The sequence below is a fragment of the Oncorhynchus mykiss genome, chromosome 11 (genome assembly GCF_013265735.2).
Source record: "Oncorhynchus mykiss isolate Arlee chromosome 11, USDA_OmykA_1.1, whole genome shotgun sequence".
Lineage (NCBI taxonomy): Eukaryota > Metazoa > Chordata > Actinopteri > Salmoniformes > Salmonidae > Oncorhynchus > Oncorhynchus mykiss.
In genome coordinates, this window is record NC_048575.1 from 66,467,884 (window position 1) to 66,591,344 (window position 123,461).

The 123,461-nt window shown below is 43.3% G+C and overlaps 5 protein-coding genes and 1 non-coding gene across 15 annotated transcripts; 1 reads left to right on the plus strand and 5 right to left on the minus strand.

The window, feature by feature from the left end:
• Positions 1 to 32,538: 32,538 nt before the first annotated feature.
• LOC110536259 (nucleolysin TIA-1) lies at positions 32,539 to 42,731 on the minus strand. Of its 3 annotated transcripts, XM_021621943.2 has the most exons (12): positions 42,584 to 42,731; positions 42,424 to 42,479; positions 41,421 to 41,517; positions 40,757 to 40,855; positions 39,332 to 39,386; positions 37,219 to 37,306; positions 36,994 to 37,069; positions 36,735 to 36,843; positions 36,431 to 36,526; positions 36,254 to 36,338; positions 35,999 to 36,140; positions 32,539 to 35,886 (listed from the first exon to the last, which is right to left on the minus strand). In XM_021621943.2, exons 2-12 carry the CDS (start codon positions 42,459 to 42,461, stop codon positions 35,728 to 35,730), a joined length of 1,044 nt encoding a protein of 347 aa, XP_021477618.1. In that variant the 5' UTR covers positions 42,462 to 42,479; positions 42,584 to 42,731; the 3' UTR covers positions 32,539 to 35,727. The 3 variants fall into 3 exon arrangements, with proteins under 3 accessions (XP_021477618.1, XP_036792056.1, XP_021477617.1); XM_036936161.1 differs by having other exon boundaries at positions 32,539 to 35,883; positions 42,424 to 42,708; XM_021621942.2 differs by having other exon boundaries at positions 42,424 to 42,693.
• A 1,116-nt stretch (positions 42,732 to 43,847) lies between these two features.
• trnag-ccc lies at positions 43,848 to 43,918 on the minus strand. The gene has a single exon. It is a non-coding gene; the product is annotated as a tRNA-Gly (tRNA).
• Positions 43,919 to 43,977: 59 nt separating this feature from the next.
• Positions 43,978 to 56,213, minus strand: LOC110536260 (prominin-2). 3 transcript variants are annotated; one of them, XM_021621944.2, is made up of 24 exons: positions 56,103 to 56,213; positions 55,503 to 55,756; positions 55,128 to 55,174; positions 54,386 to 54,597; positions 54,115 to 54,235; positions 53,905 to 53,968; positions 53,740 to 53,829; positions 52,281 to 52,465; positions 51,985 to 52,053; positions 51,792 to 51,855; positions 49,849 to 49,999; positions 48,453 to 48,611; positions 48,029 to 48,152; positions 47,729 to 47,868; positions 47,464 to 47,548; positions 47,122 to 47,268; positions 46,830 to 46,901; positions 46,651 to 46,740; positions 46,408 to 46,461; positions 46,193 to 46,273; positions 45,863 to 45,931; positions 45,165 to 45,254; positions 44,878 to 44,984; positions 43,978 to 44,481 (listed from the first exon to the last, which is right to left on the minus strand). In XM_021621944.2, exons 2-24 carry the CDS (start codon positions 55,729 to 55,731, stop codon positions 44,358 to 44,360), a joined length of 2,574 nt encoding a protein of 857 aa, XP_021477619.2. In that variant the 5' UTR covers positions 55,732 to 55,756; positions 56,103 to 56,213; the 3' UTR covers positions 43,978 to 44,357. The 3 variants fall into 3 exon arrangements, with proteins under 3 accessions (XP_021477619.2, XP_036792058.1, XP_036792057.1); XM_036936163.1 differs by lacking the exon at positions 48,029 to 48,152 and adding an exon at positions 48,205 to 48,256; XM_036936162.1 differs by having other exon boundaries at positions 55,503 to 55,753; positions 56,103 to 56,182.
• Positions 56,214 to 61,294: 5,081 nt separating this feature from the next.
• LOC110536261 (transmembrane protein 150A) lies at positions 61,295 to 85,565 on the plus strand. 5 transcript variants are annotated; one of them, XR_005034722.1, is made up of 9 exons: positions 61,295 to 61,686; positions 63,305 to 63,556; positions 63,818 to 63,865; positions 64,004 to 64,090; positions 74,519 to 74,586; positions 77,781 to 77,908; positions 82,285 to 82,462; positions 84,242 to 84,679; positions 85,002 to 85,565. XR_005034722.1 is itself a non-coding variant. In XM_021621947.2 (8 exons), the coding sequence occupies exons 2-8, from the start codon at positions 63,492 to 63,494 to the stop codon at positions 84,538 to 84,540; spliced, it is 873 nt and encodes a 290-aa protein (XP_021477622.1). In that variant the 5' UTR covers positions 61,295 to 61,686; positions 63,305 to 63,491; the 3' UTR covers positions 84,541 to 85,565. The 5 variants fall into 5 exon arrangements, 4 of the variants coding, with proteins under 4 accessions (XP_021477622.1, XP_021477624.1, XP_021477623.1 ...); XM_021621947.2 differs by having other exon boundaries at positions 84,242 to 85,565; XM_021621949.2 differs by having other exon boundaries at positions 63,309 to 63,556; positions 84,242 to 85,565.
• Positions 85,566 to 97,414: 11,849 nt separating this feature from the next.
• rnf181 (ring finger protein 181) lies at positions 97,415 to 104,167 on the minus strand. Of its 2 annotated transcripts, none has more exons than XM_021621951.2 (6): positions 104,029 to 104,167; positions 103,594 to 103,694; positions 103,004 to 103,137; positions 102,653 to 102,768; positions 98,145 to 98,219; positions 97,415 to 97,909 (listed from the first exon to the last, which is right to left on the minus strand). In XM_021621951.2, the coding sequence occupies exons 2-6, from the start codon at positions 103,677 to 103,679 to the stop codon at positions 97,850 to 97,852; spliced, it is 471 nt and encodes a 156-aa protein (XP_021477626.1). In that variant the 5' UTR covers positions 103,680 to 103,694; positions 104,029 to 104,167; the 3' UTR covers positions 97,415 to 97,849. The 2 variants fall into 2 exon arrangements, with proteins under 2 accessions (XP_021477626.1, XP_021477627.1); XM_021621952.2 differs by having other exon boundaries at positions 104,024 to 104,165.
• Positions 104,168 to 105,492: 1,325 nt separating this feature from the next.
• LOC110536263 (vesicle-associated membrane protein 5) lies at positions 105,493 to 111,752 on the minus strand. The gene is made up of 3 exons (XM_021621953.2): positions 111,447 to 111,752; positions 109,335 to 109,478; positions 105,493 to 106,716 (listed from the first exon to the last, which is right to left on the minus strand). The coding sequence occupies exons 1-3, from the start codon at positions 111,447 to 111,449 to the stop codon at positions 106,525 to 106,527; spliced, it is 339 nt and encodes a 112-aa protein (XP_021477628.1). The 5' UTR covers positions 111,450 to 111,752; the 3' UTR covers positions 105,493 to 106,524.
• Between the last annotated feature and the right edge of the window lie 11,709 nt (positions 111,753 to 123,461).

The window sequence follows — 123,461 nt, forward strand, 5'->3', positions numbered from 1 at the left end:
TTATTTAAGAGCAGTTGGAGGCCACGGAAGGAGAGTTGTATGGCATTGAAGCTCGTCTGGAGGGTTGTTAATTAACACCGTGTCCAAAGAAGGGCCAGAAGTATACAGAATGGTGTCGTCTGCGTAGAGGTGGATCAGACTCACCAGCAGCAAGAGCAACATCATTGATGAATACAGAGAAGAGAGTCGGCCCAAGAATTGAACCCTGTGGCACCCTCATAGAGACTGCCAGAGGCCCAGACAACAGGCCCTCCAATTGGACACACTGAACTCCATCAGAGAAGTAGTTGGTGAGCCAGGCGATGCAATCATTTGAGAAACCAAGGCTATCGAGTCTGACGATGAGGATGTGGTGATTGACAGAGTTGAAAGCTTTGGCCAGGTCAATGAATACGGCTGCACAGTATTGTTTCTCATCGATGGCGGTTAAGATATCGTTTAGGACCTTGAGCGTGGCTGAGGTGCACCCATGACCAGCTCTGAAACCAGATTGCATAGTGAAGAAGGTGCGGTGGGATTCGAAATGGTCGGTAATCTGTTTGTTGACTTGGCTTTCGAAGACCTTGGAAAGGCAGGGTAGGATAGATATAGGTCTGTAGCAGTTTGGGACAAGAGTGTCCCCCCCCTTTGAAGAGGGGGATGACCGCAGCTGCTTCCAATCTTTGGGAATCTCAGACGACACGAAAGAGAGGTTGAACAGGCTAGTAATAGGGGTTGCAACAATTTCGGCAGATAATTTTAGAACGAAAGGGTCCAGATTGTCTAGCCCGGCTGATTTGTAGGGGTCCAGAGTGTGCAGCTCTTTCAGAACATCAGCCGACTGGATTTGGGAGAAGGAGAAATGGGGAAGGCTTGGGCGAGTTGCTGTGGGGGGTACAGTGCTGTTGACCAGGGTAGGGGTAGCCAGGTGGAAAGCATGGCCAGCCGTAGAAAAATGCTTATTGAAATTCTCAATTATAGTGGATTTATCGGTGGTGACAGAGTTTCCTATCCTCAGTGCAGTGGGAAGCTGGGAGGAGGTGTTCTTATTCTCCATCGAATTTACAGTGTCCCAGAACCTTTTTGAGTTTGTGTTGCAGGAAGCAAATTTATGCTTGAAAAAGCTAGCCTTGGCTTTTCTAACTGTCTGTGTATATTGGTTTCTAACTTCCCTGAAAAGTTGCATTTCACGGGGGCTGTTCGACGCTAATGCAGAACGCCATAGGATGTTTTCGTGTTGGTTAAGGACAGTCAGGTCTGGAGAGAACCAAGGGCTATATCTGTTCCTGGTTCTAAATTTATTGAATGGGGCATGCTTATTTAAGATGGTGAAGAAGGCATTTAAAAAAAATAATAACCAGGCATCTTCTACTGACGGGATGAGGTCAATATCCTTCCAGGATACCCGGGTCAGGTCGATTAGGAAGGCCTGCTCGCTGAAGTATTTCAGGGAGCGTTTGACAGTGATGAGTGGAGGTTGCTTGACCGCTGACTCATTACGGATGCAGGCAGTGATCGCTGAGATCTTGGTTGAAAACAGATAGAAAAACTACATAGAAACTACATAGAAAAACATACAGGAAGTGAATTGAAAACTGCCCTTTGTTTTCTATGAGACTTTTCACATTATTTATTTCAGTTAAGGCTCTATTCAATCCGCACCGGGGTAGTTCAGCTTTACAGCGTGATTTAAATTTAAAGGAATGTTCCCGCATAAATGATGCATATGTTGGCTCAATCTGAAATGACCTTTACATTACTATTGCGGAATCTGTAACACTGCTTGAATAGAGCCCTTACTGAATTGATTGAATTGACCCTAAACATGACACATAGATCACATAGGGACCACATAAGACCATGTAGACAGGCTAGCTTGTGAGATAACCTGTGGCAGCTGGCCCTGGGCTGAGGGCTGTGTCTGTGCACACGCGTGTTCAAGTTTGATCTCGTCTGGTGGTCAGTGTACACAGACATGTCTCTCTCTGTGTGTTGTGTTTGGGTCAGATGAGATCACACACCCGGCTGTGTCAAACACCCAAACACAGCATGCCAAGGATCAGGACAACATCCCAACAGCACAGATAACAACCTCTCTGAGCCCTCCACTCTGACCTATACCTCAGTCAACACACAGCCCTAGGCCCTAAGGAACAACAGTAATAATGTACTTAATTTTATTGTCCCAGAAAGAGATTGTTTTGTGCCAGTTTAAAAAAGACAGATAAGTAGTGATAAGTATGTAAGATCATGACATAAAGCTTGAAGGTTCGGATCTGCTAAAATCTATGTTACTTTCATGAAAGGCAAATTCTAGGTTGGTTTCCTGGAGCCCAAGGAAACCAGTCTATTAGCACTGTCAAAGGAGATTCACCATGAACCGAATGAATGGAATGGTCTCAAAGAACATCATAACACGTGCTCAATACCATTCCTTTATTCCATTCTGTACATTTTTAATGAGCCGTCTGTCACGACTTCCACTGAAGTTGGCTCCCCTGCCTGTCCGGGCGGTGCTCGGCGGTCGTCGTCACTGGCCTACTAGCCGCCACCGATCCCTTTTCCGTTGTCTGTTTGTTTTGTCTTATTAGTTTCACCTGTATCCTGTTGGATGTGCTTAATGTGCTGTCTCTGGTGCATAAGGTACTTGGGCGACTGCTGGAGCATGACCTGTATTGCTAGGCCGAGAAATGTGTGTTCTTCAAACAGGCCGTTTCCTTCCTGGGTTATCGTATTTCCACCTCCGGGGTGGTGATGGAGTGTGACCGCATTACAGCTGTGCGTAATTGGCCGACTCCGACCACGGTGAAAGAGGTGCAGCGGTTTTTAGGGTTTGCCAATTACTACCAGAGGTTTATCCGGTGTTTTGGTCAGGTGGCTGCTCTCATTACCTCACTGCTGAAGGGAGGACCGGTGCGCTTGCATTGGAGCTTTCAGTCGTCTGAAGGAGCTGTTCACCAATGCGCCTGTGTTGGCGCATCCGGACCCCTCTTTAGCGTTCATAGTGGAAGTGGACACGTCCGAGGCGGGGGTCAGGGCCGTGCTGTCCCAGCACTCGGGCGTGCCACCAAACCTCCGCCATTGTGCCTTTTTTTGAGGAAGCTCGGTCCGGCGGAGCAAAACTATGACGTGGAGGACCGGGAGTTGTTAGCTGTAGTCAAGGCTCTGAAGGTGTGGAGACATTGGCTTGAGGGGGCGAAGCACCCTTTTCTCATCTGGACTGACCATCGTAATCTCGAGTATATCCAGGCAGCGAGGAGACTAAATCCACGTCAAGCTAGATGGGCCATGTTTTTTACCCGGTTTCGTTTCACCATCTCGTACCGGCCAGGCTCCCAAAACACCAAAGCCGACGCGCTGTCCTGCCTCTATGATACCGAGGAGCGGTCCATTGAGCCGACTCCCATCATTCCACCTTCATGTCTCGTGGCACCGGTAGTATGGGAGGTGGTCGCGGAGATAGAGAGGGCATCCCGGTTAGAGCCGGCCATCACGGTTAGAGTATGAGCCCAACGGATCAGTTTATCCTGGACCCCCCTCAGCACGTACTGAGCCCCTGCTGGACACTGAGGGGGGTCCAGGATAAACTGATCCGTTGGGCTCATACTCTACACTCCTCGGGTCATCCTGGCATTGAGAGGACAGTGCTGAGTCTTAGAGGGAGATACTGGTGGCTCACGTTGGCTAAGGACGTGAGATTTTATGTCTCCTCCTGCTCGGTGTGCGCTCAGAGCAAGGCTCCTCGACACTTGCCTAGAGGGAAGTTACAGCCCCTCCCCGTTCCACAACAGCCGTGAACACACTTATCGGTGGACTTTCTTACCGACCTTCCCCCGTCCCAGGGAAGTACTACGATCCTGGTCGTTGTGGATCGGTTTTCTAAGTCCTGCCGTCTCATCCCATTGCCCGGTCTCCCTACGGCCCTGCAGACTGCGGAGGCCTTGTTTACCCATGTATTCCGGCACTATGGGGTGCCTGAGGACATTGTTTCTGATCGGGGTCCCCAATTCACGTCCAGAGTTTGGAGGGCGTTTATGGAGAGACTGGTGGTCTCGGTCAGCTTGACCTCGGGTTTTCACCCCGAGAGTAATGAGCAGGTGGAGCGCGTAAACCAGGATGTGGGCAGGTTTCTGTGGTCATATTGCCGGGAACGGCCTGGTGAGTGGGCGAGGTATGTTCCTTGGGCTGAGCTCGCTCAGAGCTCGCTCAGAACTCCCTCCGCCACTCCTCAACGAACATGTCCCCTTTTGAGTGTGTTGGGTTACCAGCCGGTCCTGTCCCCATGGCATCAGAGCCAGACCGAGGCTCCTGCAGAAGAGGAATAGGTACTGCGCTCCAAGGACACCTGGAAAGCCGTCCAGGAGTCGCTGAGACTGGCGGGGGAATGGCAGAAGAGGAGCGCTGACCAGCACCGCAGTGAGGCCCCCGTGTTCGCACCGGGGGACCGGGTCTGGCTCTCGAACCGAAACCTGCCACTCCGCCTGCCCAGCCGGAAGCTGGGGCCGCAGTGTGTGGGGCCATTTAAAGTCCTGAGGAGAATAAATGAGGTGTGTTACAGGTTACAACTTCCTAGGTATTATCGTTTTAACCCCTCGTTTCATGTGTCCCTCAGGCCGGTGGTGGCTGGTACCCTGTAGGAAGGTGAGGTGCCTGAGGTCCCTTTACCCCCTCTGGACATCGAGGGGTCCCCGGCGTACACAGTACGTGGCATTCTGGACTCGAGGCGCCGGGTGAGGGGCCTACAGTCCCTCGTGGACTGGGAGGGGTACGGTCTGGAAGAGAGGTGCTGGGTACCGGTGGGGGACATTTTGGATCCTTCTTTCCTGAGAGACTTCCTCCACCCAGATCACCCGGCGCCTCGCCCTCCGGGTCGCCCTCGAGGGTACTGTCATGCTGTGGGTACTGTCACGACTTCCGCCGAAGTTGGCTCCCCTGCCTGTTCGGGCCTACTAGCCACCACCGATCCCTTTTTCGTTGTCTGTTTGTTTTGTCTTATTAGTTTCACCTGTATCCTGTCGTATGTGCTTAATGGGCTTCCTTATTTAAAGTACGTGTACCCGCCCTTGTTTTGTGCGGGATTGTACTTGTGTTACGTTTGGATCGTTAGGTAGAGGTGTTCGTGTTTCTGGACTTGGCACCCTGTGTTTTGGGTGGTCCACATTATTGTCCGCGCCCTGTGTTGTGGGCTCTTTAAAAATTTTGTGTCACATTAAAGTGCACCTTTTCCCAGTGGAACTCTCTGCGCCTGATTCCTTCCTCACCCACCTAGTCCCGCGTGACATCGTCCTCCTCTCACCAGCCTCCTCTGTTCCAGGAATATAGGCTCAATCTCAGTATGGCAAACTGGTCCCTAGTGCCTGATTGCATCTTGCATACTGAATACATGGGATAAGGTTCTTGGTCTTTTAAATAGATGTCAGCAGACGTGTTTTTTCCACAAGAGCTACACTTTAAAAAATGAGAAATGTTCTATTTAAAGAGGAGCTGGGTTGGAGAGGCCTATGCTGCTACCTACTGTAGTAACAGCAGAGGTGTAGGCATCCGGATAAATAAGAATACACCCTTTTACCTTATATCCTAGCATATGGACCATAGATGTTCTCTCATTTTGAATTGTACCTTACATGGTGAAGTATTACTGGGGAAGGGTCATATAAGATGGGCTGCTGCTCTCATCTCACTCTGTCAGGTACACATTTTAATCTCATTCTGTGAGATTGACTTATCTCAACCACACTGGTAAAGCCTTTACAAATGCCACAGACATGTGTCACTCAGTAGAATTGGATAGGCAGCTGCATGTCAAATAATAATCCTCCTGTCAAGATACAGTCATGCTGGAGTAAAATACCCACTTAATATGCTGTCTATCAATCTATATCTCCGTCTATCCATACTCCTCTCTCGCTCTCAGACAGTTCATGACAACTAGCAGATGAAATTGCCTCTGAAAAAAATGTTCTGCTAATGCAGACGAAGGACAGACTAAGAAATACAAATACTCCTAGCTAGTAGACATACAGATCACACACTTCCTCATCAATCACACTCCTAAAGCACTTCTGTCAGACTCTGTACAAGGGACGATCAACGCCTTGATAATTCATCAAAACCCTAAACCACAACCCAGGATGAGAAAGCGCTGTGAATACTAGAATACTAAACTCCGTGTATTCAACAGCAGCCAAGCAAGCTTCTCGAGCCTCAGCTAAAGTTTATATGCAAAACTCCCCTTCTCAAAAGCCCAAGGATCTTTGTGTTTGGTGGAGTCTGTCTGTAGCGTAGTGTAGTGTTTGGGCCTGGGGCTAGAAACAAGGCTAAAATTGAGCGGCAACTATAGAGACGAAGACACACAAACATAGAGAATGAATGACTAGCACAGAGCCTTGGTGCAGCTCTCTCATGTGTGTCCTTCCCTCCCTCCCTCCTAGCCTCTCTGTGTGTGTGTGTGTGTCGGTGTGTGTGGGGGATCTCCCTGTGGGTGAGCTCTGCGGGTGATTCTTTTTCTGTCCTGCATGCACAATTATCCATCTGCCCTCTCTTTCTCTCTGTTCTCCCTGTCACCCCCTCCCCTCTCTCTGTTCCCCCTATTCAGAGATATGACAGGGTTGAGAGAATATCTCTTCATACATCTTCAATCACACACACACAAACAGTACACTTTCCTTCCCTGTCTGGCCTTACCCTGTATGTTCCCACTCCCTCTGTGTGTGTATCAGTCAGTCAGTCAGTAATTGTTAAGTGTGTCTAGATGTGTGGGTTCATTCCCCTGTTGACAGAATGCTTGACTCAGTGCCCTCCTGTCCTGGCTGCCTGGGCCTCATGCCCTCTGCTCTGACAGACAGGATGTCCCAAATGGCACCTTATCCCCTAAATAGTGCATTACTATTTAGGGAATAGGGTGCCATATTTGGGACACATCCACAGACCAGGCATCTCTTTATACCTCTCCCTGTCTGGCCAGATGTCACTCTGCTCTGCCACACACCACCACACGGAAGATGGGGTTAGTGTCTACTGGGTTGGTTGTCAAATACAGCACAGTATCTCTCTCTCTCTCTCTGTGTGTGTGTGTGAGTGAGAATAAGCACAAAATGTGTGCAAGCGTTTGAGTGAGACATTCATAATCACATACTGTGAGAGTCTGTGAGTGTGTGTGTGACTGTTTTTGTTGTATCACTCACCACACCAGTAGGAAATGGAACTGAGAGGACTGATCCCAACCCGATAGGGGCTGACAGACTGGACAGGGAGGGGAGGGGGGGGGGGGGGGGGGGGAGGGGGGGGATGTGGCGCCCCTGGCAGACTGACTGGGCATGTAGAAACATGTGGGCTTCATTCCCATAATCCACCACGAGATCTGAGATCTGACAACTCCAATCACACAGACAAAACCAAGCTCCTCAAATCAGTGTTCAACCACAGAACACCCAAACAACACGGAAAACACAGAAAACATAGAGGCAGAGAATATTCCTTTAGAACACCCAATAAACACCAATAGAACATCCAACTTAGCATTTAAGGCAAACTGTTTTACACCCAGCTGGTGCAACCGGACCCTAGTAAATATAACAAAAGAATACTAGAGCCTCCAGAAAATAGAGCTCATTAATAGAATGCAAACATACAGTATATTGCCCAGAGAGCACATACCACTTAATAACAGCACTTAATAAGCCAGTGTGGTTTCCAGTAAGGCAAAGAGGCCGTGTCCTTCAGACAGCTACAGTAGTGGTATAACTGAAGGTGGAGAGACTGAAGGTGGAGAGACTGAAGGTGGAGAGACTGAAGGTGGAGAGACTGAAGGTGGAGAGGAGATTGACGGTGGAGAGACTGAAAGTTGAGAGACATGTCTCTTCACCTTCTGTCTCTCCACTTTGTCTCTCCACTTTCAGTCTCTCCAACTTATGTCTCTCCACCTTCTAAGTTGGAGAGACTGAAGTTGGAGAGACTGAAGTTGGAGAGACTGAAGTTGGAGAGACTGAAGTTGCAGAGACTGAAGTTGCAGAGACTGAAGTTGCAGAGACTGAAGTTGGAGAGACTGAAGTTGGAGAGACTGAAGTTGGAGAGGAGACTGAAGGTGGAGAGGAGACTGAAGGTGGAGAGGAGACTGAAGGTGGAGAGGAGACTGAAGGTGGAGAGGAGACTGAAGGTGGAGAGGAGACTGAAGGTGGAAAGGAGACTGAAGGTGGAGAGACTGAAAGTTGAGAGACATGTCTCTTCACCTTCTGTCTCTCCACTTTCAGTCTCTCCACTTTCAGTCTCTCCAACTTATGTCTCTCCACCTTCTAAGTTGGAGAGACTGAAGTTGGAGAGACTGAAGTTGGAGAGACTGAAGGTCGAGAGGAGACTGTAGTTGGAGAGACTGTAGTTGGAGAGACTGAAGGTAGAGAGGAGACTGAAGGTAGAGAGGAGACTGAAGGTAGAGAGGAGACTGAAGGTGGAGAGGAGACTGAAGGTGGAGAGGAGACTGAAGGTGGAGAGATTGAAGGTGGAGAGATTGAAGGTGGAGAGACTGATGGTGGAGAGACTAGTTAGAGAGATTTAAGTTGCATTTGAATGTGTGCAGGAGGGAGGCAGGGAGAAGGCAGAAGCAGGAAGCTGGCTCCTCTCTGGTCCACTCCGTTCTGTGTGTGTGGGTAACGTTGAGTGACACGTGTAAACGGGCGCTGTCAGCCCTGTGTATGTCACACTGAGTGGCACAGCTACTGAGGCCCAGGGGCCCGGGATATATGTATTAACGTATGTATATGTCTTTGAATGGAAATTCTTATTATTGATATTTTGGTTACTACGTGATTCCATATGTCATGTCATAGTTTTGATGTCTTCACTGTTATTCTACAATGTAGAAAATAGTTCAAATAAGAAAATCCCTTGAATAAGTAGGTGTCCAAAAGTTTGACTGGTACTGTACACAATCCATGTCCCAAGGCATAAAAATCCTTCTTTAACCTGTCTCCTCCCGTTCATCTACACTGATTGAAGTGGATTTAACAAGTGACATCAACAAGGGATCATAGATTCCACCTGGTCTATGTCATGGAAAGAGGTGTTCTTAATGTATTGTACACTCAGTGTATACTGTATATATACATATAGAATACCTATAACACACTACCGAAACATTTGCACCCACTGCACTCTGTATTCATATTCAACATCCTGTACAGTACATGCAAACACAAACACACACCTAGACAAATATTGTAAATACAAAGGCTATAAAATGCATGAATAGCACACTCCAAATGCAAAGCCACTGCACGCACAAATGCATCAATCAAATTTTATTGGTCACATACACATATTTATGTCACACCCTGGTCAAAGTATTTTGTGTTTATCTTTATTTATTTGGTCAGGCCAGGGTGTGGCATGGGTTTTTGTATGTGGTGTGTATGTATGGGGATTGTAGCTAGTGGGGTGTTCTAGCTAAGTCTATGGCTGTCTGAAGTGGTTCTCAATCAGAGGCAGGTGTTTATCGTTGTCTCTGATTGGGAACCATATTTAGGCAGCCATATTCTTTGAGTTTGTCGTGGGTGATTGTCCTTAGTGTCCTGATGTCATTGTTCTTTGTTAGGTTACACAAGTATAGGCTGTTTCGGGTTTCGTTAAGTTTATTGTTTTGGTAGTGTTTGTGTTTAGTGTGTTACTTCATTAAACATGGATTGCAATAGACACGCCGCATTTTGGTCCGACTCTCCTACTCATCAAGAAAACCGTTACAATTTAGTTATTGTGGGTGTAGTGAAATGCTTGTGTTCCTAGCTACAACCGTGCAGAAAAACAATTCACAACAATTACACACAAATATTAAAGTAAAATAATTAAGAAATATAAAAATATTAGATTGAGCAATGTTTGACTGGCATTGACTAAAATACAGTAGAATAGAATACGGTATATGAGATGAGATGAGTAAAGCAGTATGTAAACATTATTAAAACATTATTAAAGTGACTAGTGTTCCATTATTAAAGTGGTCAGTGATTCCAAGTCCATGTACAGTATATCACAAAAGTGAGTGCACCCCTCACATTTTTGTAAATATTTGAGTATATCTTTTCATGTGACAACACTGAAGAAATGACACTTTGCTACAATGTAAAGTAGTGAGTGTACAGCTTGTATAACAGTGTACATTTGCTGTCCCCTCAAAATAACTCAACACACAGCCATTAATGTCTAAACCGGTGGCAACAAAAGTGAGTACACCCCTAAGTGAAAATGTCCAAATTGGGCCCAAATTGTGGCCACCATCATTTTCCAGCACTGCCTTAAACCTCTTGGGCATGGAGTTCACTGGAGCTTCACAGGTTGCCACTGAAGTCCTCTTCTACTCCTCCATGACGACGTCACGGAGCTGGTGGATGTTCGAGACCTTGCACTCCTCCACCGTCCGTTTGAGGATGCCCCACAGATGCTCATTAGGGTTTATGTCTGGAGACATGCTTGGCCAGTCCATCACCTTTACCCTCAGCTTCTTTAGCAAGGCAGTGGTCGTCTTGGAGGTGTGTTTGGTGTCGTTATCATGTTGAAATACTGCCCTGCGGCCCAGTCTCCGAAGGGAGGGGATCATGCTCTGCTTCAGTATGTCACAGTACATGTTGGCATTCATGGTTCCCTCAATGAACTGTAGCTCCCCAGTGCCGGCAGCACTCATGCAGCCCCAGACCATGACACTCCCACCACCATGCTTGACTGTAGGCAAGACACACTTGTCTTTGTACTCCTCACCTGGTTGCCGCCACACACGCTTGACACCATCTGTACCAAATAAGTTTATCTTGGTCTCATCAGACCACAGGACATGGTTCCAGTAATCCATGTCCTTAGTCTGCTTGTCTTCAGCAAACTGCCTGCGGGCTTTCTTGTGCATCATCTTTAGAAGAGGCTTCCTTCTGGGACGACAGCCATGCAGACCAATTTGATGCAGTGTACGGCGTATGGTCTGAGCACTGACAGGCTGACCCCCCACCCCTTCAACCTCTGCAGCAATGTTGGCAGCACTCATACGTCTATTTCCCAAAGACAACCTCTGGATATGACGCTGAGCACGTGCACTCAACTTCTTTGGTCGAGCATGGCGAGGCCTGTTCTGAGTGGAACCTAACCAGTTAAACCGCTGTATGGTCTTGGCCCCCGTGCTGCAGCTCAGTTTCAGGGTTTTGGCAATCTTCTTATAGCCCAGGCCATCTTTATGTAGAGCAACAATTCTTTTTTTCAGATCCTCAGAGAGTTCTTTGCCATGAGGTGCCATGTTGAACTTCCAGTGACCAGTCAGTATGAGGGAGTGTGAGAGCGATGGCACCAAATTGAACACCCCTGCTCCCCATTCACACCTGAGACACTTGTAACACTAACAAGTCACATGACACCGGGGAGGGAAAATGGCTAATTGGGCCCAATTTGGACATTTTCACTTAGGGGTGTACTCACTTTTGTTGCCAGAGGTTTAGACATTAATGGCTGTGTGTTGAGTTATTTTGAGGGGACAGCAAATGTACACTGTTATACAAGCTGTACACTCACTACTTTACATTGTAGCAAAGTGTCATTTCTTCAGTGTTGTCGCATGAAAAGATATACTCAAATATTTACAAAAATGTGAGGGATGTACTCACTTTTGTGATATACTGTATATAGGGCAGCAGCCTCTAAGGTGCAGGTGTCACACCCTGACCTTAGAGAGCCTTTTTATTTCTCTTCTTTGGTTTGGTCAGGGTGTGATTTGGGTGGGCATTCTAGTTTCTCTATTTCTTTGTTGGCCGGGTATGATTCCCAATCAGAGGCAGCTGTCTATCGCTGTCTCTGCTTGGGGATCATACTTAGGCAGCCTTTTTCCCACCTTAGATTGTGGGATGTTGTTTTTGTGTAGTGCCTGTGAGCACGCCTGTTGTTACGTCTCAGTTGCTGTTTATTGTTTTTGTTGGTGAGTTTCATTTTAATAAACATGTGGAACTCTATGCACGCTGTGCCTTGGTCCGCTCATTTCAACGAATGTGACAGCAATGTGACAGCAGGGTTGCGTAACCTGGAAGCCGGCTAATGATGGCTATTTAACAATCTGATGACCTTAAGAGAAGCTGTATTTACAGCCTCTAAACGCATAAAAAACATACTCCAAATGCAAAGCCACTGCACACATAAAAACAAAAAGTATTGTTTAACTAACCTTGTCGGGACACACAATTCAGTCCCATTCAAAATCCTATTTTCCCTAACCCATAAACCTAACCCGTACCTTATTAACCCTTACCTTATTAACCCTAAATCTAATCCTAGATCCTAACCCTAACACTAGCTCTAACCTTAAGCATAAACCTCTTAGAAATAGCATTGCGGGGATTACTGGTCCCCACAAGTATAATTAAACACGTCCACACACACACACACAAACACGCGCTACATGGACCTTGGCCATAGCATAGCTGGGTCCCCTGCTGTTGCTGCATGGTTGAACACTTTGTCAAGGTTTCTGACGAGTGTGTGTTCTGGGAACAGCGTCTGTGTTGTCATCGTCCACTCTCTCACCGTCTTTCTCTCTTTCCCTCTCTTCTATCACCCTCCAGCTGTCCTCCCTCTCTTTCTCTCTCCCTCTCCATTAGCCTCTCTCTTTCAGCACAGTACAGCCATACAACTGTCACCAGTTCATCTAGAGCGGAGTGAGGAGGAAAAACTCAAGCATGAAGCACTGTCAGAAATATCCTGTTTCTGGCATGGATTTGCACATCTAATTATTCTGAGTGACAAAGTACATAAACACATGGTCGGAGGAACTGGGGCTGGCTTGGCAAGTGATCCCCACTACTCTGCTTTTGGTTGGGTGGGGAAATAGGGATTTGAACATCTACTCTTTAAACAAAAGGGCCCACAATCTCATCTGGTGGTGATTAGCGATGAATCAAGTCAGATGGAGGGATTTTAATTTGCTGTGCGTGTGTTCATGTACACTATATATACAAAACTATGTGGACACCCCTTCAAATTAGTGGATTCGGCCATTTCAGCTGACAGTTTTATAAAATCGAGCACACAGCCCTGCTATCTCCATAGACAAACATTGGCAGTAGAATGGCCTTACTAAAGAGCTCAGTGACTTTCAACGTGGCACCTTCATAGGATGCCACCTTTCCAACAAGTATGTTTGTCAATTTTCTGCCCTGCTAGTGCTGCCCCGGTCAACTGTAAGTGCTGTTATTGTGAAGTGGAAAGTTCTAGGAATAACAACATCTCAGCAGCAAAGTGGTAGGCCACACATGCTCACTGAACGGGACCGCTGAAGTGCGTAAAAATTGTCTGTCCTCAGTTGCAACATTTATTACCTAGTTCCAAACTGCCTCTGGAATCAACGTCAGCACAAGAACTGTTCATCGGGAGCTTCATGAAATGGGTTTTCATGGCCGAGCAGCCGCACACAAGCCTAAGATCACCATGTGTAATGCCAAGCATCGGTTGGAGTGGTGTAAAGCTTGCCGCCATTGAGCTCTGGAGCAGTGGAAACGCGTTCGCAGGAGTGATAAATCACGCTTCACCATCTGGCAGCCCGACGGACAAATCTGTGTTTGTCAGATGCCAAGAGTACGTTACCTCCCCCAATGCAGTGTCCACTGTAAAGTCTGGTAGATGAGGAAAAATGGTCTGGGGCTGTTTCTCATGGTTCAGGCTAGGCCCCTTAGTTCAAGTGAAGGGAAATCTGAATGCTACAGCATACAATGATTCTGTGATTCCAACTTTGTGCAAACAGTTTGGGCAGGGCCCTTTCCTGTTTCAGCATGACAACGCCCCTGTGCACAAAGCGAGGTCCATATAGAAATTGTTTGTGGAGATCGTTGTAGAAGAATTAGACTGGCCTGCACAGAGCCCTGACTTTAACCTCATCGAACACCTTTGGGATGAATTGGAACACCAACTGCAAGCCAGGCCTATTCGCCCAACATCAGTGCCTCGACCTCCCTAATGCTCGTAGCTGAATGGAAGAAAGTCCCTGCAGCAATGTTCCCACATCTAGTGGAAAGCCTAAAGAAGAGTGGATGCTGTTATACGAGCAAAGTGGGGACCAACTCCATATTAATGGCCATGATTTTGGAATGAGATGTTTGATGAGACGGTGTCCACATACTTTTGGTTATGTAGTGTATGTGTGTGTTTTCACACAGACGGACAGGTGTGTAGGTGTGTGTGTGTATGAGCCCAGAGAAAATAAGTGGGTCAGGCTGAGCGGAGCGACAGACGACTGGTGTCCTTCATCGTTTTTTCTCCTCCTCCTCCTGGGCAGGCAGACAGTGCTGACAGGTAACTGATGGGGTGACACACACCTGTCAGTGCTTAGCCTCCCTGTGCTGACAGACACTGACGCCACCGCCACAGACAAACACACACATTGACAGGAACACTGGCAAACACACACACACACAGCCTTTGAACCAAATCAAATACAGCACAGTATGTCTCTCTCTCTGTGTGTGTGTGTGTGTGTGTGTGTGCGTGCGTGCGTGCGCGTGTGTCGAACAGGTTGTTACAGTTTACAGAAGTTGAAATATAGTCATTTCTATGTTGACTTAAACAAACCATGACTGTATAGAACTATACACTGAGTGTACAACACATTAAGGACACCTGCTCTTTCCATGACATAGACAGACCAGGTGAATCCAGGTGAAAGGTATGATCCCTTATTAATGTCACTTGTTAAATCCACTACAATCATAAAGGGAAGAAGACAGGTTAAAGAAGGATTTTTAAGCCTTGAGACAATTGAAACATGGATTGTGTATGTGTGGCATTCAGAGGGTGAATGGGCAAGACAAAAGATTTAAGTGCCTTTGAACAGGGTATGGCACGTAGGTGCCAGGCTGCACCAGTTTTTCAAGAACTGCAATGCTGCTGGGTTTTTCACGATCAACAGTTTCCCGTGTGTATCAAGAATGGTCCACCACCAAAGGACATCCAGCCAACCAGACACAACTTTGGGAAGCATTGGAGTCAACATGGGAATCCCTGTGGAACGCTTTCAACACCTTGTAGAGTCCATGTCACAAAGAACTGACACTGATCTGAGGGCAAAAGGGGGAACTCAATATTAGGAAGGTGTCCTTAATGTTTTGTACTCTCAGTGTAAAACAGTCAGGAATATAAAAGATGGTGTTGGGGTTGGGTGCTGTGTTAGCAACAATAAGAATTTCCATGAATCTCCATTCAAAAATGTATAAAGATTTATAAAGACATAAGATTTCCGTAAACCAATTGCTTGTGTCCTCTGTGGAATCATTAACCTTATGGTGTCCGAGGCAGAGGGAAGGTCCAGGGTGAAGGGGCAATGTAGGGAAGGTCCAGGTTGGAGAGGTAGAGGGGCAGAGTAGGGAAGGTCCAGGGTGGAGGGGCGGTGTAGGGAAGGTCCAGGGTGGAGGGGCGATGTAGGGAAGGTCCAGGGTGGAGGGGTAGTGTAGGGAAGGTCCAGGGTGGAGGGTTAGAGGGGTAGTGTAGGGAAGGTCCAGGGTGGAGGGGTAGCGTAGGGAAGGTCCAGGGTGGAGGGGCGATGTAGGGAAGGTCCAGGGTGGAGGGGCAATGTAGGGAAGGTCCAGGGAGGAGGGGTAAAGGGGCAGTGTAGGGAAGGTCCAGGGTGGAGGGGTAGCGTAGGGAAGGTCCAGGGTGGAGGGGCGATGTAGGGAAGGTCCAGGGTGGAGGGGCGATGTAGGGAAGGTCCAGGGTGGAGGGGCAATATAGGGAAGGTCCAGGGTGGAGGGGTAAAGGGGCAGTGTAGGGAAGGTCCAGGGTGGAGGGGGAATAGGGAAGGTCCAGGGTGGAGGGGCGATGTAGGGAAGGTCCAGGGTGGAAGGGTAGTGTAGGAAAGGTCCAGGGTGGAGGGGCGGTGTAGGGAAGGTCCAGGGTGGAGGGGCGATGTAAGGAAGGTCCAGGGTGGAGGGGTAAAGGGGCAGTGTAGGGAAGGTCCAGGGTGGAGGGGCAGTGTAGGGAAGGTCCAGGGTGGAGGGGCGATGTAGGGAAGGTCTAGGGTAAAGGGGCAGTGTAGGGAAGGTCCAGGTTGGAGGGGTAGTGTAGGGAAGGTCCAGGGTGGAGGGGCGATGAAGGGAAGGTCCAGGGTGGAGGGGTAAAGGGGCAGTGTAGGGAAGGTCCAGGGTGGAGGGGCGATGTAGGGAAGGTTCAGGGTGGAGGGGCGGTGTAGGGAAGGTCCAGGGTGGAGGGGCGTTGTAGGGAAGGTCCAGGGTGGAGGGGTAAAGAGGCAGTGTAGGGAAGGTCCAGGGTGGAGGGGTGGTGTAGGGAAGGTTCAGGGTGGAGGGGCGATGTAGGGAAAGTACAGGGTGGAGGGGTAAAGGGGCAGTGTAGGGAAGGTCCAGGGTGGAGGGGTAAAGGGGCGGTGTAGGGAAGGTCCAGGGTGGAGGGGTAGTGTAGGGAAGGTCCAGGGTGGAGGGGCGATGTAGGGAAGGTCCAGGGTGGAGGGGCGATGTAGGGAAGGTCCAGGGTAAAGGGGCAGTGTAGGGAAGGTCCAGGGTGGAGGGGTAGTGTAGGGAAGGTCCAGGGTGGAGGGGTAGAGAGGTAGGGTAGGAGAAGGTTCATAGGCGGTGACTATGGGTCTTAGCTCTCCTCTGGGTGAGCAGGTGACTCTGGTGGAAGTGTACAGAGCAGAAGACCTGGTCTGGGGGAACAGGTGACTCTGGTGGAAGGGTACGGAGCAGAAGACCTGGTCTGGGGGAGCAGGTGACTCTGGTGGAAGGGTACGGAGCAGAAGACCTGGTCTGGGGGAGCAGGTGACTCTGGTGGAAGGGTTCGGAGCAGAAGACCTGGTCTGGGGGAGCAGGTGACTCTGGTGGAAGGGTTCGGCGCAGAAGACCTGGTCTGGGGGAGCAGGTGAGTCTGGTGGAAGGGTACGGAGCAGAATACCTGGTCTGGGGGAGCAGGTGACTCTGGTGGAAGGGTACGGAGCAGAAGACCTGGTCTGGGGGAGCAGGTGACTCTGGTGGAAGGGTACGGAGCAGAAGACCTGGTCTGGGGGAGCAGGTGACTCTGGTGGAATGGTACGGAGCAGAAGACCTGGTCTGGGGGAGCAGGTGACTCTGGTGGAAGGGTACGAAGCAGAAGACCTGGTCTGGGGGAGCAATGAGAGCTCATTTGACAGGTTGGTGATCACAAACCTGTAAGAGTGGGGATGATTTGAGGTGATTTAAAAACTGAAAGTAGTTGACAATAAAGTATTCAATTTCAGGAGTTTTTAAACTGGCATTAAACCAGGTTCTACACACTTATTTATTTTATAATATTTTTATTAGGGATTTTTATATGAAAAATGATTATATTCTGAATCGCGCTAGCTGCAACGGAATTCCATTGTGGATACCATTTTGATGTCTCTGCGTCCAGTATGATGGAAGTTAGAGGTAGTTTCACGAGCCAATGCTAACTACTGTTAGAATAAAGACTGGAAGTCTACAGGAACAGTTACTGTAGCATGCTATGTCACGCCCTGACCTTGGAGATCCTTTTTATGTCTCTATTTTGGTTTGGTCATGGCGTGAGTTGAGGTGGGCATTTCTATGTTTTGTGTTTCTATGATTTTCTATATCTATGTTTTGGCCGGGTATGGTTCTCAATCAGGGACAGCTGTCTATCGTTGTCTCTGATTGGGAACCATACTTAGGTACCCTTTTTCCCACCTGTGTTTGTGGGAAGTTGACTTTGTTTAAGGCACTTAGCCTTAGGCTTCACGGTTTGGTTTGTAGTGTGTATTGTTTTGTTCTGTATCTTTTCTTAATTAAAGAACATGTACGGTCATCACGCTGCACCTTGGTCCTCTCCTTTCATCAGCCGTGACATGCTAGCTGTTCCTGTTCGTCCGACTCTGGGGAGGTAGATAAATGGCTTCAAAGCCAAAATCTCAAACTATATCATTAATATGGAGGAAATTACAGTCATTTGAGCTAATTATATATATTTTTCCCGTATAGAACATTTTTGGGAGGGCCATCTAATTTTCATGATGGAAAAATAGTTTCAGTGTCAACTTAAAACCAGATATAAAACATGCAGAAAATATATTGAACTATATATATATATATATATATATATATATATATATATATATATATATATATATATATATATATATATATATATATATATAAATAACACCGTCTTTGAGAATTAACAATAAAATAAAAGCTAGACAGTCAGGGATTTTTAGTTTATTTTAATGTACGGGGCATTCAGGGCAGAGGAACACCGCATTAGAAATGGATGTTGTTCTAATGTTTGAGCAGAGGAACACCGCATTAGAAATGGATGTTGTTCTAATGTTTGAGCAGAGGAACACCACATTAGAAATGGATGTTGTTCTAATGTTTGAGCAGAGGAACACCGCATTAGAAATGGATGTTGTTCTAATGTTTGAGCAGAGGAACACCACATTAGAAATGGATGTTGTTCTAATGTTTGAGCAGAGGAACACCACATTAGAAATGGATGTTGTTCTAATGTTTGAGCAGACGAACACCGCATTAGAAATGGATGTTGTTCTAATGTTTGAGCAGAAGAACACCGCATTAGCCCTGGCAAATGCATAACATTGCAAGAAATTAGCTACAACTGCAAAATTGTATCTTAGCTCCATGCCTAACTGTGTAGAATTGCAGAAAATGTGTTTTACAACAGCAGAATATGCTCTACCCTGCCAAGATACCTTTCAAGCTAATGGACTATGTCAGAGTTTACACTACCTCTTCCAATGAACTGTGTGGAGGTCTATCAAATCTATTAATTTTAAAATGTCGATTACTTTCACTTGCTATTATCATTCACCTGATGATAAGACAAGACGTGATTTTATTTGATTTTGCTAACATATAATGGGGGTCTCTGGGCAAGAAAAGTTTGAAAACTCCTGTTCTAACCTATTCAGAATACATTTGATGAGTGAGAGGGTGAGAGAAGAGATGAGCATGCCGAGAGAAATGAGGATTGAGACTGGTACAGTAAGTCCGTGAGGACAGCAGAGGGAAGAGCAGCAGAGCATGGGTAGTGTACCTCTTCATGGAGGGATTAGGAGGGTCCAGCAGGCGATACAGTCCAAAACACAGGATCTCCAACGAGTCCAGAGCCTGCCAGAACAAGCCCTTGAAGTCCTCACACTGCAGAGGATAGAAAATCATGAGAACATCTGAGTGTGTGTGTGTCCACATACAGTAGGTGTGTCTGTGTCCATATACATGGAGGAATGGGCCGAAATACCAGCAACAGTGTGTGAAAACCTTGTGAAGACTTACAGAAAACGTTTGACCGCTGTCACTGCCAACAAAGGGTATATAACAAAGTATTGAGATAAACTTTTGTTATTGACCAAATACTTATTTTCCACCATAATTTGCAAATAAATTCATTAAAAATCCTACAATGTGATTTTCTGGATTTTTTTTCTAGTTTTGTCTGTCAAAGTTGAAGTGTACCTATGAAGAAAATTACAGGCCTCTCTCATCTTTTTAAGTGGGAGAACTTGCACAATTGGTGGCTGACTAAATACTTTTTTGCCCCACTGTAGGTGTGTGTCTGTGTGTGTTAGTAGTAGAAACTCTCACAGCGAGGCAGCAGAGGAGCTCGTCCTGTAGTGCCAGCTACGCCAGTTTGGAGCGTTGGCGCAGCGCCCACATCTTCAGGGACATATCTCCTCCTCGCAGCTGGTTGTCGTCTCACAGCTAGGCCTTCAGTAAGAGGGTGTTGCACCCGTGACCAGCGTACAGATAAGACCAGGCACATTGGCATTGAAGTATGTCTATACACCACAACATAGACAATAGACAGACAACCACACAGATGTAAGGTTAGGTCAGTTTATGTTTGATTAGGTTAGGCATTGGTTAGGATAGCTAACCCTCAGTTTGCAGTGACACTGTGTGTTCTACTAGCGGCCAATAACTAGTAACGACTTTTCAAAAGTTAGTTGATTGGTTAGCTAGCTATTTTGCGGAGGCTATCAATCGTCCACCATCTTTGGTGCTCCAGATACATGAACGTATAGCATTGAGTAGAGAAGAAGTACAACAGTACTATTATCATGCTTCCCAAGCGTAAAATAATACTTTCAAGCCATGAACTATAGCATAAGTACAAGCAACGAAGCAGTACTGATTTACTATTTAAGGAATATCGGGTAATGTCATTGTAAACATTGTGTGATGGCCAGACAGTTTATTAACATTATTATGTTAGATCCATTATGTTAGATTTTTAAAGTTTTTTTATTTCACCTTTATTTAACCAGGTAGGCCAGTTGAGAACAAGTTCTCATTTACAACTGTGACCTGGCCAAGATAAAGCAATGCAGTGTGACACAAACAACACAGAGTTACACATGGAATAAACAAACGTACAGTCAATAACACAATAGAAAAGTCTATATACAGTGTGTTTATAGCATATTGGATGACTGTGATTCTTATTCCATTCACCCAGCTCAATGTAACATCTATAGGTTTAGGCTACTACATGATACACAAATTTTCCCTATACCCATCATGAGGTTGCTACAACCTAGCCTATGATTGAAAGTTTACAACGTAGGTGCACAGGTCAAGAGACATTTCTGTAATCAAGATGACAGACATTGACATATTCAATAGGGCCTTGCACACTCTTGCCTGCATCTAGCTGATCTAGGGTGTAATCTTTAGTCCAACAGTTGCAAACGAGAGTTGGACAAATTGAGATATGTTTATCCCCGTTTTGATCTGTTTGCTTCCGTTTAATAAACTTTTTCCCAACAGAATCGGCGGAATCAATACACTCCTGATCGCACACAAACACAGTTCACTTTCATAGCAGCCACATACAAACAGCATGAGCTCTTTGATCTTTGTATAATTCCTTCTCTCATCTACGCTCTTTCCTCCTCTAACCTTTTCCCTTCGCTTATGGACTTCAGTGCTAGTTAGCTGTGGCTTATGCTTTCAGTACTAGATTCATTCTCTGATCCTTTGATTGGGTGGACAACATGTCAGTTCATGCTGCAAGAGCTCTGATAGGTTGTAGGACGTTTTCCAGAAGTTGTCATGAATACTGTGTAATTCTATGGGAGGGGGTGAGAACTACAAGCCTCCTAGGTCTTGTACTGAAGTCAATGGAAACTAGCTGTCCTCTACACCATATTGGCACCCTAAAGAGTGCTGTTGAGACTACTGTAGACCTTCATTGCAAAACCGTGTGCTTTAATCAATTATTTGGTGACATGAATATATTTATTATAGTTTTATCTAATAAGGTAACCTTTTTTAATGTTTCAGAATTAAAAAAATAATAATATTCACTGACGATGGTCCTACCCTTCCTCCACTGAGGAGCCTCCGCTGGTACATACAGTACATACAGTCAGTTAAAGATTCCATTAAAGATTCCATTGGTAAAAAAGTTTTGTTAAACAGGGCTGGCTGTGAATATCAATAATGTACTGTATTGAAACAGCAGGGAGCAGGTCTCGAACCCTCGACCTTCGAGCCCAAGGTCCGGCGCGCTATCGACTGTGCCGCAAAAGCATGCTCGTGCGGCAGGGTTGATTTCCGCGCTTATAAACCCAGGGTCGTTACACTACTCCCTCCTTTCAAAGAGCGCGTCCTCGCACTAGCTTGCGACTCTACGTCTTACAGGAACGCTCACCGGCCAAGCACATGCACTGTCGTGGATGCAAGGCCCGATCACTTCTGACACCAATGTAATGAAACAGCAGGGTGCAGGTCTCGAACCCTCGACCTTCGAGCCCAAGGTCTGGCGCGCTATCGACTGTGCCGCAAAAGCATGTTCCAGCGGCAGAGTCGATTTCCACGCTTATAAACCCAGGGTCGTTACAGTACTTTACTATAACAAATTGTCACCATCCACCTAAAACTACATGGTTTTTACTGGACTATCTTGAATTCTTCAGGGCCAGAAGTTTTTTACTGACTATGTGATTTAACCATGAATTTCTGAAAAAAACTCCCGTCACAGTTTTGATGTAGCACAGTGCTAGGAAGTGAAGTTGTCGCAATACCCACCTCCACCAGCAGAGGGACCGTGGTGCCGGTGCTGTGAGCAGGGGTGATCTCCACCTTCTCAGGTATCATAGCAATTTAGGAGGAGTCTGCAAAGCACAAAGCATAACACACCATTACAATGGTGCACACTGAAAAGTACAACTATGTAAACTATACAAACAAACTAGATCTTCTTCGTCTATACAATGATGTACACATTCAAAGGAATGAGATCCCCAAAAGCATTTGTATAACACGATTTGTGTTCTATAACACTGAGTTTTGTGTCACAAATCATGTCAACATCTTGGGTATTAGTGTATAACTGTGACATTATGCACTAATGTCTCAAACAAAGAATAACAACATCAACATCAACACACACATCCCCTCTCATCGTACAGACTGTCATTGATAGGCAGCCCAGATGGGTTGGTCCAGTTGCTATGTGTCTCCAGTGAGAAAGCATGCCTTAATTATGGATTAATTGTGTCATTAGCACATTTCTGCTGTTGGCGGCACATTGATCCTGTCAAGGTTAATTACTGGAACATGTTTATTTCAGCGGCAGGCTGTCGGCGCAAACACTGGCAGTCACACACACGTCATTTGCTCAAACACACACACAAAAAATGTTTGCTTACACACACGCTGGCATCATACACACACACACTCTGTTCACTCACAATTCCCAGGGCACCTCTGCTGAGTCTTCAGGACTTTCCCTTACCACCTGTCCATCTGTCTCTCTCATCACCTGTCTGTCTGTCTGTCTGTCTTTCTGTCTTTCTTTCTTTCTTTCTTTCTTTCTTTCTTTCTTTCTTTCTGGGGGAGAGGGATGGGTATTCTAGGGTATTCCAACATGTCCAGAGACTCACAGTAGATGTTGGGGAAGTATTGTATGTTGGGCCACTCCCTTCTGAAGTAATGTGGGTCTCCCAGGAAGACCACAGTTCTCAGCTCTGGGGCCGTCAGGCTGCTGGCCCTCAGAGGCATCATGAAGTCCCCCAGACCCAGCAAGCTGGATCCCCCATCCCCAAACACACACAACACTACGTGGTCCTGCAGCGCCAGGGTACTCGCACTCTGTCTGTCTGAGGAGAGGACACAGACACACACACACACACACACAGGCCCGCACACACACAGACACACAGACACACACACACACACAGACACACCCACACACACACACACGCACACACACACACACACACACACACACATAGACACACACATAGACCCACACACACACACACACATAGATACACACTCACACACATAGACACACAGACACACACACACATGCACGCACACACACGCACTGGCACGCACTGGCATGCACACACACATAGACACACATAGACACATAGACACACACACATGACTGATGATGTGTATTATGTTATTATTACATGTATGTTTAATATCTGGCTAAGGAAGTTCTAGCTGGCTAGATTCTAGTAAGGTAGTGCTAGTGTTTCAGAAGGTGAGTGTGTGTCGACAGTAATTGCCTCCATGTCCCAGTCTTACCAGAGAGATGTCCTGCAGGGGAACTGGCCTGCAGAGTCCAGCCCCACCTCCAGCTGCTGCTGCTGCCTCACACACTCCCTCTCTCAAAGAGTCTCTCCCTCTGGGCTACAGCAGAGAGAAAACACACACAAGCCTCGGAAAGTTTGGGGAAGAGAGGGTTGAGGGAGAGAGAACATGGGAGGCACACACACACTGTCCAACCACTGTGGATGTCAAGATCACAAGAGGTAGAGGAAACGTATTCACTACGGTAGTGAAATCACAGATCACAGAGACAGAAAGGGTGGGGAGACAGGATAGAGAGGGAGAGCGATAAGGAGACTGAGATAGGAGTGTGTGTGACAGAGAGAGAGAGAGAGAGAGAGATAGAGAGAGAGAGAGAGAGAGAGAGAAGGGTACTTTGATTTATTTCAGCTGTAATCTGCTCACTAACTCATCTCCTGACAGCTCTCTCTCCTCTCTCTCTGGGGGGCTGGCCCATTTATCAGCCTGTCAATCACAGCCTGCTATTCTACTGTGCTTAGCTGTCCAGGACCTTACTGCCTGCCTGCACTAAGCAGCCTCTACTAATAACAGGACACACTGATGTTACACACACTAGGGGTGTGTGTGTGTGTGTGTGTGTGTGTGTGTGTGTGTGTGTGTAAATATATCATAGTAAGTGGTAAATAAAGTATTTGTCTCAGCATGTTCAAAACTAACCTATTCCTGTTTCAGCATGTTCAAAATGAAACTATTCCTGTTTAGAAGGGTTTGATTACTTACCTGAAGAGCAGAACTCCCAGTGATGGCCGTCTGAAGCCTAGACTCAAGAGATGTGTGATGAGATGTGTGATGTCTCAGCCTCCACTATTTATGCTGCAGTAGTTCATGTGTCGGGGGGCTAGGGTCAGTTTGTTATATCTGGAGTACTTCTCCTGTCCTATTCGGTGTCCTGTGTGAATTTAAGTGTGCTCTCTCTAATTCTCTCTTTCTCTCTTTCTTTCTCTCTCTCGGAGGACCTGAGCCCTAGGACCATGCCTCAGGACTACCTGACATGATGACTCCTTGCTGTCCCCAGTCCACCTGGCCATGCTGCTGCTCCAGTTTCAACTGTTCTGCCTGTGATTATTATTATTTGACCATGCTGGTCATTTATGAACATTTGAACATCTTGGCCATGTTCTGTTATAATCTCCACCCTGCACAGCCAGAAGAGGACTGGCCACCCCACATAGCCTGGATCCTCTCTAGGTTTCTTCCTAGGTTTTGGCCTTTGTAGGGAGTTTTTCCTAGCCACCGTGCTTCTACACCTGCATTGCTTGCTGTTTGGGGTTTTAGGCTGGGTTTCTGTACAGCACTTTGAGATATCAGCTGATGTACGAAGGGCTATATAAATACATTTGATTTCATTTGATTTGAGACTGATGGGAGGTGCACGCACGCACGCACGCACACACACACACACACACACACACACACACACACACACACACACACACACACACAGACAGAGTTGAGAAATACACAGGTGAGAGACAGTCCTGCAGGTCAGAAACACTCATGGGTAACATACAGGTTTATATGAGACAGAGGGATCATGGTGACAGACAGCCATTCTGAGTGTCTCTGCCCTGTGTGAGTGGTGTAATGAGGCGAACAGGACAGACAGAGGGACTTGGTGCTCAACTGCCTTGAGGACAGCACAGTGGAGAAACATGTGGGATGAGGACCCCACCTAGAGGAGGAATTGGAGGCTGCACCCTCTCTGCACCTCTCAAGAGTCTTGTCTCCATTGCTTTGCTTCTTGTGAAAAGGAGGTTAGTAATGAAAAGGCTTGTTTTGGGTCACTGCTCAGTGCACCTGCAGGGTCGCATCCTGGACAAATCCTTGATGTCGCTGTGACACACAGAGCAGTGCATACTAGCCCTGAACAAACACACACTAACACAAAAGTGACTACCGTGAATACTCCCATACATACTGATAACTTTGAGTCAAGGCTCTAGCTAATGAGCTAATATTAAGGTGGTAGAGTTACAGCACTGTTAAACAAAAGGTGGTACTGTACCTTTTGGCATTGCTGGCTATGATGAAACCCAGAGTCCACAGCTTTATTTTTGATGTGGCTGGGAGGATTCACCAACACACTGACAAACAACAAAACATCTTTAACAGGCCTGCAACAGCCCTCCACAAGACCACAGTCAATGTGTCAAATAATGAAATAAGCATTATAAATCTGTCTACTACGCTGCTGCTACTACCGCCACTACTATTGTTAATACTACTAGTAGTAGTAGTAGTTGCTTATGGCTCCACACTAGCTGACAGACAGACTGACTTGCTGGCCTGAGCGAAGTGTATATCTCATTGTAGAGTCCCTCTCTCTACAGATTCTGCCAGCTGTCTCCATTCTGCTGTTAAGCACAATGGCAACAGAGATTCAGTGGGCAGTAATTGCCTATGCCCTTATTTGGGCTCTGACCAAAAGTAGCACACTGTGTGTGAGTCTCGTATAGCAGTTTATTTAAGGCAAGGCAAGGCTAGGCAAGTCAGTTAAGAACAAATTCGTATTCACAATGACAGCCTACCCCGGTCATACCCGGACATTGCTGGACCAATTGTGCGCCGCCCTATGGGACTCCCAATCACGGCCGGATGTGATTCAGCCTGGATTCAATCCAGGGACTGTACTGACACCTCTTGCACTGAGACGCAGTGCCTTAGACCGCTGCACTACACCGGAACCCTGTCATACTGCCTGATGACAGGGGATGGAGCCCTGTCTAGGCCACCATAATTTCTATATCCCCCTGTGCTGTCCCTTTCTGCTTTAAAAAATACCTTTGTACTTTTGTCTCGGGGCTCTCAACAAATCATCTGATCGTGAATCGTCTACCAGCCATGACCAGCCATCATTATCGTAGAGCACCCAATCGATTACTTTATATGTGTGCGTTGTATTGACCTGCTTCCTTATTAATAAGTGATTCAAGATTTAGTGTAAGTATAACTCTGACTTGTGTGACAAGTTTGTCTCTCCTCATTTGATAGTAAAGAAATTAACCACCACACTCCAACCTAAGTGTATGTAAACTTCCGACTTCAACTGTATATGCCAAGTTACTCTCTCAGAATATCATAATTGACCTGCAAATGTGACTTTCTCCACTGCTATTACTTTCTGGAATTTCTCATCCAAGTTTCTCTCCGTTTGGATCCTCTTTCAACCTTACTGGAGCTAAAGCATCAATGGTTGCCCCGAATTTGCTATTAAAGTTATCAACTAAATGATCACAAAATGATGGTGCATTGTTTATACACTGATAATCTGGTAATCTGATAATCTGGAGCAACTTCAAAGGTAAAATGGCGTTTCTTAATAATTGCGTTCAGTATTACCCTGTGCTATGGGCAACAAGGTAGTAAAAAATACACAGTGGTGATCAGATAAAGTAACAACAATAGAAGATATGCCAATAGGAAGACACTTGGTAATAACTAAGTCCAGAGTATGGCTGCGGTTATGGGTGGGCCCAGTAACATGTTGGATAGAGCGCCAGCGAGTTGCAAGGGATTCCTTCTGCAATGTGGCATGTACCTCACTTGCTACGCCAAGGCAGTCCCCGGGAGAGACAGGGTGGCCATGGTCATCTCCAGAGACAGGGTTTGCCATGGTCATGACCGGACGGGCCCTGGACTGGGATGTCGCGGTCTGGGAAACGGGCGGACCCGAGGTCGAGTCCTACGAGCGCTTCACCCTCCCCTTCCGCTCAGCGTTTGATCATCCTGTGGAGGGCCGAGAGGGGGGTGAGCGCCAACTCCGACTACGCCAGGGATCTGAGGACCGCCTCGGAGTTCGCTAAGGAGTTCCAGACCATCACGGCCTCCACCGGATGGAACGAGTCGTCTCTGGTCACCTGTTCTGCAGCGGACTGCGGGGAGGGGGTATAGATGGAGTTAGCCTGCCGTGATGACAACCTGTCACTCGACCAGCTCATCAGCATGGCGATTAGTTTGGACAACGTCCTGCGGTCCCGAAAAATACCGACGCGGAATCCGGAGCCCATGGCTACACCTGCTCCGTGGCCAGAGCCGATGGAGGTGGGCTCTGCACGTTTGCCTGAGGCAGCTCGTAGGAGAGGAGGTGACAAGCCAGGGAATTCTCCTGCTCTAACCCAGGTAGGATGCAAGATCTCCCCTCCCTTCTTTTTATTTTTTATTTTACCTTTATTTAACTAGGCAAGTCAGTTAAGAACAAATTCTTATTTTCAATGACGGCCTAGGAACAGTGGGTTAACTGCCTGTCAACTCAACCAGTGTGTTTTCCCATTAAATTCCCTGAATACCCTAGCGCCTCACTCCCGTTAGCTCTGATTGATTCCGGAGATGCCGGGAATCTTTTAGATAGTGCAAGGGCCACTGCATTACGCATTCCTTTGGTTCCCCCACAGTCACCCATTCCGGTTCGAGCGCTGGATAATCATCCAATAGGGACAGAGCTCATACAACACTGTTCCCATTTCTCTGCTGACCCATGACACTCATTTAGAACAGATAACCTTTTTGATTATTGACACCCACATCTGTTGTTTTAGGTCTCCCCTGGTTGAGTTGGCATAACCCTGTAATTTTCTGGTCCGAGGGGAGACTGCTGGGTTGGTCGCAGAAGTGTCAAGGGAGGTATCTGGCGGTGTCAACATCACTACTGTGGAATGTCCGGACCACGCCCCTCAAGTGGATTTACCGGAGGAATACCAGGATCTGCACCGGGTTTTCTCTAAGACCCAGGCTACACGCCTGCCTCCTCATCGCCCCTGGGACTGTGCCATTGACCTGCTGTCTATCCCCACTCCTATGCGGAGACCGAGGCCATGGAGACCTACATACCTGAAAGCCTCCAGCTGGGTTTTATCCGCCCCTCTAACGTCACCAGCCTGCTCTAGCTTTTTTTTTTCTTAAAAATAAAGATGGGGGACTGTGCCCCTGCATTGATTATCGACCTCTGAATAAAGCCACCGTTAAGTTCAACTATCCTTTACCCCTCAACCCAACCATCATCGAACAAATGTAGTACTTCACAAAACTGGACTTGAAGAGCGCCAACAATCTGGTGCGCATTCTTGCAGGAGACAAATGGAAAACGGCCTTTGCACTATCACGGGCCATTACGAGTATCTCGTGATACCTTTTGGCCTATCTAATGCTCCTTCAGTCTTCCAGGCCTTTATTAACGAAGTGTTTCGGGACATGCTGGGACGGGGCACAGTGGTTTAGGTCTGTGCTCGTTAGTCAGGTCTGTGCTGTGAAGACTGTTGGAGCATGATCTATATGTTAAACAAGAGAAGTGTTTGTTTTTCCAGCAGTTTGTGTCATTTTCAGGCTACCTCATATCCACAGAGGGAGTAGAGATGGAGGAGCAATGCGTCAGTGCTGTCAGGTCATGGCCCATCCCCAACTCTGGGAAAGCAGTCCAGCGATTCCTGGGATTTGCCAACTATTTCTGGAGGTTCATCCAGGGCATCAGCACTGTGGTCGCACTTCTTAGCTTCCTGCTGGTGGCCCTGCTGAGAGGAGGTCACCAGCGGCTTCATTGGACGGAGACGGAGAGGCCTTTCGAGACACTGAAGGCACGCTTCACCAATGTTCCCATGTTGGCATATCCCAACCCCTCACTTCATCATCGTGGTGGATTTCTCCAAAGTAGGAGTCAGAGCTGTGCTGTCCCAGCGCACCAGAACCCCTCCAAAGCTGTGACCCTGCGCCTTTTACTCCAAGCAGCTGAGCCCCGCCCAGAGGAACTACGACATAGGGGACCGGGAACTCTTGGCAGTCATGAATTCTCAGAAGGCATGGAGGCACTGGCCAAACACCCTTTCCTGGTGTGGATGGACCACTGCAACCTGGAGTACATCAGGGCAGTGAAGAGGCTAAACCCGAGACAGGCCAGGTGTGCTCTATTCTTCGCCAGGTTCCAATTCATGCTTTCTTATAGGCCAGGCTCGAGGAACGTGAAGGCGGATGCCCTGTCTCGCCTCTATGACGCAGAGGAGAGGGAGGGAGAGAAGACCCCCATCATCCCTCCGTCCCGTATCATCGCACCAGTGATGTGGTGACGTGGCTGCCGACACACGGCAGGCCCTGCGCACGGAAACTGCACTTGCACAGTGCCCGGAGAACAGGGGCACGGATGCACACGGTGCCTTACCTGGGTGCACACGGCGCCTGTGTCGGGTCATCCTGGGATAAGCTGTACCATTGCCTGCCTGACTGAGAAGTACTGATGGCCCACCTTGGCTAGGGACACCCAGGTTTCTTCCTGCTCCATTTGTGCTCAGTCAAAGACATGCAGACACCTCCCTTGTGGAAAGCTCCTTACCCTGCCAGTTCCACAACGACCCTGGTCTCACCTCTCGGTGGACTTTGTCACTGACCTTCCCCCCTCCCAGGGGAACACCACTGTTCTTGTCGTTGTGACCGGTTTTCCAAAGCCTGTCGCCTCCTTCTGCCTGGGCTCCCGTCGGCCATGCAAACCGCGGAGTTTCTTTTTACGCACGTATTCCGGCACTAAGAGATCATGGAGGAGATTGTGTCAGATCATGTACGGAAAGCGTTCATGGAACGCCTGGGGGTCACGGTCAATCTCACCTCCGGGTACTGTCCTGAAGCTAATGGGAATGGGGAGAGGGTCAATCAGGAAGTGGGCAGGTTGCTGAGGTGTTACTGTCCGGACCGGCTGAGGAGTGGGCGGATTTTCTACCTTGGGCTTAGTGTGCGCAGAATTCCGTCACTCTTCCACTAACCTCACTCCTTTCCAATGCGTGTTGGGGTATGAGCCGGCCCTGGCAGCTTGGCATCCGAGCCAGACCGAGGCCCCTGTGATGGACGAGTGGACCTGAAACGCTGCTCACACTCATCTTCAGCGGGACGTGCATCGGCACAAGGAACAGGCCGACCGCCACCGCAGTGAGACGCCTGTCTTCTCTCCAGGCAACCGGGTCTGGCTCTCCACCCGGAACCTGCCCCTTCGCCTGCTCGGCCGGAAGCAGAGCCCGCGGTTTGTGGGGCCATTTTAAAGTCCTGAGTAGGGTTAATGAGGTAACGTACAGTTTGCAACTCTCTGCTGATTACCACATTAACCCAACTTTTCATGTGTCTCTCCTCAGGCCAGTGGTGCCAGGTCCCCTCGCTGAGGCTGGGCCCAGTGACGCCATGCCTCCTACTCTGGACATCGAGGGAGGTCCGGCATACTCGGTTCGTGTAGTCCTGAATTGGAGGCGCCGGGCGGGGGGTCTCCAGTACCTCATCGACTGGGAGGGGTACGGCCCAGCGCGTCTGCGGGGGGGGGGGGGGGGGGGCTACTTGCAAAGAAAAGGCCAAGACTGGTGTTTTGTGGGTACAATTTAATGAAGCTGCCAGTTGAGGTCTTGTGAAGCGTCTGTTTCTCAAACTAGACACTAATGTACTTGTCCTCTTGCTCAGTTGTGCACCCCACTCCTCTTTCTACTCTGGTTAGGGCCAGTTTGCGATGTTCTGTGAAGGGAGTAGTACACAGCGTTGTACAAGATCTTCAGTTTCTTGGCAATTTATCGCATGGAATAGCCTTCATTTCTCAGAACAAAAATAGACTGATGAGTTTCATTAGAACGTTATTTGTTTCTGGCCATTTTGAGCCTGTAATCGAACCCACAAATGCTGATGCTCCAGATACTCAACTGGTCTAAATAAGGCCATTTTTTATTGCTTATTTAAGCAGAACTACCGTTTTCAGCTGTGTTAACATAATTGCAAAAGGGTTTTCTAATGATCAATTAGCCTTTTAAAATGATAAACTTGGATTAGCTAACCCAACGTGCCATTGGAACACAGGAGTGATGGTTGCTGATAATGGGCCTCTGTATGCCTATTCCATTAAAAATCTGCCGTTTCCAGCTACAATAGTCATTTACAACATTAACGTCTACACTGTATGTATGATCAATTTGATGTTATTTTAATGGACAAAAACACATCAATAGGATCTCACTAGTTCATGCTTGGCTCTGCCCACCTCCTTGCATGTTCTGCCTACTATGATTAATTTACTCCCACAACAGGCTCTGGTCTATCTTGGGTTAGTTATAAAAAATATTTGGTACAACCAAATATATTTATAACTAACCCAAGATGGTTAATCTGTGTCGTTTTCAATGGGAGCAAATTAAGCATAGTGGGGCGGCAGGTAGCCTCGTGGTTAGAGTGTTGGGCCAGTAACCAAAAGGTTGCTAGATCGAATCCCTGAGCTGACAAGGTAAAATTCTGTGGTTCTGCCCCTGAACAAGGCAGTTAACCCACTGTTCCTAGGTTGTCATTGTAAATAACAATGTTCTTAACTGACTTGCCAAGCTAAATAAAAAAAGTGGGCAGAATAAGCAAGGAGGTGAGCAAGCAAGTTCCTATTGTCATGTACTTGTATATTTTCTTTTGGGAATGCTTTCTGTGTGCCTGTTGAATAACTAAATTTGCCCCTTGCACTCCTTGTAAACAACATTTTCAGAAACTTTGGCAACGGTTCATGTCTACAAAACTTAGTGCACTCTGTTAGAAACACATTTTAGTTGAGTACAGAAACCTGAAATCTGGCTTTTCTTCGCTGAGAAAATAAGCACGTCGTCAGCCCAGTTCCGTCTTGCTCCATTCTCTCCCACTGCCAGAACTGGGCTTCTTCCAATAATGCATATAAACCCAAATCAATGGCTCCCTTTCCTAACCATGTTTAGTGAGGAATAGAAATTTCAACCTGATGCTTCAGATTTATACATCTGGTGAAACACATATCCTTGTTCTGTGGTACAACTACAAGAACCACAACAAAAGAAAGCAAATATTCAAGTTGTTTGTTCCCCATGCCCCTTACACCCCTCAATGTGTTATTTGGTTGTAATGATCGTATCACACTTCAATCTCTATAATAAAAAACAAACTTTTATAGGCACTTGGAATAGTTGTTTGAATATTTTCCACTCCACTAATCACACAGGACAGAAAATTGTTTTTGCACATCAGCAATTTAATTGGACAAAGCAAGAACACATTGGTTATTACAGTAGCAGAAACATTATCAAACCCCAGAGTAAAACACTTTTCAAAACAAAAGTTTTGAAAATGTCTGTAGGCACTGCCTAATCTTTAATGATATTGTGTCCATTAAAAGCAATCAACTCTAAGGCAACACAATGGGTCTGGTCCCTCTGGTATTAAAACATGTTCAAGGGGCAACAGCGCACATTTCAGATTCATTCAGGTTTTTCCATAAAAAAATACTGATCTTACTTCATAGAAAATGGCAGAAAACTCAATTTATGCACATAATTACTATTCAAAGTAAAAATTGTGTTCATTTTTTGCACTGCATAGCAATGCTGTCTTTTCCCTTCCTGGATGTACATGTATCACTATGCCAGTTACCATGGATATGCATTTGATAATGCTGCTACTAATAATGTTTAATTTCTTCAGTTATCGAAACAAAGAAAGCAAACAAGCTCCCTTAGTGAACATTTGGATTTTCCTTCATACAGCTTGAAATCAAGGTATGGTTATTTACACATTAAGCAAATGTTGAGGCCATCCAAAATATATAAAGGGGAAAGGTGGAATGCAAAAAGAAACCTCTTGGAAATCAAATGTGTAAAAACAAGAGAATACTGTGCAATGTGTCTGCCCCTACAGAAAGAAAGCAGTGGCATCTATCCCTGCAATTGGCTGAATGGAAAACAAAATGCAAGAAAAAAATAAAGTTACCCATTTTATTACTTCAAACCAAAAAAAGTGAAGGATCCATTACTTTTGACATGATTCATTGCATCAAACTCTAAATGTATTATTAATCTTAAATCAAAAGCAATTTATTTTGACTTTAAGTCCTTATGAAAATGGGTTTGAGACACTGTAAACATACCAACAATGGCACAAATCCTAAAGTCTCTCCTTAAGTGATATTAATTTAAAATGGTACAGCACTGGCCATGTACAGTCCGTCTAACAAGGGCAGCATAATACGTGTGGTTTATTCCAGTCCTCCATGGCTCCCCTTAACCCCCTATGAAATCAGTTTCATGAGCCTAAGCAGAGGTCAACTTCCCCTTCAAATGCCATGTACCAACAAGTCTTAGTCTGCCACAAGAGGCAGGGATTTAACACAGATCCCTGTGGTGCTCCAGTAGCCAGTAAGAAGTTGACTACACCCCCCCAATCATCAGTGTGTGGGGTATCCTGTGGCTCCCATACTGGCCTGGTTTGCTAGCATACTCCCATTCAATCTGTGTAACTTCCATAACCCCACCATTACTGAGGGCACTCACACCTGTCCACCCAGCACTGGCCAGTAAGTGACTGCAAACAGGGGGGAGAAAAACACCAGCAGGTTAAAGAGGAGAAAGCAAGACAGGCTTAATACCAAACGGCACCCTTTTCCCTTTATAGTGCACTACTTTTGCCCAGGGCCCTGAAAAAGTAGTGCACTACATAGGGGAGCCATTTGGGACTCAAGCAGACAGCACACACAACAAATAAACTGAGCAAGCGCCAGCTGAGGACAGAATGTGCGAGCACACGAGGGTCAGGGTATGTCAGAGGATCAGCACAAAACTAAGACAGCAGAGAATATGTTAGGGAGAGAAAGGGATTTGATATTGAAAAGGGAAACAGAGCGAAGGATGGTATTTGTGAGTGTGGGCATGCAGACAGAGCATAGGCTCAGTGTATTAAATTAGTTATGATCAACTGGTGTAGCTTTACATAAAATATGTTTGCATGCGTCTTGACTCCTCGTATTCAATGTTGCAGAGAAGGGCTGAAGTGGGACTAGCTGCGTTTAAATTTGGCTTTGAAGTTGCATTTTAAACTTCTTCCCTGAATCCTGTAACACTGTAAATGAATAACAAAAATGTGACTGTTTCATGCCAAAACCCCATTCATGACTTGTTTTTCCTGATCAAATCTTCAGCAACATCCAGTATGAAACAAATACCTGAAGGGAAAAGTTAACATTTGAACGGTCAGTACGTCGGGTATTGGCAACAGTGACTGATGATTTCAACATAGTAAGAGTTGGGGAGCCTGTAGCTCAGACAGATCGTTTTAAATCCTAAAATCAGTCTCAGAACAGCCCTTGTCAGGAGTTGTCAACTATAATTCCCAGGCATTATTGCTTAACTATTTCTTTGTAGCCTAATATTTCCTCATAAGAATATTTGCATGGACTCACAAAATTTTGGTGGGATGTTCACATACAATCTAGTTAAGTAACTCCGCAATTTCTATTTCCAAAACAGTAATATTTAGGATTTCAGCAAATTATTCCAAGTTACTCCATTCTTTGGTTCTCTAGATTAGAGAAAAACAAGAACTAAAAAAAACTGCTGTGGTAAACTCATTATCAATGTTTCTCCTGTTATAAGAGCAGTTAACAGGATTTGTCAAACCCAATTATACCAATTTGAGACAAGCAAATGACTAGTCATATGTCAAATGTAGCTATAATCTACCAACACAAATTCATACATCACATTTTAAGTAGCAATGTATTTTAACTCAGGAGAAAAAAAATCATATTCAACAAATAAGGGCAAATTAAAGTTCAGAGTAAAAACAAGTGTGCATGAAGTAACAAAAGATGACATGGCACTTAAAATAATAACGTGGATGCGACACGTGCACACTAAGATGTATCCCTCTGCACTGGGAAAAGCTTCAGAGGGCAGCAGGTCCCTTTCTGTGTATTCAACAATCCCAGTTTCCTCACTGTCTAGGACGATGTAGTTCATTGAGCGGACACTCACATCTGGCGACAAGTCCAATTAGACCCAGAATAGTGGCCATTTTGAAAGGCCAAAAAGGACATTAATTAATGCTCTTTTTATATTAAAAAAAAAGAAAAAGGATCAAACTCAGATGGGAAAAAAGGATGAAATTGCTGTTATCTTGACCAATAAATCACAAATTAAATCTTTGATTATATCTTTTTTTTAAATTCGTTTTTTTGTCTTTGTCCTCATAAGCTGGATATGGTGGCGAGGGTGAAGGTTGGAGGACATCTTTGGCTCCTTCCTTCCCCTGGCCAGAGCTGCAGGCGACTGGGCTGGAGCCTAGCTGTCCTTGGGAAGCCCAGCCAAAGACACTCAGCTGCAGCCTTGTTGCTGGAGGGGAGGGGAGCCCTGCAGATGTCCTTGTGTACTTACTGAAAACCCTGCTGGTTCCAGGCCTGGGCCTGGCCGTAAACGCCATAGGTGGGTACCTGCCACCCATTGGGGACATACTGGCCAATCTGCTGGGCATTGCCGTACCACTGGGCATACTGGCCATAGGGCTGGGCTGCAAAGCCCACTTTGTTCTGCTGCAGGGGAGAGAGGACAACAGTGTAAGAGTGTGTGCCTGTGTATGCATGCGTGCGTAAGCTGTGCATAAGCTATGCCGATGAGTGGAAGCCTCTGGCTCTTGCTTCATACCTGGGGAACTTGCTGAACCGGCTGCATAGAGCTAATCATGTCCGGGGTCTCTTTACCCCAGTAACACTTCACCATATGTCCCTCTATCGAAGTACCATTCACAGACACAATTGCATGGGCTGCTCCCTCGTGAGAGTTAAACCTGAACAGAGAGGAGTCAAAATATGGTACTAGTTACTGAGAAACATATGCAGAAAATTTTTGTCTTTGTCTAAGTCTGTCAGAGGTTTAGCAATTTTTCATCTCATGGCATACCTCACAAAGGAATATCCTTTGTCTGGGAACACACGGATTTCCATGATTTGTCCAAAGGGGGTGAAGGTCTGTCTCATCAATTGTTCTAGAAAACAGGAGGGAGGCATGTCAAAGACCCCTCTCTCTCTCACACACACACACAACAGAAAGTAAACAGTTGAATGACAGACTACCAACCTGTTAGACCGGTGCTGACTCCCCCACAGTACACAGTGCAGTTACTGGGGCTTGACTGGTTCACTACCTCATCAAAGGCCAGGTGCTTGGTGTTGGCTATTGGGAACAGGAGAATGAAAGTTACCATTCAACAAAATAAGAAGATCTTAGGGGCTCCATTGATCACACAATGGAGTAAAATGTATGACATTGTTCTCTGAACACAACCAGTGTTAGAGGATAATATAGTTGTTAGGTTTTTATCTTACATTTCTTCTCAATGACAAATGCACTGGAAACCAATGACTATCTTGCCTGGACTCACTTTCATAGGTGGTTTTAGGGGCTGGGGGTTTTCTAGTAGCCCAGTTGGTCCTGATCTGTCTGCCACCTAGCCATTGGCCACCCATCTGCTGAATGGCATTCTCTGCATCCTGTGAGTAGTAAAAGAGATATTCATCATATGACCCATCACATACCCAAATACCAAAGGATAATGTTGACTACATTTACAGGAAACTCTTCCATTATGAGTTATTATGACCCCCCCCCCATAAGTGATTACATCCATCTGTAACACTTACCCACTTGTTGAAGAAAGAGACAAAACCATAGCCTTTAGATTTCCCTGTGGCAATATCTTTGACCACACGAGCATCCCTGAGGAGAAACACACCATTCACTCAATAAGGAGTAATGTGACCATGTAAACAAATTACTGACTGATACTCTTCAGGACAATTACTCTTCAGGACTTAAGCTATCCAATGTAACCCTGTGATAGACATTAATGTTTGTAAGGTACATACGATATCCTCCCAAATGGGCCGAAGGCAGCTTTGACATCATCTGTTGTGATTTCGGGGCTGAGGTCACCAACAAAGACATGGAAATGATCTGTTGGGAGGACATGAGACAACAATTGTGACTCCTTGCTGGATGCAGCACATTGTGAAGAAATTGAGAGATATGAGCAATTCCATGTTAACAGAATGATGCAGACTGCTTTTTCCCTTTAAAATGTAAACTCAGCAAAAAAAGAAAATGTCCTTTTTTCAGGACCCTGTCTTTCAAAGACAATTTGTAAAAATCCAAATAACTTCACAGATCTTCATTGTAGAGGGTTTAAACACTGTTTCCCATGCTTGTTGAATGAACCATAAACAATTAATGAACACGCACCTGTGGAACGGTCGTTAAGACACTAACAGCTTACAGACTGTAGGCAATTAAGGTCACAGTTATGAAAACTTAGGACACTAAAGATGCCTTTCTACTGACTCTGAAAAACAAAAGAAAAGAAAGAGGCCCAGGGTCCCTGCAAGAACGTGCATTAGGCACCCTACAAGGAGACATGAGAACTGCAGATGTGGCCAGGGCAATAAATTGCAATGTCCGTACTGTGAGACGCCTAAGACAGTGCTACAGGGAGACGGGACAGACAGCTGGTTGTCCTCGCAGTGGCAGACCACGTGTAACACCTGCACAGGATTGGTACATCCAAACATCACACCTGCGGGACAGGTACAGGATGGCAACAACAACTGCCCAAGTTACTCCAGGAATGCACAATCCCTCCATCAGTGCTCAGACTGTGCGCAATAGGCTGAGAGAGGCTGGACTGAGGGCTTGTAAGCCTGTTGTAAGGCCTGTCCTCACCAGACATCACCGGCAACATTGCCTATGGGCACAAACCCACCGTCGCTGGACCAGACAGGACTGGCAAAAAGTGCTCTTCACTGACGAGTTGCAGTTGTCTCACCAGGGGTGATGGTCAGATTCACGTTTATCTTTGAAGAACGAGCGTTACACCGAGGCCTGTACTCTGGAGCGGTTTGGAGTTGGAGTGTCCGTCATGGTCTGGGGCGGTGTGTCACAGCATCATCGGACTGAGCTTGTTGTCATTGCAGGCAATCTCAACGATGTGCATTACAGGGAAGACATCCTCCTCCCTCATGTGGTACCCATCCTGACATGACCCTCCAGCATGACAATGCCACCAGCCATACTGCTTGTTCTGTGCGTGATATTCTGCAAGACAGGAATGTCAGTATTCTGCCCAGATCTCAATCCCATTGAGCACTTCTGGGACCTGTTGGATCAGAGGGTGAGGGCTATGGCCATTCCTCCCCAGAAGTGTCTGGGAACTTGCAGGTGCCTTGGTGGAGAGTGGGGTAACAGCTCATAGCAAGAACTGGCAGATCTGGTGCAGTCCACAAGGAGGAGATGCACTGCAGTACTTAATGCAGCTGGTGGCCTCACCAGATACTGACTGTTACTTTTGATCCCCCCTTTGTTCAGGGTCACATTATTCTATTTCTGTTAGTCACATGTCTGTGGAACTTGTTCAGTTTATGTCTCAGTTGTTGAATCTTATGTTCATACAAATTTTTACATGTTAAGTTCTCTGAAAATAAATGCAGTTGACAGTGAGAGGACGTTTCTTTTTTTGATAAGTTGACTGCAAAGTTAATGACTGCAAAAGTTAAAACCATACAACTCTATGCACAATGACTACATTTAACAATGATCACTGAACATTTTTCTAAAACACTACTTGAAGAACAGTGCAGAAACTAAGTTTGGTAACAGAATGACAGAACAAACCGCACAAATTGTAACTCTCTTACCAAATGTTGCATCTGCACTGTTCAAGTAAATGAGTTTAGTAAAATCTTCAGTGGAAATTGTTCAAAGTAGTCCTTGTGCATAGAATTGTATGGTTTGTTTAACTTTGCAATAATTGTTTTTTGTTATACATATATTTTAAAGTGAAAATTCTGAGTCTCGGCATCATTCTGTTACAGTAGAGTTGCCCATATAGAGATGTATTTGTATATCTATGGTGTGGAAGACCACATTTACAGAGAGAACCTCACTATTTTCCTATGGAACTGACTGATAAGGGAGCTGGGCACTTACTGCTTGTGTCTTTCTTCTGACTGCTTGGTGTTGTGGCCCAGTTGACTTTAACCTCCTAGAGAGAGAGAGAATTACCATATTAGAGACATTTCCCTCAGATTACAGACCAAAGAATTTGAAAACAAATCCACTTTTGATAAACACCCATATCTATTGGGTGAAATACCAGTGTGCAATCACAGCAAAAACGATTTGTGACCTGTTGCCAGGTCAAATGTAACTATTTTCACATCATTACATTGTATATAGACATAATGACATTTGAAATGTCTTTATTCTTTTGGGACTTGAGTACTCTTTACTGTTCATTTTATTTAATTTAACTTTTCTTCATTATCTATTTCACTTGCTTTGGCAATGTAAACATATGTTTCCCATGCCAATAAAACCCCTTAAATTGAGAGTGCGATAGTGAGCAGGCTAGATGTTTACATAATTTAGATACAGTGGGCTATATTACTACCTCAGTTTCTGTGGTGCAGTCTGTGAGAAACAAATGAGCCACCTGACCAAATGCAGAGTGAATCTCAATGCCGTGACAAGCAGAGAACAGAACATGGAAGAACTGTGCACTCCATAAACAAGTGGACTATAAACTACTGAGTAAAAGGTCCAAGTAACAAAGGACTTACAAACCAGTGACATTATCAACTTGTATTACTCCTCAAATGGTCCTTCATTACCTGTTGAGGATAAAATAATTGGCACTGAATATATATTTCTCCTGAGGTTAGACCCTATATGTATTGTGAAGCTGTGAGTCTGGAAAAGGTACTGAAATTGTTTTAGATTTATCACAACCGGCAGTGATCGGGAGTCCCATAGGGCGGCGCACAATTGGCCCAGCGTCATCCGGGTTAGGGGAGGATTTGGCTGAGGTAGGCCGTTATTGTAAATAAGAATTTGTTCTTAACTGGCTTCCCTAGTTTATATATATTTTTTAAATAAATAAATAAATAAATATTTGGGGGAAAAAAGCATACCGATTGTTTTCTTTTACAAAACCAGCGATGGGTCAAGAACATTTTAATCTAATATATAGTCAATCAACCACTAAGACAGAAATGCACTTGATGTCCATACAACAGAACTAACCTACTCCATATTTGGAGCAATAGGATCATATATATTATACACGAACATGCCTGGTAGTCAGCATTGGAACCAACTGTGGTGGTTAGGCCTATATTTGGAATCAGATCACATCTTTCAGTCTCATTTAATCTGGGGAATCAAAGTACTTACCTGTGGACGGGAAGTCGGAATAAGCCATTCTCACAAAGCAAATCCATTCATGACTTTGCCATTTCAACATTGTTGAGAAACTCACTGCCTGACACAGCTAATCCTCATAGTTTTTGCCTACTGGTTGCTCAAAACCATAACTCACCCATCCCAACTCAACTTGTAGATACGATAGCTTACCTTACCCATAATTTTACGCCCATTCATGGCAGACAGCGAAGCAGCAGCATGCCTGTGTTCATAGAACTCCACAAAGCAGTATGGATCATTGCCTGCAGTCTGTAAGATAACAAGAGTTACAATGAGTGTTTACATGCACACTAATAACACCATATTAAACTGATCATGGCAGTAGGCAGATTATGCAAGTCATAAACACCTTACGCTGCTTATCTTAAATCAGCATAAGGTCAAAACCAAGCAAGCATACGGCGATTAAAACCAGTATTTTTTTTTTTTTAGCAATCTTTCAAATCATTAGGACATGTAAACACCTTAAATTCAGGATTCCTGCTGTGTTTGATCTGCGTATGTGCTTGCACCAGCCGAGCAAGCCTCCCTCTTTAGAGCGAGTGTGTTCGACACAATTGAATACAAGAGTCTTACAAGTTTTCACGTGCAAATATGCTTCCCAAAAATAACATAATCAAGCAACTAACATATTAATCCAACTACCCACAATAATTACATTATTGTGTGCATGTAACCGCACTCATTGAATCCAAAGCAAGGTCCGTCAACAGCATTAGCCACATGTTCTCATTAGACAGTTACCAATCACCATTGACAGTAAAGAACTGTCGATCAATATCAAACAAATTATCTTGGGTCCAGGAATACTCACATCAAAAATCATTTTACAGCTCTTGCAGGGGCCGATCTGTGTGAAAACCTGTAGGATGAGGGGCTCAGTGACATCCCTAGACAGGTTCCCTACATACCTGGAGGGAAAAAACAAGCACGTGACTAGGAAGTTCTAAGCAAGTTTAGCTACTTCTTCCAGGGAAGCAAAATGTAGGGTGCACTGCTGCACTTACAATTAGCCAGAACAGTAGACAGTTACTTCAGTGAGACAACTAACCTTATCTAACCCTTGCGTTTGACGCATATTTCGTTTAAAGCAACTTCTGGCCGTCCCCTCAAAAAATCTGACTCTCGTTTACGTGGCTATCATCCCCAGCAGCCGGTAGAAAGGCATGCATTGCATGACGCTTGGAGTTGGGCCTCGCGCAGTCCCTTCCTTGTTGGAATGTGTGGATGTAAGCTAGTTAGCCAGCTAGCTATCATATTAAACTCAATAAATCCATAACATAATTTTGGTTACCGATTAAATGTAATACTGGGCAAATTGGCTGACGCCAGGGCACAAATTAGTGGATGACACGCCTGTCTCTGCATATTTGCCACGAAAGTAAGGTTGTTAGCTGAAAGTTAGCCAATGATTGCTGCTTTGACAAGACGGTAACGTTAAAAGTAACAGTAGTAGCTCATTTCTGTTATGGACATATGAATAAAATCAATATCAAGTAACTAGCTAGTAGTTAGCTGGTTAGAACGATATATACATAGCTAGTCTGTTGAGACGTAGGTAGCTAACGTTAGCTGGTTAGCTAACTATAACTAGTTTTCGTTTCGGCGAAAGCGAACGAGATTGACAAATCTCGAGCCATGGACTGTCCCGATTGAGTTACACCATCTACATCAATAATGGTCACACATTGACAGAACCAGACATTAGTACATGGACGTTTTTAAATGGTGGAACACACTTTCTAATAGACACATGTAAAGTAGCTAGCTACTGAACTGATCTGGCTAGCCAGCCCGCGTTAATGTTAGTTACTTACAGGGTTTTGGGCTGTTCGTCGTCCATCATCATCATCATGTTTTCGTATGTCGCGCCCTGCGAGAGTAATCAGTGTATGGTATTTTGAGGGATACACACGCACTTTCTAATACAGTTCATGCAGACTTACAGGAGTATTTATAAAAAGGGGCACAAATCACCTCAATCGCTGACTGTGGAAACCAGCCGTGATCAGCTTGTATGAACAATGGGTGCACAGCCGAAGTGGAAGATGGCGGAAAATAAGAGCGGATGTCCACGGTCGCATGCGCAATGAATGGACCAAATAATGTGTAACACACTTCAGCTGCAGGCGTCAGTAAAATCACTATTTCGAAACCATATCTGCTTCTTGAGTTTTATATTGACGACCTTTTAAGTGACATTACCAAGACATCTGGTGATGAACAAATCCCGACATTGTCTGGGAAAAAACTTGGTTGATGCCTTACAAATATTGTGCACTTTAAAATTCTACATAAGATATACGATATATCCATGTAATTATATGTGGCCATTGATGAGATCTGCGTTTTCTGTGAAAAATGTGAAAATCTAACACACTTGTTCTATGAAAATAAATCTGTGATAGATTTTTGGGAAAGCATTGCAGAATAGTTATTTACCAGTTTGAACACCACCCATGTTTTTGACATGAAGGATATAATATGTTACTATTGCAATAATAACAAGACAATTGAAATGATTGTGATTTTTTTTATTCTTATTGCCAAATACTTTATACACAAACAAAAATTCCAGAATTCTATACCAAAATTACTAATATTTTTTGATTGAATTGAGACATTATCCCTAGTGAATAACAAATATAATATAATCTTCCTGAATCATTATAATGCATTTTTTTTTCCCGAGTGAATACAATTGCACTATAATTGTGTTTTATTTATTTATATATTATTATTTTATTTAATATGTTCTTGTTTATACCTGTGTTGTGTTTGTTAGACATGTTTGATGTAGCGATGTAAATTGTTTATTTTGTATTGTAAATAAAAACAATTTTTAAAAAATGGTGACGAACAAAAAATAACACACGTCTTGGAAACTCACGTGACTGATCACAACCAGCAACATTGTAGCTAACGTTAGAGTCAGAGATCCAGGGGTTGGCAATGCAATAATTCTACAATAATAATTTCGTCGGTGCTTATATTTGTCTTATTACACACAAATATACAAGGGTGAATTGGGAATGTGTTTTTTTTGCAAATCCAAACTTCCCTTGAGTGGGGCCAGGGTGGGTTTAGTAGTTGGACCTTTGAAAATCTTTGGTTCGCTCTCAAGTGAGATGAAAGCATCCAAATACATAGGTGATGGTGGATATATTACTCAATATATATTTTGGTTTCTTCACAATACTTTTTGTTTTGGAATTTGGCGAGAACAAATAAATAAAAATTGTGCGCCGCCCGGGAATCGAACCCGGGTCGAAAGAATGGGAATCTTCCATGATACCATTACACCAGCGGCGCTGATGACATAAGTGATAAATACAGTGATAATACTAATAAGAGACAGGCAATGCTTTAAGTAATTTCATTATTTGTATTATACATGTATTCGTTTTTTATTCATTATAACAATTTAGTAGAAAAAAACTAATAGGAACGAATAAACAAATTTATCAGATTACATAGGCCTTCGCTTTTGATTAAATAGGCATGTGCTTCAGATGAATTATAGAGGCTGGCTTGCCCAGCTGAAATAAGAATAGATACCCGAGACCACATAGAGATAGATACCACAACTAACGTTGTCAGGATGTCAGGAGTTGTTACACAAATTATTTCTATAATCGACAAGATTAGATTCCATATGGGGTAACCCCACCATTTTGCTTTCAACATAGTATCGTCTTTTTTTTTGCATTTAAATTCAAGTGTCTTAGTCTTCACATGTTTTGCTTTTGATTTATTCAGAAACCATGCTCATCTCATGGACTTCTTCTAAGCTCATGTAGTTGTTGGATGCAGCTTTCTCTGTATGGCATTTCATATTCTCTGTCTTCTTCTCAGGCAAGATGAATGTATCCTTACTGCAGATATAAACAGCAATATATGATTAAAACGACAGTGCTATGTTGAACTACATTTATAGAGCAAGGGCGTATTATATTTTAGTAGCAGGGCTGACGAGTGACCCACGTGACTACACCGCGCGGTAAAGCTGACGTCAACCATACTATTATTATAGCACAACGTATGAGCAAACATGGTTAGAGATTTGTCTCATGACGCAATTCAGTGGGAGCCAATAAAGACAGTAGATAATTGCTAGGCGCACATGCCATGCAGTCAGGTTAACATGGACACTACTCATACATTGAGCTGAAAGGAGTACCACAAAACTAGAATAAGTTATATTCTAGTTCTATTCATTCTAGGTATATGAGGAGAACGTTGTATCAGTGTTCTGAGCAAGGTTCTCTCACCTAATGAAGGTGGGCTCTGGCTTCAATCGCCTGGCTGTATAGATACTGAAGATCACTCCAGGGACCAGGAATGCACAACACCATCCCAGACACAGCCAGAATGCATTCTTCATGCAGAGAGAAACAAAAACATAGAGATGACGAGAGAGAGACAGACAGAGATGAGTAACATGCTCAGATTGATTGGAAGAGAAAGACAGAAAAATAAAGGAAGAGAGGCAGCGGGAGAGAGAGTGAGATCAGATGGCATGGTATGTTTGGGATATAGTAATAGAGAAAACGCTCACCAATGGATCAACCACATTGAGACAGACTGCTGTATACACATTGTCCAGTGACACAGCAAGCCAATGGCAATCCAGGACCTTATATAAGATCTGTACATGGGAAAATACAGTATCAATTATCGAGTAGGTCTAGTCTATTGTTCTCCATGGAGACTAATGTGCATAGAAAAGGGATGTAATATATGCTGATGTTTTGTGTCCTGTATGTAGGCTACTGTACATATGTACATTGCCAGTTATTGAATGGTTATGAAAGGAGCTATGATAACCAATCCATCAAAGCAATATGTTTCTTGTCATGTCACTTACTCAATGTACCCTCTTTATTGACACCCTACCAGCATGACATTGTTTTGTTTCTGACTGTTTCAAGAATCATAGTATAGAAACAATTGTCCTTTTGACTTTACTATTGCAAACACTTTGGGGAGAGATTATTCTGTAGTGGTATCCAAATGTAATGCTCAGAGGCAGCCTGCCAGTGAAATTATTTCTGCATGACATTTGTTGTGCTAGTAATAATTGCACAGTCCTGTACATCAACACCATAACAATGATGTACATTTTGAAAACATGGCCATAATAAAACAGTGACATCAGCAATTACCTACCCAAAGTACCCATTCTGATTTACACATTGTTGCTAAGTGCTATTATTATCTCTGTGTAATTCTATGGCATACTAGTACAGTACTTACCGCATGACGGACCCAATCTAGGTACCGAAGCAGGGATTGTTCTCCTTTCTCCATGATACACTGAGACACCTGCAGAGAAAAACCTCACCTCAGTCTAGAACCATTATAACTATGACCCCTGAAAAGTTTTGGCAGTGTCATTCATCATAACTTCTAACAGCAGCTCTACATTTAGCTCTGGTCCAGGGCGTTACATGTGGTAACGTGCCACACAAAACGTTCTGGACCAGAGCTATTCTATGTTCAACTTTCCTGTATACAATTAATTGTAATGTAGTCCTTGACCAAGTGCATGGAGAATAATGGAAAACAATTTCATTTTGGTCTTACATTTCCCACAATGTAAGGAAGCTGGTTGTGGAGTGCCACTTCTGTCTGGGTCAAACTTTCCAGTGTTTTGTCTACATTAGCCTAGAGTGAGATGAATTCGTTTTTAAGGGATTGATCACCACACTCAAATAATCACATTAAAACACACACACAGACACAACTCAGTGGTTATTTTATCTCAAAGGGATCATCATCAGATAGTGACAGTACTCTACCTTGTAGACTGTGCTGATAGTCTTCAAGGCACTCACAATTTGGCTCATCTTTGCCTGAGTAGTGAAAACATTCAAATTTTAGGTAATAAAATACTTTGCAATGTTAGGACTGAGCGAGTCTAAATAGTTCTGGAAGAAAATCTACTTAGACCTACAATTTCTATGTGTTTATTTTGGGGTGGAACATTAACACTTATAAATGCTTGTGGTTGGGATGACAATAAATGTCCAAATAAAACTCACTGCATTTGTCTGCTGTAGCTTAACGATGGTGTTCAGATGTCTGGTTGTTTCTGCCTCTTTTTTCAATTCTTCCTTAATTTGACCATTTGCCTGATGTGAAGAAAATAATCATACATTGCAATTTACATGGTCCATTGTGTTCTGAGGTTTATTTGTTACCTAAACCAAGACAGACTTACAGGAACTTCTGCCTTCTTATCCAGTTCATTGGCAAATACTCCAAGGTCTGTCTTCACAACTGGTGTGCTTAGCTACAGAGACAATACATTGATAAATGGACAACATAAATATGGAGCTTTCTGACACACACATGCACACACTGTGACGGCCCTGAATATTTCTGAACCGTCTCAGCGCACGCACGCACGCACGCACGCGCTGAGTCGCACGCGCGCACACACACACACACACACACACACACACACACACACACACACAAACACACACACAATTTGCTGCTCCTGTGTATACCAGTAGTAATTGCTCATGGTAGTTGATGCTGTCTATCCCACACTGTTTAAAGCTCAGTAGGCCCTGTCTGCCATTGTCAGTTAGCAGTTTCAAGCCATCCAGGTTGACTGACATATTCTGAGCAGTCTCATTGAATCCATCCAAGTACTACAACAAATGAGAGGAGAAACACCCAGGTACATATTAAATACCTGGCACAGACAGTATCATTATCATATGCCATTTGAAAATGTAAATATACTGTAATCAAAGGTTCAGTAGTAACAGTACCTTAGTCACACAGGGTGATTTTTGAAAGAACAGAAAACAAATTAAATATGAAGATGACAAATTGAGCAACACCTTGCTGGCATTGAGGAAGTCCTCCAGATCAAAGTGCTGCTCCATGTGCATGCTGTGGAACAATGACTGTCCACTCTTACAGCCACTGAAACAAAGAGGACAGACAGAGAAATGTATGACCAAACCCAGAAACAGAGGGTACAAAAGCTGTTATCCAGTTTAACGGTCTGAGACAATGTGATAGTGACTGAGCATCATTGTGGAATGCGAAGGGCAGTAGCACATGAAAGGACAGATGCTCATCGAGCAGCAATTGAGAGCTCACTGGTATATTGCTGAGGTGCTGGGCTGAATCTGTTGGGTCTCAGAGTTGGTCTCTTGACTGATATTGGGTCTTTGACTGGTGTTGAAGCTTTGACTGATGTTGTTTAGGCTGCTGAAAATATTATTCTGCTGGTCTAAGAACTGTGATAGAAATGACAACGGGGGAGAGAATCATTTTAATGAGTTGTGTATGTATTCATTTAAGTTAAATAAGTATAAGGTTTTTAAAATAGCTTTTTACACACAGATTATTCCCTATGCACATATATTTCCCATTTGCTCCATAGGGGCCCTCACTGACCCCAAAGAGCTGTCCATGGGTCCAGCTCCGGCAGCCCAGGGTGTGGGCATTCCCCCCGAAAAACAACACAATAAAGACCAAGAGGATGAAAAGCCAGGAAAACACGAAGCTCGCTACTACAGCTCTGTGGAATGATGACAGAAAACAACATAATTAAAGAAAAACACAGTCAATACCGTCAGGAGAAAACAGGTCCATGTCAGAAGAGGACAGGACTGGATCTGTAACCTGTGAGAAGATACAGGTATTCTTAAAAAATCTCAGATAAGGACATTTTATTCAGGATCAGTTCTTGCTTTAACACCACAATGAATATGATTACATGGACAGGTGGGGCTTCATTTGATCCTAGATCAGCACTCCTGCTCTTTGGCGTTTTATGAATACTGGCCATGATATGCTAAATCGGGTATACTTCACTTACGCTCTATACAGGCCAATTGCTGTGTGGTTCAGTCGAGCATCTTGGTATGTGGAGTAAATCGTAGGGTAGAAGAACACAGGCAGTCCCAGAGAGAGAGCAACCACCATCAGAACCACTATGACCAGCATCACCATGCAGAGTGTCAATGACACTGCCCACCTGGAGAGCGCGCCAGAGAGCATACTGGCGTCAATCCACCTCAATGTCTTTCCGCAAAAAGTAAGTCAACATGTTATCATCATCTTATAAACATAAACATCTTATAAATGATGGAAAAATATGTTACCCTATAGGGGAAGACAAGGGGGACAGATGCATGGGTAAACGCTATCAAATTTGTTTTTGTATGTCTTGAGATACTGTATCAGTCACATGGAAAATAGTTTACAATTCACAGATATGTGCCTAAGCTACTGACTGCTAAGGGAACCATGCCTGTAATGTGGTAGACAGGTTCATTATGCTTCTGTATGTGTATGGTATGACACCTTAGTATTAAAGGTCCAATGCAGCTGTTTTTTGCTCTCAATATCAAATACTTTCTGGATAACAATTAAGTACATTATTGTAATTGTTTTCAATTAAATTGGTCAAAAATAAACAAAAATAGCTCCTTCTTAGCAAAAAGCTACATGTCTAGCAATAATTTTGCTAGGACTGTCAGGGAGTGTTTTAAGTGAGGGACCTAATTGGAGGACCTGAATGGGAGGAGCCTAATAGAGATATGTAACCTGAAAACAAGCTGTTATTGGCAGAGAGTTTTGAAACTCTCTTAGTTATTTTTCTATTCACTTCCTACCTCCTGGTGATGTCACCAAGCTGTCCAAATACCCACCCATGCAAAATAATCTTACATTTCAGGCGGTCTTTTCAAACAGCTCTTACACATTAATCTTGATTAATCCAGAACAAAAATCTTACGTAATTGTTCAGATGCTCAATTAAATTGTGGGCCCATTCGGAGCGATAGTACGAGGTTAGGAACCGGAACAAAGAGCTCCACCCTTTCTCTCTGAACGTTACAGGCAAGTCTATGGGCCAAATTACCCTTAACTTTCAGATATTCGCAAGATGCTAACATCACATTGTGATTTGTCTGAATAACCAGTGATGAAAAACCCAAGCACTGGAACTAATGCTGCTGATCTCATGCATCCCGTTGTAACAGTACAAATCTATGGCACATTTTATGTTTACGTGGTCTGTCCACAAGAGATTAACAACTGACAGCATTGATATGATTTTATGACTCTGGTGATAAATGTTCCATGATAGTCATAGGCTGTATCACAAATGGCACCTTATCCCCTACATAGTGCACAACTTGTGGGCCCTGGTCAAAAGTAGTTTACTATATAGACAATAGGGTACAATTTGGAACTCAGCAAAATGTTACCTGACAAAGTCGTAGTAATATACTGGGTCTGCAAAGCGTCTCACAGTGGTTTTACAGTCAGACACAGCCTCAATGAGAGACTCCAGCGAGGGGAACCTATGGCTGGTGTTCAGCAACTCTTCTTGGGATTCAATCAGCACTGACATGAGAGCTACGTTAACCAGACACAGAGGGCAGGAGGTTTCATAAATAGAGTAATGACAAGGAGAGAAGGAAAGCGAGAGAGAGACAGAGAGAGAGCGAGACAGAGAGAGACACACACAGAGAGAGAGAGATTCTTCACATAGCTCATTCTAATATGCAATACATGACCAAAAGTATGTGGAGACCTCCTCGTGAACATCTTATTCCAATATCATTGGCATTAATATGGAGTTGGTCCCCCCCTTTGCTGCTATAACAACCTCCACTCTTCTGGGAAGGCTTTCCATGAGATGTTGGAACATTGATGCAGGGACTTGCTTCCATTCAGTCAAAAGAGCATTCGTGAGGTTGGGCACTGATGTTGGGCGATTAGGCCCGGCTCGCAGTCAGTGTTCCAATTCATCCCAAAGGAGGTCAGGGCTCTGTGCAGGCCAGTCCAGTTCTTTCACACCGATCTCGACAAACCATTTCTGTATGGACCTTGCTTTGTGCACGGGGACATGCTGAAACAGGAAAGGGTCTTCCCCCAAACTGTTGCCAAGTTGGAAGCACAGAATCATCTAGAATGTCATTGTATGTTGTAACGTTCAGATTTCCCTTCACTGGAACTAAGGGGCCTAGGCCGAACCATGAAAAAAAACCAGACCATTATTCCTCCTCCACCAAACTTTACTGTCGGTACTATGCATTCAGGCAGGTAGCGTTCTGCTGGCATCCGCCAAACCCCGATTCGTCCATCAGATGGTGAAGCGTGATTCATCACTCCAGAAAACGCGTTTCCACTGCTCCAGAGTCCAATGGCGGCGAGTTTTACACCACTCTAACCGACACTTGGCATTGCGCATGGTGATCTTAGGCTTGTGTGCGGCTGCTCGGCCATGGAAACTCATTTCATGAAGCTCCTGATAAACAGTTATTGTGCTGACGTTGCTTCCAGAGGCAGTTTGGAACTCGGTAGTGAGTGTTGCAACCGACAACAGACAATTTTTATGCACTACGCGCTTCAACACTCGCTGATCCCATTCTGTGAGCTTGTGTGGCTTACTACTTTGCGGCTGAGCCGATGTTGCTCCTAGACGTTTTCACTTCACATACTGGGGCAGCTCTAGCAGGGCAGACATTTTACAAACTGACTTCTTGGAAAGGTGGCATCCTATGACAGTGCCACGTTGAAAGTCACTGAGCTCTTTAGTAAGGCAATTCTACTGCCAATGTTTGTCTATGGAGATTGCATGGATGTGTGCTGACAGCCACACCTGTCAGCCACGAGTGTGGCTGAAATAGCCGAATCCACTAATTTGAAGGGATGTCCACATACTTGTGTATATATAGTATATCTACTGCTGTACATTATATTTTGTTCCACTGTTTATTTATACACCGGATTCTCAACATAGCTCACTGTAATATATCTAATGACGTGCATGTCATTCTTAGTATATATTTGTGGTATATACGCATAGATTGTATTAGATTACTGATACAGTGTTATTTGGGTTGTTACATGAATTCATACTGACATTCGTGATTTCTTGTTTCTAGTTTTCATTATTATTTGTGTATTTTTCAACATTTTTGCTGCACTGCCAGGAGCTAGTAACACTTCGCTGCACCTGCATTTCGCTGCACCTGCTATAACATCTACTAAACTGTGTACGCAACCAATAAACTTTGATTTGAGAGAGAGAGAGGTTTTGATAAATTGCACATTTATGCCTTGCAGCCATTTACTTGGTCATTAGACATAATTAAGTATCGCAAATAATGATAAAGAACTCGAATGCCGTCTTCAAATTCACCTGCTATTGTGGGAGCCACTTGCTCTGAGCACTTTTGTGGAATGGCATGGAAGGTTAGGTTCCCCTAGAAGACAGCCAATAAACACATTATTTCAGTTTGATTTTCTCCAGTTCAATGCAACAACATATCAAGAATAGTTTTACAAACATTTCCATTCTGATGCGATTAAATTAATCCTGTTTGTATGCCCACCTGTTCAATGAGTCCTGCGAGGCTGGATGCAGGAGGCATATCATTCAACTTGTCATCCACACTGGGGATCTACAATGACAAACACAGAATAGACACTGTAACATTATTCAGCACCAGACATATTATACAACATGCACTGGGAAAATGTTCTTTTTTTTATATCGATCTCCATCATATCCTTGGTTTTGACAGACAAGAAAACAACATTGGAGAAAGACACATTGGATGCCCTGTTCAAATGAGCCCTGTTCAAAAACTACTGCACTAAATATCAAAAAGGGTACCATTTTTCATACCAGGTAGTAGTTAGCAACAGTAGTCAGGTTGCTAGGGTTGGGGACGTCACAGGTGGGGCATTTCCCCAGACTCTCCACTCGGCTCTGTAGTCCCTGGATGCCGTTCTGCAGGGTTGTGTGATTGGCCTGCAGGTCTGTCCTGGTCGTCTGATACAGCTGCAGGTTCTCAAAGGTTCCAATAGCATCTGTGTCCATACAGACAGACACACAGGCCCATTGGGAAGGAAATGAAAGTCACTGAGACTCAGTGAGATCCTGTACTTGAGTAAAACATTAGAAACAATGTCTGATTAAGTTCTGGGTGGCAGATACTGATTTTGACTGGTGGCCATGGCCTGTTTTTCGTAAAGTGTCTCAGAGCAGATCTAGGATCAGGTTCCCCATCTTATTCATTATGATCTAAAAAAACAACAACATGATCCTAGATCAGCACTCCTACTCTAAGGTGCTTTATGAATACAGACCCTGGTTTTTGTATCTGTTGAGACGACATGACTCAGGACTTTGTTTTGTGTATGTAATCGCATATCTTCTCTGGATGAGAGACAATGAATACCTTTGTCTAACTGCGATCATGGTAGCTAAAGTATGCCAGAGTGCAAGCCAATGGCACTCCCTGGATTGTACTAACTCATCACTACAAAACATCTAACAGGTTTACATATGAACTGAATTTACCAATCATATCTGTCACAATAGTTGACAAGGTGTATTGCCTTGTCTTAAGTCAGGCGTAAGACAATGCATTTCAGCAAAATATTTAGCATTTGAATAGGATATGAATGGGTGTGTGTATGTCCGTGTGCGTGCGTGTGTGTGTGTGTGTATGTCCATGGGCATGTGTGTATACTTTCTTACAGGAATAAATGGTGACAAGAACAAGACAAGCTGCCACACTGATGTCCTGATGGTAGAGTTATGATGATAATGATGACTGAGTGTTGTTCACCTCTACCTTCCTGCTATGGAAAGACCTCCAAGCAAGAACTCCTCCAGCAAGTACCATCAGGAGCAGGAAAAGTACAGTTTACCTGCTCCCCGAGGCAGAATTTTGTCACGCTCTAGGCCCATCCAACTACATCATCCCCATACTGTTATTTATTTTATTTATTTTGCTCCTTTGCACCCCAGTATCTCTACTTGCACACTCATCTTCTGCACATCTATCACTCCAGTGTTTAATTGCTATATTGTAATTATTTCACCATGGCCTATTTATTGCCTTACCTCCCTTATCCTACCTCATGCACACACTGTATATATACTTTTTCTATTGTATTATTGACTGTACAGTATGTTTGTTTATTCCATGTGTAACTCTGTGTTGTTGTTTGTGTCTCACTGCTTTGCTTTATCTTGGCCAGGTCGCAGTGGTAAATGAGAACTTGTTCTCAACTAGCCTACCGGGTTAAATAAAGGTGAAGTAATATATTTTTTAAAATATTGTAGCGAAACACACCTTCGATGGAGACAGATAAGTCTATGAGATCTTCGTCGACATCAGTGTTGAAAGAGGAGATGATTGTTGCACCAATGATGTCGTCAGCATCTGTAAAGTACAGATTGTACACATACTTACATTTTTCTTTTAAATATGCAACATTTTATTATCAACTTTATTTACCATTAATTTCCTTTGAGATTTCTGCTTTGGGAATGGAGTACTGTTCCATAATGACCTTAATTTTCTGTACAGAAAAAAAAGTAAGCAAAGAGAGTGCATTAGGGCTACAACTGTATATTTCCAAAATGCTAATTCCCAGAACAAACCAACTATCAAAAACGAATTCCAGGAAGACAGAGTGTTATGATGTGTTATGGTGGCCGGCCAGACCTGTGTAATTGAAGTTAGAGAGTCTTCAATGATCCTGGCGCTGGTCTCTACATGATATAGGCCTGGGTGCATGTTCTCACTGACTCGACTGTTCACAGTGAAAGCCAAGATCACCCCTGTCCTAAACACACATACCAAGGAAGAAATCACACGTCACACAATATCTACCTATACACTGTCATACACAGTAATTATACAACTTCATACGTGTGCATGTGTGTGCGTGTGTGTGCCTGTGTGTGTGCATACGTGCGTGTGTATACTTTCTTACAGGAGTAAAATGGTGACAAGAACTGAACAAGCTGCCACACCGATGTCCTGATCGTAGAGGGATGCTAATGATGATGACTGAGTGTTGTTCACCTCTACCTTCCTACTATGGAAATGCCCCCAAGCAAGAACTCCACCGGCAACTGGCATCACGAGCAGGTAAAGTACAGCCAAGAGCAAACACACTATATATCCAGCCTCATACCGAACCAGCTGTTGAGAGGGAAGAGGGGAGTTTTGCAGAAACAAAACCGCCAAGATTACATCATAAGCAACAACCATTTCAAATAGGAAATACTTCATAAAGACGAAAATCTGATTGAGATAATAATCCCTTAGAGTAAGAGGCAGTAGGTAGCCTAGCGGTTAAGCAGTTGGGCCAGCAACCAAAAGGTTCCTGGTTCAAATCCCTGAGCTCTGTAGCTGAAACATCTGTCAATGTGCCCTTGAACAAGGCACCTGACCGTAAGTCTCTCTGGATAAGAGTGTCTGCTAAAAAAACATGCATTACATAATGTTACCCCCACTGTAGGAGGAGGAAATCAGCTGCACAAACCAGTAATGTTACCAGTGTGGGACAGAGAATCTGAAATGATCTGATCAAGCTGATATGATTGTGAAGGCATAGCAGACCATCTTGTCCATGAATGTATAATATGCAACATATAAATCAGGAATATGTCTGAAACAGAAAGACATAAGGCCAGGGAACACCATAGAGACAGACCATAGGAAGTACATACCTGTGGAATATCTAGTTGTTCAGTCTTTAAAGCTGTAGAGATGATATCTGAAAATAGAAATCATACAGGTTTTGTTTTTGCACTAAGCCAAGGGAAACTGGTAGTTTTTAAGACATCTAACCATTGTTATATTGATTCTGTGTCACAATACTTCTTCTAAGTAGTATCATTTCAGGGTCAATAAAGGGAAATAGCAGATGTTAACATCATATGGCTCTTCAGAATGTAGGACAGCTATTAGAATGCTTACAATAAGTCACTCACAGTGCAACGAACTCACAGTGTGTTCTAATAATGTGGGCTTTCAAAATGTTGCCCCAATTCCCTGTGCAACAGACAGTGTAAGGTTAAGCCTCATCAATGTTGCTTGCTTACCTTCCGGGAAAGGATTTGGCTGTACTGACTCAAGGAAAAGCTTGGCAAAGTTATACAGGGGCTTCAGGCAACCACCATCGCTTTCCACCCGCCAAGTCTGAGTTTGGGTCAAGGAGAGGAAAGGTTGTGTGTCACTGCTGCTGCTGAGGCAGTGGTAAGTGCAGTCTGCAGCACCCAGTAGGGACATGAACACCCACAGCCAACCGCCATGAGAGAGCCTCGGCCACATGGTTCATCAGGCACTTGATGTCCTGCTGAGAGTCACAGATTCACAAACATATGATGATCATAATAATGATGATGACAGTGACAATGTGTTGAATGATTATGATGATAATATTAGCAGCAGTAGTAGTATAAGTAGTAGTAGTAGTATAAGTATAAGTAGTGTATAAGTAGTTTTTGTTTAAATCGGGATTATGTTTTTAATCAGTTAATGTAATTATTCTAAGCTTTAGTGTTTGTATAGTGGTGCAGCAGTTTACAAATCCGATGATATACCAAGACCAAAAAATTCCAATCTTAATTTAGCCTAATAGAATTACCTAACGAAAAGTCCCTTATTATCAGTCAATTGGCATAACCAAAATCTAATATTACCTTCAATTGAATGAAGAGCGAGGTTCCTCCATAAACATGGAAACAGTGCGTCCTCTAAGTTTCTCTGATTGTGTTGTGGTTGTAATTGTGTTCGATGAGCTTGACATTAAAACAGCATACCTTCAATAGGAAGGGTTTGAGAACCAGTTATACAGGGTGTTCTTTGTTTATTACATGACCATGCCATATCTGAGTTCAATCATTGGGCCAATAAATCCATAAACATTATAATGCAGTATATACAGTACACCCATAGCATGGAACACTACGTGGATTCGGAGGTGGGGAGCCCTATTTGATTGATTGAATTTATTATACTTTTCTTTATTAAATACATACATGTACATAAGGGGCGCTCCACATACAATTTAAGAGAATCATCAAGGATAACACGATAAAGCTTGAAAGCTTACTCTTCCTGGGGTCCAGCAAAATTAAGGCAGTTTATACAGTTTTACAAACATTACAATACATTCACAGATTTCACATCACACTGTGTGCCCTCAGGCCCCTACTCCACCACTACCACATATCTACAGTACAAAATCCATGTGTATGTGTGTGTATTGTGCGTATGTTATTGTGTGTGTGTATGCATGTGTCTGTGCCCATGTTTGTGTTGCTTCACAGTCCCCGCTGTTCCATAAGGTGTATTTTTATCTGTTTTTTTTATCTAATTTTACTGCATGCATCCGTTCCTTGATGTGGAATAGAGTTCCATGTAGTCATGGCTCTATGTAGTACTGTGCGGCTCACATAGTCTGTTCTGGACTTGGGTACTGTGAAGAGACCTCTTGTGGCAGTGTCTCCTGACCCCTCCTGTCTCAGCCTCCAGTAGTTATGCTGCAGTAGTTTATGTGTCGGGGGGCTAGGATCGGTCTGTTATATCTGGAGTATTTCTCCTGTCTTATCCGGGGTCCTGCATGAACTTAAGTATGCTCTCTCTGATTCTTTCTTTCTTTATTTCTTTCTTTCTTTCTCTGTTTCAGAGGACCTGAGCCCCAGGACCATGCCTCAGGACTACCTGGCATGATGACTCCTTGCTGTCCCCAGTCCAACTGCTCCATTTTCAACTGTTCTGCCTGCGGCTATGGAACCCTGACCTGTTCACCGGACGTGCTACCTGTCCCAGACCTGCTGTTTTCAACTCTCTAGAAACAGCAGGAGCGGTAGAGATACTCTCAATGATCGACTATGAAAAGCCAACTCACATTTACTCCTGAGGTGCTGACTTGCTGCACCCTCGACAACTACTGTGATTATTATTATTTGACCATGCTGGTAATGTATGAACATTTGAACATCTTGGCCATGTTCTGTTATAATCTCCACCCGGCACAGCCAGAAGAGGACTGGCCACCCCTCATAGCCTGGTTCCTCTCTAGGTTTCTTCCTAGGTTTTGGCCTTTCTAGGGAGTTTTTCCTAGCCACTGTGCTTCTACACCTGCATTGCTTGCTGTTTGGGGTTTTAGGCTGGGTTTCTGTACAGCACTTTGATATATCAGATGATGTAAGAAGGGCTATATAAATACTTTTGATTTGATCTTGTGGGGTAGGCATGGGTGTCAAAGCTGTGCGCCAGTAGTTCAAACAGACACCTCAGCACACTCAACATGTCAATACTCTCATAAATACAAGTAGTGATGAAGTCAATCTCTCCTCCACTTTGAGTCAGGAGAGATGTATATTATTAATATTAGCTCTCTGTGTCCATCCAAAGGCCAGCCGTGCTGCCCTGTTCTGAGCCAATTGCAATTTTCCAAGTCCCCTTTTCTGACCACATGACTGAACAGTAGTCTAGATGCGACAAAACAAGGGCCTGTAGGGCCTTCCTTGTTGATAATGCTGTCAAGAAGGTAGAGCAGTGCTTTATTAGGTACAGCATTCGAATACAACAGGTGTACAGTCGTGGCCAAAAGTTTTGAGAATGACACAAATATTAATTTTCACAAAGTTTTCTGCTTCAGTGTCTTTAGATATTTTTGGCAGATGTTACTATGCAATACTGAAGTATAATTACAAGCATTTCATAAGTGTCAAAGGCTTTTATAGACAATTACATGAAGTTGATGCAAAGAGTCAATATTTGCAGTGTTGACCCTTCTTTTTCAAGACCTCTGTAATCCGCCCTGGCATGCTGTCAATTAACTTCTGGGCCACATCCTGACTGATGGCAGCCCATTCTTGCATAATCAATGCTTGGAGTTTGTCAGAATTTGTGGGCTTTTGTTTGTCCACCCGCCTCTTGAGGATGTACAACAAGTTCTCAATGGGATTAAGGTCTGGGGAGTTTCCTGGCCGTGGACCCAAAATATTGATGCTTTTTTCCCTGAGCCACTTAGTTATCACTTTTGCCTTATGACAAGGCGCTCCATCATGCTGGAAAAGGCATTGTTCGTCACCAAACTGTTCCTGGATGGTTGGGAGAAGTTGCTCTTGGAAGATGTGCTGGTACCATTATTTATTCATGGCTGTGTTCTTAGGCAAAATTGTGAGTGAGCCCACTCCCTTGGCTAAGAAGCAACCCCACACATGAATGGTCTCAGGATGCTTTACTGTTGGCATGACACAGGACTGATGGTAGTGCTCACCTTGTCTTCTCCGGACAAGCTTTTTCCGGATGCCCCAAACAATCAGAAAGGGGATTCATCAGAGAAAATGACTTTATCCCAGTCCTCAGCAGTCCAATCCCTGTACCTTTTGCAGAATATCAGTCTGTCCCTGATATTTTTCCTGGAGAGAAGTGGCTTCTTTGCTGCCCTTCTTGACACCAGGCCATCCTCCAAAAGTTTTTGCCTCACTGTACGTGCAGATGCACTCACACCTGCCTGCTGCCATTCCTGAGCAAGCTCTGTACTGGTGGTGCCCCGATGCAGTAGAAATGTTTTGGGGGGATTCAGGTCATTTGCATGGCAAAGAGGGAATTTGCAATTAATTGCAATTCATCTGATCACTCTTCATAACATTCTGGAGTATATGCAAATTGCCATCATACAAACTGAGGCAGCAGACTGAAAATTAATATTTGTGTCATTCTCAAAACTTTTGGCCACGACTGTAGACCTTACAGTGAAATGCTTAACTATAGGCTCTAACCAACAGTGCAATAAAGGTATTAGGTGAACAATAGGTAAGTAAAGACATAAAAACAACAGTAAAAAGACAGTGAAAAATAACAGTAGCGAGGTTATATATAGTAGCGAGGTTATAACAGTTGCGAGGCCACATACAGGCACCAGTTAGTCGGACTGATTGTCCGTGGGCACTGGTTGGTCGGGTAAATTGAGGTAGTATGTACATGAATGTATAGTTAAAGTGACTATGCATATATGATAAACAGAGAGTATCAGCAGTGTAAAAGAGGGGTTGGGGGAGCACACAATGCAAATAGTCCGGGTAGCCATTTGATTACCTGTTCAGGAGTCTTATGGCTTGGGGGTAAAAAGGGGGTAAAAAGAGGGTAAAAATACTTTTTGTCCTAGGCTTGGCACTCCGGTACCGCTTGCCATGCGGTAGTAGAGATAACATTCTATGACGGGTTGGCTGGGGTCTTTGACAATTCTTCCCATTTTAGCTACTATTGTATCAATATGTTTTCACCATGACAGTTTACAATCCGGGGTGAATCCGGGGGAATCCGGGGTTACTCCAAGCAGTTTAGTCACCTCAACTTGTTCAAATTCCACATTATTTATTACAAGATTTAGTTGAGGTTTAGGGTTTAGTGAATAATTTTTCCTAAATACAATGCTTTTAGTTTTAGAAATATTTAGACTCGTCTGTATACATAGACACACTGGCTTACTTCCTGAAGTGATTGATGCACGTCGGATGAATCGTGTGGTGAATGAAGACAAAGTGAAGAGTCTGTTCTTTTGTTCTTTTGTTTTTTGATATGAAGTCTCTCCCTACTCAAGCGCAGTTTGGTTATATTAACTACAGAGTAAGAGCATATATCCCAAGATAAATGTTTCAAGTGTTTTCGGAAGGGAGAAGCCGAGATGTCCAAGTTGTGGAAAAGATCATATGTGTCATAAAAGTGATAAATGGGACATGTTGTAATTGTGGTGGGAACCATGAAGCCACTTCTTTCGAATGTCCCACAAGGGTGAAAGAGAATGAGGTGGCCAAAGTCAGGGCTATCCAGAGCAGCTGTTAAAAGGGTTGAGGGTTTGAATGGTGCACTTGAAAAGTCCATGGTGTTGGATTTTAAGTTTGTCTGTGTTTATATCACAGACAAACTGAAATGGTCCACGCACACAGACAGTGTGGTGAAGAAGGCGCAATAGCGCCTCTTCAACCTCAGGAGGCTGAAAAAAATGTGGCTTGTCACCGAAAACCTTCACCAACTTTTACAGGTTCACAATTGAGCACATCCTGTTGGGCTGTATCACCGCCTGGTACGGCAATTGCACCACCCACAACCGCAAGGCTCTCTAGAGGATGGTGCAATCTGCACAACGCATCACCAGGGGCAAACTACCTGCCCTCCAGGACACCTACAACACCCGATGTCACAGGAAGGCCAAAAAGATCCTCAAGGACAATAACCACCCGAGCCACTGCCTGTTCACCCCGCTATCATCCAGAAGGCGAGGTCAGTACAGGTGCATCAAAGCTGGGACAGAGAGATTGAAAAACAGATTCTATCTCAAGGTCATCAGATTGTTAAACAGCCATAAATTGTACACTAGTCACTTTAATAACGCCACTTTAAGAATGTTTACATATCTTGCATTACTCATCTCATATGTATTTAATGTATACTGCATCCTTCACTATCTATTATTTACTATCTAGTGCATCTTAGCCGCACTGTCACTGCTCATCCATATATTTTATACTTATATATTCTTATCCAATTCCTTTACTAGATTGTGTGTATTAGGTTTTGTTGGGGAATTTGTTAGATATTAGGTTTGTTGTGGAATTGTTAGATTTGACCTGTTAGATACTGCTACACTGTCAGATCTAGAAGCATAAGCATTTCGCTACACTCGCAATAACATCTGCTAACCATGTGTATGTGAACAATAAAAATGGGTTTGATTTGATTTGATAGGCCTTCACTGCAGGCTGCAGGATCCTGACATTTTAATGGTTAGGAAGGTGGACTTTTGACCTTTATAGCTAGAGTGATAAATGTCTCTGCCAAGGTGGCGAGAAGAACCAGGAAGATAGAAATCATTGTGGAAGTGGCGGAGTGGTTACTGGGGATGAAAGATTTCTCTTTTACATGGAATATTGTCACAAACTGTACCACCCTCAGGTCCTCGAGCCTGAGAATGTAGATATGGAGAATTGAAAGAAGGAAGAAGTGGGAGTTTTGTTTTGTCAATGTACTATTTTTTATTTTTGGTGAATTAAGTTAGTTTCACAATCACATATGGATCTTCTTTTTTTTACCTTGTTTTGGTTTCAACCCGTCCAGTTGGTGGCGGCAATAAAACTTTTTAGGTAGTAGTCTGCCATAAAACCCACAGAAGAAGAAGAGGCAGAAGAGTGGCACGCACGATTGAGTGGAGGGGCCCGTTTTAAAGGGAAACCAATGTTGAGGTTCGTGGTGGGAATAGCGGGATCTGGGGTATGTACATAGTGGTTTTCATTATATGTGCTACTGTTGTGGACGTTTAACTTGTATGCGGGTTCAAAACTAACCCCTCTCTTTTGTTCAATTGTCCAGTCCGCCAGCTAGCTACTTGCTTTGGAGAAAGGGGATAATAATTATTTAGCCACCATGAACCAGCTGTCTGTCAGTGAACACACTTTACCGGTACACAACCCCGGCTTTAACTTGTTAGCTAGTAGCAGTGTTGACTAGTTAGCTTACGTTCGTTTGCGTTAGTTAGCGTTGGTTAGCGAAAGAATATGCTATTTCGTTAGCTAACTAGGAGGAACGATTTAACGTTAATAGGATCAAATGCATTAACTACTGTTGGTAGCTAGGTAATGCATTTGATCCTACTGTAGGTGGCTAGTTTACCTGTCACACTTGCAGGGTGTACTGCCAATCATTTGAGACTAGCTTTAATTAGCTAGCTAGCTAGTGGTTAACTAAGGTTGGCTTGATAGCTGGCTAACAGCCGGTGTTCTCACAATGATTATCTGATCATCCATGCCAGCCACAGTGCAACAATGGATCATAGCTACTCAATTTCAACATCAGTCAGCTAGAAAACCCAATAATTGTTGCTTGCTGCAGTTGGACCTCAAATGAATTAGCCTAGCACGATAGAGAGGGACCCCTGCCCTAGCCAAGTCCGATGCTTCAGTAACAGTGGGGGTTGATAATTGTGAGACTTGAGAAGAGATCCAGCTAAATGGGGAAATTGATCAAGCCTAGACAGGAAATATTCTGTCATGAACCTCTCCATTATCTCTTCCCTGTGTAAATGTATCAGGAAACAATGGCCTCTCTCATTTGTCACTGAGATGAGCTCTCAGTATCTCTACATTGTATAAAATATACTGTATTTCAGTACTACTTGAGAACTAAACTACCCCTTTAACCTAAGTCTTAGTCTGTTTTCTAATGTGATCATGGAAAACCAAGAGCTTGTTTTTAGTTACGGTGTGATCATTCTTAGTTCATTCTAATCAAATCAAATTTATTTATATAGCCCTTCGTACATCAGCTGATATCTCAAAGTGCTGTACAGAAACTCAGCCTAAAACCCCAAACAGCAAGCAATGCAGGTGTAGAAGTGAGTCTGAGCGAAGTTTGAAACTGTACAGGCCTAAACTGCAAAATGTCAGTCAACACACTAATTTTAGTATAGCAATGACAATCAGATTTTGTTTTCTTCTGTAGGTTATACTGACAAAGGGTGATTTTGACAGTGTTGGGCCAGTAATTGAAAGGTCGCTGGTTTGAATCCCTGAGCTGACTGGGTGAAAAATCTGTGTTCTTGAGCAAGGCACTTAACCTTAAATGCTCCTGTAAGTCGCTCTGAATAAGAGTGTCTGCTAAATTAATAAACTTTTACATTTTATTGTGGTGTGATTTTCCTAGACCTAGGATACCTGATTTTAGAATTCCTGATGTCTGACATTTTTTTCAGGCAACTAAAGAAAGTGAAGTCACCCTACTGAAAAATAAACTACAAATACTATGCCTAATTGTTCTTTCTCCCCTGCCCCTCTTCTTCTTGCCTCAAATTTTCCTTTTGTTCAACTCTCTCACTCCCTGCTCTGTGGTAAAGACAGCTGCAGGCATCGAGCGGTATAACACAAGCAGTGTGCCATCCCCCTGTCTTCCTTTCATGCCCCCCCATGTCTGTCCTCCCTGCCTGTTAGTGTCCCCACCTTGTCCCCTCATTGTCTGCCTTGTCCAGCCTGAAGCCCTCCCCTCCCTCATGCTTTGAACAAAGACAGCACACTGCCAGTCCAATGACTGCCTGGATCGTCTTGCCTGTCAGCCTCTCTGCCTTCTCCATCACAGGAATATGGATAGTGTGAGTTCTCAAATACTAGGTTCCAGTTACATTTGTTTTCCTTACTAAGGGTGTACTACAAAGTGATTGACAGAGAAACATTGATATCTAGTTTCTTGGACACTGATTAAGGACACCGATTAAGCCCAGTTCTGGATTTAAAAAAGCATGCTTAATGGAGAATCTAAATGTTTAGTCCAGGACTAGGCTTAATATATGTCCAGGAATCCAGTCCATAATGTTGTGATTTTAAGTCATTGATGTGTTTGTTTTCCCTCACAGCTACGCCATGGCTGTGATGAATCATCACGTTTGTCCTGTGGAGAACTGGTGAGTGACCCTTCAGTGAAGGAAGACCCAGTTTTGTCTTTGGATTTATAGCCTACATTGACTTGATACTACAGTATATCATCTGCTTGACTGAACAAAGGGCTAATTCCCTCCCAAAATGGTGTATCTTGTGTGCAGGTCCTACAATGTGACATGTACAGAGGAGATGGCCAGGCCAGGCTTCCCTAAGACGTGCTGCACCATACAGGACATCCCCCTCATCAGGTCTCACATACCTTTGTTCGCTTGCTCTCTCTCACCTTTCATGCTGACCACACCTGCTGCGTTTTGTGTGTGAGCATTGCAAAATAATGTACATGTGTTCAATCATTTCATCAAAACTGCATGTGCGCATCAATGAGTGTTAGCGTGGCTAGGCGCTAAAATAGACACTTGATGCACTGCAAGTCCTGCATCTCCCATCTCCTCATTGGTTTTTATGAGCATATATAAATGTGGGTGATTGAAAGATGAACGAGGTCCACACTTCAGTCCGGTTGGTTGCAGTAGTGCATCTTAATGTTGGTTGCCAACCTAAACTAACTAGGTTTCCCCTTTTAATCTGTGGATTCATTGTCAGAGTATAAACACACGATGTTGTGACTCAAAATAGGCTGATATTCTACAACGATCCAGAAAAGACTGTACATTTCAGGTAAAATAACTAGCCAATATTTTTATCCCAGGACAAATTAGCTAGCAACAGCAAGCTAGCTAGCTAAATGTCCATGAATGTTTAATGTGTTTTTTGATCCCAAATTAATATAGTTGGTTCAGAGTTAATTTTGACATTTCAACCTGCGTGTCCTGATTGCGCCTGGTGGGGATAGACAAACTCAACCTGCACACGCACGGAGCTGGTTTGTTCATCATGTAACCGGTATGGGAGTTGATCAATGTTTTCAATTTCTTTGTGAGCCTGTGGGAACTACAGTGGGGCAAAAAAGTATTTAGTCAGCCACCAATTGTGTAAGTTCTCCCACTTAAAAATATGAGAGGCCTGTAATTTTCATCATAGGTACACTTCAACTATGACAGACAAAAATGAGAGAGAAAAAAATCCAGAAAATCACATTGTAGGATTTTTAATGAATTTATTTACAAATTATGGTGGAAAATAAGTATTTGGTCAATAACAAAAGTTTATCTCAATACTTTGTTATATACCCTTTGTTGGCAATGACGGAGGTCAAACGTTTTCTGTAAGTCTTCACAAGGTTTTCACACACTGTTGCTGGTATTTTGGCCCATTCCTCCATGCAGATCTCCTCTAGAGCAGTGATGTTTTGGGGCTGTTGCTGGGCAACACGGACTTTCAACTCCCTCCAAAGATTTTCTATGGGGTTGAGATCTGGAGACTGGCTAGGCCACTCCAGGACCTTGAAATGCTTCTTACGAAGCCATTCCTTCGTTGCCCGGGCGTTGTGTTTGGGATCATTGTCATGCTGAAAGACCCAGCCACGTTTCATCTTCAATGCCCTTGCTGATGGAAGGAGGTTGTCACTCAAAATCTCACGATACATGGCCCCATTCATTCTTTCCTTTACACGGATCAGTCGTCCTGGTCCCTTTGCAGAAAAACAGCCCCAAAGCATGATGTTTCTACCCCCATGCTTCACAGTAGGTATGGTGTTCTTTGGATGCAACTCAGCATTCTTTGTCCTCCAAACACGACGAGTTGAGTTTTTACCAAAACGTTATATTTTGGTTTCACCTGACCATATGACATTATCCCAATCTTCTTCTGGATCATCCAAATGCTCTCTAGGAAACTTCAGACGGGCCTGGAAATGTACTGGCTTAAGCAGGGGGACACGTCTGGCACTGCAGGATTTGAGTCCCTGGCGGCGTAGTGTGTTACTGATGGTAGGCTTTGTTACTTTGGTCCCAGCTCTCTGCAGGTCATTCACTAGGTCCCCCTGTGTGGTTCTGGGATTTTTGCTCACCGTTCTTGTGATCATTTTGACCCCACGGGGTGAGATCTTGCGTGGATCCCCAGATCGAGGGAGATTATCAGTGGTCTTGTGTGTCTTCCATTTCCTAATAATTGCTCCCACAGTTGATTTCTTCAAATCAAGCTGCTTACCTATTGCAGATTCAGTCTTCCCAGCCTGGTGCAGGTCTACAATTTTGTTTCTGGTGTCCTTTGACAGCTCTTTGGTCTTGGCCATAGTGGAGTTTGGAGTGTGACTGTTTGAGGTTGTGGACAGGTGTCTTTTATACTGATAACATGTTCAAACAGGTGCCATTAATACAGGTAACGAGTGGAGGACAGAGGAGCCTCTTAAAGAAGAAGTTACAGGTCTGAACAAGCCAGAAATCTTGCTTGTTTGTTGGTGACCAAATACTTATTTTCCACCATAATTTGCAAATAAATAAATAGAAAATCCTACAATGTGATTTTCTGGATTTTCTTTCTTCTAATTTTGTCTGTCATAGTTGAAGTGTACCTAAGATGAAAATTACAGGCCTCATCTTTTTAAGTGGGAGAACTTGCACAATTGGTGGCTGACTAAATACTTTTTTGCCCCACTGTATGTATCTCTAATGTGGTCATGCATTTGGTAGGAGGTTAGGAAGTGCAGCTCAGTGTCCACCTCATTTTGTGGGCACAGAGGCAGACCTGGCTCTGTAGAGAAGACGGGCAATGGCGGCTTCTCTCAATAGCAAGACTATGCTCACTTGAGTCTGTACATAATCAATATTTATATTTTGTCAGTCAGTTGTCAGGTACTGTGTATTCTGTTTACAGCCAAATAGCATTAGTTAGCTCTGTTTTTTTGTTTTTTTCCAGTATGTCATAGTTTTTCTTTTTGAATTCTTATAATTCGGTTGGGTCTAATTGTGTTGTTGTCCTGGAGCTTTGTGGGGTCTGTGTTTTTAAACAGAGCCCCAGAACCAGCTGGCTGAGGGGACTCTTCTCTAGGTTCATCTCTCTGTAGGTGATGGCTTTGTCATAGGATGTGTGAGCATCGCTTCCTTTTAGATGGTTGTAGAATTTAAGATATATTTTCTGGATTTTGTTAACTAGTGTGTGAGGTCCTAATTCTGCTCTGTATACATTGTTTGCGTTGTACACATTCTATTTTTGCAGAATTCTGCATGTAGTCTCAATTGGATGTTGGTGCCATTTTGTGAATTATTGGTTGGTGAGTGGACCACAAACCTCACAACCATAGAGGGCATATAGAGTGCAGTGATGTGTCCTATAAGAAGCATTGGTGGCAAATCAGATGGCCTAAAGGTAAAGATCATCTAGCTGCTCGAGAGCACCCTTACTTGCCGATCTATACATTACGTCTTTGTATTCTAGTATGGGTAGGATGGTCATCTTTATCAGGGTTAGTTTGACAGCTGGGGTGAAAGAGAAGCAGTTATGATAGAGGAAACCAAGTCTAGATTTAACTTTAGCCTGCAGCTTTAATATGTGCTGCGAGAAGGACAGTGTACCATCTCGCCATTCTCCCAAGTACTTGTATGAGTTGACGATCTCAAGCTCTAAACCCTTAGAGGTAGTAATAACACCTGTGGGAAGAGGGACATTGTTCTTACCAAACCACATAACACATCCAAAATATAGGTAAAGGGCAGAGAAAGCTTGTTGGACGCTAAAACCTTTGTCGTAAAGCGTTTAACACAAAGTCTGGGGAGGGGCCAGCTGAGTATGACTATCATCTGCATATAAATGGATGAGAGAGCTTCCTACTGCCTGAGCTATGTTGTTGATGTAAATTGAGAAGAGCGTGGGGCCTAGGATTGAGCCTTGGGGTACACCCTTGGTGACAGGCAGTGGCTGAGACAGCAGATGTTCTGACTTTATGCACTGTTTATGCACTGTACTCTTTGAGAGCAGTAGTTAGCAAACCAGGCCAAAGACCCCTCAGAGACATCAAAAGCTTTGGCCAAGTCAATAAAAATAGCAGCACAACATTACTTAGAATCAAGGGCAATGGTGACATCATTGAGGACCTTTTAAGGTTGCAGTGACACATCCATAACCTGAGCGGAAACTAGATTGCATACCAGAGAGAACTATAGACATCAAGAAAGCCAGTCAGATAAACTGGGCAAAATAGAAATAAGCCTATAACAGTTAGGATCAGCTTGATCTCCCCCTTTTTAAAAATATAGGATGAACCATGGCTGCCTTCCAAGCAATGGGAACCTCCCCAGAAAGGGGGGAGAGTCTTAGCGATGATAGGGGCAGCAAACTTAAAGAAGGGTCTAAACCATCTGACCCAGATGTTTTTTTGGGGGGGGTCAAGTTAAAGGAGCTCCTTTAGCTCTTCGGACTCAGTGACCGTCTGCAGGGAGAAACTTTGTAGCGGGGCAGGGGAAAAAGAGGGAGAAGCATCGGGTGTAGTCGAATTAGAAGGGGTGGGAGATGAGGAAATGTTGAACGGGCAAGGAGGCATGGCTGAGTCAAATAGGAATCCTGACTTAATGACGTGGTGATTATTAAAGAGCTCAGCCATGTGCTTCTTGTTAGTAACAACCACATCTACGTTAAGGGACATGGGCAGCTGTGAGGAGCATGGCTTATTCTTCTGGTTTTTAACCGTTTACCAGAACTTATTGGGGTTAGACCCACAGAGAGAGAACTTCTCCTTTAAGTCACCAACTTTGGCCTTCCGTATAGCCTGAGTGCACTTATTACTCATTTCCCTGAACGATAGCCAGTCAGCCTGAGTATGCGTATGCCAAGCCTTTCGCTAAATGCAATTCTTGAGGTGGAGTAACTCTGCAAGATCACGGTCAAACCGGGGGCTGAACGGGTTTTTCATTTTCTTTATGTGGGTGTGCTTGTTAACAATACCACTGAAAATTGTTGTCCTGGCTACTGTACACCATTATTTTTGTCTTCCTGAGATTTACTGTCAGGGCCAGAATCTGTGCAAAAGCTTAGGTGCTGTTGTAGGCCCTTCTTGGTTAGGGACCGACACACCAGATATTCTGCAAACAGACATTTGATTTCCAGGTCCAGTAGGGTAAGGCTGCAGACTGTTCTAGTGTTCTCGACAATTCATTGATATACAGTGCATTCGGAAAGTATTTAGACCCATTTTGTTACGTTAGTCTTATTCTAAAATTGATTAAATCGTTTCCCCTCTCAATCTACACACACTACCCCATAATGAAGAAGCAAAAACTGGTTCTAAGATATGTGATATTTTTTATTTAATACATAAGTATTCAGACTCTTTACTCAGTACTTTGTTGAAGCACCTTTGGCAGCGATTACAGCCTCGAGTTTTCTTGGGTATGACACTACAAGCTTGGCACACTTGTATTTGGAGTTTCTCCCATTCTTCTCTGCAGGTCCGCTCAACCTCTGTCAGGTTGGATGGGAGTGTCACTGTACAACTGTTTTCAGGTCTCTTCAGAGATGTTCTGTCTGGGCCACTCAAGGACATTCAGAGACTTGTCCTGAAGCCACTCCTGCATTGTCTTGGCTGTGTGCTTTGGGTCGTTGTCCTGTTGAAAGGTGAACCTTTGCCCCAGTCTGAGGTCCTGAGCACTTTGGAGCAGGTTTTCATCAAGGATCTCTGTACTTTCCCTCGATCCTGACTAGTCTCCCAGTCCCTGCCGCTGAAAAACATCCCCACGGCATGATGCTGCCATCACCATGCTTCACCGTAGGGATGGTGTCAGGTTTCCTCCAGATGTGACGTTTGGCATTCAGGCCAAAGGGTTCAATCTTGGTTTCATCAGACCAGTGAATCTAGGTTCTCATGGTCTGAGGTTCCTCATGGTCTTTAGGTTCCTTTTTGCAAACTCCAAAGGGGGCTGTCATGTGCCTTTTACTGAGGAGTGGCTTCAGTCTGGCTGCTCTACCATAAAATCCTGACTGGTGGAGTGCTACAGAGATGGTTGTACTTCTGGAAGGTTCTCCCCTCTCTATAGAGGAACTCTGGAGCTCTGTCAGTGACCATCGGGTTCTTGGTCACCTCCCCAAGGCCTTTCTGCCCTGATTGCTCAGTTTGGTTGAGTGGCCAGCTCTAGGGAGAGTCTTGCTGGTTTCAAACATATCCATTTAATGATGTAGGCCACTGTATTCTTGGGGATCTTGTGGTACCCTTCCCCAGATCTGTGCCTCAAACAATCCTGTCTCTTAGCGCTATGGACAATTCCTTTGACCTCACGGCTTGGTTTTTGTTCTGACATGCATTGTCAATTGTGGGACCTTTTTATATAGACAGGTGTGTGCCTATCCAAATCATGTCCAATCAATTGAATTTACCACAGGTGGACTCTTACCGCAAGTTCTCGAAACATCTCAAGGATGATCAATGTGAACAGGATGCACCAGAGCTCAATTTCAAGTCTCCTAGCAAAGGGTCTGAATACTTATGTAAATAAGGTATTACTGTTTTATTTTAATTACATTTTCTAAAATGTATTAATGCTTAATTTATATTACAGCATATTGGATGACTCATTCATATTCCATTCACCAAGCTCAATATGACATCGATAGGTTTAGGCTAGTGTAACGGATGTGAAACTGCTAGCTAGTCAGCGGTGGTGCGCTCTAAATAGTGTTTCAATCGGTGACGTCACTTGCTCTGAGACCTTGAAGTAGTGGTTCCTCTTGCTCTGCAAGGGTCGCGGCTTCGTGGGTGACTGTTGTTGATGTGTGCAGAGGGTCCCTGGTTTGCGCCCGGGTATGGGCGAGGGGACGGTCTAAAGTTATACTGTTACACTACTACATGATACTCGAATTTCCCTATACCCATCAAAAGGTTGCTACAACATAGCAAGAAAAGTTTGTCTGTGCACTGGTTGAGAAAGATTTGAGTAATCAGTGACACTTTCAATACTGCCTTGCACACTCTTGCCTGCATCTAGCTGATCTAGGGTGTGATCATTAGTCCAAAATTTGCAAACTAAAGTTTCTATTGGACAAATTCAGATATGTTTATTCCAGTTTTGTTATTTTGTTCAACTATTGTCTTTTTGAGTCAACATGCATTGCAGTGCTAGATACTGTAGCTTCAGCTTAGACTCTCAGTACTACATTCGTTCTCTGATCCTTTGATTTGGGTGGACGTCATTTCATGCTACAAGATCTCTGATAGGTTCAAAGACATCCTCCGGAAGTTGTCATAATTGCTGTGGAAGGGAGTGAAAACCATGAGCCTCCTAGATTTTGTATTTACAATTGAAGTCGAAAGTTTACATACACTTAGGTTGGGGTTATTAACACTTGTTTTTCAACCACTCCACAAATTTCTTGTTAACAAACTATAGTTTTTGCAAGTCAGTTAGGACGTCTACTTTGCATGACACAGGTCATTTTTTTTCCAACAATTGTTTAGACAGATTATTTCACTTCTAATTCACTGTATCACAATTCCAGTGGGTCAGAATTGTACATACACTTAAATTGACTGTCTATAAACAGCTTGTAAAATTCCAGAAAATGATGTCATGGCTTTAGAAGATTCTGATAGGCTAATTGACATCATTTGAGTCAACTGAATGTGTACCTGTGGATGTATTTCAAGGTCTACCTTCAAACTCAGTGCCTCTGCTTGACATCATGGGAAAATGAAATCAGGCAAGACCTCAGAAAAAAAATGGTAGACCTCCAAGTCTGGTTCTTCCTTGGGAGCAGTTTCCAAACGCCTGAAGGTACCACATTCATCTGTACAAACAATAGTACGCAAGTATAAACACCATGAGACCACGTAGCCGTCATACCGCTCAGGAAGGAGACGCGTTCTGTCTCCTAGTGATGAATGTACTTGGGTGTGAAAAGTGCAAATCAATCCCAGAACAACAGCAAAGAACCTTGTGAAGATGCTGAAGGAAACAGGTACAAAAGTATCTATATCCACAGTAAAACGAGTCCTATATCGACATAACCTGAAAGGCCTCTCAGCAAGGAAGAAGCCACTGTTCCAAATCCGCCATAAAAAAAAGTCAGACTACGGTTTGCAACTGCACATGGGGACAAAGATTGTACTTTTTGGAGAAATGTCCTTTGGTCTGATGAAACAAAAATAGAACTGTTTGGCCATAATGACCATTGTTATGTTTGGAGGAAAAAGGGGGAGGCTTGCAAGCTGAAGAACACCATCCCAACCTTGAAGCACGGAAGTGGCAGCATCATGTTGTGGGGGTGCTTTGCTGCAGGAGGGACTGGTGCACTTCACAAAATAGATGGCATTACGAAGAATGAAAATGATGTGGATATATTGAAGCAACATCTCAAGACATCAGTCAGGAAGTTAAAGCTTGGTTGCAAATGGGTCTTCCAAATGGACAATGACCCCAAGCATACTTCCAAAGTTGTGGCAAAATGGCTTAAGGACAACAATGTCAAGGTATTGGAGTGGCCATCACAAAGCCCTGACTTCAATCCCATACAAAATTTGTGGGCAGAACTGAAAAAGCGTGTGGGAGCAAGGAGGCTTACAAACCTGACTCGGTTACACCAGCTCTGTCAGGAGGAATGGGCCAAAATTCACCCAACTTATTGTGGGAAGCTTGTGGAAGGCTACTTGACACGTTTGACCCAAGTTCAACCATTTTAAAGGCAATGCTACCAAACACTAATTGTCTATGTAAATTTCTGACCCACTGGGAATGTGATGAAAGAAGTACAAGCTAAAATAAATCTCTCTATTATACTGACATTTCACATTCTTAAAATAAAGTGGTGACCCTAACTGACCTAAGACAGGGAATTTTGACTAGGATTAAATGTCAGGAATTGTGAAAGTTTAAATGTATTTGGCTAAGGTGTATGTAGACCTCCGACTTCAACTGTAAGTCAATGTACCCAGAGGATGGAAACTAGCTATCCTCCGGCTACACCATGGTGCTACCCTACAGAGTGCTTTTGAGGTTACGAAGACATACATTGCAAAACAGTGTTTTTTTTATTTTATTTTATTTGTTTTTTTATGAATTATTTAGTGACGTGACTATATATTTAGTTAAAAATAAATCACAAATGTTTCTGAAATTCACTGAGGAGGATGGTCCTCCCATTCTGTGAGGAGCCTCTGGTGTAGATGAATGGGAGGAGATCGGTTAAATAAATATTTTTAAGCGTTGAGACATGGGTTGTGTATGTGCGCCATTTAGATGGTGAATGGGCAAGACAAAAGATTTGTTTCTTTTTGAATGAGGTATAGTAGTAGTAGCTGCCAAGTGCACCGGTTTGTGTCAAGAACTGCAACGCTGCTGTTTTTTTTTTCACGCTCAATAGTTTCCCATGTGTATCAAGAATGTTCCACCACCCAAAGGACACACAGGCAACTTGACAAAACTGTAGGAAGCAATGGAGTCAACTAGAGGTCGACCGATTATTGGAGGACCAAATAAAGCCGATGCCGATTTAAAAAATAAATACATTTTGTAATGACAATTTCAACAATACTGAATGAACACTTATTTTAACTTAATATAATACATCAATAAAATCAATTTGGCCTCAAATAAATAATGAAACATGTTCAATTTGGTTTAAATAATGCAAAAAAAAAGTGTTGGAGAAGAAAGTAAAAGTGTAATGTGCCTCATGTGCCACATGAGTCTTCAATAATCCCAGGTAAGAAGTTTTAGGTTGTAGTTGTTATTATAGGACTATTTCTCTCTATACCATTTGTATTTCATATACCTTTGACTATTGGATGTTCTTATAGGCACTTTAGTATTGCCAGTGTAACAGTATAGCTTCCGTCCCTCTCCTCGCTCCTACCTGGGCTCGAACCAGGAACACATTGACAACAGCCACCCTCGAAGCAGCATTACCCATGCAGAGCAAGGGGAACAACCACTCCAAGTCTCGGAGCGAGTGACTTTTGAAACACTATTAGCGCACACCCCACTAACTAGCTAGCCATTTCACAACGGTTACACCAGCCTAATCTCGGGAGTTGATAGGCTTGAAGTCATAAACAGCGCAATGCTTGAAGTACAATGGAAGAGCTGAATTTTTTGTTGTTGCAAAATCGGTGTCCAAAATTACAGATTTCCGTTTGTTATGAACTTGAAATCGGCCCTAATTAATCGGCCATTCCGATTAATCGGTCGACCTCTAGAGTGAACATGGGCCAGTATCCCTATGGAACACTTTCGACACCTTGTATTCCATGCCCTGCTGAATTGAGGCTGTTCTGAGGGCAAAAGGGGGTGCAACTCAATGTTAGGTAGGTGTTCCTAATGTTTTGTACACTCAGTGTTAGAGGGTGGGGCTCAAGCTACATCCCTGTCTCACCCCCTGGCCCTGAAGAAATATGTGTGTTTATTGCCAATTTTAACTGCACACTTGTTTGTGTACATGGATGTTATAATGCCATGTTTTCCCCCAAACACTGCTTTCCATCAATTTGTATAGCAGACCCTCATGCCAAATTGAGTCCAAAGCTTTTTTTTTTTTAAATCAACCAAGCATGGGAAGACTGCTTTTGTTTGTCAATTAGGGTCTCGCTCTTCCTCTCTCTCGCTCTCTAATAATACGTTCATCTACAGTCTTGTAACCGTACCAGAAGAGAAATGGTGAAATAGTAACAACCTTGTCATGCATGCCTTTTCCTAACATTTGAATCATGGTCATAATATAGGCCTAGTCAACTTGTGAGTGGATTCCTTATGCGTTTTGAGTGACATGTTGTTTCCTCCCTCTTGTGTCTCGTACAGTAAATGTGGCTCCTTCCCCCCTGAGAGCTGTCTGTTCAGTCTGATCGGGAACGTCGGAGGCTTCATGGGTAAGAAGAGCCTCTTCTCCATCCCAAATGGCAAACTATTCACGATTTAGAGTACTATTTTTGACCTGGGCCCATAGTGCACAACTTTTGAACAGAGACCTATGTAGGGATTAATAGGGTGTCATTTGGGATGCAGTCCTCTTCTGTCATCACTCACACTGACAATAAGCTGTGCCCTTTGTATCACTCATCAGTGATGTATTGGAGGTCAAAGCCACTCATTCCTTTAATTTACAGTGTTAAATGACACTTTTTTGGGGGGGCAAACAAATGTTTCATTTTGCCGTTTATAATAAGGTTGGTAGTAAAATCGTTGTGATAATCTGTAACAGCTCAAGTCTACTACAAAATCCACAATGCAATGGTTGCTCTATGGGCTGGCTGGCTAGGTAGGTAGCTAGCTAGCTAACGTAGCTTCACGCAATAAAACCAAAGACATTATCAGCCTGTAACGTAGCTAGTTAGTGCAGTTTGACTTTACCGCTATCAATTTAGGCGTCTATAATCTCACCATGTTCAACCTGTGGATTGATGTGCCTCAAAGTGGAGTCTAACATTCAGAACGGCAGATATACTTTTGAGGATGGGGAAAACTTTGCCCATGCTATGTCAATGGGCGCTAGCTCAAAAACCCAACATTGGCAAGAATTTTGGCAACAAGAAGTACAACATTACCAATCTTTTCTCAGATGTGAGATAATTAACTTGCCATCTGGATGGTCTTCAGAGATGAGATTTGAGGGTAGCTGAAGGATGGGATTAAAAACAAAAAATGCATTGGCCGGAAAATGTATGTAGAATCTTAAGTGTTGTTTTCCATTAGTTTACTCCAATTAGGGGAGGGGTGGTAGGGTTAGGAGAAAATTATTTAAAAAAAGTGTATATACAGTACCAGTCAAAATTTGGGACACCTACTCATTCAAGGGTTTTTCTCTTTTTTACTATTTTCTGCATTGTAGAATAATAGAGAAGACCTATGAAATAACACATGAAATCAGGTAATAACCAAAAGTGTTAAAAAAAATAAATATATATTCTTCAAAATAGCCACCCTTTGCCTTGATGACAGCTTTGCACTTGGCCTTCTCTCAACCAGCTTCACCTGGAATGCTTTTCCAACTGTCTTGAAGGGTTCCTACATATGCTGAGCACTTGTTGGCTGCTTTTCCTTCACTCTGCGGTCCAACTCATCCCAAAACATCTAATTTCGGTTGGGTGATTTTGTTGAGGCTAGGTTATCTGATGCAGCACGCCATCACTCTCCTTCTTGGTCAAATAGCCTTTACACAACCTGGAGGTGTGTCCCACTAAGCGCAAACCAGATGGGATGGCGTATCGCTGCAGAATGCTGTGGTAGCCATGCTGGTTAAGTGTGACTTGCAATCTAAATACATCACTGATAGTGTCACTAGCAAAGCATCCCCACACCATCAATCCTCCATGCTTCACGGTGGGAACCACACATGCGGAGATCATCCATTCACCTACTCTGCGTTTCAAAGACACGGCTGTTGGAACCAAAAATCTCAAATTTGGACTCATCAGACCAAAGGGCAGATTTCCACCATTCTAATTTCCATTGCTCATGTTTCTTGTCCCAAGTAGTCTCTTCTTATTGGTGTCCTTTAGTAGTGGTTTCTTTGCAGCAATTTGACCATGAAGGCCTGATTCACGCAGTCTCCTCTGAACAGTTGATGTTGAGATGTGTCTGAACTCTGAAGCATTTCTGAGGCTGGTAACTCTAATGAACTTATCCTCTGCAGCAGAGGTAACTCTGGGTCTTCCTCTCCTGTAATGTTCTTCATGAGCCAGTTTCATCATAGCGCTTAAGGGTTTTTGCTACTGCACTTGAAGAAACTATCAAAGTTCTTAATTTTCGAATTGACTGACCTTCATGTCTTGAAGTAATGATGGACTGTCGTTTCTTCTCTTTGCTTATTTGAGCTGTTCTTGCCATAATATGAACTTGGTCTTAGCCCTATTTGTTAAATCTTCTGTATACCACCCCTACCTTGTCACAGCACAACTGATTGGCTCAAACACATTAAGAAGGAAAGCAATTCCACAAATTAACTTTTACAAGGCACACCTGTTAATTCAAATGCATTCCAGGTGACTACCTCATGAAGCTGGTTGAGAGAATGCCAAGAGTGTGCAAAGCTAGGGGCATGGGGGGACTACTTTGAAGAATCTCAAATATAAAATATTTTGATTTGTATAACACTTTCAATATGTGTGTCATATCTTTGGCATCTTCACTATTATTCTACAATGTAAAAAATAGAGAAACCCTTGAATGAGTGTGTCCAAACTGGTACTGTGTATGGGGGATTTTAAATTATGCAGACAATTACATTGCAGATAGATTTATTGTTTACATCAATATTAAAGCTGATCTAGAAAAAATGACTTGCCATCTGTAGTATCATATAGCTTTAGAATCGTGACATTACGTACTTTCAAGGAAAATAGGCATGTTTTTGACATGAACACTGACTTTGAAGGGATTGCATGATTAGCTTAGCAACCGCGTGCCGCAGCATGACAACCATAAACACGATTGGTCGACAGTCTGCTGGGTGGGCATAATAAAAACATTATCTCAGTAGAAATATTGGCCAAATATGATCATTATCTCATACGAGAGGTTGGTTGTTTGTGCAACAGTAGAGATAATACTTTTGCTGTGTCATGGTGATAATGATCTGAAGGTGGTGATTAAATACCTATACATGCTATCAGTTTCCCCCCCCCCCCCAAAGGAGATTATATCACCTCACATAATCTCCTTTTTAGTACTGTAGTCATTATCACCATGACACAGGAAACGGGTGCTGAATCCACAGGTATAATGTGAACTTTTATCAAAACCAAATATTTAAAAGAATTTCCTAATATAGGCCTAACTGATCTAGTCTGCCTGTCTAGATTAATTTACATAGCAAATCGGTGTATGCCACTAGTCAGCAGTCGGTGTATGCCACTAGTCAGCAGTATGTGCAGAAGGGCTTGAAATGGGCTCTGGTCTTTAATCAATAATGCATGTGGCCTTTCCTCCATTATTGCCTGCCCCCCCCCCCTTTATCATCCATGACCCTTCTCCATTACTTCCTGTTCTGTCTTATTTATCACCACTCACTCTGCTGCCTTTGTCTGTGCTCCTCTTCATCCCATCTCTCTTGCTCTCCCCCCAGTGGTGATGGTGTGCCTTCTGCGCTATGCCCAGGTGATTGAGCACAGCCACGGTTGCTGGATTAACACCAATGCCCTGTTGTCTGGCTGCACCAATGCTGTAGGACTGGTCATGGTGGGAAACTTCCAGGTGATTCATGTCAATTCTTCTCTAGACATACAGTACATCTTGATTCCATAACTCTGCTACCAGTCCCTCTCCAGTTGTGACTGTATTATCCCAATGACTTGATGTCAATTAAACCCCACCATTTTTCAGCACACTCTTATCCAGAGCAACTTAAAGTTTTGTCAATTATCAAGTGGTGGCTATATTCTCCTTCTGATTCCCTGTTTTGTCTAATATTTGTCTATTGGTTAAAAACAAGCGGTGTGGGTAGGTAGAAGTGGGTGTTACAGGCTTTGTTTTTTTTTATGTTTTAAGGTTGGACTTTAGCACGTATAGCTGGTTAGCACATGGTGTCACCTCATCAGTCAGTATGTTACACCTGTGCTGGTTGCTATCCCATTAGTGGGAAGGTGTTTCACCTGTGTAGGCCCAGGTGCTATTTAGGAGTTTGTTTTATTTCACCTTCTCATTTACAATTGCGACCTGGCCAAGATAAAGCAAAGCAGTTCGACACAGAGTTACACATGGAGTAAAACAAACATACAGTGGAAAAGTACGTCTATATACAATGTGAGCAAATGAGGTGAGATAAGGGAGGTAAAGGCGAAGAAAAAAAAAAAGGCCATGGTGGCAAAGTAAATAAAATATAGCAAGTAAAACACTGGAGTGGTAGAGTTGCAGTAGAAGAATGTGCAAGGTAGAGATGCAAAGGAGCTAAATAAATACAGTAGGGGGAGAGGTAGTTGTTTGGGCTAAATTATAGATGGGCTATGTACAGGTGCAGTAATCTGTGAGCTGCTCTGACAGCTGGTGCTTAAAGCTAGTGAGGGAGACAAGTGTTTCCAGTTACAGAGATTTTTGTAGTTCGTTCCAGTCATTGGCAGCAGAGAACTGGAAGGAGAGGCGGCCAAAGGAAGAATTAGTTTTAGAGGTGACCAGAGAGATATACCTGCTGGAGTGTGTGCTACAGGTGGGTGATGCTATGGTGACCAGCGAGCTGAGATAAGGGGGGACTTTACTTAGCAGGGTCTTGTAGATGACCTGGAGCCAGTGGGTTTGTATGAGTATGAAGCGAGGGCCAGCAAATGAGCGAGTACAGGTCGCAGTGGTGGGTAGTACATGGGGCTTTGGTGACAAAACGGATGGCACTGTGGTAGACTGCATCAAATTTATTGAGTAGGGTATTGGAGGCTATTTTGTAAATGACATCGCCGAGGATCGGAAGGATAGTCTGCTTTACAAGGGTATGTTTGGCAGCATGAGTGAAGGATGCTTTGTTGTGAAATAGGAACCCAATTCTAGATTTAACTTTGGATTGGAGATGTTTGACGTGAGTCTGGAAGGAGAGTTTACAGGCTAACCAGGCACCTAGAATATGTGGACAACTACAAATACCTAAGTCAGAACCGTCCAGAGTAGTGATGTTGGACGGGCGTGCAGGTGCAGGCAGCGATCAGTTGAAGAGCATGCATTTAATTTTACTTGTATTTAAGAGCAATTGGAGGTGATGGAAGGAGAGATGTATGGCATTGAAGCTTTTCTCAAGGGTTGTTAACAGTGTCCAAAGAAGGGCCAGAAGTATACAGAATGGTGTCGTCTGCGTAGAGGTGGATCAGAGACTCACCAGCAGCAAGAGCAACATCATTGATGTTTACAGAGGAGAGTCGGTCCAAGAATTGAGCCCTGTGGCAACCCCATAGACTGCCAGAGGCCCGGACAACATGCCCTCCGATTTGACACACTGAACTCCATCAGAATAGTAGTTTGTGAACCAGACGAGTCAATCATTTGAGAAACCAAGGCTATCGAGTCTGCCGATGAGGATGTGGTGATTGACAGAGTCGAAAGCCTTGGCCAGGTCAATGAATACGGCTGCACAGTATTGTTTCTTATCAATGGCGGTTAAGATATCGTTCAGGACCTTGAGCGTGGCTGAGGTGCACTCATGACCAGCTCTGAAACCAGATTGCATAGCGGAGAAGGTATGGTTGGATTCGAAATGGTCGGTAATCTGTTGACTTGGCTTTCGAAGACCTTGGAAAGGCAGGGTAGGATAGATATAGGTCTGTAGCAGTTTGGGTCAAGAGTGTCCCCCCCTTTGAAGAGGGGGATGACCGCAGCTGCTTTCCAATCTTTGGGAATCTCAGATGACATGAAAGAGGTTGAACAGACAAGTAATAGGGGTTGCAACAATTTCTGCAGATAATTTTTTAGAAAGAAAGGGTATAGATTGTCTAGCCCGGCTGATTTGTAGGGGTCCAGATTTTGCAGCTCTTTCAGAACATCAGCTGATTGGATTTGGGCGAAATGGGGAAGGCTTGGGTGAGTTGCTGTGGGGGGTGCAGTGCTGTTGACCGGGGTAGGGGTAGCCAGGTGGAAAGCATGGCCAGCCGTAGAAAAATGCTTATTGAAATTCTCAATTATAGTGGATTTAATCGGTGGTGACAGTGTTTCCTATCCTCAGTGCAGTGGGCAGCTGGGAGGAGGTGTTCTTATTCTCCATGGACTTTAGTGTCCCAGAACTTTTTTGAGTTTGTGTTGCAGGAAGCACATTTCTGCTTGAAAAAAACTACCTTGGCTTCCGGGTTGGCAGAGTGTGCTAAAGCAGTAAATAAAAAAAACTTAGGGAGGAGGCTTCTAATGTTAACATCCAAAGAAAGCGCCTGGGGAATAGGAGTGGAGCTAGGCACTGCAGGGCCTGGATTCACCTCTACATCACCAGAGGAACAGAGTAGGATAAGGGTACGGCTAAAAGCTATGAGAATTGGTCGTCTAGAACATCCGGAACAGAGTAAAAGGAGGTTTCTGGGGGCGATAAAATAGCTTCAAGGTATAATGTACAGACAAAGGTATGGTAGGATGTGAATACAGTGGAGGTAAACCTAGGTATTGAGTGATATTGTCTCTAGAAACATCATTGAAACCAGGTGATGTCATCGCATGTGTGGGTGGTGGAACTGAAAGGTTGGATAAGGTGTAATGAGCAGCGCTAGCGGCACTACAGTGAAATAAGCCAATAAACACTAACCAGAACAGCAATGGACAAGGCATATTGACATTAAGGAGAGGCATGCTTAGTCGAGTAATCATAAGGGTCCGTTGAGTAGTGAGGTTGATTGGGTTCACAGCGTTTCAGACAGCTAGCCGGGCCATCTTTGGCAAGCTAGCATAGGATGGAGGTCTGTTTTTAGCCACCTCATGCGTTTCCGTTGGTAGATTAGTGGGGTTCCGTGTGGAAGAGGGGATCAATCCAGTTGGTGATATAGTGATGCAAGAAAAATAGTCCGATAGACCTATTCAGATAGCAGCCGATAAGACGGCTAATGATTAGCGGGCCGCAGATGGGCGTTCTGGTAACGTCGCGATGGAGGGGCCAGTTGGATAACTCCCTCGGGCAGATAACGTCGGTATTCCAATCGTGAAGGCCCGGTGGGGCTCCGTGTCCACAGTAAAACGGGTCTGGATAGGTGATTGTAGTCCAGGAGTGGCTGATGGAACTCTTCAGCTGGCTAGCTCCGGAATAATTGATGTTTGCTCCGGGATCGACATAAGCCAATAGTCACACGGATAGCAGCTAGCTAGCTGCAAGATCCATGTGTAAATGTCCAGAACTTGCGGTTGAAATCCGGGGATATGGAGAGAAAAATAGGTCTTGTATGTTCTGGTCTGAGTCGCGTTGTACAAAACTGCCGATAGCTTTTGGAGTTAAAGGATAGCTGATGACCACAAACCGTTAGTCAGTAAACTGGCTAGCTTCTATTGTGGATTTCAGATTTGAGGTGAATAATACTTTTTTATTTTAAATTGGTGAGACGGATTGCAGGGTTGTTTTTCGAAAATAAAATATATAAAAGATATGCGAAGAAAGATGTAAATATATATACACGGGACAAGACGAGGACAAAGGACATCTGACTGCTATGCCATCTAGGTAAGTGTAGTGGCTGGCCCTGTGCTCCAGGTGAGCTTGAGAGATGTTGGTGAGAGCTACGCTTCATGTAAACTGAGGTGTGATTTTGAACGAGGCCTGAGTTTTGGTGTTTTTTTGTTTTTTTTTTGCTCCATATTCTTTTTACTCCCTATCCTGTTTTATTTAGTTTTCCTTTTTGGAGGCAAACCTAGTGGGCATCCATGGTGGGTGTCTATTTTTTTATAACCCCTTACTAGTGGCTTTGCCAACTTTCAGTGTGCACCCACATGGGTGCCTTTCAGAACCCCTTTTGAATCCCTTTCTGTTTTGGTTAAAGGGATTTTCTTTGTTAGCGCCCTTTTGGGTTCAGGGGGACAGTCGATGGAATTTGGGTATTCGGAGCAGCTTCACTTGTGTATTAAAATGTATGTTTTCAATCTCAATTTAAAAAATTGATTAACCTGTTTACCCCCCCCTCCCTGAGCAGGTTGACCATGCCAAGTCTCTGCACTACGTTGGCGCGGGCGTGGCATTCCCTGCGGGTCTGCTCTTCGTGTGCTTGCAGTGTGTTCTCACCTACCGGATGGCCATCACCGCCCTTGACTACTGGATGGCACACGTCCGCGTAGCGCTGGCCGCAGGAGCCCTGGTCTCACTTGTCCTTAGTATCCTTCCTGACTCGCTGGGATTGGTGGAGGGGTGGGGGTACGTTATTAGATATTGGTCATGATGGATTACACCATTTAATAAAAGGTGACTGATCATGTCTCCATAGCGTCATGTAATTTAAATCAAGCACAGTTTGTGTAATTTCTCTTCTCTATTGAAACCTTGCAATGGCTAGTCTGTGAAACCGCGTAAATGGTCGTCTAGTTCCGGTCTGTGATGAATGGGGCTCTGGACAAAAGTAGTGCACTGCATAGTGTCATGACTTTAATTAATGGGATGACAGTTGATTCGACAAATAACAATGTTTTAATTGTTACCCAATATTAAATTGATCATGTAACTATTAACTCATTAAGAATTTGGAGCACCACGGAGGAAGTTGTTTATAGCGTTATCATCTCCTGACTGAAACTCAATTTCTGTTTTTCGATAACAGTTATTAATCATTACTTCATATTAGTCTCATTCTGAACGTTGCAGACTTCTTAAAACTGCACAAACCCGAGTCTTGGTGATCATTCCGTACCACACACATTGATTTGATTACTTACTAACTAAATGATAACACAGGATATACACACGGTATAGGTTATTGATTAGAAACTTAATACGATGAAAATGGATCCCTAGCAGACTAACACAATATGACACTTGTTAAAAAAATATGGAGAGTTAAGGGGAGACAACACTTGGATTTATTTGGGAACTACGCTCACAGTAATCCTAATACCTTGCCCTGAACTGCCACCCGTTTTGGGTAAGAAGTAATGCATGTATTTACGTGTTGAAGGTCTTCCTTCGTTTTGTCTCTGTTGGACCCAGGCCTTTGTGAAAAGGGTTGGATTGGGTCTTCTCCTTAGTTTGTAAGTGTAAGGCTTTAATTGTCCACAAGAGGTCACAATGTCCTTCTCCTTAGTTGTCTGTTTACTTTCACTCGTTCTGGAAGAGTGGTCTTCTGAGTACAGCTAATCAGCCGTGTCGATGATCCCCAGAGATGTGATGAGAGCAGTGTAGTCGGCGATGATTTGAAGAGAATAACCGGATGGTCCTACTTAAATTCACTTTCTTAGATACAGTACTTAGAACAGCTACTCAACCGTAACATGAATTGTTAGAGGCTACTTCGTTGTCTTCAACTCGTGTGGATTTTCAGGGTCGAGACCTAGCTGCAGCTTGAGTCCTAGTCTGGTATGTTAATTCTTAACTCAATCTTTTATACACTTTGGTAAAAAGGAGCATTTCCGTCATACTAACACACTCCCTTGGGCGTGGCTAGTTATGGGCCAAATCATCATCAAAAACTATGATCTCGTTAGAAAGGAATGCGACTTTAGTTATCTTAACAAAAATATTATTTTCATCCTTTCCTACACAATGTAAAGGATGTAAACCTGATATACACAGTGTGAATGCTCTTCAAGTTACAATATTTTTGTTATATCACTTTTGTTACCTTTTAATGATAGACATTTAATTTCCCATATTCCATCTCATCATTCCCCACATTCAGATGTTGAAATGTATTGTCCCAGTGTTCACTTTTGGACGTTAGAGTTTTTGGATGGCAAAATGTCCCTGTAACAAAGAGATATTCCAATCCCCCATACTAGAGACCAAAAAGAGTCGTCTGCTGCATACAATTTACGATTTGGTGTGAGGTGTCCCCTCCCCTCTGCGGGTGATGTGTCCCATTTGGGACGCATCCATAGATTTATTGATGTGGCCTTTCTTCCTCCATCGATGGGGCTGTTGCGTCTCCTTAACTCTTTCCCCAGGTGGTATCTTCTTCATCCACGAGAGCTTTGTTCTCCAGCACGCAGCAGCCATCTGCGAGTGGGTCTTCACTGTGGACATCCTTGTCTTCTACGGCACCTTCACCTACGAATTTGGCACGGTCACCAACGACACCATGATGGTCGGCCTGCAGCAGACCCACCACCACTCGGGGGTCATGATGGGCGGCACGGCCGGGGCCATGTCGCTGGGCATGGGAGCCAAGGGCCTAAAGTCCCCTGGAGGAAGCAGCACATCCACCCATCTCAACTGCACCCCAGAGAGCATAGCCATGTTGTAGCTCTTCAGGGGGCCAAGAAGATCACCACACTGCTGCAGAGGGGAACCACCACACAGGCAGCAGGAGTCGATGATGGCACTGGCCAGCCAGAGGGAGGAGACAAGACATTGAAAATCACAAGATATGATTGACACACTGGGTCGGTATTGCTGTATTGGGTTTTTGTGTTTTAATAAGCCATCCGCTTCTCCACTACGGTCAAATTTCCTTCGCTTCATCAGCAGAAAGGAACACTTAAACAAAGAATACATATCTGGGATGATGAGGGGCGATGATGCTGTGACTATTTCCAAGATGGCTACTGGCCTCTCTGCACTCTGACATGATACCTTCTTTCTTAAAGATCAGTGTTTGAACAGTCACTGAGGCTTTTGCCAGTGTTCATCCTTGTCATGTTGGGATGACAGACACAAAATAAGGTTTATTTTAAATGCCAACTTTTGTTTTCTGCCACATTTTAGACTTCCTCTACCTGGCCATGGCTTGTGGTGGGGCCCGGTCTCTCATGCCATTCAACTCTGCACGCTACAATTTGAATGAGAGAGTAGAGTGCGTCGTTGGATTGACCAGACTGAGTTTTTTTATTTTGTCTGTACTCTGCCAATGTTAATGCATCGTAATAGAAAATATTGAATGTTTGAGAAGTAGAACTATAGATTGTATACTGTTATGTACATGACAGTTCAGCCTGGCCTCAGAGCAATACGAAATGTACTAAATGTATTTCTGAGCACCTCTAAGACGTATGATACCTACTAATGGTTTAGTTACTTGACACAAACTAAAGTAGGGAGGTTGGTCAAAGAGGATGGGTGGGCGTAACCCGCGACAGACTAGCAAGCCAAAGGTTGCATGTTTTAGAAACGTCAGGGACAACTATTGCATTTTAGCTAACCCTGATTGTAAACGTAACCAAATCCACCTAACCTTTGTCATCCGTTCCCCTAAATGCCCATGTTAATTCTCCTTTGTTATGGTGCAACAAGCAACCTGGTCTCAAATAAAGATGTGCAATACTATACGTCCTCCAAGATGTATGATAAGTTATGTCTTCCAATTCGTATGCTATTGTATGACCGGGTAACACGTATGATACTATAGGTCCTCTAATTTGTATCATATTGTACGACTGCTATTCCATTCATAATGTAACTTAACATAATTGATGTCTCAGATTTACATACAGAATAATACGATTAGCCCTGAGACCAAGTTGAACAGGTTGTACGCACACCTTTTTATTGATCAATCAAGTATAAATGATTTGTGAAATTAGCAATGTCATTTAACAAAAACATTTACACATTTTGTGCACAATACCTGCCCAAGACCTCTAATAGCGGCCTCAAAAGGGCAAGTGATATGACTTGATTTCTTATTGTTTAAAATTATATCTCTGTTTAGTGATTATATTAGTTATTCCCTAGATAGATGTACATAGCATTTCATACATCTATAAAATGCTATATAGCTGACAGAATGCTCACATAAACCTGCTGGTCTTTTCTGCCCCTCTTTTACTGGGTCAACCTCTGTGTCTCAATCACTCTTGCTTGATTTGTTTTATATTGCCTATTCATGTTGCCTCTGAATTTCTCTCACTTGTTACCTACTAGTTACATGACTTGTTTTTATTTTTTTTTAGGTCACCTTACTGTTTTCAATCTTTGTTTGGTACGGTAATGGCCCTTTCATCCACCAAAGTGTTTCCCAGAGTAGTGGAGTTCTGCATTTTGCGAGGTGTTTAACTATTCTTAGAAAGGTCTCACACATTGCTCTTCATTTCTGAGCTGCAGTTTTAGCTATAGTACAACATGTAATGTACACAATTTTTATAAGTCAACTGGTCGGCTACAATCACAGGTTGGTGGCACCTTAATTGGGGTGGACGGGCTCGTGGTAATGGCTTGAGTGGAATGGTATCAAACATGGTTTCCAGGAGTTTGCCATTCCATGACTTCCGTTCCAGCCATTATGAGCCAGGCTCCACTGGCTACAATCCATTTTGAAAGGTGCAAATTTGACTCATTTAACTGTCTTATTTGGAAGAAGGAAAAAAATATATATAAAAAAAAAAATATATATATATATATATATATATATATATATATATATATATATATATATATATATATATATGGATATCTACTATTTCAAGTCAAGTTTTATGTCACATGCATTGTGAACAACTGGTGTAGACTAACAGTGAAATGCTTACCTACAGGCCCTTCCCAACAATGCAGAGAGAAAGAAAATGGATGGATTCTAGGCTGGTTCCTTGGAAGCCTTATTTGGATACTGTGAGAAATACAATCTCTGTAAGAGACTTCTCAAAGCCTGTTATTAATGTGCTGAGTGAGATACTGTACATGTTGAGATCAGGGCATGTATTTATAGAGCGTCTCAGAGGTCGACCGATTTTATGACTTTTAAACGTCGATACCGATTTATTTAAAAAAAAAAAAATAAATTGTGTTGGGGGAGGTCAAAAAAGTCAGTACCAAGGTTTATTTCTTTAACATTTTTAAATGTGTGTGTGTGTGTGTGTGTGTGTGTGTGTGTGTGTGTATATATATATATATATATATATATGTGTGTATATATATATATATATATGTGTATATATATACACAGACACACACACACACACACACAGTGGGGCAAAAAAGTATTGTCAGCCACCAATTGTGCAAGTTCTCCCACTTAAAAAGATGAGAGGCCTGTAATTTTCATCATAGGTACACTTCAACTATGACAGACAATGAGAAAAAAAATCCAGAAAATCCCATTGTAGGATTTTTAATGAATGTATTTGCAAATTATGGTGGAAAACTTTTTATTGACCAAATACTTATTTATCTCAATACTTTGTCATTGCCAACAAAGGGTATATAACAGAGGTCAAACGTTTTCACAGGGTTTTCACACACTGTTGCTGGTATTTTGGCCCATTCCTCCATGCAGATCTCCTCTAGAGCAGTGATGTTTTGGGGCTGTTGCTGGGCAACACGGACTTTCAACTCCCTCCAAAGATTTTCTATGGGGTTGAGATCTGCAGACTGGCTAGGCCACTCCAGGACCTTGAAATGCTTCTTACGAAGCCACTCCTTCGTTGCCCGGGCGGTGTGTTTGGGATCTTTGTCATGCTGAAAGACCCAGCCACGTTTCATCGTCAATGCCCTTGCTGATGGAAGGAGGTTTTCACTCAAAATCTCACGATACATGGCCCCATTCATTCTTTCCTTTACACAGATCAGTCGTCCTGGTCCCTTTGCAGAAAAACAGCCCCAAAGCATGATGTTTCCACCCCCATGCTTCACAGTAGGTATGGTGTTCTTTGGATGCAACTCAGCATTCTTTGTCCTCCAAACACGACGAGTTGAGTTTTTACCAAAAAGTTATATTTTGGTTTGATCTGACCATATGACATTCTCCCAATCTTCTTCTGGATCATCCAAATGCTCTCTAGCAAACTTCAGACAGGCCTGGACATGTACTGGCTTAAGCAGGGGGACACGTCTGGCACTGCAGGATTTGAGTCCCTGGCGGCGTAGTGTGTTACTGATGGTAGGCTTTGTTACTTTGGTCCAAGCTCTCTGCAGGTCATTCACTAGGTCCCCCGTATGGTTCTGGGATTTTTGCTCACCGTTCTTGTGATCATTTTGACCCCACGGGGTGAGATCTTGCGTGGATCCCCAGATCGAGGGAGATTATCAGTGGTCTTGTGTGTCTTCCATTTCCTAATAATTGCTCCCACAGTTGATTTCTTCAAACCAAGCTGCTTACCTATTGCAGATTCAGTCTTCCCAGCCTGGTGCAGGTCTACAATTTTGTTTCTGGTGTCCTTTGACAGCTCTTTGGTCTTGGCCATAGTGGAGTTTGGAGTGTGACTGTTTGAGGTTGTGGACAGGTGTCTTTTATACTGATAACAAGTACAAACAGGTGCCATTAATACAGGTAACAAGTAGAGGACAGAGGAGCCTCTTAAAGAAGATGTTACAGGTCTGTGAGAGCCAGAAATCTTGCTTGTTTGTAGGTGACCAAATACTTATTTTCCACCATAATTTGCAAATAAATTCATAAATCCTACAATGTGATTTTCTGGATTTTTTTTATTCTAATTTTGTCTGTCATAGTTGAAGTGTACCTATGATATAAATTACAGGCCTCATCTTTTTAAGTGGGAGAACTTGCACAATTGGTGGCTGACTAAATACTTTACAACAATACTGAATGAACAATGAACACTTCTATTTTATCTTCATATAATACATAAAATCTATTTAGTCTCAAATAAATAATGAAACATGCTAAATTTGGTTTAAATAATGCAAAAACCGTGTTTGAGAAGAAAGTAAAAGTGCAATATGTGCCATGTAAAAAAATAAAAAAAAGCTAAAGTTCCTTGCTCAGAACATGAGAAAGCTGGTGGTTCAATATTTCCAGTTAAGAAGTTTTAGGTTGTAGTTATTATAGGAATTAAGACACGTCGACTATTTCTCTCTATACCATTTGTATTTCATATACATTTGACTATTGGATGTTCTAATAGATACTAGTATTGCCAGCTTAATCTCAGCAGTTGATAGGCTTGAAGTCATACAGCGCTGTGAAGCAAGCATTGCTAAGAGCTGCTGGCAAGTTTGAATGAATGCTTACGAGCCTGCTGCAGCCTACCACCGCTCAGTCAGACTGCTATATCAAATCATAGACTTAATTATAATGTAATAAACACAGAAATACGAGCCGTTGGTCATTTAATATGGTCAAATCCAGAAACTATCATTTCGAAAACAAAACGCTTATTCTTTCAGCAAAATACAGAACCGATCCGTATTTGCAACCCCAAGTCTAAATATTGCTGTTCCATTGCACAACCTTCAATGTTATGTCATAATTATGCTAAATTCTACCAAATTAGTTAGCAACGAGCCAGGCGGTCCAAACTGTTGCATATACCCCGACCCTCTGCAATGAACGAGAAGTGACACAATGTCCCTAGTTAACATTAATTTCTTAACTAAATATGCAGGTTTAAAAAAATATATTCTTATGTGTATTGATTTTAAGAAAGGCATTGATGTTTATGGTTAGGTACATTTCGTGCAACGATTGTGCTTTTTTGACGAATGTGCTTTTGTTAAATCATCCCGTTTGGCAAAGTAGGCTGCGATTCGATGATAAATTAACACGCACCGCATTGATTATATGCAACGCAGGACAAGCTAGTTCTCCTAGTAATATCATCAACCATGTGTAGTTAACTAGTGATTATGTGAAGATTGGTTGTTTTTTATAAGATAAGTTTAACCCTAGCTAGGAACTTACCTTGGCTCCTTGCTGTACTCGCGTAACAGGTGGTCAGCCTGCCACGCAGTTTCCTCGTGGAATGCAATGTAATCGGCGTCCAAAAATGCCGATTACCAATTGTTATGAAAACTTGAAATCGGCCCTAATTAATCGGTCGACCTCTAGTCTGAGTAGGAGTGCTGCTCTAGGATCAGGTTCCCCTTTCAATATAACCTTATGTATTTCTCATTGCCAAACATCTACGTGTAATGAGTTGAAATGGTTCAGAATAAAACTCAACTTTGACTGACTAACAAAAAAATATGCCCCAGGTGAGGGTCACCAGGAGAGAACTTATTTCTGTAATTAACCAGCGCCACCTTGAGGCCAATGATTGTCTCCGTAGAGAGAAATCAAATGCAAGTAATTAATAGCATTAATTAAAGTCCCTGGGGCCTATGTTTAAGGGGTTTCAATTGAAATGGGCCCTAACTGCCCAGGGGCTTCACTGGCAAATTTCTTTACGCAAATGTATAAAGAACTTTATATGCCTATGTATTTCCTGAAATTAAAAAAATATTTTTTTAGGGGGTAGGCCTCTATAACATTATCACTAACCCAGTATTTTCTGTTGGGCCATTGTGTCTGGTATATTTTCAACTGTACAATACAATCACTGAATGGTGTTTCAGCCAACAAAACTATTTTAAATGTTTCGTTTTCTTCATGTCAGCTACCTCTGTGATTGTGAGTGGAATTGTTGTTCCAAGGCAGATGCTGAGCAGATGCGTAGCTGGTATTTCCTATCCTTCTTTCCAAAAAAGATAGGAATCTACACTGGAGTTTGGTGGGTTGGCCATGTTATAAAACAGCCAGGCTACACAGAAAATACAAAATGAAAGCATACTGGTAGTTTCTGATGTAAAAATTCTATAGCTCCAGTGTAAGTTCACTCGGTTTGATTCTGTTGGCTTTTTTCCCCCTCATTCACTACCAGCCAAAAAGTTTTTTTCAAATATTTCACTTCAAATAACCTTATTTTGTATTTTGTTTCACCATACTGTAACTTAGTATCAAGGTTAGACTTCAACCGGCAGCTTTGACAAAAATGTACCTTCACGGGATTGGAACTATTATGTGTAAACATTTCTCTTTATTGTAGACAAGGCCAAAACATGATGACATGGTATTTAAGTACTTTTTTGTTCCAATTCCTGCACTTATTGTAACTTTTTTTAGTTGTGCATTTTGTGTGAGAGAATACCAATTCCAGTTGCAAAAGACTAACAGCAATGCAGATCAAATGTCTTGAAAGATATAATAGTTTTCAAAGATTATAAAATGACTATGTAAAACATGTATTTTACTAAATTCTTCTCTATAATGGGAGGAAAGATGATTACCCCCCCCCTCCCAAAAAAAGCAAACAGCATTTTCTTTTATAAATTGTTTTTAAAGGTGTATGCTTATCTATCATTTACCAATTTTATTTTGTCAGATTTATATTCAAATATGAAATAAAATGTAATTATAAGCAAATGATCTGCTCTTGTATGGTTTATTCTTGGGCACAAGATTAGTAAATGGTTTGTTTCGACATGACTGATCTGGGATGAGTATCAGCTGCATCTTCTCAGAAAAATCAGTTAGATGGCTTGACAGACTACCCACTGAAAATGTCTATTTAATCAATATTGCATAAGTTCACTCAACTCTTTATTGCATTGTAGCTACCAAGAGTTACCCTTGTACGTCAGACCACTTGGCACGGTTGAAGAGGCTGGGTCTGACAAATACAGGCAAATCAACGTTAGGTCTTCCCTTGAGCCCAGAACATCAACTCCTCAAATTATTGCTCCTCTCCTCTAGCCTTGTGAAACCAAACTAACTGCAATGTGTGATATTGCAAGATCACTCAGGTTTTGAGGCTACCTTTCCTAAATTATTTGACTTATGTTCTCTACAAGACATCCCTTCGAAATATGGCAGAACAATTAACCCTGCCTTGAAATAGTTGAGTACCGTTAGCATTTCAGAGCAACTGTCTATTTTCAGGACTCAATCACAGGAGTCAGCAGTTAGAGGTTATTTTGTCATATGCTTACGAATGGACATGAAGCATTGACAAGTTTGGCCAACCAGACCAACATGCTTTATAACCACCCACGGGACTTTGTGTGCAAAAAAAGCTGGATCATTATCTTCTTTGGGGTAAATATAACATGACAATATCAAACGTTTTAATATTTGAGGAAATGAGATTGAGTGGTTTACAGTTCGTCTCTAGAGGACCTGAGGAAAACCACAGCTGTGAGATTGGTCCTTAATCTATACTGAATACAAATATAAATGCAACATGTAAAGTGTTGGTCCCATGTGATGAAACAAAAGATTCCCTAAATGTTCCATACGCACAAAAAGCTTATTTCTGTCAATGTTTGCACAAATGTATTTACAGTGCATTCGGAAAGTATACAGACCCCTTGACTTTTTCCACTTGTTACGTTACAGCCTTATTCTAAAATGGATTAAATGTTTTATTTAATCAATCTGCACACAGTACCCTATAATGACAAAGCAAAAACAGGTTGAGACGTTTTTGCAAACTTGTGACATAAATTATACCTTATTTACGTAAGCATTCAGACCCTTTGCTATGAGACTTCAAATTGAGCTCAGGTGCATCCTGTTTCTACAACTTGATTGGAGTCCACCTGTAGTACATTAAAATTATTGGACATGATTTGGAAAGGCACACAAAATCAAATCAAATGTTATAAGTCACATGCGCTGAATACAATAGTTGTAGACCTTACAGTGAAATGCTTAATTACAAGCCCTTCACCAACAATGCAGTTTAAAATAAATAAATGAACAAGAAATAAAAGCAACCAGTAATTAAAGAGCAGCAGTAAAATAACAATAGCGAGACTACATACAGGGGGGGTACCGGTACAGAGTCAATGTGTGGGGGCGCCGGTTAGTTGAGGTAATATGTACATGTAGGTAGAGTTATTAAAGTGACTATGCATAGATGACAACAACTGAGGGTAGGTGTAAAGGAGGGGGAGGGGGGCAATGCAAATAGTCTGGGTGGACATTTGATTAGATGTTTAGGAGTCTTATGGCTTGTGGGTAGAAGCTGTTTCAAAGCCTCTTGGACCAAGACTTGGCGCTCCGGTACCGCTTGCCGTGCGATAGCAGAGAGAACAGTCTACGACTAGGCTGGTTGGAGTCTTTGACAATTTTTAGGGCCTTCCTCTGACACTGCCTGGTGTAGAGGTCCTGGATGGCAGGAAGCTTGGCACCAGTGATGTACTGGGCCGTAGGCACTACCCTCTGTAGTGCCTTGCGGTCAGATGCTGAGCAGTTGCCATACCATAGTGGTGCAACCAGTCACGATGCTCTCGATGGTGCAGCTGTAGAACCTTTTGAGGATCTGAGGACCCATGCTACACCTGTCTATGTAAGGTCCCACAGTTGACAGTGCATGTCAGAGCAAAAACCAAGCCATGAGGTCGAAGAAATTGTCTGTAGAGCTCTGAAACAGGCTTGTGTCAAGGCACAGATCTGGGGAAGTGTACCAAAACATTTCTGCAGCATTGAAGGTCCCCAAGAACACAGTGGCCTCCATCATTCTTAAATGGAAGAAGTTTGGAACCATCAAGACTCTTCCTAGAAAATCAAATCAAATTTATTTGTCACATACACATGGTTAGCAGATGTTAATGCAAGTGTAGCGAAATGCTTGTGCTTCTAGTTCCGACAATGCAGTAATAACCAACGAGTAATTTAACCTAACAATTCCAAAACTACTACCTTATACACACAAGTGTAAAGGGATAAAGAAAATGTACATGGGCGCCTCGCCGAACTGAGCAATCGGGGGAGAAAGGCCTTGGTCAGTGAGGTGACCAAGAACCCGATGGTCACTCTGACAGAGCTCCAGAGTTCCTCTGTGGAGATGGTTGTGCTTCTGGAAGTTTCTCCCATCTCTGCAGCACTCCACCAATCAGGCCTTTTATGGTAGAGTGGCCAGACTGAAGCCACTCCTCAGTAAAATGCACATGACATCCCGCTTGGAGTTTGCCGAAGGAACCTAAAGGTCTGTCAGACCATGAGAAACAAGATTATCTGGTCTGATTAAACCAAGATTGAACTCTTTGGCCTGAATGCCAAGCATCACTACGGTGAAGTATGGTGGTGGCAGCATCATGCTGTGGGGATGTTTTTCAGCGGCAGAGACAGGGAGACTAGTCAGGATCGAGGGAAAGATGAACGGAGCAAAGTACAGAGAGATTCTTGATGAAAACCTGCTCCAGAGTGCTCAGGACCTCAGACTGGTGTGAAGGTTCACCTTCAAACAGGACAACGCAGGAGTGGCTTTGGGACAAATCTCTGAGTGGCCAGCCAGACTTGAACCTGATCGAACATCACTGGAGACCTGGAAATAGCTTTGCAGCGACGCTCCCCATCCAACCTGACAGAGCTTGAGAGGATCTGCAGAGAAGAATGGGAGAAACTCCCCAAATACAGGTTTACCAAGCTTGTAGCGTCATACCAAAGAAAACTCGAGGCTGTAATCGCTGCCAAGGGTGCTTCAACAAAGGGTCTGAATAGTTGTGCAAATGTGATATTTCACCTTTTGTATTTTTTATTCATTTGCAAACATTTCTAAAAACCTGTTTTTGCTTTGTCATTATGGAGTATTGTGTTTATATTGATGAGTGGAAAAAACAATTACAGCCTTATTCTAAATTGGATGAATCAAAATGTGGAAAATGTTGAGGGTTCTGAATACTTCCCGAATGCACTGTACATCCCTATTAGTGAGTTTCTCCTTTACCAAGATAATCCATCCACCTGACAGGTGTGGCATATCAAAAAGCTGATTAAACAGCATGATAATTACACAGCTGCACCTTAATGATAAAAGGCCACTCTAAAATGTGCAGTTTTGTCACATAATATAGTGTCACAGATGTCTCAAGTTCTGGGGGAGCGTGCAATTGGCATGCTGACTGCAGGAATGCCCACCAGAGCTGTTGCCAGATAATGTAATGTTAATTTCTTTACCATAAACCTCCTCCAACACTGTTTTAGAGGATTTAGCAGTACGTCCAACCGGCCTCACAACCGCAGACCACATGTAACCATGGCAGCCCAGGACCTCCACATCTGGCTTCTTCACCTGCGGGATCGCCTGACACCAGCCAACCAGGAAAGCTGATGAAACTGTGGGTTTGCACAACAGAAGAATTTCTGCACAGTCAGAACCCGTCTCAGGGAAGCTCATCTGTGTGCTCATCAGGGTCTTGACCTGACTGCAGTTCGTCATTGTAACCGACTTCAGTGGGCAAATGCTCATCTTTGATGGCCACTGGCATGCTGGAGAAGTCAAATCAAATCAAATCAAATTTATTTATATAGCCCTTCGTACATCAGCTGATATCTCAAAGTGCTGTACATAAACCCAGCCTAAAACCCCAAACAGCAAGCAATGCAGGTGTAGAAGCACGGTGGCTAGGAAAAACTCCCTAGAAAGGCCAAAACCTAGGAAGAAACCTAGAGAGGAACCAGGCTATGTGGGGTGGCCAGTCCTCTTCTGGCTGTGCCGGGTGGAGATTATAACAGAACATGGCCAAGATGTTCAAATGTTCATAAATGACCAGCATGGTCGAATAATAATAAGGCAGAACAGTTGAAACTGGAGCAGCAGCACAGCCAGGTGGACTGGGGACAGCAAGGAGTCATCATGTCAGGTAGTCCTGGGGCATGGTCCTAGGGCTCAGGTCCTCCGAGAGAGAGAAAGAGAGAAGGAGAGAATTAGAGAACGCACACTTAGATTCACACAGGACACCGAATAGGACAGGAGAAGTACTCCAGATATAACAAACTGACCCTAGCCCCCCGACACATAAACTACTGCAGCATAAATACTGGAGGCTGAGACAGGAGGGGTCAGGAGACACTGTGGCCCCATCCGAGGACACCCCCGGACAGGGCCAAACAGGAAGGATATAACCCCACCCACTTTGCCAAAGCACAGCCCCCACAACACTAGAGGGATATCTTCAACCACCAACTTACCATCCTGAGACAAGGCTGAGTATAGCCCACAAAGACCTCCGCCACGGCACAACCCAAGGGGGGGGGGGGGGGGGCGCCAACCCAGACAGGATGACCACATCAGTGACTCAGCCCACTCAGGTGACGCACCCCCTCCAGGGACGGCATGAGAGAGCCCCAGTAAAGCCAGTGACTCAGCCCCTGAATAGGGTTAGAGGCAGAGAATCCCAGTGGAAAGAGGGGAACCGGCCAGGCAGAGACAGCAAGGGCGGTTCGTTGCTCCAGAGCCTTTCCGTTCACCCTCCCACTCCTGGGCCAGACTACAGAAGTGTGTTTTAACGAATGAATCCCGGTTTCAACTGTACCGGGCAGATGGCGGACAGCATGTATTTGGGCGAGCGGCTTGCTGATGTCAACTTTGTGAACAGAGAGCCCCGTGGTGGTGGGGTTATGGTATGGACAGGCATAAGCTACAGACAATAAACACAATTGCATTTTGTTGATGGCAATTTGAATGCAGATACCACAATGAAATCCTGAGGCCCATTGTCATGCCATTCATTCGCCGCCATTACCTCATATTTCAGCTGGATAATGCACGGCCCCAAGTCTCAACGATCTCTACACAGTTCCTGTAAGCTGAAAATGTCCCAGTTCTTCCATGGTCTGCATACTCACCAGACATGTCACCCATTGAGCATGTTTGGGCATGTTTGGGATGCTCTGGATCGACGTGTACGTAGCATGTTCCAGTTCCCGCCAATATCAAGCAACTTTGCACAGCCATTGAAGTGTGGGACAACATTCCACAATCAACAGCCTATTCAACTCTAGGCGAAGGAGCCGTGTCGTGCCGCATGAGGCAAATAGTGGTTACACCAGAAACTGACTGGTTTTCTGATCCACCCCACCATTTTTCTTTAAGGTATCTTACCAAAAGATGCCCGTCTGTTTTCCAATCATGTGAAATCCATAGATTAGGGCATAATATATTTCAATTGACTGATGTCCTTATATAAACTGTATTAAGTAAAATCGTTGCATGCTGTGTTTATATTTTTGTTCAGTGCATTTTCACAGGTAGTGTGTACAGGTGATGTTCCTTAAGCTTTCTTCAATACCCTATACCAGGGTAGGGTGTTAAAGGCCCAATGCAGCCATTTTTATATCAATTAAGTACCTTACTGTTAGAGGTTACATTAAAATCAACCAAAATAGTTTAAGCAAACAAGAAATTTGCTAGGACTGTCTGGAAGTGGTCTAAGTGGGGAGGGGAAAACTGAAAACTAGCAGTTATTTAAATTGAGGTTTGGAACTCTTAGTTATTGGTCTATTATCCAATTTACCGCATGGTGATGTCACCATGGAAAACGAACTCCTGCCCATACAAACCTGCTGATTAGAAAGTCCTATGTAGATTGTATTTTTAACCAATAACACTGATAAAAATAAAATAAAAACACATTTTTAGTTTGTTTCATCACCTGTTGTACAAAATGATACAAAACACAGGAAATCAGAATTGACTGCACTGGGTCTTTAATGCTGATGCCAAAGCAAGCAACACTATAAACAGATTGAATTTAAAGTCTGATAAATATGAGGCCAACAAAACATATGCCATGAAAAGCCATTTAATCATCTGTTTTGGTCAATGTATTGCATCTTGGGGAAAAGGAAGAAATGCTTTGATGTGTTAAGGCAGTGAATGTAGAGATCAAACAGACTCAACTGTCTCAGTATTTCTTTCATTGTATAATGATCATCCATAATTTGAATCACAAAATGAGTCTTTGTACAATTGACTGTATTTAAAACGGACATATTTACAGTACATACGATAAAACATAATAGCTACATAATATTATTTGCAGCTTTGGTCAATTCTTAATTCTATTGCGACCCAACGCTAGAAAGGGGAAATCAGCAATAAGCAGTGTGCTCTGAGCCGTTATGTGTACATGGCTCCATGCAGATCTTCCAGTCTGTTTTCCCTCTGTTTTCTCCTGTCCTGTAACAGACAGAAATGCTCCATTTAGTAACGGGTTGACACTGACCATTGCTGTGTCCCAAATGGCACCCTATTCCCTATCCAGTTCACTATTTATATTGACCATGACCCATAGACCACTGCATAGTTAATAGGGTGCCATTTGGGACACATTCCAAGTTTCAACTCTAAAAGGGAAAAGCACTTTGAATTCGATTTCCCAGGAAAATGACTGATACCCTAGTTTCACACCCACCTTGTCCTTCTTGAACTCTTCATACTCTGGATTGTCGGTTGGTAGCTCGAGACGGCATAGCGGGCAAGAATTTGTCTGTGATGATAGGACAGCAAGAGTTAGCGGGAATCTGCAAAGGTTATAGCCTAGTGGCTATAAGCTTTGGGCCAGTAATCGAAAGGTAACTGGTTCGAATCCCCAAGCTGACTAGGTGAAAAATCTGTTGAAGTGCCCTTGAGCAAGGCACTTAACCCCAATTGCTCCTGTAAATTGCTCTGGATAAGAGCGTCTGCTAAAAGACAAAAATGTAAATGTTATACACAGTGTAGAAAACATTATGAACTCTTTCCATGACAGATTATCCAGGTGAAAGCTATGATCCCTTATTTTATTTATTTATTTTTTATTTTACCTTTATTTAAATAAAGGCAAGTCAGTTAAGAACAAATTATTATTTTCAATGACGGCCTAGGAACAGTGGGTTAACTGCCTGTTCAGGGGCAGAACGACAGATTTGTACCTTGTCAGCTCGGGGGTTTGAACTTGCAACCTTCCGGTTACTAGTCCAACGCTCTAACCACTAGGCTACCCTGCCGCCCCATGTCACTTGTTAACCCCATAAGATCCACGCCCTGCTGAGATCTAAATAAGCATAATGAAATAAACCCCATAAAAAACTGCCAGTTTAAGCAAGAGATATGTTTTTTTGCATTGGATGCATCTCAGTCCACCCCACCACATCCGCAAGAGTCGCACTTCCGCATCTGCAGTGAAAGTTGACAAGATATAGAGCGGTGTTTGTCAGACCATGAGACTTCCCAAAAATTGGTCTTCTCACAAAATCGTCTGTAGCGTCAGAACGGTTAGGCAAACTATTATGACCCATCTATGGAAAGATGAGACTCACGAAGACAGGGTGTTCTCCGTTTTGATCTAGAATCCCCACAAGCGTCTTGAGACTCGTCTGGAGTTGGTACAGCCGATCTGCCAACTTCTGCCTGTAGCGTCCTAACAGTTTACACACTAATATGACCCCTCTGTGGAAAGGTGAGACTCGCATGAACATGTCTGTTGTTTTGCGCTAGGACACCCTCACAAGACTTGTCTGACGGTCCCCCGGTACCAGCTGAATTTTTTTATGGAAGTACACTATACGATGCAATTGGAATGTATTCAGACCCCTTCCCCTTTTCCACATTTTGTTACGTTACAGCCTTAATCTAAAACAAAAATAACACTGAAATATGACATACATAAGTATTCAGACCCTTTGCTACGAGACTCAAAATTGAGCTCAGGCGCATCCTGTTTCCATTGATTCCTATAATTTGATTGGAGTACAACTGTGGTAAATTCAATTGATTGGACATGATTTGGATACATGATTTGTCAGAGCAAAAACCAAGCCATGAGGTCGAATAAATTGTCCGTAGAGCTCCAAGAAAGGATTGTGGCACGGCACAGATCTGGGGAAGGGTACCAAAACATTTCTGCAGAATTGAAGGTCCAAGAACACAGTGGCTTCCATCATTCTTAAATGGAAGAAGTTTGGAATCACCAAGACTTCCTAAAGCTGTCCGCCCAGCCAAACTGAGCAATCGAGGGGAGAAGGGTCTTGGTCAGTGAGGTGACCAAGAACCTGATGGTCACTAACAGAGCTCCTCTGTGGAGAAGGGAGAAACTTCCAGAAGGACAACCATCTCTGCAGCACTCAACCAATCAGGTCTTTATGGTAGAGTGGCCAGACAGAAGCCACTCCTCAGTAAAAGGCAAATGACAGCCCGCTTGGAGTTTGCCAAAAGGCTGCTAATGACTCTTAGACTATGAGAAACAAGATTCTTTGGTCTGATGAAACCAAGATTGAACTCTTTGGCCTGAATTCCAAACCCCACGTATGGAGGAAAACTGGCACCATCCCTACGGTGAAGCATGGTGGTGGCAGCATCATGCTGTGGGGATGTTTTTCAGCCGCAGGGACCGGGACTCAAATGGATGGAGGGAAAGATGAACGGAGCAAAGTACAGGGAGATTCTTGATGAAAACCTGCTCCAGAGCATTCAGGACCTCAGACTGGGGCAAAGGTTCACCTTCCAATAGGACAATGACCCTAAGCACACAGCCAAGACAACACAGGAATGGCTTCGAGACAAGTCTCAAAGTACTTGAGTGGCCCAGCGAGAGCCCGGACTTGAACCCGTTCAAACATCCCTAGAGAGACCTGAAAATAGCTGTGCAGCAACACTCCCCATCCAACCTGACAGAGCTTGAGAGGATCTGCAGAGATTAATGGAAGACACTCCCCAAAAACACAGGTGTGCCAAGCTTGTCATACCCAAGAAGATTCAAGGCTGTAGTCACTGCCAAAGGGGCTCAACTAAGTACTGATTAAAGGGTCTGAATACTTATGTAAATGTGATATATAAATAAATGTTTAAAAAAAAACACATTTTGCTTTGTCATTATGGGGTATTGTGTGTAGATTGAAGGGAAAAAAACAATGTCATACATTTTAGATTAAGGCTGTAACGTAACAAAATGTGAAAAAAAATCAAGGGGTCTGAATACTTTCCGAATGCACTGTATATACAGTGCCTTGCGAAAGTATTCGGCCCCCTTGAACTTTGCGACCTTTTGCCACATTTCAGGCTTCAAACATAAAGATATAAAACTGTATTTTTTTGTGAAGAATCAACAACAAGTGGGACACAATCATGAAGTGGAACAACATTTATTGGATATTTCAAACTTTTTTAACAAATCAAAAACTGAAAAATTGGGCGTGCAAAATTATTCAGCCCCTTTACTTTCAGTGCAGCAAACTCTCTCCAGAAGTTCAGTGAGGATCTCTGAATGATCCAATGTTGACCTAAATGACTAATGATGATAAATACAATCCACCTGTGTGTAATCAAGTCTCCGTATAAATGCACCTGCACTGTGATAGTCTCAGAGGTCCGTCAAAAGCGCAGAGAGCATCATGAAGAACAAGGAACACACCAGGCAGGTCCGAGATACTGTTGTGAAGAAGTTTAAAGCCGGATTTGGATACAACAAGATTTCCCAAGCTTTAAACATCCCAAGGAGCACTGTGCAAGCGATAATATTGAAATGGAAGGAGTATCAGACCACTGCAAATCTACCAAGACCTGGCCGTCCCTCTAAACTTTCAGCTCATACAAGGAGAAGACTGATCAGAGATGCAGCCAAGAGGCCCATGATCACTCTGGATGAACTGCAGAGATCTACAGCTGAGGTGGGAGACTCTGTCCATAGGACAACAATCAGTCATATATAGCACAAATCTGGCCTTTATGGAAGAGTGGCAAGAAGAAAGCCATTTCTTAAAGATATGCATAAAGTGTTGTTTAAAGTTGGCCACAAACCACCTGGGAGACACACCAAACATGTGGAAGAAGGTGCTCTGGTCAAATGAAACCAAAATTGAACTTTTTGGCAACAATGTAAAACGTTATGTTTGGCGTAAAAGCAACACAGCTCATCACCCTGAACACACCATCCCCACTGTCAAACATGGTGGTGGCAGCATCATGGTTTGGGCCTGCTTTTCTTCAGCAGGGACAGGGAAGATGGTTAAAATTGATGGGAAGATGGATGGAGCCAAATACAGGACCATTCTGGAAGAAAACCTGATGGAGTCTGCAAAAGACCTGAGACTGGGACGGAGATTTGTCTTCCAACAAGACAATGATCCAAAACATAAAGCAAAATCTACAATGGAATGGTTCAAAAATAAACATATCCAGGTGTTAGAATGGCCAAGTCAAAGTCCAGACCTGAATCCAATCGAGAATCTGTGGAAAGAACTGAAAATTGCTGTTCACAAATGCTCTCCATCCAACCTCACTGAGCTCGAGCTGTTTTGCAAGGAGGAATGGGAAAAAAATTCAGTCTCTCGATGTGCAAAACTGATAGAGACATACCCCAAGCAACTTACAGCTGTAATTGCAGCAAAAGGTGGCGCTACAAAGTATTAACTTAAGGGGGCTGAATAATTTTGCATGCCCAATTTTTCAGTTTTTGATTTGTTAAAAAAGTTTGAAATATCCAATAAATGTTGTTCCACTTCATGATTGTGTCCCACTTGTTGATTCTTCACAAAAAAATATTATATATATATATATATACACAATATACAGTTTTATATCTTTATGTTTGAAGCCTGAAATGTGGCAAAAGGTCGCAAAGTTGAAGGGGGCCGAATACTTTCGCAAGGCACTGTATGTAGACTGTTTAGTGATATAAATAAGGGGTTAAATACATAGAAATAATCATGTTTCCTGATCTTTCAGATATAGGACAGACACTTCAGAACAAACTTCCGTTGGATTTTTTTGGGGGGGTGACTGTTCCATGTAGTGAATCTGTTAAATGCATTTGTATGGGCTGTTCTTTATGTTTAGTGCACTGTGTTCAGGTAATTAGTACATTCATTTGTACATACCATCAAACCTATATGTGAAAATGTATCCGTGTGTGTGTGTGTGACGAGTCAGTGGACAAGCCCTCACCTTCCCTAACCAGGGCAGGATACAACCAGAGTGAAAGAGGTGTTTGCAGGGCATCTCCTTCACTGTCTCCTGCTCCTCAAACTCCAGCAGACACACAGGACACTTCAGCCCTTTGTCTAGATGAGGGGGGGGGGGGGAGAGAGCGAGTTCAATCCCACAGTCTGAAACATCCACAGACATCCATTGACTACACTTGCAGACTAGAGGTAGTCGTGCTTGCAATTATAATGAATTCAAATTTAATTGGGTACCACGTGAGACAGCATAGCATTTTGATAGTAGCATATAATTCCCAAATGTTTTTCATATGTAATTAGCTAGAGGGTAGCTTATTCGTGCAGCAGGACTCACCTGCTTGCTCTGGGGATATGACAACCACAGGTAAGGTTTGGACAGCTGTTTTAGCAGCTGGGGGAGGAAGACGCTGGTCCCAGTCCGACAGGTCAAACGCTCCCGAGTCAATGTCGAGGCCCTGCATCAAAGACCTACACAGAGGTCAACAGGCAATGTAACAGTAGGTGGTGGTAAGGCACAATAACATTGGATGCCAACCACCGATAAACCCCACCGAAGAAAAAGAACAGGCAATGTCAGCACAGATATTTCACCGGATGTATAAATGTGAAACATCCGCTTGGCATTTCCCCTCATTACCAAATATTGTAGTGAGAAGAAGCCCAATGCCCGGCAGAAGATGGAACATGATAGATTTTAGCCAACATTCTGCAAATTTTCTCATCGATGAAAAAAATGTATCTCAATAAAGTTCTGTTCCCTAAACTAAAATCTGTTATGAACAGAGTGGATTAAGTTTTGTAGACATTACCCTTTGCAAAAGTTCGTGATTGGCTCTGCCTCTATTGCTTGTTCTGTACATTATGACTAATTTGTTCCCATTGGAAACGACAGGCTGTGTGGTCAGTTAGATCTTTGAATCTCACCTGGCCAGTTCTAGTAGTGCATTCTGACGGTACTGTTCTTCGGGATTCGTTGGTTCACAGTCATGCTCATCAAAATAAGAAGCCATCTTCAGAATACCAATCTGTGGAGCGTCAATCAAACTATTTTCCTTAGCCACATTAGCTAACCATGAAGCTAATTTAATTTGACTCTTTTTGAATTTACTAAAAAGAGATTGAGCAAAATTACACTCAAAGCCCAAGCTACCTTCCGACCTCGAGTTGATTCGATAACGTTAGCAAGCTAGCTACACAGTTAGCTAGTTAGCTAATTCATTTAGCTAACCCCTATACTGCTCAACCACTCTCTCATTGAGCTGTTTTAGCCAACTTGTCGAATACACAGAAATGTCCGTGAATAGACTGTGCTATACTGCGACATCAAATTAAAGTCACACAAAAGTTGACTTACATTACCTGTGTTTTGTCATAACCTGAAATGTGCAGCAACTAGCCAGCTAGCTACACCACACTGTCTACCGGGTATGACAATGCACCATCACGTGACTTTTACCCGTCCTATCACACATTATGTGTGGGTGGGTGGGGTTCAGGATCTCTCTCTCGATTCAATTCAAAGGGCTTTATTGGCATTGGAGATATTTTTATATCGTCAAAGCAAGTCTAATATATAGTAAATAAAAGTGAAATAAAACATTACAAAATTAACAGTAAACATTACACACAAAAGTTCCAAATTATGGCTATGTACATTGTAACGACGAGCAAATAGTTACAGTAAAAAAGGGAAAATACATAAACATAAATATGGGTTGTATTTACAATGGTGTTTGTGCTTCACCGTTTTCCTTTTTCTTGTGGCAACAGGTCACAAATCGTGTTGCTGTGATGGCATACTGTGGTATTTCACACTGTAGATATGGGAGTTTATCAAAATTGGATTGTTTTCTAATTCTTTGTGAGTCTGTGTAATCTGAGGGAAATATGTGTCTTTAAAATGGTAATATATTTGGCACAAGGTTAGGAAGTGCTGCTCAGTTTCCACCTCATTTTGTTGCACATAGCTTGTCTTCTCTTGAGAGCCAGGTCTTCCTACGGCGACCTCCCTCAGTAGCAAGGCCATGCTCACTGAATCTGTACATAGTCAAAGCTTTTCTTAATTTTGGGTCAGCCACAGGGGTCAGGTATTCTGCCACGGTGTACTTTCTGTTTAGGGCCAAATAGCATTCTAGTTTGATATTTTCTTTTGTTAATTGTTTCTAATGTGTCAAGTAATTATCTTTATGTTTTCTCATGATTTTGTTGGGTCTAGTTGTGTTGCTGTCCTGGGATTATGTGGGGGCTGTTTGTGTTTGTGAACAGAGCCCTAGGACCAGATTGCATAGGGGACTATTCTCTAGGTTCATCTCTCAGTTGGTGATGGCTTTGATAATTAGCGGGTATCGGCCTAATTCTGCATGCATTATTTGGTGTTTTACGTTCTTCATGGAGGATGTTTTTGCAGAATTCTGCATGCAGAGTCCCTTCTTGCCTTGTCTCATATCGTTCACAGCTTTGTGGACGTTACCTGTGGTGCTGATGTTTAGGCTGAGGTATGCATAGTTTTGTAGTCCTGGTAACTGGACCTTTTTCGGAATCTCTCTCTCTCTCAAATAAAAAAGTAACTTTATGGTGTACAAATGTAAATTGTACACACAACTGTCAGTTGTAAATGTAACGGATGTGAAATGGCTAGCTAGTTAGCGGTGGTGCGCGCTAATAGCATTTCAATCGGTGACATCACTCGCTTTGAGACCTTGAAGTAGTGGTTCCCCTTGCTCTGCAACAATGCGTTCGCGCCCAGGTCGGGGCGAGGGGACGGACGTAAAGTCTATACTGTTACATACACACAGTTCAAAATAAAGATTCTCTGCAGATATATCTGGTCAATTCCTTTTATTTTACAATGCACTACAATTTTACATATATATTTCAAATACTAGTATGTCAAGAGTAAACAACAAAAGGGCAAGGGAAGTCTGTAACAAATATAAAATACAAAAAACAGATTTTGGACAACTGAAGATATGTGATTTCTCAGCACTGTTTTTTTGATACTGTACACATTGATTACCTGTAAGACAATGAATGAAAAATTAAATATAAATATTCATACTGCGTTGCCCAAATTGGCCTCAAACATAACCGCGTTTTATGTACATATCAAAATGATGTGCATTTTCATATATTTATTTTGACCGTAAAAACAAAGAATTAAATTATGAGAAGAAATTACTCAAAACATTTAATGAGAAATATAATTATGTGATGTCCCCTTACAGCTTAAATGGAATACTTTGAAACGGTCACACAATTCATCCAATGGGGATTTTTTACATTCCAAAGGCGCAATATGTTTAATTTGAATTGACAAAACATTCACCGATACCAAATATTATGGTGAGGCTGAAACATTTCTGAGTATGAATGTGAAACCAGTGAGCCTGACCAACTAGGTCCAGTTGAAGATGATGCCGAATGGGGAAGCAGCTGAGCTGGTGATGGTACCATTTCATTCAACGATCTACACACAGATCACAGAGCCTGAAATGCCTCTAAAAACAAACAATATCACAGATTGCATAGTTCAGAAAAGTCAACCCACAAAACCTAGTTTGAGCTTAGGTGGAAAACCTACAGCCTGAGTGCCAGTCTGTTTGTGCCATCATCATGCCAACTCCTTGTCACTCATTATCATGCAAAATGTTTGGCTTGACAATGACAGCAATGTATTTGACAAAAGCACAAACAGATCTGGGACCAGGCTAGAAAACCTCACTCTTTATCTTCCGCCACTATTTCTGTCTTGACTGACTCCTTATTTCCTCTGAGGTCTCGCCTGCCCCTGTGTCCATCTCCATCCTCCATCTTCATTTCTTCCATGTCTTTTGCTCTGACAGACAGTCTTGGATCCTAAGGCCCTGAGGTGGGTTGCCCTGCAGCAGGTTGCTCTCCGTTGTCAGGTCCAGATGCTGACCATACAATGATCCCAATGATGATGGCTGCCATGACGACCCCTACGCCAGTCAGCAACACTTTCATCTTCATGTGTTCCCACCACTTCTGCTGTTTCACTTTCCGAGCAGACTTTGAGAAAGCTTTACTCTGAAATCAAACATAAGATGTTAAAAGTTAGTCTGATGTTCATGCCAAGACCCTATGCCCCCCCCCCCTCCTGAATATGGAGTGTATTCTATATATCTGCAATTGAGGCTGCGCTGCATTGTATATATTTTAAACTCCAGAAAGAAACTATTATGTCATGAAACCCACCATTTTCTGACAATTCGGTAGACAGAAGTCTTTAGTTACAGTGCACACTACTTTCTCAATGTTTTTTCCAAAGAATCTAGACTAGTGTTTTTTTTTCTTGGCACTGCTGTTTTGTTTATCCCAGTTACCCAGTCAGCCAGCCAGCAAGTCCTCAAAGAACTATGACTATGTCCCACATGGCACCCTATTCCCTTTATAGTGCACTATTTTTGACCAGAGCCTCGTCAAAAGTAGTACACTATATAGGGAATATGGTGTGATTTGGGGCACACCACAGTCAGCCGCTCAGTGCGTTCTCAGAGAACTACAGCGCATTCGAGAACTATTCAGACCCCTTTACTTTTCCACATTGTGTTACGTTACAGCCTTATTCTAAAATGTATTAAATTGTTTTTTCCCCTCATCAATCTACACACAACACCCCATAATGACAAAGCAAAAAAGTATTATTATTATTAATATTTTTTTTTTTTACAAATGTATAAAATAAAAAAAACTGAAATAGACATTTACATAAGTAATCAGACCCTTTACTCAGTACTGTGTTGAAGCACCTTTGGCAATGATTAAAGCTTTGAGTCTTCTTGGGTATTATACTACAAGCTGTGCACACCTGCAGATTCTCTCAAGCTCTGTCAGGTTGAATGGGGAGTGTCGCTGCATAGCTATCTACAGGTCTCTCCAGAGATGTTCGATCGAGTTCAAGGTCTGGCTCTGTCTGGGCCACTCAAGAACATTCAGAGACTTGTCCCGAAGCCACTCCTGCGTTGTCTTGGCTGTGTGCTTAGGGTTATTGTCCTAATGGAATTTGAACCTTCGCCCTAGTCTGAGGTCTTGAGTGGTCTGGACCAGGCTTTCATCAAAGATCTCTCTGTACATTGCTCCGTTCATCATTCCCTTGATCCTAACTAGTCTCCCAGTCCCTGCTGCTGAAAAACATCCCCACAGCATGATGCTGCCACCACCATGCTTCACTGTAGGGATGGTGCCAGGTTTCCTTCAGACATGATGCTTGGCATTCAGGCCAAAGAGTTCAAACTTGGTTTGTCGGACCAGAGAATCTTGTTTTTCATGGTCTGAGAGTCCTTTATATTCCTTTTTGCAAAATTAAACGAGCTGTCATGTGCATTTTACTGAGGAGTGGCTTCTGTCTGGCCACTCTACCATAAAGTCCTGACTGGTAAAGTGCTGCAGAGATGGTTTTCCTTCTGGAAGGTTCTCCCATCATCACAGAGGAACTCTGGAGCTCTGTCAGAGTGACCATCGGGGACTTGGTCATCTCCCTGAACAAGGCCCTTCTTTCCCAATTGCTCAGTTTGGCCGGGCAGTCAGCTCTAGAGAGAGTCTTGATGGTTCCAAACTTATTCCATTGAAAAATGGAGGCCACTGTGTTTTTTGGTACCCTTCCCCAGATCTGTGCCTCGACACAATCCTGTCTCGGAGCTCTACGGACAATTGCTTCAACGTCATGGCTTGGTTTTTTGCTCTGAGATGCACTGTCAACTGTGGGACATAATATAGACGTGTGTGCCTTTCCAAATCATGTCCAATTAATTGAATTTACAGGTGGACTCCAATCAAGTTGTAGAAACATCTCAAAGATGATCAATGGAAACAGGATGCACCTGAGCTCAATTTCAAATCTCATAGCAAAGGGTCTGAATACTTAAATAAGGTATTTCTAAAAATCTGTTTTTGCTTTGTCATTATGAGGTATTGTGCATAGATTGATGAGATTAAAAAAATAATTATATTTTAGAATAAGGCTGTAACATAACATGACACATAACTCCCCAGCCGGCTTGGCTGGGGAGTGATGTGGGAACGCTGCGACCTGGTTGGTTGACCCCAGGGTTGACCAGGACGGACATGTGCCCTGTGGCACGTCCTGGACACCCCTCTCATAATACAGAGGGAGACCAGTGGGTTTCATTAATCTTACAACAATAGGAAATACCTTTCTAAAAATATCACTGCAAACCACAATCAGGATGTAAATTGTCCATTATTTTTTGCCTCCAACTCCACCTAACGTGTATTTATAGACAGCAATATGACATTTCCTGGCTATTCCCTGGACTCGTATGGAACATTGGAAAACTACCATGAGACACACCAAAGAAGAATTCCAAAGGAGAAACCTTTTGTGCTATTGTGTCTCTCTGAAACCCACCTAAGGTTTTACCAGTATTATAGCATTGCAATCATCAAAGTATGGCCTTCAAAGTCAGTATCTTAAAATTATGTTTGTGTTTTATATTAAGTCATGATTTGGTTCCATTAAGACGTCTCTTATTACGCCTCTTAATTTAGGGTATGTCCCAAATGGTACCTTATTCCCAATATAGTGCACTTCTTTTGACCAGAGCCCTATAGGCCCTGTTCAAAGGTAGTAGACTATCGAGGAATACAGTGCCATTTGGGGCGCACCCATAAAGTACAACAATCACCTTCTCCAGAAGTTCGTCTGCCCTGTTATCAAGATCTCCCAGCTTGCCTGACCTCTCGGCAGCCTTGTTGAGGTTATCTAGCATGATCACCTTCACCTCCTCCACCTCATCCTGGGCCTGCTGCAGGCGGTTCTTCCCATTCTCCTGAACACACAACAAACAAGTTGAGGTTAATGGAAGATACATCCTGGTAAGGCCACAGGACTTAGCTGGAACCACTTCTGATTTTGTGCATATTTGATGTATGATTTACAAGTATTTAAATAGGGGGAGGTACGGACACATTGATTGACACAATGAATAGCTCACATACATTTTTTCAACATCTGTCCCCGTCTTTGTGCTATCATGTTAAAGGTGATATTTTATATCATTAACAACAGTGCATTGTTCACATTAACATGAATTATTAGTCATAATGGATGAGAGATTAAGCTTCCATAGGGGAAAAACAGGACAGAACAGGAAGATGACGGCCAACAACTGAACTGGGGCAGATGAGCCTGGACATCTGGATGACTTGGACGGTTCTTTTTACTGTAAGCTCTGACTTTCTGAAGGAACATGGTGGCACGCTATAGCTTTACAAACAAATAACCACTTTAGCCTGGGGCAACAAAGGTTGGGCAACCCACTGTGACAATGACACTCTTGCGTGCCACCAAAATCTACTATAGCGGCCACATCCTAACCGTGAGATGTGCACGCTTCACTTAACTTTCAGGTAAATACATTGATTGATATCAATGGAAGGCTTGAACGAAGACTCACAAATCTCAAGATAGGATTCAGGCCTACATGTACTGTAGGTGAATAAGAAGGCCTACTTAAAACAGGATATTTAGGCAGTATAATAATAGACTGAACATAACATAATTTATATCCTGACGGGACTATCCCTGACTTTTTTCCCTCTGTGCCGGACAGGGAAGTGAGTGTTTCAGGAGTCAAGGATGCTGACTGCGCTGACACTTACAGGAAACCAAGAGAACAAACAAAACAAGTACAATCTCAGTGACTCCATATCTCACTGTCAATAACACCCTTTCAGACTCACAGAACCGGAATGAGATATGGCCAGGTTAGAACACAGTGCCCTCGTAGAGACAAGTTAGGACTAGCTGTTATACATTACCGGTCAATACATCATGAGTTATACAAGTTTTAATGAAAGGTGCATTTCTTTCCCATTTGTATTTACTATTACAACTGTCATATGGTGAATAGGCTACTGGATTGCTTTGGTTAAATTGGATTGAAACATACATTTTGAGGAAATACGTTTAACTATTTTAGTTCGGCCCCCACCAATGAAGTTTTCATAGCTGAGGAATAGTCTGTGTTTAAAAATCAACCGGCGACAAAATCCTAACACAGGAACTGCTGCCTTTTCCAGTTCTCCTCCTTGCTTCCTTCCTCCCTTCACTCCCTTCCTCACTCACTCACTCCAGCCTCAACAGAGTACCTAGCATTTAGCTAGGAAACCCCCTCTCACAAATCGACAATATGTATTTTTACATGTCTCGTTCAATCAAGCAGACAGGGATAGTCTGCTCATGGACTTTACAGATATATATAGGATAGACTAACAGACCTGGGTCTATAACTGTTATCCACAGAATACACATTGTAATTTCATCAACTAGCATAATAGAACATATCTAACCATTTAAGTTTGGTTGATTGAGTGCTACTCTAACTTATTAACCTGACCCTCTAATGACACTCACAAACCATTTTCATAAAAACTCACATGGGTCTGTATAAAATAATCTAGTTGCATTAATTTGTTGGAATTGTGTATGATCTCGCACAAATTTAAACCAAAACTAAAATAAAAAAAGACAATATTATGACTGTAGCACACGGCCTTTAAATAAGGTGTATTTTACATAAAATCAGTCAAGTTCAATGTGGGAAAACGGTCTAATGTAATTCAACGCAAGGCTGTAGCTTAATGTAGTGACAGTCACAACAACAACAAACGCTTCTGAGCCTACAGGTACCGTGTGTGCAATAGGTGCAGAAACTAAATTATGAAAACATAAACATATTAATATACTATTTTTTATTCTTTAATTTGCTGAAAATAAAAAAAAAATATAAACTTACCATTGTTCTCACCGTCACTAACTCTATTCCTGTCCAAAGCTGTCACCGAAACCAATGCATTGAGAGGAGCGTCTTGGCATAAACCTTTGTGTCAGAACAAACGTTGCGTTTAACCAAGGTGGCTTTCAGATATCGCAAAGTTGATTTTCACCCTCTCTCATTTGTAGTTGATTATAGTTCGTTTCTATCTTTCTTTTAGTCGATATTCTTTCTTTTTCCTGGTCTGGTCTCTCACGCTTTCACTGCAGTCTGCTGGTCGGGTTGGGTGACACTTTCCCACACTACCCCTATCTGGAAGTCAACAGAACAGACCCTTTGACGTCGTGGCCTTACGTCACTGTATTTGAATGATGGGTATTTGATCATGGATCAGACTTCCTAGGTGAAAGGGAAAAACTTACACCTCGCCTATAACATTTAAACTTCTACTACTCTATTGTAGAGTCTTGTAAATTATATATTCATATTCAGCCATTTACTTTGACTTTTCTTTCACCACAGCCTACTATGACAGTAGCTAGTCTAATGAGTATATGACCATAGTCAGCCTTTTGATTAAGCATCAAACACATAGAAGGGATTGAAAACAGAAAAAACACACAATGTAATGAAATTAAACATTTTAGGACAATTTGGTAGCCATTCAACAGGCTCCAAACCTCAAACAATGGGGTCCCAGTCTGTGTTCACTGTCACCAATGATCAGTATATGGTGGCGCTCAGTGGTGGAAAAAGTACTCAATTGTCATGCTTGAGTAAAAGTAAAGACAACTTAATAGAAAATGACTCAAGTAAAAGTGAAAGTCACCCAGTAAAATACTAGTAAAAGTCTAAAAGTATTTGGTTTTAAATATACCTAAGTATTAAAAGTAAACGGAATTGTTCAAATGTACTTAAGTATCAAAAGTAAAAGTATAAACCATTTCAAAATTCATTATATTAAGCAAAACAGATTACATAATTTTCTTATGTTTTTATTGATGGATATCCAGGGGCACACTCCAACACTCAGACATCATTTACAATGATGTGTTTAGTGAGTCCGCCAGATCAGAGGCAGTAGGATGACCAGGGATGTTCTCTTGATAAGTGTGTGAATTCGACCATTTTACTGTCAAAATATAACAAGTACTTTTAGGTGTCAGGAAAAATGTAAGGAGGAAAAAGTACATTCTTTTTCTTTAGGAATGTAGTGAAGTAAAAGTACAAGTTGGTAAAAATATAAATAGTAAAGTACAGATAGCCAAAAAAACTACTTAAGTAAAAATACTTAAAAGTACTACTTAAGTACTTTACACCACTGGTGGCTCTGAAAACATGGTGTTATAGGCAACCAACTTCCATCCAAAATTCCTTGTTCTTCTAGTGTCCACCCTGTTCTGTTAATACTATTTTATCATTCTAGCTTAACCCAAAAAGGTCAATGTGTGGTTTCCTTACTCTGTTATACTTCAGTTATAATACATAACAAATAGCGCTAGCCATAATAGTTATAGTTGATGAAAACCTACATTCCACTTATGACAACTGACATACAGTAACAGAGTCATAATATTACACTTTCAAACAGGACATATAATAGAGGAAGTGAGGAGTGGAGTTAGAGATCACAAACCACACTTGAAAAAATAAACATGAAATTGAAAGTGAAGTAATAACAGTAAGAGGAAGTAGATCTTTTCTCACAGTTAAACAAACCAAAAAAATGTATATTCCATTTGCTAGCGACTGCCCAACATTGCAGTAGGGACTTGCAGTCAGAGTAATTTGATCACTGAGTTGAATGCATATTATTTCATGACTTCAGCATAACAACTATTCCCCTGTCAGGATTGTGAGACATAAAACCAAAACAGGAACACGAATGTGAACGGAAAAAACGCTTTTTGTCAGATTGCACTATACATGTATATGCTTGGTATGTTTGCAATCAAGGTCATGCAAGACGTCTGTGGTCCTCCAATATGACTTTAAAGCAACACTAACATTACGTTTTCATATACAGTGCCTTGCGAAAGTATTCGGCCCCCTTGAACTTTGCGACCTTTTGACACATTTCAGGCTTCAAACATAAAGATATAAAACTGTATTTTTTTGTGAAGAATCAACAACAAGTGGGACACAATCATGAAGTGGAACGACATTTATTGGATATTTCAAACTTTTTTAACAAATCAAAAACTGAAAAATTGGGCGTGCAAAATTATTCAGCCCCCTTAAGTTAATACTTTGTAGCGCCACCTTTTGCTGCGATTACAGCTGTAAGTCGCTTGGGGTATGTCTCTATCAGTTTTGCACATCGAGAGACTGACATTTTTTCCCATTCCTCCTTGCAAAACAGCTCGAGCTCAGTGAGGTTGGATGGAGAGCATTTGTGAACAGCAGTTTTCAGTTCTTTCCACAGATTCTCGATTGGATTCAGGTCTGGACTTTGACTTGGCCATTCTAACACCTGGATATGTTTATTTTTGAACCATTCCATTGTAGATTTTGCTTTATGTTTTGGATCATTGTCTTGTTGGAAGACAAATCTCCATCCCAGTCTCAGGTTTTTTGCAGTCTCCATCAGATTTTCTTCCAGAATGGTCCTGTATTTGGCTCCATCCATCTCCCCATCAATTTTTACCATCTTCCCTGTCCCTGCTGAAGAAAAGCAGGCCCAAACCATGATGCTGCCACCACCATGTTTGACAGTGGGGATGGCGTGTTCAGCTGTGTTGCTTTTACGCCAAACATAACGTTTTGCATTGTTGCCAAAAAGTTAAATGTTGGTTTCATCTGACCAGAGCACCTTCTTCCACATGTTTGGTGTGTCTCCCAGGTGGCTTGTGGCAAACGTTAAACGCCACTTTTTATGGATATCTTTAAGAAATGGCTTTCTTCTTGCCACTCTTCCATAAAGGCCAGATTTGTGCAACATACGACTGATTGTTGTCCTATGGACAGAGTCTCCCACCTCAGCTGTAGATCTCTGCAGTTCATCCAGAGTGATCATGGGCCTCTTGGCTGCATCTCTGATCAGTCTTCTCCTTGTATGAGCTGAAAGTTTAGAGGGACGGCCAGGTCTTGGAAGATTTGTAGTGGTCTGATACTCCTTCCATTTCAATATTATCGCTTGCACAGTGCTCCTTGGGATGTTTAAAGCTTGGGAAATATTTTTGTATCCAAATCCAGCTTTAAACTTCTTCACAACAGTATCTCGGACCTGCCTGGTGTGTTCCTTGTTCTTCATGATGCTCTCTGCGCTTTTAACGGACCTCTGAGACTATCACAGTGCAGGTGCATTTATACAGAGACTTGATTACACACAGGTGGATTGTATTTATCATCATTAGTCATTTAGGTCAACATTGGATCATTCAGAGATCCTCACTGAACTTCTGGAGAGAGTTTGCTGCACTGAAAGTAAAGGGGCTGAATAATTTAGCACGCCCAATTTTTCAGTTTTTGATTTGTTAAAAAAGTTTGAAATTTCCAATAAATGTCGTTCCACTTCATGATTGTGTCCCACTTGTTGTTGATTCTTCACAAAAAAATACAGTTTTATATCTTTATGTTTGAAGCCTGAAATGTGGCAAAAGGTCGCAAAGTTCAAGGGGGCCGAATACTTTCGCTAGGCACTGTATGTTCATTAACTGTCCTTTAATTGAAATTACACTAAAGAAAAAATAAATAGGTTACCTAAGGAGGCAGGATTTTCTCTGGATCGCCGCCATCTGTCAACATTGACTTAATGGTAAACATGAATAAGAGCTATAACCCTGGCTTCCTGCCTTGGCTTTATCAGAGCAGACTAGAATTGACCCCAGGGTTGGGCCCCTGATTGTGTTGGGGGCAGGGATGGACTGGGACCTCAAAGTAACACACTGCTAATTTTCCCCTTGAGGCCACCATTATTAGGCCATTAATGATAATTCTATGCAAAACCCACAATTTAGACTGATCCACTGGGTTAAAGATGGACCGGCCCATCATGGCATTTACCTAAACTGGTTAATGGCCAGTATGTTTCTGTATGAGGGTAGATGACAGCCACCACGTGAGGCTGTGCCATGTCGTGTGGTACTAACCAGACTCTCTCAGGCCCGGTTTACAATGGGTCAATTCTGGGTCCGCTCCACAGCAACACAAAGAACATATTCAGCCCAGTCTGGCCTCCCTCTCCATCATTGTGTAATATGGAGAACTTAGGATGATGTTATGCTGTGTTCAAAACAACTGGGAACTCAGAAATCATATACTTACGACTTCAGTGCATTCAAAACAACTGGGAACTCTGGGGGGAAAAACAAGCTCTGACTGGGAAAAATCTATTTGAACGGTATTCCAACTCGGAATTTCAACTCAGGAACTCGGGCCTCTTTTTACAGCTCTGACTTTCCTACCTGAAGATCACGGGTGTCAGGACTTGAGTTCAAAACTTGTTTGAGTTACCAGTTGTTTTAAATGCACCATTAGTCACAGCCACATAACTTCAAAACAGAATCTGGACAGAATGCCTACTTACCATTTCCTATATAGTATAAATGGGCTCTCACTGTCTAAGAGCTAAGATCTAAGGATCTCATGAGGATTGGTCATGTGTGTAAAATGTAATGTGAGAAGCTCCATGTTAATATAATATTTAAACTTTATCAAATCAAATGTCGGAGTGACATAGCCTAAATACAGTAGAATAGAATACAGTATATACAGTTGAAGTCGGAAGTTTACATAGATTTAGGTTGGAGTTATTCAAATTCGTTTTTCAACCACTCCCACAAATTTCTTGTTAACAAACAATAGTTTTGGCAAGTCGATTAGGACATCTACTTTGTGCATGACACAAGTCATTTTTCCAACAATTGTTTACAGACAGATTTCACTTATAATTCACTGTATCACAATTCCAGTGGGTCAGAAGTTTAAATACACTAAGTTGACTGTGCCTTTAAACAGCTTAGAAAATTCCAGAAAATGATGTCATGGCTATAGAAGCTTCTGATAGGCTAATTGGCATCATTTGAGTTAATTGGATGTGTACCTGTGGATGTATTTCAAGGCCTACCTTGAAACTCAGTGCCTCTTCGCTTGACATCATGGGAACTTTTTGGAGAAATGTCATACAAAAATAGAACTGTTTGGCCATAATGACCAGCGTTATGTTTGGAGGAAAAAGGGGAGGCTTGCAAGCAGAAGAACACCATCCCAACCGTGAAGCACGGGGTGGCAGCATCATGTTGTGGGGGTGCTTTGCTGCAGGAGGGACTGGTGCACGCCACAAAATAGATGGCATCATGAGGCAGAAAAATGATGTTGATATATTGAAGCAACATCTCAAGACATCAGTCAGGAAGTTAAAGCTTGGTCACAAATTGGTCTTCCAAATGGACAATGATGCCAAACAAGGACAACAAAGTCAAGGTATTGGAATGGCCATCACAAAGCCCTGACCTCAATCATCTAGAATTTTTTTGGGCAGAACTGAAAAAGTGTGTGCGAGCAAGGAGGCCTACAAACCTGCCTCAGTTTCAACAGCTCTGTCAGGAGGAATGGGCCAAAATTCACCCAACTTATTGTGGGAAGCTTGTGGAAGGCTACCCGAAACGTTTGACCCAAGTTAAACAATTTAAAGGTAATGCTATCAGATACTAATTGAGTGTATGTAAACTTCTGACCCACTGGGAATGTGATGAAAGAAATACAAGCTGAAAGAAATCATTATTTCTACTATTATTCTGACATTTCACATTCTTAAATTAAAGTGGTGATCCTAACTGACCTAAGACAGGGAATTTTTACTAGGATTAAATGTCAGGAATTGTGAATAACTGAGTTTAAATGTATTTGGCTAAGGTGTATGTAAACTTCTGACTTCAACTGTACATATGAGATGAGTAAAGCAAAAATATGTAAACATAATTAAAGTGACTAGTGTTCCATTATGAAAGTGGCCAGTGGGCAGCAGCAGTTGGAAGCCGCCTAATGATGGATATTTAACAGTCGGATGGCCTTGCTGTTTTTCAGTCTCTCGGTCCCAGCTTTGATGCACCTGTAAGGACCTCGCCTTCTGGATGATAGTGGGGTGAACAGGCAGTGGCTTGGGTGGTTGTTGCCCTTGATGGTCTTTTTGGCCTTCCTGTAACATCGGGTGCTGTAGGTGTCCTGGAGGGCAGGTAGTTTGCCCCCGGTGATGCGTTGGGCAGACCGCGCCACCCTCTAGAGAGCTCTGTGGTTACGGGCGGTGCAGTTGCTGTACCAGGTGGTGATACAGCCCGACAGGATGCTCTCAATTGCTGTAAAAATGTTTTTTGGGGGGTTTCTTCAGGCTCCTTAGGTTGAAGAGGTGCTGTTGTGTCTTCTTTACCACACTGTCTGTGTGGGTGTACCATTTCAGATCATCAGAAATGTGTATGCCGAGGAACTTAAAAATGTCCACATACTCCACTGCGGTCCCATCGATGTGGATAGGGGCGTGCTCTCTCTGCTGTTTCCTGAAGTCCACGATCAAATCAAAATCAAATGTATTTATATAGCCCTTCGTACATCAGCTGATATCTCAAAGTGCTGTACAGAAACCCAGCCTAAAACCCCAAACAGCAAGCAATGCAGGTGTAGAAGCACGGTGGCTAGGAAAAACTCTCTAGAAAGGCCAAAACCTAGGAAGAAACCTAGAGAGGAACCAGGCTAAGTGGGGTGGCCAGTCCTCTTCTGGCTGTGCCGGGTGGAGATTATAACAGAACATGGCCAAGATGTTCAAATGTTCATCAATGACCAGCATGGTCGAATAATAATAAGGCAGAACAGTTGAAACTGGAGCAGCAGCACGTTCAGGTGGACTGGGGACAGCAAGGAGTCATCATGTCAGGTAGTCCTGAGGCATGGTCCTAGGGCTCAGGTCAGTTGAAACTGGAGCAGCAGCACGGCCAGGTGGACTGGGGACAGCAAGGAGTCATCATGTCAGGTAGTCCTGGGGCATGGTCCTAGGGCTCAGGTCCTCCGAGAAAGAGAAAGAAAGAGAGAAGGAGAGAATTAGAGAACGCACACTTAGATTCACACAGGACACCGAATAGGACAGGAGAAGTACTCCAGATATAACAAACTGACCCTAGCCCCCCCGACACATAAACTACTGCAGCATAAATACTGGAGGCTGAGACAGAAGGGGTCAGGAGACACTGTGGCCCCATCCGAGGACACCCCCGGACAGGGCCAAACAGGAAGGATATAACCCCACCCACTTTGCCAAAGCACAGCCCCCACACCACTAGAGGGATATCTTCAACCACCAACTTACCATCCTGAGACAAGGCTGAGTATAGCCCACAAAGACCTCCGCCACGGCACAACCCAAGGGGGGGGGGGGGGGGGTAGGGGGCGCCAACCCAGACAGGATGACCACATCAGTGAATCAACTGATCCATTCCTTTTTTTTGTCGACATTGAGTGAGTTATTTTCCTGGCACCACACTCCCAGGGCCCTCACCTCCTCTCTGTAGGCTGTTTCGTCATTGTTGGTAATCAGGCCTACTACTGTTGTGTTGTCTGCAAACTTGATGATTGAGTTGGAGGAGTGCGTGGCCACGCAGTCATGGGTAAACGGGGAGTACAGGAGGGGGCTGAGCAATCACCCTTGTGGGGCCCCCGTGTTGAGGATCAGCTAAGTGGAGGTGTTGTTTCTGACCTTCATCACCTGGGGGCGGCCCGTCATGAAATCCAGGACCCAGCTGCACAGGGCGGGGTTCAGACCCAGGGCCCCGAGCTTAATAATGAGCTTGGAGGGTACTAAACTCAGCAAAAAAAGAAACGTCCCTTTTTTAAGACCCTGTCTTTCAAAGATAATTTGTAAAAATCCAATTAACTTCACTGTAAAGGGTTTAAAAACTGTTTCCCATGCTTGTTCAATGAACCATTAACAATTAAAAAACATGCACCTGTGGAACAGTCATTAAGACACTAACAGCTTACAGACGGTAGGCAATTAAGGTCACAGTTATTAAAACTTAGGACACTAAAGAAGCCTTTCTACTGACTCTGAAAAACACCAAAATAAATATGTCCAGGGTCCCTACTCATCTGCGTGAACATGCCTTAGGCATGCTGCAAGGAGGCATGAGGGCTGCAGATGTGGCCAGGGCAATGAATTGCAATGTCCATACTGTGAGATGTCTAAGACAGCGCTACAGGGAGACGGGACGGACAGCTGATCATCCTCGCAGTGGCAGACCACGTGTAACAACACTTGCACAGGATCGGTGCATCACACCTGCGGGACAGGTACAGGATGGCAACAACTGCCCGAGTTACACCAGGAACGCACAATCCCCCCATCAGTGCTCAGACTGTCTGCAATTGGCTGAGAGAGGCTGGACTGAGGGCTTGTAGGCTTGTTGTAAGGTAGGTCCTCACCAGACATCAACGACAACAATATCGCTTATGGGCACAAACCCACCGTCGCTGGACCAGACAGGACTGGCAAGAAGTGCTCTTCACTGACGAGTCACGTTTTTGTCTCAACAGGGGTGATGGTCGGATTCACGTTTATCGTCGAAGGAATGAGCGTTACACCAAAGCCTGTACTCTGGAATGGGATTGATTGGAGGTGGAGGGTCTGTCATGGTCTGGGGCGGTGTGTCACAGCATCATCGGACTGAGCTTGTTGTCATTGCAGGCAATCTCAACGCTGTGCGTTACAGGAAAGACATCCTCCTCCCTCATGTGGTACCCTTCTTGCAGGCTCATCCTGACAAGACCCTCCAGCATGACAATGCCACAAGCCATACCGCTCGTTCTGTGCGTGATTTCCTGCAAGATAGGAATGTCAGTGTTCTGCCATGGCCAGCGAAGAGCCCGTCTCTCAATCCCATTGAGCACGTCTTGGACCTGTTGGATCGGAGGGTGAGGGCTAGTGCCATTCCCCCCAGAACTGGTAACTTGCAGGTGCCTTGGTGGAAGAGTGGGGTAACATCTCACAGCAAGAACTGGCAAATCTGGTTCAGTCCATGAGGAGGAGATGCACTGCAGTACTTAATGCAGCTGGTGGCCACACCAGATACTGACTGTTACGTTTGACTGTTACTTTGTTCAGGGACACGTTATTCCATTTCTGTTAGTCACATATCTGTGGAACTTGCTCTGTTTATGTCTCAGTTGTTGGGTCTTATGTTAATACAAATATTTACATGTTAAGTTTGCTGAAAATAAACTCAGGTGACAGCGAGAGGACGTTTATGATATTGAATGCGGAGCTATAATCAATTAACAGAATTCTTACATACCTGTAGGTATTCCTCTTGTGCAGATGGGAGAGGGCAATGGGCAGTGCAATGGCGATTGCATAGTCTGTGGATCTATTGGGGCAGTAAGCAAATTGAAGTGGGTCTAGGGTGTAAGGTAGAGGTGATATGATCCTTAACTAGCCTTTCAAAGCACTTCATGATGACAGAAGAGAGTGCTACGGGGCGATAGTCATTTGGTTCCGTTACCTTTGCTTTCTTGGGTACAGGAACAATGGTGGACATCGTGAAGCCAATGGGGATAGCAGACTGGGATAGGGGAAGATTGAATATGTCCTGAAACACTCCAGCCAGCTGGTCTGCGCATGCTCTGAGGACGTGGCTAGGGATGCTGCCTGGGCCGGCAGTCTGCGAGGGTTAACACGCTTAAATGTCTTACTCATGTCGGCCGCGGAGGAGAGCCCACAGTCCTTGGTAGTGGGCCGCATCGGTGGCACAGTGTTATCCTCAAAGCGTGCAAAGGTGTTTTGCTTGTCCGGAAGCAAGACGTTGGTGTCTGCGACATGGCTGGTTTTCACTTTGTAGTCCATAATTGTCTGTAGACCCTGCCACATACGTCTCATGTCTGAGCCGTTGAATTGCGACTCTACTTTGTCTCTATACTGACGTGCCTGTTTAATTGCGTGACTTAGGGAATAACTACACTGTTTGTGTTCTGCCATATTCCCAGTCACCTTGCCATGGTTGAATGCATTGGTTCACGCTTTCAGTTTTGCGCAAATGCTGCCATCTATCCATGGTTTCTGGTTAAGGTAGGTTTTAATGGTCACAGTGGGTACAACATATCCTATACACCTCCTGAAAAACTCACCGTATCCGTCAATGTTATTCTTAGAGGCTACCTGGAACATATCTGTGCTTTGTTAAAAACCCTCAAATTCATTGTTGGAGATAAACAAGAGTAGAGAGTATGTCAAAGTTGAATCAGTGCTATTGTGAAAAATAATGTGTCATCAGATTTCCAACTGCTGTGATCCATCATACAGTACAACACTTGAGGTATTGTGATTAAAGATGACATTGTAGATCACATCCAAGCAACCTCATCCCTCTTCCCATCTGAGATCTGCGCTGTGAGATATCACACATTGATGGAGATTTGGAGAGGTCTATGCATGGTGAGTAAAAATCCTAAAAGTAAGCACCCACTGGAAAATCAAATACACTGCTCAAAAAAAATAAAGGGAACACTTAAACAACACAATGTAATTCCAAGTCAATCACACTTCTGTGAAATCAAACACTTAGGAAGCAACACTGATTGACAATAAATTTCACATGCTGTTGTGCAAATGGAGTAGACAACAGGTGGAAATTATTGGTAATTAGCAAGACACCCCCAATAAAGGAGTGGTTCTGCAGGTGGTGACCACAGACCACTTCTCAGTTCCTATGCTTCCTGGCTGATGTTTTGGTCACTTTTGAATGCTGGCGGTGCTTTCACTCTAGTGGTAGCATGAGACGGAGTCTACAACCCACACAAGTGGCTTAGGTAGTGCAGCTCATCCAGGATGGCACATCAATGCGAGCTGTGGCAAGAAGGTTTGCTGTGTCTGTCAGCGTAGTGTCCAGAGCATGGAGGCGCTACCAGGAGACAGGCCAGTACATCAGGAGATGTGGAGGAGGCCGTAGGAGGGCAACAACCCAGCAGCAGGACCGCTACCTCCGCCTTTGTGCAAGGAGGATCAGGAGGAGCACTGCCAGAGCCCTGAAAAATGACCTCCAGCAGGCCACAAATGTGCATGTGTATGCTCAAACGGTCAGAAACAGACTCCATGAGGGTAGTATGAGGGCCCGACGTCCACAGGTGGGGGTTGTGCTTACAGCCCAACACCGTGCAGGACGTTTGGCATTTGCCAGAGAACACCAAGATTGGCAAATTCGCCACTGGCGCCCTGTGCTCTTCACAAATGAAAGCAGGTTCACACTGAGCACATGTGACAGACATGACAGTCTGGAGACGCTGTGGAGAACGTTCTGCTGCCTGCAACATCCTCCAGCATGACCGGTTTGGCGGTGGGTCAGTCACGGTGTGGGGTGGCATTTCTTTGGGGGGGCCGCACAGCCCTCCATGTGCTCGCCAGAGGTAGCCTGACTGCCATTAGGTACCGAGATGAGATCCTCAGACCCCTTGTGAGACCATATGCTGGTGCGGTTGGCCCTGGGTTCCTCCTAATGCAAGACAATGCTAAACCTCACGTGGCTGGCGTGTGTCAGCAGGTCCTGCAAGAGGAAGGCATTGATGCTATGGACTGGCCTGACCGTTCCTCAGACCTGAATCCAATTGAGCACTTCTGGGACATCATGTCTCGCTCCATCTACCAACGCCACGTTGCACCACAGACTGTCCAGGAGTTGGCGGATGCTTTAGTCCAGGTCTGGGAGGAGATCCCTCAGGAGACCATCCGCCACCTCACCAGGAGCATGCCCAGGCGTTGTAGGGAGGCCATACAGGCACGTGGAGGCCACACACACTACTGAGCCTCATTTTGACTTGTTTGAAGGACATTACATCAAAGTTGGATCAGCCTGTAGTGTGGTTTTCCACTTTAATTTTGAATGTGACTCCAAATCCAGACCTCCAAGGGTTGATAAATTTGATTTCCATTGATAATTTTTGTGTGATTTTGTTGTCAGCACATTCAACTATGTAAAGAAAAGTGTTTAATAAGAATATTTCATTCATTCAGATGTAGGATGTGCTATTTTAGTGTTCCCTTTATTTTTTTGAGCAGTGTAT

Bases quoted from the DNA above. Each gene is read 5' to 3' on its own strand.
- LOC110536259 (XM_021621943.2), bottom strand. From the start codon at position 42,461: ATGATGATGATGATGGACGACGAACAGCCCAAAACCCT. The intron at 41,518-42,423 runs GTAAGTAACTAA...TTTTCCCTCCAG, and splicing joins GACGAACAGCCCAAAACCCT to GTATGTAGGGAACCTGTCTA. The intron at 37,070-37,218 runs GTATGTACCTTA...GTTTCTCCTCAG, and splicing joins GGCCCATTTGGGAGGATATC to GGATGCTCGTGTGGTCAAAG.
- LOC110536260 (XM_021621944.2), bottom strand. From the start codon at position 55,731: ATGTGGCCGAGGCTCTCTCATGGCGGTTGGCTGTGGGTGTTCATGTCC. The intron at 53,830-53,904 runs GTAAATAAAGTT...TGTACTTTACAG, and splicing joins AATCTCAAAGGAAATTAATG to ATGCTGACGACATCATTGGT. The intron at 44,482-44,877 runs GTGAGAGAACCT...TTATATCTGCAG, and splicing joins CCAGAGCCCACCTTCATTAG to TAAGGATACATTCATCTTGC.
- LOC110536261 (XM_021621947.2), top strand. From the start codon at position 63,492: ATGACTGCCTGGATCGTCTTGCCTGTCAGCCTCTCTGCCTTCTCCATC. The intron at 63,557-63,817 runs GTGAGTTCTCAA...TTTCCCTCACAG, and splicing joins ATCACAGGAATATGGATAGT to CTACGCCATGGCTGTGATGA. The intron at 74,587-77,780 runs GTAAGAAGAGCC...CTCTCCCCCCAG, and splicing joins GAACGTCGGAGGCTTCATGG to TGGTGATGGTGTGCCTTCTG.
- rnf181 (XM_021621951.2), bottom strand. From the start codon at position 103,679: ATGGCTTCTTATTTTGATGAGCATGACTGTGAACCAACGAATCCCGAA. The intron at 103,138-103,593 runs GTGAGATTCAAA...ACCTCTGTGTAG, and splicing joins GCACTACTAGAACTGGCCAG to GTCTTTGATGCAGGGCCTCG. The intron at 98,220-102,652 runs GTGAGGGCTTGT...CTATCATCACAG, and splicing joins TCCTGCCCTGGTTAGGGAAG to ACAAATTCTTGCCCGCTATG.
- LOC110536263 (XM_021621953.2), bottom strand. The intron at 106,717-109,334 runs GTGATTGTTGTA...GTTTGATTTCAG, and splicing joins CAGACGAACTTCTGGAGAAG to AGTAAAGCTTTCTCAAAGTC.